Source organism: Pleurodeles waltl, chromosome 7 (genome assembly GCF_031143425.1).
Source record: "Pleurodeles waltl isolate 20211129_DDA chromosome 7, aPleWal1.hap1.20221129, whole genome shotgun sequence".
In the NCBI taxonomy this organism is placed as follows: Eukaryota; Metazoa; Chordata; class Amphibia; order Caudata; family Salamandridae; genus Pleurodeles; species Pleurodeles waltl.
The window spans coordinates 1,467,118,498-1,467,262,676 of NC_090446.1; the positions used below are offsets into that span (position 1 = coordinate 1,467,118,498).

At 45.8% G+C, this 144,179-nt stretch overlaps 1 protein-coding gene across 1 annotated transcript; it reads left to right on the plus strand.

The window, feature by feature from the left end:
• Nucleotides 1-35,251: 35,251 nt before the first annotated feature.
• On the plus strand, nucleotides 35,252-89,943 carry LOC138246512 (uncharacterized). The gene is made up of 2 exons (XM_069201162.1): nucleotides 35,252-36,056; nucleotides 84,506-89,943. The coding sequence occupies exons 1-2, from the start codon at nucleotides 35,397-35,399 to the stop codon at nucleotides 84,689-84,691; spliced, it is 846 nt and encodes a 281-aa protein (XP_069057263.1). The 5' UTR covers nucleotides 35,252-35,396; the 3' UTR covers nucleotides 84,692-89,943.
• The last annotated feature ends 54,236 nt before the right edge of the window (nucleotides 89,944-144,179 follow it).

Here is a 144,179-nt window from a genome sequence, read left to right on the forward strand (position 1 = left end):
GCTTGAGTTGCCAGTGTCAGACCTGTTCAGCGGTGCATTTAATGGCGGTCTTTGCCCTGTTCAGCGGTCCTTGGCAAGACGGTCCTTCATTGCCCAGCAGGGCTGTGGCTGGCGGTCCTTCATGGGTCAGCTGGGCTGTGGCTTGCGGGGCCCTCCTAGCCAGCTGGGCTGTGGCTGGCGGTGGCCTCCTGGGCAGTGACTCTGGCGGTGGCCTCCTGGTCAGTGACTCTGGTAGTGGCCTCCTGGGCAGTGATTCTGGCGGTGGCCTCCCGGCCAGTGACGATGGGGCTGGCGGTGGCCTCCTGGCCAGTGACGATGGGGCTGGCGGTGGCCTCCTGGGCAGTGACTCTGGCGGTGGCCTCCTGGTCAGTGACTCTGGCGGTGGCCTCCTGGCCAGTGACGATGGGGCTGGCGGTGGCCTCCTGGGCAGTGACTCTGGCGGTGGCCTCCTGGCCAGTGACGATGGGGCTGGCGGTGGCCTCCTAGCCAGTGACGATGGGGCTGGCAGTGGCCTCCTGGGCAGTGACTCTGGGGCTGGGCGGGGCCTCATGGGCAGTGACTCTGGCGGTGGCCTCCTGGCCAGTGACGATGGGGCTGGCGGTGGCTTCCTGGGCAGGGGGGATGATGGCGGTCTTCTCTGCCGTGCTGCTCCTCCCAGACTTTGGAGATTTCCTCTGCCCCTTCCCCACCTTGGGAGGAGTCACAGCTGAGTCGACACTCCCCCTGGGACCCCTGTGTGCGGCTTTGCTGGCTGGAGTCTTCCTCCTCTCCCACCGGGCACTGTCCAACTTCTGGTGCTTCACAGGGGGGGGAGGGGCTGGCTGTGCTGTGGATCCGTGCCACACTGGCTGGCCTGGTGGCCGGTGCACTCCACATACCTGTTTATCTTGGGAGGGGGCGTCACAGACACACTGGGAGAGGACACAGAGGACGTGGAAATGGTAGTTGGGATGGTGTCTGCACGTGAGCGGTGTGTGGTGGTGGATGTGCTGGTGCGGGACGTAGTGGCTGTAATGGCAGTGCATGCAGGTGTGAGTGTAGACGAGACTGGGAGGGAGGAGGGAGACGAGGAGGACGGGGACACAGTGGAGGCAGTGTATGTTGGTGTGTCTGTATGTGTGTGATGCTTGCATGAGTGCCTGTGGGATGTGTGGTGCTTATGTTTACCTGAGCTTCCCTTGTGTGGTGAGGTGTGTGCAGGCTGGTCTGATGGTGTGCTTGGGATAGGCTGGGGTACAGAGGATTGGGTCTGGATGGAGGAAGTTGGAGGGGGGAGGCTAGACACAGGGACAATGGCTGCCATCAGTGTTGAGGCCAGAGTTTGCAGGGTTCGATGAAGGGCAGCCTGACCAGAATGAATGCCCTCTAGGAATGCATTTGTGTGTTGCAATTCCCTTTCTACACCCTGGATGGCATTCAAAATGGTAGACTGCCCAACAGTGAGGGACCTGAGGAGGTCAATGGCCTCCTCACTGAGGGCAGCAGAGGTGACAGGGGCTGGGGCTGAGGTGCCTGGGGCGAAGGTGATGCCCACCCTCCTGGGTGAGCGGGCACGGGCGAAGGCTGAGGGGCTGCTGGGAGGGCGGTGCTTGCAGGGGGGGGGTGGCGGCTGTACCTGTAGAAGTGGGGGGCACAGATTTTGCCGCCACCACAAGGGAGCTCCCATCGGAGGACGAGTCTGTGTTGCTGGTTGGAGATCCTGTGACCGCCGTGGTGCTCCCCTCGCCCTCTGTCCCACTGGTGAATTCTGAGTCCGTGATGTGGCCCTCCATGGCCATGTGGGATGCAGCTCCCTTCTGCTCCGGTGCCGCTGTACCTCCGCCTGATGATGCTAATGCACACAAGAACAGGGAGACCACAAAAAGGGAGGGGACGACAGAAGAAAGACAGGTTGAGTGCATGGCTTACCGCTACCGTTGGCGGACAATACAGACACAGCATCCCCCTGCACTACGTCGCGCTGTTGGGCTCTACAGATGCAATTCCTGGGATATGGTCTACATGGCTATGGAAGACATCTGCACACGTAGATGACACAGGGGCATTAATACCTGTACTTGGCACTCTACAGAGGTGGGGTGTGGTGCCACATGGCCTGCATTACAGAGGGGCCTAGCCTACAGAACTCGCTCTGGCCTAGACAAACCCACAGTCCTCCTCCCCCACCCAGACACCTTCACTGCGCGCAAAGTCCGCTGAATGATGTTGTACTCACCCCCTTGTGTCTGCTGTGATGCCCTCAAGCGCCCATCAAACTCAGGGTAGGCCACCACCAGGATCCGGAACATCAGGGGGGTCATGGTTCGACGGGCACCCCTCCCACGTTGGGAGGCCATCCCCAGCTGAGCCTCCGCCGTCTTCTTGTTCCAGCGGCGAATGTCCTCCCATCTTTTCCGGCAGTGGGTGCTCCGTCTGTGGTGGACCCCCAGGGTCCGGACGCCCTTGGCGATGGCACGGCGAATATCCTTCTTCTGGTGGGCGCTGACCTACATGACATGTACAGAGGAAGAAGATAAGTCATTACCAACTGCACTGTCTAAGTGAGTGGCCCACATCCCTACCCTTGCCATGTGGCACATGCATTTACAGTCCTTCATGCATGCAGAACGGTGCCCCCTTTATTCTTACAACCAGCCCTCTCCACACAGGCATAGCCCATACAACATGCTCCCTGTGTACTTACCTGTTGGTCTGGAGGACCGTAGAGTAGCGTGTACAGGGGGAGGACCCCGTCGAGAAGCTTATCCAACTCCTCTGCAGTGAAGGCAGGGTCCCTTTCCCCAGACGCACAAGCCATTGTCTCTTCCAGACCGAGGTCACAGCAGCACTTGCAGTGTAGGTCCTCTCCTGTCGAAGATCAGGTATCGAGTGATTAAACAGTTAGAAAATGGCGGTTACGTCCGCGGCGGTCACGTCCTCGGCGGTGCGTACCATCACCGCCGGTGTACATCGTCATTGGCTCCTGGGACCCATAGGGTCCAATGTTAACCAATGCAGCATTGCGCCGCAGTCGTCGACCGCCTACCGCGACGGTGTACAACGCCAGCGCAGTTACCTCACATCCCATTGTCCCAGTTTAGAGGTCAGGCAGCCGCCATTTCAGTAGCCCACATGCCCTAATTACCAGTTGCATCACACATACCTAGGCCTTGTCTCACAACACAAATACAGGCCACATTTTGTGTATGAATGGTGTTCTGTGTAGACTGTGGGTACATACCTCTGAGTTGTTTGACTCTGTGGTCGCTGTTGTCCTTCCTAGGCACTATCCGCTGGGACATGTGAGGAGATGGCGGAATCCTCCGGTGTACCGACCGCTGGTGGACCTGTCGACAATGGAGGAAAGAAGTTTGATCATCACCTACAGGTTTGACCGTGCCACAATCCAGGAACTGTGTACCCAGTTGGAGCCTGACCTGATGTCAGCAATCCGCCATCCCACAGGAATCCCCCCTCAAGTCTAGGTGCTATCAGTGTTCCATTTCCTGGCAAGTGGGTCATTTCAAACAACAGTGGCCATGGCATCAGGGATGTCCCAGCCTATGTTTTCCAACGTGTTGTCCAGAGTGTTGTTTGACTTTCTGAAACACATGCGGAGCTATATCGTTTTCCCTCAGGTGGAGGACTTGCCTACAGTGAAAGGTGACTTCTATGCCATGGGACATATCCCCAACATCATAGGTGCCATTGATGGGACACATGTAGCTCTGGTCCCCCCCCCACAGGAGTGAACAGGTGTACAGGAACTGGAAGAGTTATCATTCCATGAATGTACAGATGGTATGTTTGGCAGACCAGTACATCTCCCAGGTAAATGCCATGTTCCCTGGCTCTGTGCATGACGCCTACATCCTGCGGAATAGCAGCATCCCTTATGTGATGGGTCAACTCCAGAGGCACTGGGTGTGGCTATTAGGGGACTCTGGTTACCCCAACCTGTCATGGCTACTGACCCCAGTGAGGAATCCCAGGACCAGGGCAGTGGAACGCTACAATGAGGCACATGGGCGGACTAGGAGGGTGATCGAACGCACCTTCGGCCTCCTGAAGGCCAGGTTCAGGTGCCTCCATATGACAGGTGGTTCCCTATTCTACTCACCAAAGAAGGTGTGCCAGATCATCGTGGCCTGGTGTATGCTTCACAACTTGGCTTTGCGACGACAGGTGCCCTTTCTGCAGGAGGATGGTCCATATGGCGGTGTTGTGGCAGCTGTGGAGCCTGTGGACAATTATGAGGAGGAAGCAGAGGAAGAAGACATTGACAACAGGGACTCAGTTATCCAACAATATTTCCAGTGACACACAGGTGAGAAAACATTCCTGCCTACTACAAGTACTTTAACACTTCTACCTCTATCCTGTCTATCGATTTCAACCACTATATGGTCACTGAGTAGTACATTTCCCTTACGGTTTCACAGGTGTGGTTTCCAACGTGTGTCATCTGCTTAGATTCCTCATGGAATTGAGATGTGTGACATAGGTATGTTGCCATTACATTTGAAAAAGCAATTTGTCACTGTCATTGCTAATACACATTATCGAAATCACAGACTGACTCCAGATTGTTTTGTGCTTCAAGGGTGTTTATTGAAGTGCTCAATATTGGAGGGGGTTGTAAAATGTTGAGGGGTGATGGTGGAGGAATGTCCATGGCAGAGTCCAGTTTATTAGTCTCACAGGTGCATTGCCCATATGGGCATAGGAAGTGGAGCTGGGGCAGTTCCAATATGGACAGGGTTACAAAGTGGGACAGTGGGTTGACAATCAGGGTGGTCTCTTTTCTTGGCGGGGGTCTTGGCATCGTAATCTGTCTTGTTCCTGGATCTCAGGGACTGCTTGCGGGGTGGTTCTCCGTCTGCAGGGGGTGGGGTGCTGGTGTGGTGGTCCTGTGGCAGTGCCTCCTGTCCACTAACGCCGGCGGAGGTGGTGGGCAGTTCATCATCCATGCTAGTGTCAGGAGCCCCTTGGAGTGCCACAGTGCCCCTCCTGGTGTTAAGTATTTCCTTCAGCACCCCTACGATGGTGTCCAGGGTGGAACTGATGGTTCTTAGTTCCTCCCTGAACCCCAAATACTGTTCCTCCTGCATGCGCTGGGTCTCCTGAAACTTGGCCAGGACTGTTGCCATCGTCTCCTGGGAGTGGTGGTATGCTCCCATGAAGGAGGAGAGGGCCTCGTGGAGAGTGGGTTCCCTTGGCCTGTCCGCCCCCTGTCGCACGGCAGCCCTCCCAGTTCCCCTGTGTTCCTGTGCCTCCGTCCCCTGGACCGTGTGCCCACTGCCACTGCCCCCAGGTCCCTGTTGTTGTTGGGGTGGTGGGTTATCCTGGGTTCCCTGTAGTGGTGGACACACAGCTGATTGACATGACCTGGGGACGGAGGTATGGGCCCGCTGGGTGGGTGCTGGTGTTACCAGAGGGTGGAAGGTCTGTGGTGGCCTGTGTGAGGGGAACCGACTGTCCCGAGGCCCACGATGGTCCGGGCTGGTCATCTGGATCCAGTTGGACAGAGCTGCTGCCATCACTGTGGGCCTCTTCTGTGGGTGGGGTGGAGATGTCTGGACCCTCCTGTCTGGTGACGTTGGGTAGTGGTCCTGCAGGGGTGTAAAAGCATGATTATTGCATCTGTGTGTGTCATGGTGTGAAATGGGTGGGTGACCGTGTACCCCAGTGCTAGCATTCCTGTGTGTGGGCTTGTGTAATGATGGTTGAGGGGGGTGTTATGGGTATGTGCAGTGGGCATGCTTTAGTGATGGGTGTCCATGCATTGTTGTGTCATGCAGGGCTTGGTGTTGGGATGTGTGGTTTGTGTTATTAGTACATTTGTGAGGAGTTGGAGTGATAGCGGAGGGGGCGAGGGTGGGGGTCTGTGATAGCATGCAGGTAGGATGGGGTATATGATAGTTAAAGGTTTGACTTACCAGAGTCCATTCCTCCACCGACTCCTGCAAGGCCCTCCGGATGCAGAATCGCCAAGATCTGCTCCTCCCATGTTGTTAGTTGTGGGTGAGGAGATGGGGGTCCGCCGCCATTCCGCTGTACCGCCAGGTGGTGTGTGGAGTCCACGGAACGCACCTTCCTCCGTAGGTCGTTCCACCTCTTCCTGATGTAGTCCCGATTTCTTGGGTGCTGTCCCACTGCGTTGACCCTGTCGACTATTCTCCACCATAGCTCCATCTTCCTAGCTATGGAGGTGTGCTGCACCTGTGCTCCAAATAGCTGTGGCTCTACCCGGATGATTTCCTCCACCATGACCCTGAGCTCCTCCTCCGAGAACCTGGGGTGTCTTTGCCGTGCCATGGGGTGGTGTAGGTGATGTGTGGGGTGGTGTGTGTGGTGATAAGTGTGGTGATATGTAGTGGTGTGTGGTGTTTTGTGCGTGGAAGTTGTGTGGGTTATGGTGTTGAGTGCCTGTGGCTGCTAGTTTGTGGATGGTGGTGTCTCTCTCTGGCCTTCTTTCACAAAATTTTTGGTAGTAGGGGTTTGTGGGTGATGTGGGTGTGTGTTTTATATTGTAATGGGTGTGTGGGAGTGGTGTGTGTATATGTATCAGGTGTGTGTCTTTCGAATTCTCCAATGTGGCTGTGTTTTGTTTGTGTGTGTGTGTATTTTGAGCGCGGTGGTGTGTACCGCCAATGAAATACCGCGGTTGAAAGACCGCCGTGTGGATTCGTGTGTTGTGATAGTGTGGGCGTATTTCTGTTGGCGTGACGGTGGAGGTTTTGTTTTCGCCAGTTTATCACTGACCTTTGGTGTGGCGGACTTGTGTGGGTGTCTGAATTTTGTCGGATTCCGAGATGTGGGTCATAATAGCTGTGGCGGAATTCCGCGGCCGCGGCAGTGTGTTGGCGGTCTTCTGCATGCCGGTAAGCGGCTTTTACCGCCAATGTTGTAATGACCACCATAATGTTAGTGGTAACAACAGCCAACGCGTTTCGTCCTTAGACATAGGACTTCTTCAGGGCTGTAACATAACGTACAATAAAACATGAAGGAACAAACAACACTGACAGTTGACAAAGTAAAAATTAAAAATTAAAAGTAAAAAAGACTACATATTGGTAAAGAACTGAATACATATGGTTACATAAGAATAAGTGGGGGGGAGGAAGGAAACTGGCAAGAGAACGTGGTGGTAAGGTTAAGAGTACCCGAAATGTTGGGGATTTGGGGAAGAAATGTGTATAGTCAAGAACAAGTACACGGTGTGAACAGCTATGATGCAAAAATCATAAGTGCAAAGAGTAATCATTAAACGTGCGTAATTGTGTGTCAGTCCGTGAATATGAAGAATGGACATACCTAGTCCAGATTTAGTTGTTTTCAGGTAATGAGTATCCTCATGTACGTAGATATTGTACATCTGTTATGGAGAGATGGGAGAAAAAGAAAAAGAAAAGACCAGACCCACATTTTAAAGTCTAAAAAGAAATCACAGGCTAATATTGTCAGTAGATATAGTAGAAAAGCTCCAATGGTAGGAATCAGGTCTGGTCCCAAGTTTTTTCTGCAGGAAACCTGTATTTGTATGATTTCAAAAGGAATCACAAAATAATATTCCCAATAAGTAGAGTTGGAATTTTCCACCAATAGAAGTGTGAACCCGGGTCCTTCAGTAAAAGAATTGTGCTGATATTATATATTTAATTATTAAAGTAAAAAGGCGCATTTAGGAAATGAATGCCGTTATAGCACAAGAATACTAGTGCATGGTCCAGTCAGACAGCAAGGGTTGCCATGTTATATATGACCCAGTAACCACAAAATTATCCGTGGTGTCTGTACAGGGAGAAGATTAAATAATTATTGACACAAAATAGTAATGCAATACAGTCTACTCGTCACGATCGAGAGTAAGGTAATGCGGGCTGTACATTGGCATTAACACGGAATCAGCCACATGTGCATGAGTACGGAAAAAAGAGAAATGTCTTACCCGAATGTCCGAACGGTTAAAGCCAGAAAGTAGTCTGGATAGTTTCATCAGCCCTCCTCATGGTTGAGGCGCTGTGCGGGACAGAAGTTCAGTCCACTGTCGGCAGAGCGGTTTCCTGTCTGCCGCCAATTACAGCGCCCTATGCAAATGTGAGCGTATGATGTGCGGCCTGTAGGCTGCCAGAGATAAGGGCCTATGAGTCAAAAATAAAAGATGGACTGTATGGAAAAAAGTGGCGACCATCTTAGTTAAGGTTATATATGGCTACCCGTCGTACTGAATAGTCAACCAGAAACAAGTCAACCAAAAAGGGGAAGATAGTATGAGGGTAGAGACAGCCATATTGGTAAAGGCTTTGAGACTTCCCCGTCTGTAGGTAACTGGGAATCTTAATAATATATTACCAGGATGTAAGGTAAACTGTATGGAAGTAATATATGGTAGTGCATCAGTAGATAACTTATGTTGATTGCTCTTGGTGGGTCCAATTATCTAATGTTGTAATAAAAGTAAATACTAGAAGTTTGTTGAAGAATAGGGTATTCATACAATGATCACCCAGTGCCGCATGAAAAAGGTTTTATTGTGCACAAGGTGTGTTCAGTCTTAGGGTATTTAGGTGACAGTAATAGAAAATGTGACACAGGCAAAAATATGTATGCAATTTGTAAACACATCAAATGATAATTGTTTTTGATTATGGTTGGAGAAAAACAATAATATTTTCATAATGATTCAATTAATGTGTCGTAAGATACAGTGCAGAGGGAAGCAACTTTATATATAATAGATGGTAAACAGAGTGTTATACATAGGAGATCTTATGGCATGTCAATATACGGATCATCTGTGCCATGGTGACCCTATCCATGACCCCAATATTATGTAATTTGGGTTAATCTAGGAGCAAGTACAACAAAGATCATATAAAGTACAGACAAGCAATATGGTTACAGGAAGTAATGTAATTCATTGTCCGTGTTGTGACCCAGCTCAACCGCTCGCAGGCGGCAAATCCATGCTGCCTCCTTCCAGCATAGAGAAAGCTCTCTATTCCCACCTCTAGGCAGGGGTGGTATGTGGTCTACCCCTTGAAAACAGACAAGTGGATCATTTTGGTGGTAGGTCAGCATATGGGAAGTTAATGGATACCTGGTATCCTTGTTTTTAATGACACATATATGTTCCTGTATTCTGGATTTGAGATGCCTTATGGTACTTCCTACATATATTTTATTGCATGTGCAGGCCAGAATATAGATCACGTATTTTGTCTTGCAGTTGATAAAATGCTTGATAGTATATTTGTTAGCAGTGTTATAACAAAATTCCTTAGACTTATCCACCCCAAAAAATACAAATATTACATTCATGACATATATAAAACCCCTTTGGTTTGGTGGAAAGCCATGTGACATTGCACGTTGTGGTGGTATAGCTGGTGCATAGTTGGTCCCTTAGTGTTGTGCCCCTGCGGTAAGTGACTCTTCGATAACCCATCTTGAATGAACATTAACCATGACTAGGACATTTTGTAAATGATCCCTTATGCCATAGATGGGACCAATAAAATCTAGGCAAACTGTACTCCACGACGAGCCTGGATCTTCAATGTGCCCGCACACACTCGTGGCCCCAGTTTTCAGTCTTTTTTCACTTCCCTTACAAACCACACAATCTTCCACCCATTGAGATATCAAGTCATCCATACCTTGCCACCAAAAATTTTCAATGCGAAAATTGTCCTTTTGATACCCTCTGGAGGCACAAACTTGTCATTTCTCATCAACAGCTTATCATTTACAAAAGTCAGCTCATCGACCAACTTTACATAGGGTCGCACTGCTACACTGACCGTGCTCTCTCTCCTTTTCCTTCCTAAGACCATACGTACTACCTCACTCAAAACTGAATCTTTCTCCATACTCAGCTCCCAATCCTTTGCACTGAAAGCTCCTGCCCCACAATCTTCCACAACCATGCTACAGCTCTTTCCTCTTCATCACTGATGACATTCCTTTCTTCAACATCTTCCCACTTCAAGGACAATCTAGATAAACAGTCAGCCTGGGAATTTTTCCAACCAGGAATATGTTCAATCACAAATCTGTACTCTTGCAATCTGGAGGTGTGTCTCGCCAACCTGGCAGAGTCCTTACCTGCCCCACCTGGACTTACAACTTTAAGTAACGGTTTGTGATCCAAACGCAAAGTAAAAAGTTATGCCCCATAGAAAATGTATAAAATGCTCCACTGACCAAGCAGCAGCTAACGCCTAGCGCTCAAACACATAACAGTTGCGTTAACTCTCAGTTAAAGAGCGCTATGCAAAAGCTAGTTACATCTTTTTTTCCTAAAACCTGCTATAACATCGCTCCCACGCCACACGCACTTCCATCTACTGTTAAAATTATCTTGCGATCAATCAGTCAATCAAGAAATGTATAGAGCGCGCTACTCACCCGTGAGGGTCTCAACAGCCATGTCTTGAGGTTTTTTCTGAAAAGCAGGAGGTCTTGCAGAGGTTGGTGGGGAGGGAGTTCCAGGCCTTGGGGGCGAGATAGGAGAATGATCTGCCTCCTGTGGTGGTGCGTTGGATGCGGGAGACTGTGGCGAGTGCGAGGTCGGCGGATCGGAGGTGGCGTGTGGGAGTGTGGAAGTTCACTCTTTTGTTGAGGTAGGTAGGGCCGGTGTTGTGGAAGGTTTTGTGTGTGTGGATGAGGATTTTGAAGGTGATCCTTTTGTATATGGGGAGCCAATGAAGGGATTTGAGGTGTGGTGAGATGTGTTCATGGCGGGGGAGGGCCAGGATGAGGTGCACAGCTGTGTTCTGGATTCTCTGGAGTTTGCACTTGAGTTTGAGTGTGGTGCCGGCGTAGAGGGCGTTACCGTAGTCTAGCCTGCTGCTGATGAGTGCGTGGGTGACGGTCTTTCTGGTCTCTGTGGGAATCCATTTGAAGGTTTTTTTCAGCATGCAGTGTGTTGAAACAGGAGGAGGTGACGGCGTTGATTTGCTGGGTCATGGGGAAGGTGGGGTCCAGGATGATGCGAAGGTTGCGTGCTTGGTTTGCAGGGGTGGGTGCGGTGCCTAGGGGGGTGGGCCACCAGGAGGCATCCCATATGGTTTTGTGGGGGCCTAAAATGATGATCTTGGTTTTGTTGGAGTTGAGCTTGAGGTGGTTAGCTGTACATCCAGGCGGCAGTGTCAAGGAGTGCAGCGTGGAGGTTGGTTTTGGTGGTAATAGTGTTGCAGGTGAGGGAGAAGATGAGTTGGGTGTCGTCTGCGTAGGAGAGGAGGGTGATTCCGTGTGGTTGGAGGATGTTGGCTAGTGGCATCATGTAAATGTTGAAGAGTGTGGGGCTGAGGGAGGATCCTTGTGGGACTCGGCAGAGGATTTTGGTGGCAGTGGATTGGAAGGGTGGGAGGTAGACTTTTTGGGTTCTATCGGTGAGGAAGGAGGTGAGCTAGTCTAGAGCTTTGTGTCAAATCCCAGAGTTGTGGAGGCGTGTGCGGAATGTGTGGTGGCAGACAGTGTCAAAGGCTGCAGAGAGGTCTAGGAGTATGAGTGCGAGGGTCTCGCCCTTGTCGACTCTGGTTCTGATATCGTCAGTGCATGCGATGAGGGCAGTTTCCGTGCTGTGGTTCTTGCGGAACCCAGATTGGGAGGGGTTGAGTCAAATGCGTGTCAAAGGGCGTCAAGATACCAGCATTGCATATATCTTGCCTCACTGCATCAAACGCTTCCTGTTAGTCACGCTCCCAATTGAAACAACTCCCTTTCCGTAACAACTTCCTCAGACTCTCTGTTTTCATTGCAAAATTTTCAACAAACTTGCTGTAGTATTCAATGAGACACATAAACGAACGTAGTTGTTCTTTGTCACTCAGAACAGGCACAGACCTAATAGCTTTTAGCAGGTCCTCCTTGGGTTTGACCCCTTAACCAGAGATCGTGTGGCATAAATATTCAATTTTCTCAACTAGGAATTTACATTTGTCTTTCCTCAGAGTTAACCCCATCTTCTCTGAGTTTGCGCATCACCATCCTGAGAACTAAATTATGCCCTGTTGCAGTTTGACCAAAAATCAAAATGTCATCTTGAAAAAATATTACATTCCGCACACCTTTAAAAATAGGTGACATTGCTCTTTGAAAAACATTAGCGACTGAAGACAGCCCAAAAGGCATCCTGGTGAATTGAAAAGTCCCCTCCATAGTTATAAATGTTGTTAATGCCCTGGAATCTTCGTGCAATCTAATTTGATGGTATGCACTCTTTAGGTCTAACTTCGAAAATAATTTACCACCCTTAAGCAACAGCAATAGTTCATTAATATTCTGCAGGGGAAACACATCAGTCACTACAAATTGGTTCAAACTTCACAAGTCCACACAGAAACAAAGTTTTCCATCACACTTCTTGGTTATTACCACTGGAGAAATCCAGGAAGATGCCTCTACAGGTTCGATGATACCAACCTTCATCATGCCATCCAACAATTTCTTAACTTCACTCCTCACATCCACAGGCACCCTACTCACCTTGTGCTTCACTGGCACAGCTCCTTCTTGCAAGATTATTTTGTGGACATACCCTTTCAATTCTCCCAACCTCTCTCCAAACACATCTTTTGCGTCACCCAAAATCTCATCAACACTAACATCATCCACCATCAACACTTTCTCCACAGAATGAGGATCAATGACAATATGTAAGTCATATTGATGGGCCAAGCCTGATATTGGAGGACCACTATCAGCCACATACAATTTCCCTTCAATAGTCCTCGACTTAAAAATAATGGGTGATTTAAAATACCCTAATACATTGATTTTGAACCCTGATATCCTCTGGGGTTAGTATCTTTCGGTAACAAAGATCCTTCAGGCCAATTGTCTATCCACATTGACTTCGGGACAATAGTATATAGTGAGCCTGAATCTACCATCAACTCTACACTCTTGCCCAATATGGAATTATTGCTCTTCGGTCTTGCTTCTCTACCCATATCAGCTTCATCTAAACGTACCAGGAGCACATGATCTTCTAAACAATTCTCCTCCCCATATGATTCAGTCACAGCCACACGAGTTCTGTACCCATCATTGCACATTCGCGCAAAGTGCCCTTTGCAACTACACTTTCTGCAATCCTTGTTTAAGGCGAAACACCACTTAGCTTCGCTAGTGTGAGATGAACTCCCACACCTGGCGAACCCTTTAAATTTTGCTGGTTTACTCTCCTTTGCAACCTGTTTACTGGCAAAACTACTATACTTAGAAGCAGTACTTTTTTTTGTATAAGTGCCACATCACCCTCCCCTGATATATTGTCTTTTTTACTGATCTCCTTCATAGACAGCTCTGACTCCTCAACTATTTTAGCTATTGCTATCACATCCTTGAGAGATGGATTTTTCGCTGCCCATAACCGTTCCTGAGTCTTCTTGCTCCGACAGTGCACAATAAGTTGGTCCCGAATCCGTTCATCTGTCATTGTACCAAACGTACACTTCACTGAAAGTTCACGTACACTCAAAATAAAGTCATCTAGTGACTCTCCTTCTCTCTGTGGTCTCTCTGGGACATGTAAAATGTATATCTTGACATAACAATATTCTCCTCCTTAGAACATCTCTTTTCCAAACACAGTTTCTCCTCCTCAAATACATTTTGAAAAGTCTGTCCATCATCATCGCCGATTTCCTGTAAGTACCTAAATATATGGTGTGCTTCCTTGCCAACAGTACTTTATAATAAAGCTTTTTTTCTCAGTGGTGAAAAGTTTTGTCCATCTAATGCCAATAGATAATTTTCAAAAATGTCTATCCACTCCTCCCTCTGGATGGCTGGTTGACCATGTTGGTCCAACAAAGTAGGAGGCAAATTGATAGAGGAAGCCATAAAATGTGTCACAGATACCTAACTGGAGATAAAAGTAACAGAGTTGAGAGCACTATTGCACCACTATACTTGAAGCTGTTCACAATTCCACTTTCAGTTTCTGCTTTATACAGCAAAGCAGCGCTCCCAAGGACTTTTCCTTTAAAGTGAGACTCCCAAGGGACTTCACCACGGAAACCGTCAAAGCTGGAGGGTTTGCACAAGCTTGCTGCACGAGCTCGTCGCACGCGTGGTTGTATACGCATTGCAGGCAACCGCCGTAGGAGCAGAAGTAAGCAGTAAGCATGCGCGATGTGTGGCAATACTGTTTGGAAAAACAAACAGAGGCCTCACCAGTAATCTGCAAATGTTGCCGGTCTCTCGCCACACTAAATGCGCTTATCCTGTTGAGCTTCAATTACAGTTGTCCGTTGTCTGAAGCGGCGATTGTATTGTGACGCGGAGCAAGTCTCATCGCCAAATGAAGTGATGAAAACGACACAAGAGTAAGTAGTTTAGATACAAGAATAGGATTTAACTTGAGATGAACAAGTGTAGCTCCTTCTCCCTGGCCAGTACCATTGCGACTCCCACGAACAACCTTCCAGGTCAAAAGACCACATTCCATTAGAACGCTTTCTTAACAATGCTTAAAGCAACATCCTCTAAAACAACTTATGACAACATAACAGGATGGCACACTCAGCTTTCATGCGAAATGCTGCTGACCCCTGTGATTGATGGATGAGTACTGGAAGAGCTGAGACACTGAAACTACATTTTGTCTCTCTAATAGCTCTTTGTCTGTGTTCCTTTCCACGTTTCATTTCTCACTAAATGAAGAAGCCCTGGAGACTTTTAATCTCCCTTTCAGAACAGGGACGGTCATGAACGGCTCTCATTTGATTTGTAGGACAAATAAATTTCTCCAGCAACTCCTAGTACCATTTGTGAACCATTAACTAAACCTCCCCTGTCCTACCCCAGTGGAAACATGGAGAGCCTCTGACTTACCCTCAGGACACGTGAGCTCTGTTTCCAGTCACCAAGATACCTCCCTAAGACCTTAGCAAACCCTTTGTCTGTTTTGCCCTTTGTCTGAGGGAGACTCCCATTGCTGCTGGTCATGTTAGTGCACCTGTTATGTGTCTGAGTAAGGGTTGCAGTGCTGCTGCCCATGCTGAGCAGTAGGTGTGTGTTTTAGGGAAGACTGCACTCATGCTGCCTGTGTTTCTCAATAATGGCAAACCGTATTACTAGAGGGGCACTTTCACCTTCCTTGCTGCACATTCGGTCTAGGTTAGTGTAAAATGTTGAGCTGCAAAACGTGCAGTGGATCTTCTACATTTTGGGGTGAGATGCATTTCTGGTGCCTGTGGTGGATCTGTGTTGTGTCTGAATGACAAATGAACTGCTGGCATCTATGCTGGACCTGTGCAGCCTCCTGCGAAAAGGATGTACTGCTGGGACCTCTGTTGTGTCCATTCTCTGCTGGTTCCTGTGTTTCACCTGTATTATGCCGGAGGGGCGAATACAATGCTGGTGCACAAGGTGGACCTCCTAAGTGTCTAAGGAAATATTGTTTAGTTGGGGCTCATGTTGACCTATGCTGCATCTGAATACAGAATGCACTGTTGTTGTAGTACTGGACCTGCATTGTGTCAAAGAGAAGAATGAACTGTGGGTCATATGATGGACATGTGTTGTATCTGAGAGAACAATGCACTGGTAGTACCGGTCCTGGACATTTTTTGTATTGTGGACAAAAATGCAATACTGGTCCCTCTGCTGGATCTGTGTTGTGGCATAGAAAAGAATACTCTGTTGTGATGGACCAGTATTGTGTTTGAGAGAACAATGTACTGTTGTGATAGACCAGTACTGTGTTTAAGAGAAGAATAAACTGCTGGTAACTGTGTTGGACTTGAGTTGTGTCAGAGAGAAGAATGCAATGATGTGATGGACCAATGTTGTGTTTGAGAGACCGACGCACTGCTGTGATGGATGTATACTGTGTTTCAGAATGAGATGGTGGTACCTGTGTGGGGTTTACACAGAATATTGGAAACAGAAATATTGTGGGACAAAATATAGTGTCAAGAATATCGAGGAAATAAATATTGTCAAGGTAAGCTTCTATAAGTAAGCAAAGTTTTACTATCTATAACTCCACATTTATGTATCTTGCCAACATATATATATAAATATATATGTGTATTTTTATCTATAATAAATATATATATATGAATTTGCGACCGAAGATATACAAATGTATTTTCCCTTTAACTTCTCAAAAACTACTGAACATATTTACAACAAATCAGCGAAAGCACAATCTGCATACTGAGATCTAACTTTCTCAAAATTTGGTGAAATTCCGTCCAGTGGTTCGGCCTGTAGTCATGCTCAAAGTTCGTATGGGAATTAACATGGAAAAAGCAACTTTATTGACCTCCCCCTTTGTCTTGGCCCCTGCTTAACGGATAACCCCAAAACTTTCTGTGCGCAACATGAATTACCAGAGCACTTTTGCTGCGAAAATTTAGTGAAGATGCGTCAAACAGTGCCAAAGAAATAGGCAAGTCAAAAATTGCTTTTTCTATGGAAACATGGTCCTACCTACCTGACTACAACTACCTAGTGGGTATCCTAGTAAATCTATACTCATATATTTGCACTTACCTTTAGTAACATGTCCTTCATATTTTTGACATGATATTCTGTCCACACAATATATAATTTTACTTACAATATTCTGTTAGGGATCCACCTGTCTTGGACCTGTGTTGTGTCAGACAGAGGAATGAACTGCTATGCTGGACCAGTACTTTTGTTTGAGACAACAACACACTGTTGTGATATGACAGTACTGTGTTTAATAGAAAAATGAACTGCTGACACATGCGTTGCATCAGAGAGACAAAAGGCCCTGCTGTGATGGACCAGTATTGTGTTTGAGAGAACAACGGACTGCTGTTTATAGACCTGTACTGTGTTTGAGAGATGAACGTACTATGGGTCCTGTGCTGGATCTGTGTTCTGTCAGAGAGAGGAATGGACTGTTATGATGGACCAGTACCCTGTCTGAGAGAAGAAGGTACTGCTGTGGAGGACAAGTACTGTGTGTGAGAGAAGAATGCAGTGCTGGTCAATATGATGGACACATGTTTTGTTTGAGGGAACTCTAAATTGCAGCTGCCTGTGCCGAGTGAATAAACTGATTTTTCCCCCAAAAAAACTGTAATCCCAGCTATTTCCCCACCCCTGATTTAATGGGAGCCCCAGTACTGGCAAATCCCTTGTGGGGAATCCAAAGGGTTTCATCTGGTGCACTTATAAGTGAGTTCAAAGTCAACAAACTTCATATCCGTGTACGCCACACATACTCAATATAACACAAACACACACAACACACAATAAAGATGCCATATTCCTGACTCCATACTCCAGGTTCTGTACACCCTCAAAGGGCACACAGTACTGACATAAAGACTCATAAAAATTACACACTTCAGTTCTATGTACACTCACACCCATATACATGCCTGGCACACACAATAGCTACAAACACTTACTGCAGCCCAATAAACACTTCTGAATTCTGTTGCACACACTCCTAATACACTTTCACTCCTGACTCTGTGTACACTAAGACTATTTTAGATGCCCAACACACTTGATGAATACAAACACTCCATGATGCCTGACATAAACTGTGTGAATCAGGCCCTAAAACTTTGGCTTAGTTATTCACACATTCAACACGCACAATCCACACCATAAATGCTGACTGTTTATTCTACACAATCTTGAAAGAAACACACCCCTGACTCTTGACACACACATAGTTGACAAACACAAACACCCTGATTGTACAAATTCGGACTGACATACATGCCCAACACATATGTTAGATAAACACATTATGATGTACAATCTCCACTCCTCACTTCAGACATATACACTCCTGTCTCTGTATTAATATACACACCTTACACACCCAATGAATACACACACTCCACAATTTGACTTTCCCACATTCCAGATGATTGCACACACACACACACCCACACATATACACACATACAGTTCCAGCACACACACAATTCACACAATAGTGAAGCAACACTCTTGATTTTGTGTACTCTTGAAAGATATCTCGTCCTTGACACATGCAATAACAAACCAGACACCTTACTGACTTTATGTGTCACTGAGTCTGATATATATAAACCTGACACAAATGAAGGATACATATACTCCAAGATGCCTCATGCACTCTCCTGACTTATGACATGCAGTCATTAAACACATACTCCTGTCTCTATATACACGCAGACTAATATAGATGATCGGTACACCTGGTGGGTGTAGACACCCGTGCATGGGCTAAACACACCTTACTCCAGACTACATAATCGAGACGTGACCCACTCTTAAAAGACACACACTTCTGACATACAGTCATAAAATAAAAACACCATGACTCTACATACACTAAAACTGATGCACATAATCCACATGAAACACACACACCACACGCTGCACACAGTACACACACAAGACACACTTATTTGATACAGATACTTCACAATGCTTGACACAGGCATGATATATAGGTGATAGAAATTGGGACACTAGTTCACTGGTGTCAAGAAGTAACAACATCTCTAGCCAGGGTAAGGCAAAAGCAAACCCCAAATTAACCCCTGGGAACTTGGCACAGAAAAGTCATGCTTAACTCAGAGGCAATGTGTAAAGTATTTGTGCAACATTTCAAACAGTATAGCAGTGAAAACACCACACTAAAAATTTTAAAACAAAAATATCACCAAATGATATACAATAGAATTGTATAAAGAAATAATAAGATAGCTGATATACTATTCTCACTCCAGTCTGTGCAACAGTAAAGAAATGGTAGGACTGCAAAGAAGTAATATTTACTATTTCCACTGCAGTCACTGCAACAGTAGAGGGAACATTGAATTTCAGAAGGGTAATATTTTCTATTCTGACTCAAGTTTTAGCATTAGTTTCAGATGTCCTGTACCATTTCAGGTGTAGTTGACAATAGATTTGGTTGGGCAAATGTGTTAAATACACACCTTCGTTCTCAATCAGGTGTAGGGTACGCATAATCTATTTTGGTCCAGACAAATTGCCTAATTTTCAGGTGGACCACAATGGCAAGAAACAAGTTGAATCTACTTCACATATTTTAAGGTGTCAAGGGTCATTGGTCCCTAGGACAGCATTCATTTATATTTACTGGTCAAGGGGACCACCTCATTAAACCATCTTCGGTACCCCTTAGACATTTTTAACTATTCACTGCACCACCCACCACTCTCAATATCCTCACTCGCACTTATCATTACCGCAATCAAATCAGAAGACCTCCAACGAAGTGCCCACTCAAGGGGCCGGTTGGACATTGCAACACTAGTCCAACGAGGAGCAGCCTAATGATGAAGCATGACACACTAGTGGGTGTGTGAGGGCATTCACTTCTGATCAATTGGATCCCCCAATTCAGTCGACCAGCTCTGACCGACAGCATCTCCCCACCCAGTTTCCTTTCCCTGGAGGAACAACATCCTTCTTTGTTTAATCATTACATTTAAAGAGCATGGGTGCTGGACCTAATAAATAGCTCCTGGTCTCTCCCTTTTTATATCCCTTGTTTTGCTCGTGGCATGGCCATCAGAGTTAAAGGCAGCCTTGAATTAATTTTGCTACATGTTGTTGAACGCTGGGATATTCTAATGGACTACATTGCAAGCCTTCATACGAGGGGCATGTTGATTCCAATGGACCCATTGATGGAAGTTATCATCCCATGGAAATTAGGAGAACCATGGACACAACTGGACCTGTTGTTTTTTCCTGGGAGCTTTTGCCTGTTCAAAACAACGGAAAACCCCTGGGGAATCTGCAGGGTGAAAAGGGCAACTACCACTTAACTTAGAATTACCGGTTCACCTGGTAATTTTGAATTTTTCAGGGGAACCTCAAGATTCCACTCAGAATAGTCACTAACTCTGCACCCCTAGAGTTCCCAGGACTCACAGTAACTCGGATACAAATTTATGGCACAATTTACCAGGGCCTAAGAATGACTGAAAAAATAATCTTTATTTACTCTTTTGAAGTCTTTATCCTATTTTTGCTTGATGGCCAATGTGTGATTTGCATGCCAAATCTTTCAGTGACGTCGGTAGTTAGTTGGAGCAAAGAGCCAAGCCAAGCCTAACTCCTGGAAAGCTTTTTCTCCATTCTGCCCATCAACTGGCTGGCTTTCCTATGATAGAGCGTTCCGTACTAATAAATTACCTGTCTTTGGACGCTCTTGGGTCGATGAACCTTTTGACCAAGTGGGGCTCTCTTCACCCGAGATTAGTCAATTTAATCTAATCAATAATCAATAACGAACATAAGCAATGCCCTTATCAACATAACACTTCACAATTAATCCAGAAAACATTTCGGCGAACCATGACCTTTCGGCCATGAATAACCACACCAGTTCATTCAAAGTTAATGAATTTATTTCCCTATATTAACAAAGCTAGCACGATATAAATGTGTCTCAACACCAAATGATATATGTAAATGAACATTAATAGCTGTCCATAACGGCGAAAAAGATGCAATCTATGCAGCATTTGAATAACAATGCATTCGATAATAGCAACGCAAACCACTAAAACTATAATCTGTAATGAGCTAATTGCATACATTAGTCAGCATAACAAGGTCTCAAATTGCATCGTGCAACAAATGAATCCTCATCTAACCTCAAATTAGCATCTGCATGTGGGACTTCATGCAAAAACAATTTAGCAACATTGATTTGGAAAACTCCTAACTAGGGCTCTTATCAAAATCAGCAGTTGGTTACCTAAAAAGAAACACAATGCAATTGTACATTTTCCTTTCATATTTACCAAATTCAATCAGCATTCAAGGAAGTCTTCGTCTCACAGGTACCGGTTTTCGATCAGCATGGGACGGGGCAAAGGGGCAGGGTGGACGGGGCAATTGCCTCACAGCGGCAAGATAAAAGGACAAAACTACTACTTTATGCAAAGGGCAGATCAAAGTTAAAGTCTCTAGGGCGAGAATTACTTAAAGTCTGTTTCTCTCGATTAGAGAAAGCATCAAAGTCTCATTCAAAATGGCGTCTAACATCAATTGGCATCGTAGAAGATGGCAAAATGACGAGGTCGGCAAGATGGGCCATAATGGCTGCAATGTCCTGCAAAATGGTGGGTAATGGCTGCTTTCTTCTTGTGCACCAGGTTTAAATAAACAACAGTTCAAATCCAGTAGGGTCTTCCATTGGAGGGTTCATAGGTTGGCTTCAAATTGTCCAATCAAAAACAACAATTTACAAGCTTCTACCTAGGCATACATTATCCTTGGAGTCGGGAACGTAAGTTGCAACATATTTTACCAATTAACTCACTTTCAGAGCTTCCATTGTCTGCACCTGCAGATTGACCTTGGAGCAAAGAAGAAGATGCCAGGCTGGTACGAAACCTTAAAGATAAGCATGTGAACCGATCTCACTGGAAAAGTACAGCTTCAAGCAGGAATACACGTTTTATTAGCACATTAGAAAAACACGAGCATCTAAACCGTGAGACAAGGCAACTAGGCCGAAGCCTCCACTAAAGTTATGCTAAGTTAAAACATTTCAAACAAGCAAATCATGGCACACATTTACGGTTATGTCAGATTAGTACAATTCTAATACATCACGTTATATAAAGCACGCTTATAAATGTTGGCGAACTACTCTGAGGGCACATTTGTCCCCGTACAATCTTTATTAGTTCGGTTAAAGTCACACTTGATTATTGCGGCACTACGTTTATGCGCTAATAAATGTAAAACCTTCGTTTCTGCGTCATCAATCCCTCCTCTGATGACTATTTGTCATCACACAAAACTATTCCCACAAATTTTATTCCATTAAAATTCTGTCAGTTCTCTTTGCCTTTTAGTTCCCCTTGTTCTTGCCTTGTATTCTTCTGCCATTCTTTTCATCATTTTCTCTTCCTTCCTTCTCTTAATTCTTGCCATTATCATTAGTATTCCCCTCTTTATTCCCCAAATCTCAAAGATGCAAATTAGTACTATTAGTATTCCCTGTATTATTTTTAGTAATATTCCATTCCAAATGCCACCAAGCCAATTTCCCACTGAAGCAACTCCCTTTCCAACCTTCTCCCAAACTCCTGGTTCTTTCAATTCCTTCAAGTCTGCACTCTCTTTTGTTAGATTTGCAAGCATTGTTTTAATCTTCACACTGTTGTCTGGTATATACGTGCAACAGTGACGCGCACCAAGCATTTTGCAAACGCCGCCATCCTTTGCTAAAAGAATGTCTAGGGCAAGCCTGTTTTGAAGAGTCATAGCTCTTTCTGCTGCAAGTTCAGCATCCATCAGGATTATAGCACCTGAAAACTTTGTCAACATGTTATCCACTATAGTAGACAACTTTCTTATTTTGATGGAATTCAACACAACTCCCAGTGAAGGAATCATGGCTCCAAATATATCTCCTACCACAGCAGCTGCAGTCTCTCTTTTCTGGATACGATGAGATCCAGACGTCTTTGGAATCACCGATAGGTCATCCAGTTGATAAACCTTTGGGAACACTATACCCAAATAACATCTCCCCCACCATCCCTTTGGAAGACGATAATAGGCATTATGCCCACAAATGTAATATACACCAGGTATGACAGGGTCAAGTCCGTTCAGCATGAATGTCCATTTGGCCTTAAAGATAAACGTATGTTTACATTCACTCGCTCCCACGAAAATGTTATCATAATAAGATTCACCACGATATATACAAAATTTCCCTACATGCCAAAGCTATTTTTCCTTGTGTTTTTATTGCGGCAAAAGCATAATTATCTACTGAAGTCCTCTTACTTAGCTCTTTTTCTAATTTCGCATTCATTTGTGCCCTTCTATCATCTGTGCGATCTAAAAAGCTTATTTCTACTGCAGAGAGCGAGCAGGTAAGGTTTTCCCTATGAGCGTGAGCTGTTTCAAAAGGTTGCATTGGCTCGAAAAATTCCCTCATTATTTTAGCATCCCAATCTTTAGCAATCTGGCTTAGTTGCGTTATTATAGGAACATATGCAAAGGTAACATCATAATTTGAATAAAAATACTGTATGTTAGTTTGACCATAAAATCTAGAAGTTACTAAACTACATGTAATCCCATATGTAAGAGGCATGTGGTGATAAGTCACCCCTTCCGTTACCGATGTCGGTATCTGTGTACACACATAACAATCTTTCGCATCCATAGTCTCAACATATTCTGTTAGTAGGCGATAGAAAACATTATACGAAAGTTCCTTCTTATCATGCAAGTGTCTCTCATCTAATTCTAGTCTTTTCAATGCGGTTAGTTCAGTGACAATAACAGGAGCAGAAGTAGAAGCATCAATTTTCTCATTCTCACCCTTTCCACGCGTTGCAAGCACTATTGCCATTATTATTAGTACACATGCAGTTATCAAGCCTATACACGCATATTTACAATATTTCACTCTACTGTTTTGTGTAGCGTACTTAGTCATGATCTGTATAGAATCAGAGAGCTAGAAGCACCTATAAAGAAACGATTTAGCAATTAGTTACAAAGCTGAACGAGCGCAATGTTCACACAGTTTTCTTCAGGAGCCCAGTCACTTATCGGTTAGCAGCATTTGTCTCAATTCGGCAATAACTCAGTCTTTTATCAGTTAGCAACGTTGTCTCAAATCGGGTTTAAGAGTCAATCAGGTTATCAAAGTCTTGTCAAGTTAGCAAATGTCTCATCCGGTTTAGCAATGTCTCAGCTGGTTGTATCACGTTAGATTATAGCAAGCAATGTCATTTATCACCCTTTCAATCAATAGTGTCCATAAAACTTTTCTTTTCTATTGGTATCTCTTCTTCTTCGTTCTCAAGGCTAAGAGATACAAATTCGTCGGTCCAATCGTCATTGACTACATATGCCCATTCTGGACCGGAATATCTCCTGTTTGGTATCCTTTTCCTTTTCAATTTTGCATCTCTCTTCGATTCTGTCTCACTGGTACTTTCTTCTTTGGCCAAGTCTTTTTCTTCACTTGATGTTGGTACCACGACAGACACTTCCTTTGTTTTCTCTTTCACTCTTGGCCCTTCACTGTCGTTCAACGTTTCTCTAGTTCTTAGTTTTACTGGTGATATACTTGGTCTTCTCTTTGCACTGTGTCCATTGATGGACCTGCGATCTCTTCTGAGGAAGTTTGAACAGTTTCGTTCTGTTCTGCCTTGTCCCCTCCTTCTGGGGAGTCAATCAGGTTTTCCTTTTCTTTTTCTGTACCGTCTGCTTCTGGGAAAGCCCTCCTCTGATCAGGCTCTCCTGCTTCTTCACCTCTTTCGAGCCCTTTGTCACCGTTACTTTCTCCAGACTCTTTGTTACCTTCAGCTGCTTCAGGCTCTTTGTTACCTTCAGCTGCTTCGTCGCTGTCTGAGGTTTCTCCTTGGTCTTCCCCAAGTGAATCGGTTGTTTCGTCCTCAGAGAATATTTCTCTCTCTTCTATTTCTGCCTGTTCGCTTCTAGTTCTGTTTTGCTCTGTCTCAGCACTCGGCACTTTGTTATCAGGTACTGGCAGTTTCAGCGCTTCAACTTCCTCATCTGTGGGACACAACACCTTCTTTGTATGACTGGCGTGAATCCAGTTGGGAACTCCCGCACACTTCACAGCGGTAGTGGTCGTCAGGATCACTTGGAAAGGGCCTTTCCAACGGGGTTCCAGACACGACTTCCTCACGTGCTTCTTTATCACGACCCAGTCACCTGCTTTCAGTGTGTGTCCTGGACCTTGGATCGGTGACAAGGTGGTTGCTTCCACCTGGTGAGAGAAAGAGCGAACCACGTCAGCCAGACCTTTGCAGTAGTTTAACACCATATCATCTGTAATATTCAAAAGCGCGTTTGCGGGAACTGCAGGAAGTCTCATGGCCCTGCCCATGAGAATTTCGTGCGGGGACAATCCAGTCTTTCTGTCAGGGGTGTTTCTCATTGACATTAACACCAAAGGCAATGCGTCAGGCCATTTCAAATTTGTCGATGCACATATTTTCGCCATTCTTGATTTCAGTGTACCATTCATCTGTTCCACCAGTCCTGAGGCTTCAGGGCGATAGCTACAATGCAGTTTTTGCTCAATGTTCAGCGCTGCGTAAAGTAACTTTATCACCTCGTTATTGAAGTGACTTCCTCTATCTGATTCTAAAGAGATCGGGAATCCGAAACGTGGTATCAACTCCCTCAACAATAGTTTTGCAACTGTAAGGCTGTCATTTCTACGTGTGGGGTATGCTTCAATCCAGTGACTAAAAATGCACACAATCACCAACACATACTTCAGACCTCCATGCACAGGCATCTCAATAAAGTCCATCTGCATTCTGCTGAACGGGCCACCCGCCCTGCCAATGTGGCTCACGTTCACAACCGTTCCCTTTCCTGGGTTCATCTGCTGACAAATGACACAACGATGGCAAACTGCTTCTGCAACTTGACGGAATCTGGGGTTAAACCAATCAGTTTTGAACAATCTTATCATGGCATCTCTCCCTAGGTGAGCCTGCCCATGATAGAACCGCGCTAGCTGCGATAAGAGACTATTTGGTAAAACAAATTTTCCTTCATTTGAAACCCATAACTCATCTGGTCTCCTAGTACATTGTGACTTAATCCAGGAAACTCTTTCATCCTCCCTGACGCTATTCTGTAATGCTTTTAGTTCATCCATTGTATCCACGACCTTCAAGGCAAATGCTTCAGCTGGTTCGAGTTCTGGTTCACTTATCAAATTCCATTCATCCCTGAGCAATATACAGTTCAAGGCACAAAATCTTGCGACTTGATCCGCATATGCATTTCCCAGGGAAACATAGTCCTGTCCTTTTGTATGAGCACTACACTTTACCACTGCAATTTCGGCTGGCATCTGAATGGCGTGTAACAATTCCCTTATTCTCTCCCTGTTTTTCACTGGGGACCCTGAAGAGGTCAGGAAACCTCTCTGTGACCATAGTTGCCCAAAGTCGTGCACAATTCCAAACCTGTACTGGCTGTCAGTGTAAATGGTAACCTTCATCAATGTAGACAGTTGGCATGCTCTTGTAAGGGCTACAAGCTCTGCTACTTGTGCGGAATAGACTCCTTGAAGCCAGGACGCTTCCAAGACACCTGTTACAGTACATACAGCATATCCTGCTTTCAAAATTCCCAACCCATCTCTTAGACATGAACCATCAACAAAAATAATATGGTCATTTTCATCAAGCTTAGTATCCCTAATATCAGGTCGGGGCTTTGTGCAAAATTCAGTCACCTGAAGGCAGTCGTGCTCGACGTCTTCAGCGTTCTCAATTTCAGCATTTTCACCGGGAAGCAAGGTTGCTGGATTCAACGTAGTGCACCTTTTCAGCTGCACATTCGGTGAGCCTAGAATTATTGTTTCATACCTTGTGAGTCTTGCTCCAGTCATGTGTTGCGTTCGGGAGCGGGTCAAAAGTATCTCAACTGAGTGAGGGACCATGACTGTTAATGGGTGTCCCATCACTATTCCTTCACTCTGAGTGAGGCTGATACCAACTGCTGCTACGGCGCGCAAACACCCTGGCAGTGCTGCTGCGACCGGATCCAAAGTAGCTGAAAAATACGCTACTGGTCTGTTTATGCCACCATGGGCTTGGGTCAAGACAGACAAAGAACATGCATCACGTTCATGACAAAACAATGTGAAAGGCTTTGTGTAATCAGGCATACCTAAAGCTGGAGCCCTGCACATGCATTCTTTCAATTCAATGAAAGCATCCATCTCATCTCCTTTCAGCTCAATTTCATCCAAGGCATCCTTCTGGGTCAGTTTCAGTAAAGGCTTTGCTAGAGTTGAAAAGTTGGGAATCCACTGGCGACAGTAGCTCACCATCCCCAAAAACTTCCTCACCTCCCTCCTCGTCTTTGGTGGACTCATTTGAAGTACACTTGTTATTCTTTCCTTCATTATTCTCCGTGACCCTTTCTCTATTTGATGACCCAAGTATTTTACTTTCTTCTGACAGAACTGCAACTTTGAAGGAGACACCTTGTGTCCATTCCTTCCCAAATGGTTCAGTAGAGCAATGGTGTCGGCTGTGCAGCCACTTTCTGTCTTAGATGCAATCAGTAAGTCATCGATGTACTGTACTAGGGTTGACTCGAATGGCAATTCTAACGCTTCCAAGTCTTTCTTTAGAATCTGATTGAAAATTTACGGTGACTCCGAAAACCCTTGAGGAATTCGACACCAACTGTAAACTCTGTCTAAGAATTTGAAACAAAAGAGAAATTGGCTGTCCTCATGAAGAGGCACCGAAAAGAATGCTTGTGACAAGTCAATGACTGAGAACCACTCGGCCTCGCAAGGGACTTGAAACATTATCACAGCTGGATTCGGTACTACAGGGCAGCATTTAATTATGATGTCATTTATTTTCCTCAAGTCCTGCACGATTCGGACCTTTCCACTCGGCTTTATTAGTCCCATGATTGGTGAATTACATGGACTGCTTAACACTTCTTTCAGTACTCCCTGTTTTACAAACTCGTCAATGAGTTGGGCGACTTTCATGAGGGTGTCTTGTGCCATGTGGTATTGTGGGGTCTGGGGAAAGGTTACATTGGGTTTTACGGTCACTTTCACTGGTTCCACTCCTTTCACCAATCCCACCTCTTTTCCTGTCATATCCCACACTTCCTTTCCGACTGTTTCCCGTAATTCAGCTGGAATATCTTCTTCAGTTATCATCGGAAAAAGGTTAATCAGAGGATATTCTTCATCGACAGTTTCCATCTCATCCCCTTCTACACTGTCCTCTTCTTCCCCATCACTGCTCGTCTGAATTCTAATTCCATCGTTCGAACACATAATCGAACATCCCAATTTGCACAATAGGTCTCTCCCCAACAGTGCTATCGGGCTTGAGTCACATACCACAAAATTATGTGACCCTTGATAGTTACCAATTCTGACTTGTACTGGATCTGTGATTGGGTTCGTCAGGTGCCTGTTTGCTACACCCACTACTTGAACTGTTCTCCCTGAGAGTGGCAAATTTGGTACTTCAATGCTCCTAACAGTTGAACGTGTGGCTCCTGTGTCAACCAAGAATGAAACACGATGACCCATAACTCTTCCCTCCACATATGGACCCTTTTGATCAACTTCCAAGGATGCTGCAAGCACACAATTTCCCTCCTCATCTGAACTTTCACTCTCCCATACATTGTTTATTCCATTCTCACTGTGTAATGGGAACTGTTGTACGGTGCCATTTGTATTCATCACCTGACCCGAGACCTGTGGAGGAACCATCACTTGCTGCTGACTCACTGGTGCCAAAGGTATTTGCATTTGCTGATTAGGTACCATGGGAAACTGCTGTTGCATTGGCTGCATTTGCGTCATCTGCATACGGGGCATCTGCATCTGCTGCGGCTGCATGGGCTGTAATCCCTGCAGCTGATTTATGGTCTGAAAATTTGGGTTTGGACCTCTCATTTTCGGTCCCCTCATTGTCTGGAATGCATTGACATCATTGTTTTGCTGACCAACACCTGCACCTTCCTGCATCACCATCGGGCACTCGCGTTTCCAATGCCCGACAATTCCGCACACGTGACACGGCATCACCCTTTTCATTGCCTGCACACCATTCGGAATTGCAACAGTGTTCAAATCCGGACCATTACTCCCAAAGCCTCCTCTGCCTCTGCCTCTCGCCTGTGGCTGAAACACCATATTTCCCTGCGGCTGCGGTATCTGCTGTTGGAACCCTTGCAACCCTTGCAGACCTGTCTGAGCTGCTTTAAGTTGCATCACCATCACTTTCTCTTTCAACCTTTTCTGTTTCACTTCAATTTCGTCGCTACAGTATTTCGCATAATTCAACACCTCATCAATAGGTTTCGACTGCCAACAAATCAAATGCGTCTTTATCATCTGACTTATCTCTGGTCTCAGCCCTTCCACAAATCTAAACACAAAATGAAGCATGTCCTTCGCCTCTATTGTTTCCGTGCCACTGTAGTTCTTGAACGCCTTCAACAACCTCTCATAGTAACCATGAATCGACTCTTTAGCCTCTTGGGCAGTTCGATCAATCTTCTGCCAATCCACATTTTTCGCGGCAACCTTCGTCTTCAAATGCTCAATCACCTTATAGTACAAGCTCATTACCATAGGTGATGGTGCACCCGTATCCCTGTCCCTCTCTGGTTCACTTGTCGGCCAACCTACAGCCCTTTTGCAGTCTTCCCACAAATATGCCGGAACCACAATCTCAAAGAGGGTGTTCAGGTCTTCCCAAAGACATTTTGCAAGCTTCACAAACCTATCAGTCTGTTGATACCATTCAATCGGTTTCTCTCTCAGTTTGGGAAAATCATCCGTAAAAGACTGAATGTCGCTTCTGTGCCACGGTACATGTATTAATTTTCCCCCTGCTGTCTCCCTCATTGGTAACATGGTTATTGCATCACTACTCTGTGATCTTTTCCCGTTGTGCTCTGGGACACTGTCTTTCCTCTTTTCCTTTTTCTTTGCCCATCTGCTTTCCCATTTGTCTAAGCACCTCCACACTTGTGCACTCTGCAGCAATTCTCTAAGGTGCGTTTTCATGCCTGCTGACCTCATGTGTTCAAAGTCTGTGGTCCCGAAATCCAATCTATAGCTCCTGCTCAAGTGTTTTGTCTTGTCTATCTCAACCCCGTTTTTGTCAGCTATTTCTTGCAACCTTCTATGTACCTTGTTCACTTCTCTCGTAATCCTAGGACATAGATACCTCAGCTCTTCTTCCGAGTAGGACTCTAACCTATTCAAACCCATACCACCTTCCACCAATTCTTCTGCTTCCATGTTCAACCTGACCTTTTTCAGATAGTCTTCTCCCTTCCCACTGGCTGAGCTTTGTGTGGAATTCAGACTGTTGAACCACTGTGTCAGCTGTTGCGCATTCAACCCCATCAGTGTAGCATTCACATCGACTGCCATTGATGGTTGCGGCAACTTTTCAGTGTTCGATGATAGCGGTATCATCAGTGGGGGACTCGACCTCACCACTGTTGACTGAGCACATATGGGACTAAACTCCATCAAGGACCCAGATCCAGTTGGCAGAGCCGCTATCGGAGTTGTCTCTGGAGTGTTTTCTATGCACCTCCTTTCCGTCCCACTCTGCACCATTGATCCTTGACCGCTCATACCTGAGTTAGGCTGAATGTACAAAGGTACCGGTGGACCTACAGTAATGGGTAGGGATATCGCATCTGGGTTCTGTCCATTCCCCAGGTTCTGAGGCATGTTCATTCCCACACTATGGGTCATCATTGCCGGCATGCCCGTCTGACTCCCCGTCATCTGAGCATGTGCGGTTCCCCCCTGCATCTGCTTTTGAGGCATCAAAAACTGGGTTGATTCAGCTTGTGCCAATGTTGGGTTGCGACCATTCTGTACTCCCATTACAGTTGGATCTAGAATCATTCCCGTACTGTTGTCACTGCTGTAGTACCTTGGGACCTGCGGCTGATAATTTTCTGCTGTTTTCAATATAGGCACATCTGGATATATTCTCCTAACCTGCGGTATCTGCGGGGTGAACAGTAAACTCGGGTCCTTAGATCCCGATGGCGTTTCTGAACTCGGAGTTTCATTATTCTGTACCGGTGCCGGAGGGGCAGAACTGGTACTAGGACCTTGTCCACTCTCTGCATAAGGTGGTGGACGGTCGTTCAGCAATTGCATGATGAACTCCTCATCCTCTGACTCGTCTTCTCTCCTTAACTTTTCCTCATCCTCTCTATCTTTAGAACACCTCCTGTTTGTCTTACAGGTAGCTTTCTTGCCTGTCGCCTCTTCTTCCTTAGCAATTGCGGGAAACAATTTTATCCCCTGCAATATATCTGACCTCCACACCTTCTGTGCATTATCCCACATAGCGTCCGCTAGTGCCTTTTCTACCTTTCTTACCCTGGTCTCGAACTTCTTTTGCTGTTGCTGTCTAGCCATTAGTTCCCAAATCGCTAGAGCCTCAAACTGTGCTAGCCTTGGAGGTACCTTCATGTCGTACATCGCGAATCTCAGATTCTCTAGGATCCTTATATTGAATGTCCCATGGATCGGGAACGCTACGCTCCCATGTCTCTCTGTCAGCTTGTGCCATTGCTTTAGCCAAAGGCACGGAGCTACCCCCTTTTCCTCCATTACAATGTAAGCTGGTGTACCTTCGGGTGGCGTCTCCTCTCCTACGCTCGTTTTAATGTAAGACTCCCCCTTCATCGCACTCTTTAATGCTTTAAAAAATTTCATTTTCTCGTCTTTTATTTCACAAAGTTTGTAATCAATAAGTGACTTTAATTCCCGGAATACTCTTCGCTTGCCTTTCCCCTTCCAATCGAGCCCCACGGACTGTGTCCAATCCGTGCGCGGCCCTTCTTTGCAACCAACCTATCCCAGCGCGGCTCCTAGTGACGTCACACTCACACACACTGCGGCTGACAAAGCCTCGCGGCTTGTCCTCCTTCACTCCGCTCCTCTCGTAACAACTTCTGGCATGTATCGCGAGCAACCAAATAATAATAAAACAGATCTGTCGGTTTACTACAGGAAGGGTAACACAATCGCTTCAGGACCTTAGGGATTTTTCACTAGCCTCGGCAGTTATTCCATCTTTCTCGGTCCCCACTTTCGCAAGCAAATCCTGACCCGCAGACTCTGCTCTCAACTTGTCAATGATCTATTCTAGTGCACTTAGAATTTGTCAAAGCCCGAAGTCGAAGTTTTCTTTCACTCCCTTAACACACGTACCGACTCGTTGACCACGCCTGGTCAACCTACTAAACCGACCAGACCACAACATAAAACAAGTGTCTCAGACACTTTTCAACATACTCCGGAGTCTCTTGACCTCGCAGGGCCCGTCTCAACAACAACAACCACGTGGACCTTTTTCTGCACAAAGCGCCACATGCACATGAAGTTCGACGACTTCCCTACTCTCACACTCGGAGTCGCACCTCCGCTATTCTCTAAAATCCTCGCAACCTTTTCAAACAATCTGCGGCAATAAGCTGTGCAAGCGCAAAACCCTGACTTCACTCATACCGTCACTAGTACCGCCAACGCCGATTTCACACCTCCATTCTCTCCATTCGCAAGCTCCGAGATCCCGGGAAAGTCGCGGGGGACTTAGGGCATCATCATTCTCTCAATCTGTTTTACCCAAGAAAAATCTAATTCAACACCCTATACCTCTCGAGTGGGGTCCCAAAGGGCGTAACCGTCCTCTGCTACCATCTACTGATAGAGCGTTCCGTACTAATAAATTACCTGTCTTTGGACGCTCTTGGGTCGATGAACCTTTTGACCAAGTGGGGCTCTCTTCACCCGAGATTAGTCAATTTAATCTAATCAATAATCAATAACGAACATAAGCAATGCCCTGATCAACATAACACTTCACAATTAATCCAGAAAACATTTCGGCGAACCATGACCTTTCGGCCATGAATAACCACACCAGTTCATTCAAAGTTAATGAATTTATTTCCCTATATTAACAAAGCTAGCACGATATAAATGTGTCTCAACACCAAATGATATATGTAAATGAACATTAATAGCTGTCCATAATGGCGAAAAAGATGCAATCTATGCAGCATTTGAATAACAATGCATTCGATAATAGCAACGCAAACCACTAAAACTATAATCTGTAATGAGCTAATTGCATACATTAGTCAGCATAACAAGGTCTCAAATTGCATCGTGCAACAAATGAATCCTCATCTAACCTCAAATTAGCATCTGCATGTGGGACTTCATGCAAAAACAATTTAGCAACATTGATTTGGAAAACTCCTAACTAGGGCTCTTATCAAAATCAGCAGTTGGTTACCTAAAAAGAAACACAATGCAATTGTACATTTTCCTTTCATATTTACCAAATTCAATCAGCATTCAAGGAAGTCTTCGTCTCACAGGTACCGGTTTTCGATCAGCATGGGACGGGGCAAAGGGGCAGGGTGGACGGGGCAATTGCCTCACAGCGGCAAGATAAAAGGACAAAACGACTACTTTATGCAAAGGGCAGATCAAAGTTAAAGTCTCTAGGGCGAGAATTACTTAAAGTCTGTTTCTCTCGATTAGAGAAAGCATCAAAGTCTCATTCAAAATGGCGTCTAACATCAATTGGCATCGTAGAAGATGGCAAAATGACGAGGTCGGCAAGATGGGCCATAATGGCTGCAATGTCCTGCAAAATGGCGGGTAATGGCTGCTTTCTTCTTGTGCACCAGGTTTAAATAAACAACAGTTCAAATCCAGTAGGGTCTTCCATTGGAGGGTTCATAGGTTGGCTTCAAATTGTCCAATCAAAAACAACAATTTACAAGCTTCTACCTAGGCATACATTATCCTTGGAGTCGGGAACGTAAGTTTCAACATATTTTACCAATTAACTCACTTTCAGAGCTTCCATTGTCTGCACCTGCAGATTGACCTTGGAGCAAAGAAGAAGATGCCAGGCTGGTACGAAACCTTAAAGATAAGCATGTGAACCGATCTCACTGGAAAAGTACAGCTTCAAGCAGGAATACACGTTTTATTAGCACATTAGAAAAACACGAGCATCTAAACCGTGAGACAAGGCAACTAGGCCGAAGCCTCCACTAAAGTTATGCTAAGTTAAAACATTTCAAACAAGCAAATCATGGCACACGTTTACGGTTATGTCAGATTAGTACAATTCTAATACATCACGTTATATAAAGCACGCTTATAAATGTTGGCGAACTACTCTGAGGGCACATTTGTCCCCGTACAATCTTTATTAGTTCGGTTAAAGTCACACTTGATTATTGCGGCACTACGTTTATGCGCTAATAAATGTAAAACCTTCGTTTCTGCGTCATCACCTATGCCTCACTAACACAATCTTTTGCAGCAGGGCACCTGTGTCTGTCCATTGTTTGGAGATGAGGCTCCACATGTCCCTCCTGGATAGTGAGGCTGGGGTGGGGTTGAGGAACTTCACGTGGTGTCGGGATTGTGTGACACTGACTGCGGCATCATGCGGCACAAAAAAATATGTGGAATGTTTTATATTTTACTACATGTAGTATATAACTCCATAAATGGTTCAACGTGTTAATATTGTATTAAATATGACAGCTGCACTGGGTGCCTGCATGAAAAAAACACAGCAGATAAGAATACACCCATATATTTAATTAGGAATATTTTAAATGGCTGTGTGGCATACAATCTCGATAATCTAATAAAGTACAGCGAAAATAAAACATTTCCTACTTTAACGCAAAACCTGGGACATTCTTAGCAATGAGCTGCTTAACATACACTTCTTTAGTTGATTCAAACTAAGAACACAGTCAGATAATGATAATTTTTAAGATAATTTAACATACACATACCTTACAGAGATGACCTTCAATAGGGGAAGGCTCTCACCACCTTTTCTGAATGAAACATCAATTTCTTGATGACTGCAAACAGCCTTACAAATCTTAACCCACATTATAGAACAAAGACGCTCTTAATTCTGGGCCGAGAAAAGCCATCCTTAACCCCAGTCCCATGCGAACAGCCACATTTCCCGTAAAAAAACACCATCTGTTTTCTTTTCTTTCAGTTCCGCATGAAAACCTTTTTCACTGTTTTTGTTTCCACAAAGAGCATTCTTGTCGTATAATTCGTTTTTTTTTTTCATATTTCTTTGCAGTAACACATTTTTATTTTAGGTTATAAATATAAACATGTTAAATAGAATATGCCCATTGGGAAGGTTTCGTAGGAAAAATTATATGCATTTGCAGATGGCAATATTTCATCCGGGAGTTAAAACATTTTCCCTGTAAGCTATATGCCTTTATTCATATATTCACATACATTTTTATTAAAGCTTAGTAGTTACTTTATGGTGGTTTTGCAGCACACTTTTCTTGGTATCTTATATCAATAAAAGTCACTCACATCAAAGCCATTGTAAAGACAGCAGAAACAGACCTGTGGTGAATAGTCTGTGCCCCTGAGAGAACTGCAGACCCACAGAGCCTAGGGACCTTAGTCAGAACCTACTGCAATTAGACCAGAAAAAGGAACGGCCTCTCTCAAGTAAGGTGTTCAGAAGTGACTCATTACCAGGAACAGCAAACTGTAACTTCGGACATGAATACCAGTACTTACTCAAACTGAAGTTGTGCCTCCTTGGGGCGATGGCTTTACCAGAAACAGAAAGAATGTGAGAACCGCTCCTTAGGTGTGTATAAATATCTCGCAAACCCTTACCACACAGAACATTCTGGCAGCCTTCATCTCAGTCAGGAGAAACTGTCGGAGAGCCATCTACTGCAACAACCCCAGGGAAGCTAAACATTGACTTTTGTTGTCAGCAAACTCTTAACCATACCTATCCTCCACCAGGAAGCAGGGATCACCAACCATGACCTCTCCTCCCGCCTGGATGACCACGCAGATGCATGAAGACTCATCCAATGCAAACAACCCAGGAAAATCAACCAACAACTCTCTTCCTAGCTGTGAGAGTGGCTCCAGGCCAAATGCTGTTCCACCTGTGGACTACTCGGAGGCTGCAAACATCAGCAACTTGCTTCCTACCTACTCTCAGAAAGCTGACAGAATTCCGCGGGCAGTCATAAACTGCAACAATGATAATGTGGTAATGACGACCCGCCCAGTGGACCTACCTTGTACCTACCATGAAGGCGACAAACAATCACATTCCACTTGCAGTGGCGAGAATTCAGCGGCAAACACCCAATCATTAATCCCACCTCTTACCTCCTTTCAGCCTGCTGATAACAAGTCACCAGATTCCACAAGCAGCAGCAAGAATGGGAAGGAGGTGACTGCCCAGCCAACGAACCCTCCTCCCCCCTACCCTGAGCATGCTGGCATGAGTCTACCCCATGCAGTGCATTATCAGAAGAGGGGTGCGGTGGTGACCACCCAGCCAGCTATCACAACCACCATGAACACAATCAGGGAGACCGAAGAGAGAGATTACCTGGTGTTCTCAATATTCAACCTGCTGTTCTGCTGCCTGATACTTGGATTCGTAGCTCTTTTCGCCTCCATCCAGGTGCTGTTTAAATACTTGTTGTTGGGTTATGTGTTTTTTGTAAGAGAAGCATGTGGTCTCAAGTCTAGTATTTCATTTTGTGGTTCTTGATGATAATTGAAGTGTATTGGTACAGTTGTGGCACAGTAGAGGAGGATGCAGGGCATGCTTTGGGTTCAATATTTTGCCTCTTTGTTAATATCCCAGTATTAGAACAATTGTGGTGGGTGCATCTTGAGATCCAGCTGTTATCCCAGCTTTATGAGAAGTGCCACATCCCAGGATAACAAGCCGGCTGTGAAGTTCAGCGATGGTGCTCTGAGGAGAGCCAGTGCTGACAAACCACAGTGCTCTGCTTCTCTGCGGTAAGCTGCATGAACACAACTGTTGGGGTGTCACTGGTGTGAAGTGTTGCAGCTTATGACTGAGGCCCCCACAGAAGCATTGTATATTGCAATGGTGTAGAGCACTGACAGTCTGGCTTGGGCCGTCATTACTGGAACAGCACGCAAGTTTGCCAGTAAGACTTGCAGTACATGCTTGGGCGATCCACTGCTGGACTAGTAGGACACGAGTACTCATGTAGCCTAGGGTTAAGCGGCCCCATTTGAAGCATTAAAATTAGACCCATCAGTTGGTATTTAAAAACTGAAATAAATGAGGTGCAGCACATCCATTAACACCAGGGCCCTGTTGTCACAGCACCTGCTACACTACTGTAAATTACAGATCTCTAGGTTTCTCATTCTACTCGTCTTTCCTTCTTATCCCCTTATCTCTGCCCTGCTCTTCTCACATTGCCTTGATCCATTAAATGCTCTCCTCTCTATCCCCTTCCTCAGTCTCTCTCTTCCCCTCTTCTGTCGCTCACCCATCCTCTTCTTCCACTCTTCTCTCTTTATTTTTGGTTTCTTTCTCTTCTGTTCCCTTGTCCACTTTGCTCATCCTAATCTCCTTTCTCTTTCTTGCTCATCCTTAGATCCTTCCCCCATTCTGTCACGTTTTCCCCATTTTTCATCCTCTCCTTTTCTTTCATCCTTTTCCTCTCTCTTCTTTATTGTTCCCTTATCCTCTACTTCCTCTGCGCCCATCCACCTGAAAAGTAAACATAGCCAAGCCCCTACAAAAGCAGAACAGGCAGCCTCTGAAATAATATCAATTGGTGTAAGGCAGACTGGGCCCCTCCACCTCTAGACCCGGTTGCACCTGCTGCACCAATGGTAGCTGGACACAAGCGTTGAGGCGAAGGGTGGAATAGTCTGTTGTTAGAAATGGGGCTTTAATTGGCAGAGGTATACATACACCCTTGTCCAAGTAGGGACCACAATCCTAGTCAGGTTAAGTCACAACACAATCCAAATTTTCCTGTACCGACCCTCTGGTAGCTTGGCACTGAGCAGTCAGACTCAACTTGGAATGCAGTGTGTGAAGTATTTGTGAAGAACTTCTAAAAGAACACAGTGAAAACATGAAAAAAATACACCACAGAGGTTTAGACGAATTGACAATATTAATCGGAATAAAATACTGTTTAAACTATGAAAATGCAATGAACACAGGCAAAATTATGAATTTTTAAAGATTAAGGCGGTCATTCTGACCCTGGCGGTCAAAGACCGCCAGGGCGGAGGACCGCGGGAGCACCGCCGACAGGCCGGCGGTGCTCCAATGGGGATTCCGACCGCGGCGGTAAGACCGCGGTCGGACCGGCAGGACTGGCGGTCTCCCGCCAGTGTACCGCCGCCCCATTGAATCCTCCACGGCGGCGCAGCTAGCTGCACCGCCGAGGGGATTCCGACCCCCCCTACCGCCATCCTGTCCCCGGCGGTCCGACCGCCGGGAATCGGATGGCGGTAGGGGGGGTCGCGGGGCCCCTGGGGGCCCCTGCAGTGCCCATGCCACTGGCATGGGCATTGCAGGGGCCCCCATAAGAGGGCCCCTACAAGTATTTCACTGTCTGCTTGGCAGACAGTGAAATACGCGACGGGTGCCACTGCACCCGTCGCACAGCCTCCACTCCGCCGGCTCGATTCCGAGCCGGCTTCCTCGTGGAAGCCTCTTTCCCGCTGGGCTGCCGGGCGGCCTGAAGGCGGCCGCCCGCCAGCCCAGCGGGAAAGTCAGAATTACCGCGGCGGTCTTTTGACCGCGCAGCGGTATTCTGGCGGCTCCCGACAGGCCGGCGGCGACCGCCGCCCGCCAAAGTCGGAATGAGGGCCTAAGTCCCACTAAAGCACTTAAAAACACAATAGCTACAACTGAGACTATCATGACATCATTGACGGAGTCATTCCCAACAATCCAACACCACAAGTGCCGGTCACGGAGTCACATGGACCCACAGGTACAGTACCTTTGGAAAATGAAGAACAAGGATGTTACATGAGGCAGGGAGGAGAGGCGATGCTGGAGCCGGTGCGTCATCAGTCCCTTACGGCGTTCGAGGAGATGAGGTGTCAGTTCCGCAGTGCGAGGCAGGTGGAGACGAGGTGTCGGTTCCGTCCAGTTGCAGGAGGCGCTGATGCAGTGTCATTGGCAATGGGTCGATCCCTGGTGACCTGGCTGGGTGGCTGGATCCGGTTGGTCAAGACATGGTGTGTCGACTTCGCAGTTTTGCGATGACCCTGCATGACGTCAGTGGTGTTTCAGCAATGTCTGACTTGTGTTGCAGGCCGTGGGCATTGCATGCAGTGATGTCTACGCATCTCTGAAGTCGGGAAACTAGCTATAAGCCAGAAGATGATGTTTTTGCTCTCCCTGAGACTTCAGAAAAGGAGGCAATCTCAATCTAAGACCTTGTAGAGCACTCTTGGGGAAGGCAGAGTCCTTCCAGCACAGTCAGAGATCAGCATGCAGCAGGGCAGCAGTCTTTCTCAGCAAAGCAGTCCAGATGCGTCCTTTGGGCAGCCAAGCAAATCTTTTGACAGAATTCAGTTGCAAGTTGAGAGCGTCTGGTTTGATGGGGTCAGAGATCCAGTTTATATACCCAAAATGCCTTTGAAGTGGGGGAAAACTTCCCATTCCCGTCTGCCAGGGTCCCTGTGGGGGATTATCAGTCCCTTGTGTGAGGGCAGGCCACTGGACTTTGAAAAGTAAGTGTGAGTCCCTCCACCTTTCCAGCCAGAAAGACCCATTCAGTATGCAGATGAATGCAGATGTGACTGAGTGTCCTGTGTTTGTTGTTGTCTGGATGGAATGCACAAACAAATTTATGAGCTTATCACTACCAAGACAAGTAAAACACATAAGTACATGCCCTGCCTTTTACCTACATAGCATACTGCTATATGGGTTACCTAGGGCCTACCTTAGGGGTGCCTTATATGTAGAAAAAGGGAAGTTTAAGGCTTGGCAAGTAGTTTTAAATAACAAGTCGATGTGGAGGTGAAACTGCACACACAGGCATTGCAATGGCAGGCCTAAGCCATGGTTAAGGGGCTACTTATGTGGGTGGCACAATCAGTGCTGCAGGCCCACTAGTAAATTAAATATGCCAATTGATTATAAGCCAATGTTACCACGTTTTAGGGAGAGAGCACATACACTTTAGCACTGGTAACAGTGCTAAAATGTCCAGAGTTCTAAAGCCAGCAAAAATGAGGTCAGAAAAAGAAGAGGAGGAAGGCAAAATGTTTGGGGTGACCCTTCAGAGAGGCCATTTTCCAACATCAGTCAAGTCTTAGGTGCATTGTGAGCACACTGTGATGCCCCTGTGCTAAACCTGAAATCTGCTGAGCTCCGGTACACTGTGAGAGCTGAGCTGTGAGAGGGCTGATGTCTGTAAAACTGCAAATAGGGATGGGGGTCCAATGGCAATATTTTACACACTATTGGCCTGATTACAGCTTTGGAGGAGGTGTTAATCCGTCCCAAATGTGACGGATATACCACCAGCTGTATTACGAGTTCCATAGGATATAATGGACTCGTAATACGGCTGGTGGTATATCCGTCACTTTACCAGAACTTTTGGGACGGATTAACACCACCTCCAAAGTTGTAATCAGGCCCTATGTCTAGAGCTGAGATATAAGTGTAAACCTGAGTGTGGACCCTGATTCACCATATTTGATTTTTGTTTAGAATTTTGTTTAGATTAACGTTAGTTTGTAACGTACCACCCAGCACTTAATTTGTAAAAGTGTGGGCCAAGACCCTTCTTGGGAGGCCACTGCAGCCTGCACCACCAGTTGCCCCTGCCATCGCTGCCAATGACAGAAGCCACACAAGTACTAACCATCACACTGCTACAAACATTACAATTCAAACTATTCCAGGCCACCCAAAACTATACTAATGGTGTGTGCGACAGGTATTATTCATGTTTAATGTTTATTGACTTATTAAACACTGTTTTGCATATCTGAAAATTTTAACAGACAGCACCTTCATGTGGAGGACTGTCACTAGAGCCAGTGTTGACAATTTATGGCTGGTGCCAAGCACCAGGGGCCAGATGTAGCAAGCAGTTTTGCCCATTCTGTGTCTATGGGAAAATGTGTTCGTACATATGGCCCCAGAAACCACCGGCTCAAATTAACCACTGGCACCACTGTAATAATTGTAATGCTCTATTCTTTAAATCTGTGCGCTCCTATATTAAGACATGTGAAAAGATTTTAATGTTAATGGAGGGATTACATGTAGTTTATTAGTGTGGTCTAAAGATGGGATGCTTGGAAAAATGTTTTAATACTAGGCCTACTATGCATTGAACGAGCAGTTTTTACAAGGAGTATGATTCGGCAGGAGAGCTTTGAGTTGTTCACCTCAGGAACCTTTCAAAACAAGCAATTATTCTGTCAATGCTATTTTTGTCATGATTTTGCAAAACATTTTTATTGGGGTGGCTGCCAGGCCTTCCTCAATCTTAATGAACACAATTGACTATAAGCAAAAATATTTTTGTCTCACAAAAGCACATATTGCCTTATTAGTACCTAGCACTTAATGGAAATACTTTGCTGGGGGATGAGCTCCTTGTGAAAGGGCAGAATGCCGTCACTCACAGTGAAGTTGGCTCATCTTTGAAGTAGTGTAACCCTGCCATTGCCCAATGCTGTATGCTGTAGTGGGCAGAGGAGACGTGTGAATGGCACCTCAATAGACCAACAAATGAAGAGGGCTAGCTGAAATCTTCTATAAGTATATTTTGTTCATACCTTTAGTAAAATCAGAACATCTTGGCTAATTCCAGTGCAAAAATGAACTGCACAAGTGTGTAAATATATTGGCTGAAGATTCATAGCTTTTTGTATACAAACTAAAGAGAATTATTTCTCTGCTGCAGCAAAAAATGGCTGCATCTACAAGAAAAGCTACCCTCTAAGCAACTTTTGATGTTGCCCCTAGAGGTGACGGGAGCTGTACCGAATTTTCACAGCCACTAACTGGTTCTGAATTACAAAGTCATTATTAGATATTTTTAAAGTTTGAGTTGGTTGTACTGACACTGATGGTCCCAGTGTTGCCAAAATCTGCCAGGATGATGAAGATGCAAAGGTAGATGAAGCACCTTATTTAGATTTTGGCAGATGGGATACTCTGTCAAAATGTGACTGATATCCTGCCTGCTGTATTACAAATGCAATAGACTATAATGCACTGGCAGAACAGTGACATCCTTCATATTTTTGACAGAGTATCTCATCTGACAGAATCTTAATAAGTTCCCAAATGACTAACTTTTCTGTTGGTACTGACACTGGCTGTAACTTCATGTCCAAGCCTTGCAGTACTGGCACTGACACTGTGGTTTTCAGTACTGGTAATGATAGTGACTGAGTTTTATAGCCATGTACCATGTTACTGATTCACCAGTAGGGCCTGAGTTACAAAGGTTTCTATTAGTGGTACCAACACAGATGGTGTTTGAGCCACTAAGGGGCATATTTAAGAGCCGCTAGTGCCACCGGAGCATCACTTTAGGTAAAGCTCCGGTGGTGCTCTGCCCTGCGCCAAATTTACAAGGTGGCATTAAGCCAGTTTTTGTGGCTTAACGCTACCTTGTAAATACAGCCCCTTTACACGCAGCACTTTGTGTGGAAGGGCCGTGCAATGGGTGTTGCTGTGGGCATTCCACATCAACACCCGTGCATTTTGATGCTGCCCCAGATTTACGAGTTTTCGTAAACCTGAGGCAGCACCAAAATCTAACGCCAACCCAGTTACTAAGGCTTGTAAATCTGGTACAGAGCACTGAATCATGAGTAACTGGTGCACTGTCACTCCATGAGCGAGTTAGACACTCAAACTTAAATTGGTGGTATTATCATTATTGTTGATTGGACTAGTGTCTCCTATTGGTGGTACTGAACATCGACTGTAAAAATTGTACTGTGGTGCAAGACCTTATGGGATGGCATAACCGTGTTTTCACTATTGGTAATGGCAGTGTGAGTGAATGTTTCTAGAGATTGAACTGGCAGTAATGGCAATGGTGGTGTCAAGGTTACCAAGGCTTACACTTTAAAAAAAATGCTGATAGATATGCTTCAGAGCTGCTAGAGCTTGATCTGGAAGATTGGCCTTATAGAAAATGAAATACTTGAGTATTTACTGGTGGTATAGTTGCTGACATTCACATAGGTCGCATATCTACCTCTGTAGTAGTGGATTACTGATTCCAGTAAGCAGGCTTGGGGCCTGATTTAGAGTTTGTTGGATGGATTATATACAGTTGCCATGGTGGAGCACTTTACTTTTGCTATTTTGTGGGTACTACACCCCCGCAAATTTAGAAATGTCCACTGGCCCAACAGACATCTTTTGCAATTCTAGGAACCACTGTCAGGCGGTTTGTTTTAAGACAAAGAAAGTTTGGCAGATGGCTCCAGGATGTGGGTTTAAGGTAACCTTTCCATTTTTTTCATTTTCAAAAACAAAATCCCTAGGTGAGATATGGATTTTGGAAATGTAAAACAACAATGACCCCTTGCCATGGCCATTTTCACCTATGGAGCAGCTGTAATTTTACAGGTTTCAGTGTCCCTTACCACCAGGTGTTACTTGGTTTTACCTGACAGTGATGGGGAGTAATAACTTGCTGTTAGTCTGGACAGTGAAGACTTTCCATTTTGCTGCCTACTCTAAATAGGGTGGGTAGACAAATGACAAAAACAACAACCCCTCAACTTAAGAATATTCTCCCATGCCATGGGGGTCACTTGACTGTTTTCACTGTCCTTTGCTACCAGGTTTTACCTGGTTTTACTTGGCGGTGATGAACAGTGAACCTTGCCACCTGAGCATCCACTCTAAATAGGATGGGCAGACAAGAGACAACACCTCTGAAGGTCATTACTCTGGCAGGCAGGCAGCATTGTAAGTTGGTAGTTCTACAATTGATTTTATCTTAATTGGTTAGGCTTGTACACTTACTGTCATACTGTGGTTTGCATTGAAACTACTGACAGTTCTAGTGACTGACATGTTATGGTTTACACTAGTACTGCTGACACTGATGCATTAGCACTGACCATGCTAGCTTTCACTATGTTATTATCATCAGTCAAATAATGTTATCTTGGCTCTGAAATGTCATGCGAACATACATAAGAACATAGAACACCCCATTCTTCAGTAAAGTAAGCGAGTCTACACCCTCATTAAGTAGACATAATCAGGTCTACATTGGCCCAGTCCTATATTATGCAAGACAGGTTTGACTAATCAATGAAGGCTGTTTCTGCAGTTCAACAATGTGTGAAGAAAAATCAGTCACAATATTTACATATACCTAAAAAAGATGATAATTGTTCGGTAGATTCGGTCATGGGAACATCCATAGTGGCTTTTAGAAGCACATCTCTAGGACTAATTCTTTGGAAGAAATAGAATGACTCAGATATTCAGCTCCACTTCATAAAAGTATACATTTGTCTCTTTAAAGGATAAGGCCTTTGTCTTGTAAAACAGCCAACTTATTGGTAAGAATGTAATTATGTTCCTGAATGGTGGCAGCAAAAATGATGACCTCATCCTGAAAAGCTCCTACTCATTCCATACTTCCAAAAAACAATCCATTAATTTCTGGAACACAGAAGCAGCGGAAGCGAAACCAAATTTCATAAATAGGTGACAAAATACCCCACAAGGTGTTACAAAAGTGGTAAGATGTTTACAATTTTCTGTTAAGTCAATCTGGTGATACACTGCCTTGAGATCTAAGGGCGTAAAAACGTTAACCATTTTAAAAAATGTCCTGAATTTTGGGAATAGAGTGATGGTCTACTAAGATCTGCTTGTTTGGAGATCTTCAATCAGTACATAGTCCTAAATCTCCAGTTTTCTTTAACTAAAACAATAGAAGACACCCGATGAGAGGATTTAATAGGTTGAATTATTCCATCTTTGCACATATTATCTAATAACAGGGACATTTATTGACAGAGGGTCATTGGCACATTCCTCATCTTGTGTTTGACTAGTATGGCTTTTCCACTTAACTTAATTTCATGGGAAAAAGAATTGACTTTTCCTAATTCGCCATTGAAAAATATCTGGAAATTTATCTCAAATAACATCCATGGAATTAGTCACAGACAAACACAAGATCAGTGCCAGGATTAAGAGTCATCCTGAAATAGGCTTGATGCCTCCATCCTAATAAATGTTGTTTCTGATGAGAAGCATATATTTTTTCATTACATGAATTCTATTTGATTGAATATCTGCAGTAAAATTCCAAGGAGGTCAATATTATTAACACAATATGACACAGGGCACAGGGGACCCTGTGGTCACTACACACACTGCTAGCCAAATGTTAGTTCACACACTCCGTTAGCCGCCAGCCAATGTGAATGCTGTGTCAGTCATGTTGGCATTTGAAAGTGATGGGCCCTTGAATGGCGCTGACTGTTGATGTGTGTTGTGCTATGCTCACGGCTGGCTTTGTGAATGGTCTTGTGTGTGTCACATATGAAAGGTGTGTGAATGCCCTGTAAAGTGGTTGGTACCTTAACGTGGCTTTACAGCTCACGAGCTGTGAGTCATTGGTTCCATTTTTTGACCTTTCAGTTATTAAGGTTGTTGGAAAAAGGGTTATTGGTAAGGGCAGGTAGGTACCTACACCTAGCAACAAGCCATTAACCTCCAATTAGGTACAGTTAGGTCTCAGTAAATTAATCCCAGCTCAACCCTTGGTAGCTTGGCAACGAGCGTCAAGGCTTAACTTAGGAGACAGAGTGTAAAGCATTCAAATATCACAAAACAGTAATTAAATAAAACACAGGAAACAGTTTAAAAATCCAAAACCAATTTATAAAAATAGTTTATATTTTTATCTTTAAAATGACACAAAAACGAATAAAATCGGTTCAGGGGAACCGGAGATATGAATTTTTAAAGTATTATTATTTTCTAGCGCTTAGAAACAAAAAGCGCCAACCGGGTCATCTGGTTGCACCAGGACCGGGGCAAAGTCAAAGTTTCAGGCCGACCGCGATGGAGCCCTGCTCGGCTACAGGTCGCGGGAGGCCTCGGTCAAAAAGTTACCTTCTGACTTAGTCTTTATTTTGAAGATTTTCTTCAGCGGGACGAACCTGCCAGTCGGATCCGACCTCCTGGAACTCTCCTCCGGATACGCGATGCTGGTTTCCTCGGTGGTGATTTTTACCTTCGGACTTAGTCGTTTTTTCGAGATGAAAATCCTTCGACCGGGGCAAACCTGGATCTTGATCCGACGTCTATGGAGCCCTTCTCGGATACGATGGCTGGGAGGTCCCGGTCAACTTTTTACCTTCGGACTTTGTCACTTTTTCGGGAAGTTTTTCTTTACCGGGACGAACCACAAAATCAGGCCGGGTCGCGGTTGAGGCAAGCCGGCCAGAATTTCCGCGGCGAGTCGGTCCCTCTCTGGAGCTTTTTTTCAAAAATTCTCAAATTTTCTCCAAACTTCTGGGGCTTCACCCAGATGTATTTTTAAGGTTCTTTTGGGGTCCAAAGCTCACCCCAAGGGTCCAGAAGTTCTGTGATGGTCCTTGGGGGTGCGGACTACAACTCCCAGAATGCACCTGGCGCAAACTCCTTTTTGGCCACTGGACAGTGGTCAGCTGGTCACTTTTTCTTCAGGAGTTGGTGCAGGGGACTCTGGATAGCAATTTTTCACCTGTAGCAAACAGGGAGTCCCTCCTTGAACCAGTTGAAGCCAGGCAAAGTCCTTCTTGTGGTGAAGCCCAAGTGTGCAGCTGGTGCAGTCCTTCTGAGTGCAGGGTCCAGGTGCAGGCCAGGGGTCCAGCAGGGCAGTCCTTCTTCTCCTTGAGTTCTTTCTTGTAGAAATTTGGTGGGGATCTGAGGTGTGGGTGCAGGTCAGCCACTTTTATCCTTGCTCCTGGGTGAAAAGCAGGGGGGTCCTGGTTCTCCAATCAGGTACAGGGTCGTCCCCCTGTGATGACCACTTCCTGGGAAGTGTGGCAAAAATCCATCCCAGAAGGCAACAGTCTCTAAAAATCCAACATGGCTGAATATGATTTTTGGAGGTTAGATCTGGCTGAGCCCACCCACTGGTGTGGCTAAAAATCATAAACACACCCCTCTTCTGCCCTCTCCTAATCTGATTAAGGGGGCACCTAATTGTCTGGGGTTGCAGGATGTGGGGGTGTTGCTGGGTGCTCCAAATGTCCTTCCCTGCCTTTGAAGACCAGTTTGGCAGCCCTCCCCCTTCCTGCTTCCACATCTGCTGAGGGGAGATTCTCTCCCCCAAGCACATTCCTTTGTGTGAAGCCAGGCCACTTCACACCTCATCAAGGTAGCCTGGCAGAAGCTTCTGCAGGCTGGCCAATCAGAGCACAGCAGCAAAAACAATGCAGAGCTGAAATTGGCAACTTTTTAGGGAAAGTCTAACCTTTTTACCTGAACAAGTTATATTAAATCCAATAACTGGAAGTTGTGGGATTTAATACAACAATTAATTTGATACCAAATTCTTGGTATGTAACATTTAAGGAGACTTTAAAATTTAAAATAAAGTCTGCCCATTCTAGCCTATGAAGGCCATTTACTTCAATGAGGGGAAAACGAATTTGGCTGTTTTTACCTCACCAGGGCTTATAAATCTATTTTTATAAAGTCCCTGCTTATAGTTACATGGCACCCAGCCCTAGGGGCACATAGGGCACACCTTAGGGGTGACTTATATGTAAAAATAAGGTAGTTTAAGACTTTGGAAGTACCTTTAATTCCAAAGTCGAATTTGCATATAACTTTAATTTAAAAGCAGCCAGCAAAGCAGGCTTGCTTTTAAAATGACACTGGGCACCTCAGCAGTGCACCTAGGTGTGCACCACCTATGCTGTGGTCCCTAAACCTACATGCCCTACCATATACTAGGGACTTATAGGTAGGTTAACTTAGCCAATTATAATTAGCCTAATTTGCATATCCATTTTACACAGAGCACTGGCCCTGGGACTGGTAAGCAGTACCCAGGGCACAGCCAAGAGTCAGTAACCACCAGTACCTGTCCAAAAAATTGTGGGGGTGACTAGGCATAAAGGAGGACTTTCCTACACGCCCCCCCCCCAGATGAAAGGTGATGGGTACTAACCTACACCCTGGTAGTCCTCATCAGCTAAGTGGAAAAACCTGGAAAGGCCATCTGCATTGGCATGGGCAGTCCCAGGTCTGTGCTCCACTGTGAAGTCCATCCCCTGTAGGGAAATGGACCACCTTAACAGTTTTGGGTTCTCCCCCCTCATTTGCATCAGCCATCTGAGAGGTCTGTGGTCAGTTTGTACACGGAAGTGAGTGCCAAACAAGTAAGGCCTCAACTTCTTCAGGGACCAGACCACAGCAAAGGCCTCCCTCTCAATGGCACTCCATTTTTTCTCTCTGGGGAGTAGTCGCCTGCTGATGAAGGCAACTGGGTGATCTTGGCCCTCTTCATTCACTTGTGCTAACACTGCCCCAATCCCTTCTTCTGAAGCATCTGTTTGCACTACAAATTCCTTGCTATAGTCAGGGGCCAGTAACACTGGTGCTGAACACATAGCCTGTTTTAGGGTGTCAAAAGCTTTCTGACACTCTGGGGTCCATATGACCTTCTTGGGCTGTTTCTTGGAGGTAAGCTCAGTTAGAGGGGCCACTATGGTCCCAAAATTCTGAACAAACCTCCTGTAATACCCAGTCAGGCCAAGAAAGGCCCTGACCTGAGTCTGGGTTTTAGGAGCCTCCCAATCCAGGATAGTCTGGATCTTGGGCTGGAGAGGTTGTACATGGCCTCCACCAACAAGGTGGCCCAGGTACACAACTGAACTTTGCCCTATCTGGCACTTGCTTGCCTTGATAGTCAGGCCTGCTTGAAGCAGAGCCTGAAGCACTTCCTTCAGGTGGTCCAGGTGGTCCTTCCAGGTGGAACTAAATACAGCTATATCATCTAGATAAGCTGCACTGAATGATTCCAACCCAGACAGGACTCTATTCACCAACCGTTGGAAGGTGGCAGGAGCATTTTTCATGCCAAAGGGCATCACCTTGAACTGAAAGTGGCCCTCTGGTGTGGAAAATGCTGACCTCTCCTTAGCTCTTGGACTCAAGGCAATCTGCCAATATCCTGAGGTCAAATCAAATGTGCTCAGGAATTTGGCAGCCCCCAACCTGTCAATGAGCTCATCAGCTCTAGGTATGGGGTGAGCATCAGTCCTAGTGACTGCATTTAGACCTCTGTAGTCCATACAGAATCTTAATTCTTTCTTCCCACCTTGGGGATTAGCTTTGGGCACCAGTACCACTGGACTGGACCAAGGACTATCAGAGGGCTCAATTACCTTGAGGTCCAACATCTTAGCTACTTCAGCTTTGATGTTGGCCTTGACCTGGTCAGACAGCCTGTACAGCTTGTTCTTGACAGGCAAGCTGTCACCAGTGTCAACATCATGGACACACCAATTGGTGAGTCCAGGGGTCAGGGAGAACAGACTAGCAAACTGTCCCAAAACTTGCTTACAGTCTTGTTGTTGCTGATCTGTCAATTTGGGAGAGAGAACCACTCCCTCCACTGACCCATCTTTTTCCTTTGAGGACAGGAGGTCTGGCAGAGGTTCACCCTCCTCCTCCTTCCCTTCATCAGTGACCATCAGCATGGTCATGTCTGCCCTGTCCTGGTGGGGTTTCATCCTGTTTACATGCAGGATCCTGTGAGGATTCCTGGGGGTGCCAAGGTCCACCAAGTAGGTGACCTCACCTTTTTTCTCCAGGATTGGATAGGGCCCAGTCCATTTGGCCTGTAGTGCCCTAGGAGCCATGGGCTCCAAAACCCACACAAGCTGTCCTGGGTGATACTCAGGCATGGTAGCCTTCTGATCATGCCAGAGCTTCATGAGCTCCTGACTGGCCTCCAGGTTTCTGCTTGCCTTCTTCATATACTCAGCCATGCGTGACCGCAGGCCCAGTACATAATCTAGCACATTCTCCTTGGCTTCTTTGAGAGGCTTTTCCCAAGACTCTCTCACCAAGCACAATGGGCCTCTTACAGGGTGCCCAAACAGTAACTCAAAGGGGCTGAATCCAACCCCCTTCTGTGGCACCTCTCTGTAGGCAAACAGTAGGCATGGGAGGAGGACATCCCACCTCCTCCTGAGTTTTTCAGACAAACCCATGATCATGCCCTTCAGGGTCTTATTAAATCTTTCCACCAGACCATTGGTCTGTGGATGGTATGGGGTGGTGAACTTATAAGTAACACCACACTCATCCCACATGGCTTTCAGATAGGCTGACATAAAGTTTGTGCCCCTATCTGAGACCACCTCCTTTGGGAATCCCACTCTGGTGAACACACCAAGTAGGGCCCTAGCCACTGTGGGAGCAGTGACTGTCCGGAGGGGTATTGCCTCAGGGTACCTTGTGGCATGGTCCACAACCACCACAATGTACCTGTTGCCTGAGGCAGTTGGTGGGTCTAGGGGACCAACAATGTCAATCCCCACCCTCTCAAAGGGAGTCCCAACCACTGGCAGTGGTATCAAGGGAGCCTTTGGCTTGCCCCCTGTCTTGCCACTGGCTTGACAGGTGACACAGGAGTTGCAAAACTCCTTGACTTTTTCTGACATTTGGGGCCAATAAAAATGGTTGACCAGCCTGCTCCAGGTCTTGGTCTGTCCCAAATGACCAGCTAAGGGGATATCATGGCTTAAGGTAAGGAGGAATTCTCTATACTTTTGGGGGACCACTACTCTCCTGGTGGCCCCTGGTTTGAGGGCTCTTGCCTCAGTGTAGAGAACTCCATCCTCCCAGTAAACCTTGTGGGACCCACTGGTATCCCCTTGTTCTTGCCTGGCAGCAGTCTGCCTCAGGCCCTCAAGAGTGGGACACTCCCTTTGTCCCTGGCACAAATCTTCTCTGGTGGGCCCACCTGCCCCATGCAGTTCTGCCAAATCAGGCAGAGTTTGCAGGGAAAGTGTCCCTCCTTCAGAGTTCAGATCCTCCCCCTCAGGGTTGGATTCTTCCTGACCCTCTGTACTTGTTGGGGCTGGCAAGCCAGACCCAGTGCCCTTTCTCTTTTTCTTGGAGGCTTGGCCCATTGTTCCAGGGTCCAAGTGTCCAGCATTTCCCTGTTGTGCTGCCTGTGACCTGGTCACAGCACACACCCATTCAGGGAGGTCCAGCATCTGTGCATGGACCCTTCTCTCCACTTCTGACCACTCAGATGCTTCAAGATCATTTCCCAGTAGACACTCTACTGGGAGGGCAGGAGCTACAGCTACCTTTTTAGAGCCAGTCACACCTCCCCATTCCAGACTCACCATAGCCATGGGATGGAGTTTGGTTCTGCTATCTGCATATGTTACTTGGTGGAAGACACCAGGTAAGACCTGCTCTGGAGAAACCAGCTTTTCTGTGACCATTGTCACACTGGCTCCTGTATCTCTCAGAGCTTCCACTTCAGTCCCATTGACTTTAGGCCTCTGCCTATACCTTTCCATGATGGGAGGTAAGGTGGCCATAGTTGCAATGTCCACCCCACCCACGGATACTAAGGTGACCTCTGTGTACCCTGATTCCATCCCTGGGCCAACTTCCACCCCCAACCCTACACTAGCAATCCCCTGGGATTGCCCACCAGTGGGGGGCTTCTTGGAGCAGATAGCATCTCCTCTTTTATGTCCTGGTTGATGACAATCAAAACACTTGCCGGCCTTAGCAAGCTCCTGAAACCTTCCTGCTTTAGCAGGATCATAATTCTTTCCCTGATACCCTTTCCCTTTAAAAGTGAATTGGCTCGGGGTTCCCCCTCCCTGAGAAGTTTTTGGGGACTCTTGTGAGGACTCTTTGGGCTTTTTATCATCCTTCCCCTGGTTCTTCCCCTGAGAAGAACCATGTCCTCCTTTTTTCTGATCACCCCCTGGGGGTTTCTGGTTAACTCTAGTTCTTAACCAGTCATCTGCTGCCTCCCCCAGCTCTCTGGGGTTGGTCAACCTAGAGTCAACTAGATACTGGCGGAGCTTCTCTTGGACACAATTGGTTAGAAGGTGCTCCCTCATAATCAAATTGTACAGCCCCTCAAAGGTTCTTACCCTGTTGCCCTGTATCCAGCCCTCCAGTGCTTTTACTGAGATGTCCACAAAGTCCACCCAGGACTGGGTGCTTGTCTTTTGGGTGTCCCTAAATGTAAGCCTATACTGCTCTGGGGTCAGACCAAACTTTTTAGTCAAGCATCTCTTCATACTGGGGTATGAGTCTGCATCTTCCCCACTCATGGTTAGGAGCCTATCCCTACCAGAGTTGGGAACTAACTCCCAAAGAAGTGAACCCCAGTACTGAGCCTGGACTTTCCTCATCTGGAGGGCCCTCTCAAAGGCCCCCAGCCACTTATCTATGTCATCCCCCTCTACATAAGCAGGAACCACCCCTTTGGGTAATCTAGGGGAAAAACCCCCACCCAGGGACATCTCAGCTTCTTTGTCGCTGCCACCATCTTTTTTCTCTTTGCTTGCCCACTTTTTCTTTTCTAGGGCCAGCTTGTCTGCCTCCAAAGCTATATATGCTAGCTGGGCCTCCAGCTCTCTTTCTCTGATGGTGGGGTTCTCTCCTCCTGAAGGGACCCCCACCCTACCACTAGCTTTGGGTCTGCGCCTAGTAACTGTGTTTATTGAGGACCGGTCATCCTCATCCTCATCTGGGCTCAGCTGCCTTTCCTCCCCTGAATGGGTAGATCCAGCATCCTCCCTACTCTCTCCCTCCTCTGGAGCTTCTTCTGACTCCACCTCTTGGGCCTCAGCCCATGCTATTAGGGATTTGATTAAGATTTGCTTCCTGAGATCAGTGGTTGCAGGCAACCCTCTCTCAACACACAACCCCCTAAGCTGGACTACTGTCTGTGTGGATAGGCTAGCCAGATCAAGCTCCATGGTTCCCTAGTTTTGTGTCAACAAAAACTTTTTGCAAAAATTGGAAACAATAATTTAGAAAAATTACAAAAATGCAATAATTGAAATTAATCCAAATTAATAATTAATAATTTATTTTTTCAAAAAAAAAAAAATTTAAAAATTAAAAATAAAAATAAACATTTTTTTGCACTAGGACAATTTAGAGGATTTTTAATTTGCTTTATCAATACTGTAACGTGATACTGAACACAAGTACAGGATCCCACCGCTGCCACCAAAAATGTTGGAAAATGGGTTATTGGTAAGGGCAGGTAGGTACCTACACCTAGCAACAAGCCATTAACCTCCAATTAGGTACAGTTAGGTCTCAGTAAATTAATCCCAGCTCAACCCTTGGTAGCTTGGCAACGAGCGTCAAGGCTTAACTTAGGAGACAGAGTGTAAAGCATTCAAATATCACAAAACAGTAATTAAATAAAACACAGGAAACAGTTTAAAAATCCAAAACCAATTTATAAAAATAGTTTATATTTGTATCTTTAAAATGACACAAAAACAAATAAAATCGGTTCAGGGGAACCGGAGATATGAATTTTTAAAGTATTATTATTTTCTAGCGCTTAGAAACAAAAAAGCGCCAATCGGGTCATCTGGTTGCACCAGGACCGGGGCAAAGTCAAAGTTTCAGGCCGACCGCGATGGAGCCCTGCTCGGCTACAGGTCGCGGGAGGCCTCGGTCAAAAAGTTACCTTCTGACTTAGGGGGTTATTCCAACTTTGGAGGAGGTGGTAATCCGTCCCAAAAGTGACGGTTATACCACCAGCCGTATTACAAGTTCCATAGGATATAATGGACTTGTAATACGGCTGGTGGTAAATCCGTCACTTTACCGTCACTTTTGGGACGGTTTACCACCTCCTCCAAAGTTGGAATAACCCCCTTAGTCTTTATTTTGAAGATTTTCTTCAGCGGGACGAACCTGCCAGTCGGATCCGACCTCCTGGAACTCTCCTCCGGATACGCGATGCTGGTTTCCTCGGTGGTGATTTTTACCTTCGGACTTAGTCGTTTTTTCGAGATGAAAATCCTTCGACCGGGGCAAACCTGGATCTTGATCCGACGTCTATGGAGCCCTTCTCGGATACGATGGCTGGGAGGTCCCGGTCAACTTTTTACCTTCGGACTTTGTCACTTTTTCTGAAGTTTTTCTTTACCGGGACGAACCACAAAATCAGGCCGGGTCGCGGTTGAGGCAAGCCGGCCAGAATTTCCGCGGCGAGTCGGTCCCTCTCTGGAGCTTTTTTTCAAAAATTCTCAAATTTTCTTCAAACTTCTGGGGCTTCATCCAGATGTATTTTTAAGGTTCTTTTGGGGTCCAAAGCTCACCCCAAGGGTCCAGAAGTTCTGTGATGGTCCTTGGGGGTGCGGACTACAACTCCCAGAATGCACCTGGCGCAAACTCCTTTTTGGCCACTGGACAGTGGTCAGCTGGTCACTTTTTCTTCAGGAGTTGGTGCAGGGGACTCTGGATAGCAATTTTTCACCTGTAGCAAACAGGGAGTCCCTCCTTGAACCAGTTGAAGCCAGGCAAAGTCCTTCTTGTGGTGAAGCCCAAGTGTGCAGCTGGTGCAGTCCTTCTGAGTGCAGGGTCCAGGTGCAGGCCAGGGGTCCAGCAGGGCAGTCCTTCTTCTCCTTGAGTTCTTTCTTGTAGAAATTTGGTGGGGATCTGAGGTGTGGGTGCAGGTCAGCCACTTTTATCCTTGCTCCTGGGTGAAAAGCAGGGGGGTCCTGGTTCTCCAATCAGGTACAGGGTCGTCCCCCTGTGATGACCACTTCCTGGGAAGTGTGGCAAAAATCCATCCCAGAAGGCAACAGTCTCTAAAAATCTAACATGGCTGAATCTGATTTTTGGAGGTTAGATCTGGCTGAGCCCACCCACTGGTGTGGCTAAAAATCATAAACACACCCCTCTCCTGCCCTCTCCTAATCTGATTAAGGGGGCACCTAATTGTCTGGGGTTGCAGGATGTGGGGGTGTTGCTGGGTGCTCCAAATGTCCTTCCCTGCCTTTGAAGACCAGTTTGGCAGCCCTCCCCCTTCCTGCTTCCACATCTGCTGAGGGGAGATTCTCTCCCCCAAGCACATTCCTTTGTGTGAAGCCAGGCCACTTCACACCTCATCAAGGTAGCCTGGCAGAAGCTTCTGCAGGCTGGCCAATCAGAGCACAGCAGCAAAAACAATGCAGAGCTGAAATTGGCAACTTTTTAGGGAAAGTCTAACCTTTTTACCTGAACAAGTTATATTAAATCCAATAACTGGAAGTTGTGGGATTTAATACAACAATTAATTTGATACCAAATTCTTGGTATGTAACATTTAAGGAGACTTTAAAATTTAAAATAAAGTCTGCCCATTCTAGCCTATGAAGGCCATTTACTTCAATGAGGGGAAAACGAATTTGGCTGTTTTTACCTCACCAGGGCTTATAAATCTATTTTTATAAAGTCCCTGCTTATAGTTACATGGCACCCAGCCCTAGGGGCACATAGGGCACACCTTAGGGGTGACTTATATGTAAAAATAAGGTAGTTTAAGACTTTGGAAGTACCTTTAATTCCAAAGTCGAATTTGCATATAACTTTAATTTAAAAGCAGCCAGCAAAGCAGGCTTGCTTTTAAAATGACACTGGGCACCTCAGCAGTGCACCTAGGTGTGCACCACCTATGCTGTGGTCCCTAAACCTACATGCCCTACCATATACTAGGGACTTATAGGTAGGTTAACTTAGCCAATTATAATTAGCCTAATTTGCATATCCATTTTACACAGAGCACTGGCCCTGGGACTGGTAAGCAGTACCCAGGGCACAGCCAAGAGTCAGTAACCACCAGTACCTGTCCAAAAAATTGTGGGGGTGACTAGGCATAAAGGAGGACTTTCCTACACGCCCCCCCCCCAGATGAAAGGTGATGGGTACTAACCTACACCCTGGTAGTCCTCATCAGCTAAGTGGAAAAACCTGGAAAGGCCATCTGCATTGGCATGGGCAGTCCCAGGTCTGTGCTCCACTGTGAAGTCCATCCCCTGTAGGGAAATGGACCACCTTAACAGTTTTGGGTTCTCCCCCCTCATTTGCATCAGCCATCTGAGAGGTCTGTGGTCAGTTTGTACACGGAAGTGAGTGCCAAACAAGTAAGGCCTCAACTTCTTCAGGGACCAGACCACAGCAAAGGCCTCCCTCTCAATGGCACTCCATTTTTTCTCTCTGGGGAGTAGTCGCCTGCTGATGAAGGCAACTGGGTGATCTTGGCCCTCTTCATTCACTTGTGCTAACACTGCCCCAATCCCTTCTTCTGAAGCATCTGTTTGCACTACAAATTCCTTGCTATAGTCAGGGGCCAGTAACACTGGTGCTGAACACATAGCCTGTTTTAGGGTGTCAAAAGCTTTCTGACACTCTGGGGTCCATATGACCTTCTTGGGCTGTTTCTTGGAGGTAAGCTCAGTTAGAGGGGCCACTATGGTCCCAAAATTCTGAACAAACCTCCTGTAATACCCAGTCAGGCCAAGAAAGGCCCTGACCTGAGTCTGGGTTTTAGGAGCCTCCCAATCCAGGATAGTCTGGATCTTGGGCTGGAGAGGTTGTACATGGCCTCCACCAACAAGGTGGCCCAGGTACACAACTGAACTTTGCCCTATCTGGCACTTGCTTGCCTTGATAGTCAGGCCTGCTTGAAGCAGAGCCTGAAGCACTTCCTTCAGGTGGTCCAGGTGGTCCTTCCAGGTGGAACTAAATACAGCTATATCATCTAGATAAGCTGCACTGAATGATTCCAACCCAGACAGGACTCTATTCACCAACCGTTGGAAGGTGGCAGGAGCATTTTTCATGCCAAAGGGCATCACCTTGAACTGAAAGTGGCCCTCTGGTGTGGAAAATGCTGACCTCTCCTTAGCTCTTGGACTCAAGGCAATCTGCCAATATCCTGAGGTCAAATCAAATGTGCTCAGGAATTTGGCAGCCCCCAACCTGTCAATGAGCTCATCAGCTCTAGGTATGGGGTGAGCATCAGTCCTAGTGACTGCATTTAGACCTCTGTAGTCCATACAGAATCTTAATTCTTTCTTCCCACCTTGGGGATTAGCTTTGGGCACCAGTACCACTGGACTGGACCAAGGACTATCAGAGGGCTCAATTACCTTGAGGTCCAACATCTTAGCTACTTCAGCTTTGATGTTGGCCTTGACCTGGTCAGACAGCCTGTACAGCTTGTTCTTGACAGGCAAGCTGTCACCAGTGTCAACATCATGGACACACCAATTGGTGAGTCCAGGGGTCAGGGAGAACAGACTAGCAAACTGTCCCAAAACTTGCTTACAGTCTTGTTGTTGCTGATCTGTCAATTTGGGAGAGAGAACCACTCCCTCCACTGACCCATCTTTTTCCTTTGAGGACAGGAGGTCTGGCAGAGGTTCACCCTCCTCCTCCTTCCCTTCATCAGTGACCATCAGCATGGTCATGTCTGCCCTGTCCTGGTGGGGTTTCATCCTGTTTACATGCAGGATCCTGTGAGGATTCCTGGGGGTGCCAAGGTCCACCAAGTAGGTGACCTCACCTTTTTTCTCCAGGATTGGATAGGGCCCAGTCCATTTGGCCTGTAGTGCCCTAGGAGCCATGGGCTCCAAAACCCACACAAGCTGTCCTGGGTGATACTCAGGCATGGTAGCCTTCTGATCATGCCAGAGCTTCATGAGCTCCTGACTGGCCTCCAGGTTTCTGCTTGCCTTCTTCATATACTCAGCCATGCGTGACCGCAGGCCCAGTACATAATCTAGCACATTCTCCTTGGCTTCTTTGAGAGGCTTTTCCCAAGACTCTCTCACCAAGCACAATGGGCCTCTTACAGGGTGCCCAAACAGTAACTCAAAGGGGCTGAATCCAACCCCCTTCTGTGGCACCTCTCTGTAGGCAAACAGTAGGCATGGGAGGAGGACATCCCACCTCCTCCTGAGTTTTTCAGACAAACCCATGATCATGCCCTTCAGGGTCTTATTAAATCTTTCCACCAGACCATTGGTCTGTGGATGGTATGGGGTGGTGAACTTATAAGTAACACCACACTCATCCCACATGGCTTTCAGATAGGCTGACATAAAGTTTGTGCCCCTATCTGAGACCACCTCCTTTGGGAATCCCACTCTGGTGAACACACCAAGTAGGGCCCTAGCCACTGTGGGAGCAGTGACTGTCCGGAGGGGTATTGCCTCAGGGTACCTTGTGGCATGGTCCACAACCACCACAATGTACCTGTTGCCTGAGGCAGTTGGTGGGTCTAGGGGACCAACAATGTCAATCCCCACCCTCTCAAAGGGAGTCCCAACCACTGGCAGTGGTATCAAGGGAGCCTTTGGCTTGCCCCCTGTCTTGCCACTGGCTTGACAGGTGACACAGGAGTTGCAAAACTCCTTGACTTTTTCTGACATTTGGGGCCAATAAAAATGGTTGACCAGCCTGCTCCAGGTCTTGGTCTGTCCCAAATGACCAGCTAAGGGGATATCATGGCTTAAGGTAAGGAGGAATTCTCTATACTTTTGGGGGACCACTACTCTCCTGGTGGCCCCTGGTTTGAGGGCTCTTGCCTCAGTGTAGAGAACTCCATCCTCCCAGTAAACCTTGTGGGACCCACTGGTATCCCCTTGTTCTTGCCTGGCAGCAGTCTGCCTCAGGCCCTCAAGAGTGGGACACTCCCTTTGTCCCTGGCACAAATCTTCTCTGGTGGGCCCACCTGCCCCATGCAGTTCTGCCAAATCAGGCAGAGTTTGCAGGGAAAGTGTCCCTCCTTCAGAGTTCAGATCCTCCCCCTCAGGGTTGGATTCTTCCTGACCCTCTGTACTTGTTGGGGCTGGCAAGCCAGACCCAGTGCCCTTTCTCTTTTTCTTGGAGGCTTGGCCCATTGTTCCAGGGTCCAAGTGTCCAGCATTTCCCTGTTGTGCTGCCTGTGACCTGGTCACAGCACACACCCATTCAGGGAGGTCCAGCATCTGTGCATGGACCCTTCTCTCCACTTCTGACCACTCAGATGCTTCAAGATCATTTCCCAGTAGACACTCTACTGGGAGGGCAGGAGCTACAGCTACCTTTTTAGAGCCAGTCACACCTCCCCATTCCAGACTCACCATAGCCATGGGATGGAGTTTGGTTCTGCTATCTGCATATGTTACTTGGTGGAAGACACCAGGTAAGACCTGCTCTGGAGAAACCAGCTTTTCTGTGACCATTGTCACACTGGCTCCTGTATCTCTCAGAGCTTCCACTTCAGTCCCATTGACTTTAGGCCTCTGCCTATACCTTTCCATGATGGGAGGTAAGGTGGCCATAGTTGCAATGTCCACCCCACCCACGGATACTAAGGTGACCTCTGTGTACCCTGATTCCATCCCTGGGCCAACTTCCACCCCCAACCCTACACTAGCAATCCCCTGGGATTGCCCACCAGTGGGGGGCTTCTTGGAGCAGATAGCATCTCCTCTTTTATGTCCTGGTTGATGACAATCAAAACACTTGCCGGCCTTAGCAAGCTCCTGAAACCTTCCTGCTTTAGCAGGATCATAATTCTTTCCCTGATACCCTTTCCCTTTAAAAGTGAATTGGCTCGGGGTTCCCCCTCCCTGAGAAGTTTTTGGGGACTCTTGTGAGGACTCTTTGGGCTTTTTATCATCCTTCCCCTGGTTCTTCCCCTGAGAAGAACCATGTCCTCCTTTTTTCTGATCACCCCCTGGGGGTTTCTGGTTAACTCTAGTTCTTAACCAGTCATCTGCTGCCTCCCCCAGCTCTCTGGGGCTGGTCAACCTAGAGTCAACTAGATACTGGCGGAGCTTCTCTTGGACACAATTGGTTAGAAGGTGCTCCCTCATAATCAAATTGTACAGCCCCTCAAAGGTTCTTACCCTGTTGCCCTGTATCCAGCCCTCCAGTGCTTTTACTGAGATGTCCACAAAGTCCACCCAGGACTGGGTGCTTGTCTTTTGGGTGTCCCTAAATGTAAGCCTATACTGCTCTGGGGTCAGACCAAACTTTTTAGTCAAGCATCTCTTCATACTGGGGTATGAGTCTGCATCTTCCCCACTCATGGTTAGGAGCCTATCCCTACCAGAGTTGGGAACTAACTCCCAAAGAAGTGAACCCCAGTACTGAGCCTGGACTTTCCTCATCTGGAGGGCCCTCTCAAAGGCCCCCAGCCACTTATCTATGTCATCCCCCTCTACATAAGCAGGAACCACCCCTTTGGGTAATCTAGGGGAAAAACCCCCACCCAGGGACATCTCAGCTTCTTTGTCGCTGCCACCATCTTTTTTCTCTTTGCTTGCCCACTTTTTCTTTTCTAGGGCCAGCTTGTCTGCCTCCAAAGCTATATATGCTAGCTGGGCCTCCAGCTCTCTTTCTCTGATGGTGGGGTTCTCTCCTCCTGAAGGGACCCCCACCCTACCACTAGCTTTGGGTCTGCGCCTAGTAACTGTGTTTATTGAGGACCGGTCATCCTCATCCTCATCTGGGCTCAGCTGCCTTTCCTCCCCTGAATGGGTAGATCCAGCATCCTCCCTACTCTCTCCCTCCTCTGGAGCTTCTTCTGACTCCACCTCTTGGGCCTCAGCCCATGCTATTAGGGATTTGATTAAGATTTGCTTCCTGAGATCAGTGGTTGCAGGCAACCCTCTCTCAACACACAACCCCCTAAGCTGGACTACTGTCTGTGTGGATAGGCTAGCCAGATCAAGCTCCATGGTTCCCTAGTTTTGTGTCAACAAAAACTTTTTGCAAAAATTGGAAACAATAATTTAGAAAAATTACAAAAATGCAATAATTGAAATTAATCCAAATTAATAATTAATAATTTATTTTTTCAAAAAAAAAAAAATTTAAAAATTAAAAATAAAAATAAACATTTTTTTGCACTAGGACAATTTAGAGGATTTTTAATTTGCTTTATCAATACTGTAACGTGATACTGAACACAAGTACAGGATCCCACCGCTGCCACCAAAAATGTTGGAAAATGGGTTATTGGTAAGGGCAGGTAGGTACCTACACCTAGCAACAAGCCATTAACCTCCAATTAGGTACAGTTAGGTCTCAGTAAATTAATCCCAGCTCAACCCTTGGTAGCTTGGCAACGAGCGTCAAGGCTTAACTTAGGAGACAGAGTGTAAAGCATTCAAATATCACAAAACAGTAATTAAATAAAACACAGGAAACAGTTTAAAAATCCAAAACCAATTTATAAAAATAGTTTATATTTGTATCTTTAAAATGACACAAAAACAAATAAAATCGGTTCAGGGGAACCGGAGATATGAATTTTTAAAGTATTATTATTTTCTAGCGCTTAGAAACAAAAAAGCGCCAATCGGGTCATCTGGTTGCACCAGGACCGGGGCAAAGTCAAAGTTTCAGGCCGACCGCGATGGAGCCCTGCTCGGCTACAGGTCGCGGGAGGCCTCGGTCAAAAAGTTACCTTCTGACTTAGGGGGTTATTCCAACTTTGGAGGAGGTGGTAATCCGTCCCAAAAGTGACGGTTATACCACCAGCCGTATTACAAGTTCCATAGGATATAATGGACTTGTAATACGGCTGGTGGTAAATCCGTCACTTTACCGTCACTTTTGGGACGGTTTACCACCTCCTCCAAAGTTGGAATAACCCCCTTAGTCTTTATTTTGAAGATTTTCTTCAGCGGGACGAACCTGCCAGTCGGATCCGACCTCCTGGAACTCTCCTCCGGATACGCGATGCTGGTTTCCTCGGTGGTGATTTTTACCTTCGGACTTAGTCGTTTTTTCGAGATGAAAATCCTTCGACCGGGGCAAACCTGGATCTTGATCCGACGTCTATGGAGCCCTTCTCGGATACGATGGCTGGGAGGTCCCGGTCAACTTTTTACCTTCGGACTTTGTCACTTTTTCTGAAGTTTTTCTTTACCGGGACGAACCACAAAATCAGGCCGGGTCGCGGTTGAGGCAAGCCGGCCAGAATTTCCGCGGCGAGTCGGTCCCTCTCTGGAGCTTTTTTTCAAAAATTCTCAAATTTTCTTCAAACTTCTGGGGCTTCATCCAGATGTATTTTTAAGGTTCTTTTGGGGTCCAAAGCTCACCCCAAGGGTCCAGAAGTTCTGTGATGGTCCTTGGGGGTGCGGACTACAACTCCCAGAATGCACCTGGCGCAAACTCCTTTTTGGCCACTGGACAGTGGTCAGCTGGTCACTTTTTCTTCAGGAGTTGGTGCAGGGGACTCTGGATAGCAATTTTTCACCTGTAGCAAACAGGGAGTCCCTCCTTGAACCAGTTGAAGCCAGGCAAAGTCCTTCTTGTGGTGAAGCCCAAGTGTGCAGCTGGTGCAGTCCTTCTGAGTGCAGGGTCCAGGTGCAGGCCAGGGGTCCAGCAGGGCAGTCCTTCTTCTCCTTGAGTTCTTTCTTGTAGAAATTTGGTGGGGATCTGAGGTGTGGGTGCAGGTCAGCCACTTTTATCCTTGCTCCTGGGTGAAAAGCAGGGGGGTCCTGGTTCTCCAATCAGGTACAGGGTCGTCCCCCTGTGATGACCACTTCCTGGGAAGTGTGGCAAAAATCCATCCCAGAAGGCAACAGTCTCTAAAAATCTAACATGGCTGAATCTGATTTTTGGAGGTTAGATCTGGCTGAGCCCACCCACTGGTGTGGCTAAAAATCATAAACACACCCCTCTCCTGCCCTCTCCTAATCTGATTAAGGGGGCACCTAATTGTCTGGGGTTGCAGGATGTGGGGGTGTTGCTGGGTGCTCCAAATGTCCTTCCCTGCCTTTGAAGACCAGTTTGGCAGCCCTCCCCCTTCCTGCTTCCACATCTGCTGAGGGGAGATTCTCTCCCCCAAGCACATTCCTTTGTGTGAAGCCAGGCCACTTCACACCTCATCAAGGTAGCCTGGCAGAAGCTGCTGCAGGCTGGCCAATCAGAGCACAGCAGCAAAAACAATGCAGAGCTGAAATTGGCAACTTTTTAGGGAAAGTCTAACCTTTTTACCTGAACAAGTTATATTAAATCCAACAACTGGAAGTTGTGGGATTTAATACAACAATTAATTTGATACCAAATTCTTGGTATGTAACATTTAAGGAGACTTTAAAATTTAAAATAAAGTCTGCCCATTCTAGCCTATGAAGGCCATTTACTTCAATGAGGGAAAAACGAATTTGGCTGTTTTTACCTCACCAGGGCTTATAAATCTATTTTTATAAAGTCCCTGCTTATAGTTACATGGCACCCAGCCCTAGGGGCACATAGGGCACACCTTAGGGGTGACTTATATGTAAAAATAAGTTAGTTTAAGACTTTGGAAGTACCTTTAATTCCAAAGTCGAATTTGCATATAACATTAATTTAAAAGCAGCCAGCAAAGCAGGCTTGCTTTTAAAATGACACTGGGCACCTCAGCAGTGCACCTAGGTGTGCACCACCTATGCTGTGGTCCCTAAACCTACATGCCCTACCATATACTAGGGACTTATAGGTAGGTTAACTTAGCCAATTATAATTAGCCTAATTTGCATATCCATTTTACACAGAGCACTGGCCCTGGGACTGGTAAGCAGTACCCAGGGCACAGCCAAGAGTCAGTAACCACCAGTACCTGTCCAAAAAATTGTGGGGGTGACTAGGCATAAAGGAGGACTTTCCTACAAAGGTTATTTCATTACAGTTAAATCTCTTGTTTATAACATTTTACATTTTGAAGCTTTCACTCATGCTTTTGCTAAATCCAACCAGTATGTGTGTGTACTTGAGGAATAGATGATTGTGCAGTAATATTTGTCTTTCCTGTCTTTCTCTGCTAGGGTCTACATTGTCTCTAGGAAAAATCTACCAACTCTAGATATTTACATAAACTAGACACTCAGAGGTGTACAGGGTGATATGCCTCTTGTGAATCCCAACACGTTTTCTTACCCACAATGCCCTGCACATATCAAAATGTTACTAAAATTACATACTTTCCTTGCTTTTCTGTGGCATACTCTTCCTGAATCAGAACAAAACCACAAAATTTCAACCACACAGCGTTTAACCACTTGTCCCAATTAAAATGCTGCCTAACCTCTGTGGGTGGGTGTAGTGCCCGCAACAGGATCTGATCAAACTAACATCAATAGGAGTACTCGCAAAGGGATCCCCCTTAACCTTGGTTTGATATGTTATGGTGCAAGGACTTAGCTCAGCCACGCAAGTGAGGTACTATTTGTATCAGGAGCCTTGGGGGAACGCTGAGAGGAAGGAAGTTTGTGCAGATTCTAGAATAGAAATGTGAGGAAAATCAGTTTTTTTAGTCAAGGTTTGAGGTTTACAAGGAATTCTGGGTAACAAAATGTGGTGAGAGCCATGTACGTCAGTCCACCTTTGAGACCCCATGGTGCCTAGTTTTCAAAAATGTACAGGTTGGCTAGGTTTCCCAAAGTACCAGCTGAGCTCCGGTCCAAACTCTACAGCTACCTACATTGAAAAAAAAAATGTGCTTTTTCCATGTTGCGTTTTGGCCAGTTTCCTGTCGCGAGCACTGAGTCTACACACCCAAGTGAGGCACCATTTTTATCATGAGACTTGGGACAATGCAGTGTGGAAGAAAGTTTGTGGCTTTCCATAGATTCTAGTACTTCTCATCACAGAAATGTGAAGAAAATGTGTTTTTATTCAAGTGTACGGTTTGCAAGGGATCCTGGGTAACAAAACATGGTGAAAGCCATTCAAGTCCGCCCACTTGTGATACTCCTAGGTGTCTAGTTTTCACAAATGTACAGGTTGGCTAAGTTTCCCCAGATGCCAGGTAAGCTATGGTCCAAAATCGAGGTTTACCTACATTGGAGAAAGAGGGTCCGTATTTTCATCACATTAAAGCCTATGGTGATTGTAATCCAGCAGACGGGATATACGTCACATTTGTGATGGAGTGACCCATCCACAAACTCTAAATCAGGCCATGAGTCTCTTGTATCGAAACAAACCTACATGTGTAACAAAAGTTATAATATATCTGCAGTTTTCTTCTAGTTCTTACTGATAATGACCTTTATTCAAATCTAGTCAAGAAAAGATGTTGGCATCATTTAATTGCATAATCATGTCTGCAATGTACAGCCCTGAATGTCACTCTTGTTCAATTATTTTTTTTTGCTTGGTTCATTTCAACTCATATGCGTATAGCTGCTTCATGATCCTTTTCAGGCTCTACTACTATGGGAAAAACCCTTGGCATTTGGCCAATAGAACATTCAATAATGTCACGCTTAAGCAATGATTCAAGTTCTTTTTCAACAGCTACTTGTAAATGAAGAGCAACTCGTCTATGTCTCTGAGCAACAGGTTGGACATTCTCATTAATATGCAGTTTTACTTTGATATTTGTTAACTTTCCCAGACTATGAAACAGTGAAGCCAATTGATTTACTCTCATGTCATGAGCATTTATGTTCTAATTCACTGAAATCAGAACCATGGCAGCAGCTTTGTTTAAAACGAGCAGACAGGCACTTGCTGCTGTACCTTCAAATGAATGGATTAGTGCTTGGATCTTTGTTTTTTTAATGTTTCACTGTCTCCACAAATGAACCTTTACTCTGCATGAGTGTTGATGCAGCCCAAGTAAATACTTTGGTCTTTGACGGCATGAGTGGTGGTGACGGAGACAGTTCATTGTACTTTTCTTCAGGCATTATATTTATTGAAGGTGGCAGTATTATGTGGCATGACTGGGAGTCTTACCAGCTAATACTAACACTTTACTCAGAAGAGGACCTCGGATTCACACCAGAAAACTTTAACTCAGTCCTGGTAGAGTGCCAAAAGCAGTCAGGCTACTTAGAGGAACATGCGTTAAGTATTTCATAACACCAACATGGACAATAAATAATTGACATGACTGGAAAGGATTCTGACACCAATTGATGAAAATAAAGCAAATGTTTATATTTATTTAGACACCAAAATGAAGTTGTTACAATGTAGATAACCAGAGTTATTGATTTTAGAGCATTAACTAAACTAGTTCCTTGCAGAGCTGTCAAAACTCTATCATTGCGGTCAATGGGAGAAAACATAGAATGCAATTGGTCACTTGTGGAGTGAGTTTCGTGGAACCCATCTGGAGTAAGGATCTTGCGGTTCCACAGGCCAAGCAACAACAATCAGTTCAATTTTACCTGGCTTTGGGGGCCGGGATGCAGAGTGGTGCTGGCTGTCCTTGGTGCCGAACAGGACTCGCGGTCCTGTGATTAGCACCTTAGCAAAAGGTACCATGCAGGTCGAGTTCAGTGAAGCTCTTTGGTTCTTGAGTTAGGAGTTGGCCTTGGATCAGGAATAACCAGGCAGGGCAGCTTGGGGACTCTCGGGTGACTTGAATGCTCAGATGCTCCTGGCTGTCTGGAATGCTGAATAGGATACGCTGTGGCTGGCTTCACTAGGCATGCCAACGCAGGCTGAAAGGGAATGATGCAAGGGCTGGGCAATAGGACTACTAAGGTGCCTGTTGCATGACAATGATGGTTCTTTGGGACTGGAGCATCGAATAAAGCAGGGAGTAGTTGAGCTGAACACCAATATGTCTGGGTGCTGGGAAGCACAGCGGTTTGTGAAGTCTTCTTCAAGAGGACCAGATGAATGATTCAGAAGGTTGAGCCTCACTGAGTGTCTGGTTTGCAGTTCTTTGAAGGCTATACGCTAGTTAAACCTCGGCATGAGAATCGTGTTCAGGGTTAAAAAGCTTTACCATCCTTGCCCTGAGTACCACTGGTACCAATTACTAGGGCCTTACAGGAGTGGTAAAGTCCTTGCTAAAAGGTATTACCAATCACAGTGCAATTTAGGGGAATCAGCACTGGCTCTGTGGTCTGATTTGCAGGCCTCAATACACTTTCAAATTAAGCAGCAAAAAGTGGGGGGTGACCATCCTAAAGAAGGCACTTTATTACAGAATTGACCAGCCATTTATTTTCAGTGTAATCTTTAGACAGTGTTTGTATGATTTTGCTTTTTTGACATGTCAACTTTTCTTTGACTGACTTTTCTCCTCACAGGAAATCAGTCCAACATGTGAACATTTTTCTGAGCTAAGCATTTACATGGCACAGTCACTTTCTTCACTTTCACTTACTACTGAGGCTGAAGAATGGGTTGACGATAATTTAGATGACAATCAACTTTGTTTAGTGTCTGTTTGCCTCAACTGATGGCGCTGCTTGTCCTTATGGGCACTCGTTGACTGTTGCTTCAGGAGCGTTCTTGTGGCCATTTTGTCTTGCAGCCATGATGCACTAGCTTTTTCCTTCACATTGCACATAATCAAAAAATGGTTCTCTATACCACACCCTTTGCATACCTGATCAACTTGTACACTTCACTTTGTGTCCTTTACACTTTTGTTTAGAAATGCGTTTCATACTCATGACTGACTCACTCAAGGCTCCTCCGACCTCCATGTTGCAAGCTTCTTCTTCAGCATGCTCCCTACTCCCTAGCAACCATCGACACTTGCTCCACACTAAGGGCCTGATTACAGTCTTGGCAGAGGGGCTTACTCCATCACAAATGTGACGGATATCCCGTCCGCTGTATTATGATCCCATTATATTCTGTGGATTTCGCAGTACGGCAGACGGAATATCCATCATGTCTGTGATGGATTAGACCCATCCGCTGAGATCATAATCAGAACATGAGTGTTTTTCTCAGCATTCGTCACCTGAATGAATTGGACAAAGATTCATCGATCACTCTTGGATGCATAGCTTTTTTATCATTATCTTCATTGAACTTACAGGGTTTGGGTATGTCAAGTCTTTCCACGAATCCATAGATTATTTTGCCAACTCTGACATTCTTGACTGAAAACATATCTGTCTTAAACAACGTTTGGTACTGAATTGAATTTGAGATTCAACGCAGTCTGAATCTGACGGTATGTGACTTCTTTGTCAGTTCTTGTCATTTTCTTTATGACTTTAAGATTTTTGATAATCTTCCTGTTATCAGTCTCTTCAAGTGCATCAATGAAATCTTCAAATGTCTCTATCCGTGCAGTACATCTATCCCCAATATTTTGCTTTTTGGCAGTGTCAAATGGTAGTGGTGGTTTGAGGAAAGTGGCAGCATTGTAAACTGTTATGGAACTCAAGGACATTAAAAGTAGCGCTTTCCCCGGCACCTCCGACTGGAAATCAGGGTCAGTTCTATTCATGCCCCAGTCCTGGCCATATGATGGGCCAGCTTGGGGTCATGCTTGATGTGCTCCATAGGCAGAGTGGCTCTCTGCTGAGTTTCTGGCCACCGTAAATATGGACTGCTCCTTTACCACAACCCCTTTGCTTCTTCTTGATCCCAGCGTCAGTCATGATGCAGTGACTCTCTTAAGCTGGCTCAGTAAAGCCCACATTTTTGAGTGCATAGCGCATCCTTGCACCACATTAGTGTAATCCTTTATGACAGTAATGTGGCCCAACAAGGCCCAATTCACGTCACCATATTTACAAAGTGGCACAGTGCCACTTTGTAACCCCATGCACATTATGCTTGCTACAGGCGTAATGTATGCAAGGGGGGTGTTCCCCCTTTAGGGAGACTGCACAAATGGCGCAGTGGAATCTAAGAGATTCCACAGCATCATCTTTAGTGGCTATATTTAACACCTGCACAGAGCGGGCATTAAAAGGGGGCATACTATTGTTTTCAATGGGCCCCTATGTACACTGCAGGATTAACACCAAAATGTTGATGCTAATCCTGCACAGTACATCAACAGCATCAAAAATGTTGATGCTGTTGTCCCTACCCTGCACCATGGTGCATCGTATATTAAACATGGCGCACACTTGGTGGCGGTAGAGGGGCGCTAAGAGGCGCAAGAAAAGGGGTGCTGCAGTGGATGCAACACCACTTTTCTGAAATTCCGGCCTATGTCTCTTACTTTATTCATTGTATACTTCAGTTTATATTGTTCTACACCAGGTAGATCCACCTTTAGCACTATTTGATAACCATCTTTACCTGCACTTTGTAAACCGGGCTGAAACCGCCCTTACCGTTAACACTCTGTATATTTTACAACTTTATTCTGCGTGGGAGTACGATACCTTTTTTGAAGCATCTAGGTCATTGTCTCATGACCAAAGATGTGTAGACTTTTCCATGAAGCGCTCTTTCTAGACATACGCTTCACACTGAAGTTGTGCTTTGACTCCACAGGTGCTTGAAAAGTTTTCCAGATTAAAAGTTTTCCAATGAGTCTTCACCAGCATGAGCCCTGTCAGTGTACCAGAAACTCACTATGCACACACAATCATTGGAATTTTTTTACTGGTATACAATTATTTATTCAGCAGTATTTGTCTACAGACCATGTATAGAAAAATGATTATAATTATTATAAACGCAGTGGCTAAGATGTTACAGTTATGTAGCTGCCTGATCAGTTTTTCATCACATATTCCCAGTCTACTACTCTATTCCCTAAATGAATTGTCTAAATGTTGTCAGACATGTATCCCATATGGATTTATTAACTTGCTATGCCACCTTTAAATTGCATAGTAAACTAATACAGCCTCAATAATTTGCTATGTCATTGATAGTTTGCCTGATAACCTTATGCTGTCATTGGTTCACCAGCTGGTATTCAGGCATTCAGCATCCCTTCCATGTGTCTAACTATGCCACAGCACTGGTACCTTATGTATTTTTACTACTAATGACATCTTATGGAGAGAGGAGGGGCAGCTTGTTCTGATTTTCTTGAAAAATGCGGAACGTTCAGCTGAAGTTGAACTACACCTCACAGAAAAGTCACTGTTGCTAGTGTCGTATCAAGCCCAGCTAAAGGTGGGGGCCTTTTGGAGCCACTGTAGACTCCACTAGATCAAGGATCACAAGGTCCCCCCAGCACCTGTTTCACATGATAAGTACCATTAATAGCCCTCAGTTGCATTTTGCCATCAAGGACACAGGGGAGAAGTTGTCACCTGTTACAGTCATGAGGGTGAACCTCCCTTTGAAGCAGGGATCCAGCATTTGCCTTTCTAAGTACCTTCACAGATTGTGCTGATTACCTCAGTTGACTCCTTGCCACTGGATGTCTTAGCAGTAGCTAGATTATGTCCCCTGAATTCCAGAACCATTGCTTGAATCTTGCTAATTCAAGTAGTTCTGGGGATATTCAAATTCAAAGCCTTTGTCCCCACCCAGGATCAGACACAAGGGGACGTGTTGGTACAGTCTTGAGGCTATCAAGAGGAATCCATGGACCTGTGGGTACCTTAGTGCCAGAAAATGTCAACCTGAACTTGTGGTTTCTTTTTTTACTGTTCCTTAAACATGTGACAACTCTAGAAATGACCAGTGGAGGTGCACTGGCCCCACTCACCAACACTTACCCAATACTGGCCCTTGTGTACAAACTGTGTCTCAGCACTTGGTGACGAATTGTAGTTAAAGGTAACTTCTTCAGTCTCCAGCACTGGCTATGTCATAGATTCACATGTTTGTTTTATGAGTACAAAGCAGTTACTTAAATTTTATTGTAGCAGAAAGAAGCTTAGCTTAATTAAACCGGATCAACATTACTGCATGACCACTTCCTTTATTCAATCTTGTTTGCACACATCCAAGAAGTAGTCTTTTATGAAAATATTCAGAAACAGGTTGAAGAAAAGGCAGATCATGTTGTTGGTCCTTGTCCTGCCTTACGTTTTTTTGATTCAAGGTAGAAATATCTTAAGTACTAGTTACACCACACTGAGTTCGGATCACTGATATAATATTGGTCCCACAAATATTGAAATACACAAATATCAGAAATGTAAGATCAAGAATAAAAATATTGCCTCTATATAAATAACAAACACTAATATTAAACACACAAAAAACCCTGATTTTAACAAATATTGATAATGAAAATATTGGAAACACAAAGATCATCACCTATAGGTTCTTATAAATCCCGAACATTGCTGCTGGATTAAGAGGTGCCACACGGCTCTTGTCTTACTCTATACTTTTAACATCTATGTTGCCCCCCTTGCAAAGCTTGAAAAATTATTTGGATTTGAAATACTGTCATATGCTGAGGACATTCAGCTTATAATCTCCTCTGATAATGATCTGATACAAGCCGAAATGCGTTTTTCAGCAGGACTGAGAGCCATTGCTGCATGGATGAATGAAATTTGTCCTCAGTTGAATGAGGGAAAAACTGACATCATTTTGTTTGGGAGAGCCCAACAACTGTGTGCTACTCATTGGAGGCTTCCCGAATTAGGCACTGCTCCTAGCCCTAAACCAAGAATTTGGAATTTACCTGGACCAATCCCTCACAATGAAGGAACAGGTCCAAAATACAGTCAGAATTTGCTCCCACATGATGTGGTTGCTGAGAAGAGCTTTCCCGCTCCTTTCACTTGCTGTACTGTAAGAAAAACTTTGGTTCAGGCCCTTGTCGTAAATCCCCTGGAATATGGGAATGCCCTACTTGCTTCCGCAAATGAGACACTATTATCAAGATTGCAGGTTGTGCAGAACACTGGGGAGGTGTCTCATTTACAAATTCTTGGTGGGCACACCAGCTTCACCTCTTCTACAGACCCTTCACTGGTTGCCTATTCCGAAGAGACTTATCTTTAAGATCTGTTGCTTGACTAATCATGCTCTGATAGGAAAAGGGACCTTTTATCTAAAATCAAAACTCATTCCTTACTGTCCAACCAGATCTTTGTTCTCCAGTGACAAAGCTCTGCTCACTGTCCCTGTCGTATTATGAAGTCTTGCTCAGAGGGCAGGTCTTTATGTACCTAGCCTCTCACTACTGGAATGCGCTTCCACTCTATATACACCTGTGCTCTGATCACACTAAATTTAGGAAAATGCTAAAGACTGCCCTGTTTTAATTCCACTCCATGTTATCAGTAGTCTGTAACATTGGCAGTAGCGCGGAGATACACCTTCTGGGGTTATTCATGCGTGATATAGATTTTTTATATATATATAATGTTCCAAATATGATTATCACAATATCAACCACAAAACTATCATTAAAATAACTAATAAATACACAAAAAACATCAAAATACTAATTTTAACATAACCTCTTTACTTATAATAAGTCCTACACTTATTATTGACATCTACAATTAATTTAAAAATACTACGCAAACCAAAAATTAAGCAGTCACACCACAAAAAGTTACACCTAAATAATAGACAATAAATACTATGCTATATAAAAACAATCTTATATTTAATGAAAACACATTTAAATTATACTGCAATAATAAACATAAACTAGTGTTTACCAAACACGTAGTCAAATGATAAGAAATTCAAACTAAACTAAACCAACGAAAGAAATAGGACTCCTAATAACTTTAACAAATAAAATAACACAAACCAAACAATATAAAAGGCACACTAATTAAAGTAAATAAATACTCCAAAAATGACAAACACTGCTTGAAGAGGAAACTCTGCTGGATTCTTAAAGCAAATGACTAAAAAATAAAATAATCATCTCTACAACTAAAAACCTGTGAGAAAATATCAACTATAACAAAGCAGAAAGAACATGGCAAAATGTAAGTATACAAAATTAATAAAGTAGAAACTTACCCAAACAACTATCATAAATAGGGTTAATTCACTAACTCTCAACAGACTAGCAATAACTAAACTATTGCAGTTATAATTTTTCCTCTTTTCAATAGAAAACAAACACTTGTTCCACATTGAAACAAACTTAAAAGAAAGGCTGCAAAACAGTGCAAAACATCCCAACAAAACATGCAAGTAGGTAAATAAAATAAATGTAACTGCACTTTTGAATATATAAATAAGTAACATGCAAAAATTATATTACATGTTTATATCACTAAACTACTTACTGATATAATGACAGAAGGTGCCACATTTATCACTTCACAGAAAGGCAAGCAGTTATTGAGTCACACGGGCTACACCTACAGCCAAGAAATGTAATCTAAAGAACCTATAAACTGGAAATACAACTCTAATGCATGTTACAGAAGGGCAACTACAAAAGACAATGTTGTAATTAATGTTAAAGAACTCTTAATGCAACAGAAATAGAAGTTAGAGACATTTTACAAGATATAAAAGAGGCAGGCACTTGTTCTCATGAACCCACAAGCAACGTCCTTTACTCAAAGTCCCAGAAAACATAACAGGCCAACTGCCATCTACCCACTCTTTAAAATGTCTAATTGCATGCACTAAAAGGGCCACCAGCAATACCCCACCTGCTCCTATAGGTTGCAGAGACATCCAAATATCAGATCATTTGACAACTACACATAATGTGGAACCCTTCCTTTTATTTATTCCAAATAACAAAAAACAAATCCTAATGTTTGCTACTGCAAACAATTTCAAACCCTTACCCAGTGACAACTGTGGATGATGGATGGGACCTTTAAAATGTGCCAAACCATTTATTCAGATATACACCCTACATGGTGAATATCAATACACCAACATCCCATTTGTTTGTGCTTTTCTCCCAAATAAATCAAGCCGTACCTGCAATGAACATCTGAACTATATAAAACAAACAAATAACTACTACCTTAAAAAAACTCATAGACTTTGAAAAAGCCATGATTCAACCAATACTAAAAATATACCCACACACAGCCATTCCAGGTTGCTGCTATCACTTTAACCTGAGTATATGGCAACATGTACAAAAAGCAACACTACGGGCCGATTAGGAGTTTGGTGGACAGAAACATCTGTCTGCCAACCTCATGACAGGGTGGTTGCCCTCATGCTGGCATCCTCCCTGCCAGCCCCATTACCACTTTCACCCTGGGCAGACTGATGGAAACAAAGGTGCAGGAGCATTGTTGCTGCCTGCTGCACGCTGGGTGCACCAGCACCCTTGAAATGCGCATTTCTATGGGCCTGGGCAGGGGGACCCCTGCATTGCTCATGCCACGGGCATGGGCAGTGCAGGGCCCCCCCTGTGGTCCCCTACACTTGTTCTCCAGCAGCCTTTTCATGGCGGTTGAACCATGGTGAAATGTCTATGACCACCATCAAAAGGCTGGCAGAGAACAAGGTTGTAATCAGCAGAGCAGTGCTGAGTTCAGCGCCGCCCTGGCTGATTACAACCTGCACCACCATCAGCCTGTCGGTATCTGAGATCCTAGTTGAGATGGTGGTTGGTTAGCGGGTCTGGCTGCCAACCTCATAATGTGGCAGTTGGACTACCACAGCCGCAGCGGTCCTACAGCCACCCTGCGGCTGGCAGTTTTTGGCCCGCCAGCCTCGTAATCAGGCCCAATGCGTACAGTATTCCACTAACAGCCAATTTACCTTCAAAATCAAACAAGTGATAGCACTAGCCTACGTCCCTGTCACAGAGGAAGTCAGCCACTATAACTAACTAATAGAAAGCCCTTACTTCTTACAAAATGAAGACAGACTTAGGGCCCGATTACTATATTAGCTTCCAACCACGAGGCCGAGGTGGGGACTGTCAAGATGACTACCATGGGGCTGGCAGCGCGGTCAGTGCAGTGGCATTGGCCTCAGCTCTGAGGGAGAACCAGAGCCAATGCCAGCTGCACTGAATGCACCGCCAGCAAGTCGGGGCGCTGTTGCCATGCGCCATGTCGTGCATGGCAGACAGTGCGCACACCGACTGTGTAGGTAGGGGGGCCAGTGCACTGCCCACGAAATGGGCAGTTTCCATCCAGGAGCCCCCTTGTGGCCCCTTCCCTGCCTTTCCACTGAGCTTTTCATGGAAATGTCCCCACCATAAAAAGCTCAGTAGAAAGGCAGGTGGGAACACGGATGACAGTGCCACTGCGGGGACCACCTCCATTGTCTGTCGCTCTCCCGACCACCGCTGCCACAGCGGGTCAGAAGTCAGCAGTGGCAGAGGTCCTGTGGTGATCTGACAGCCACTATCCTAATGAGTGGTTGGACCATTGAGGACGTAGTGGTCGCACCGCCAAAGTTGGTACGGCGGTCTTAGGATTGCTGTACTTGTAATCGTGCCTTTAGTCCTCTAATGGACTTTTTCGAGGACACATGGGTTGGCAGGCTGCATCTGTCAGGACACAGACGCCAAGCTAAATTCCAAATACCATGGTGAAATGTCTAAAACAGCACCTTAGCACAGGAAGCCAAAACAAAAACTGTAGTGGAAGGATGGCACAATTCCTTTGAATCCACATTATGCAGAATTCAAACTATATTATACAAATATATTGAAGAAATGCAAAAGCAAAACTTCCAACAACTAAAAACAGAACAATCTGTTACCCAAATTAGCCCCAAACGTGCTTAATTAAAAGCCAAATCCATCTTCTAAAACATGTGTAAACCTACTAAAAACTTCAAACATTACAACATACTCTAAACCAATAAACCAAGGTGCATATTTATACTTGCCTTGCGCCGTTCTAGTGTCAAAAATGTTGATGCTAAAATGGCGCATAGCTAACTCCATATTTATATTTTGACGCTAGACCCGTCTAGCATCAAAATATAGGGGTTAGCGTCATATTGTGGATGCAGCAAATTACCTTGCGCTAATTAGATGCAAGTTAGCTGTTCCTGTCCTCAATATCATGCTAACCCCCTTCCTCCTTATTTACACTCCAGTGCAAAAATGACATACATGAGTAGGCAGACCAAAATAATGGCGCTAAGTCTGCTTAGTGCCGTTATTCAATGCCTGGGTCTGACCAGGCGTAAGAGGACCTGTGGACCCAGTTCCAGTGCTAAACACAATGGAATGGGCCCACAGATGCCTACCCCAAACCCCAGAAACACCTCCACCCACACCAGAGAGACGCTAAAGAATGGGGGACCCCATCCTGGGTAAGTATATTTTTATTTATTTTTGCTGTGCCATTCGGGGCCTCTTACATGAGGCCCCCTGCCTGGCACTGGGTCTTATGGCCTTGCCCAGGGGACACTGGTCCCCTGGGCTAGCAAAAGGGGTGGTGGGCATGACTCCTGTCTTTACTAAGACAGGAGTTATGTTTGGGTGGTAATGCGTCAGAAAATGATGCTAGACTGGTTAGCTGCATATTTATTGCCTCTAACAAGTCTAGCATCATTTCTGGCCCACTAGCACCTTTTCCCCTCCTGCCATCCCCCCCGGCTAGCGTCTTTTCTTTAGATGCTAGCCTGTCCTTTGTGCCACCATGCGACATTCTATAAATATGCCGCCTGGCAGGCACTATGGAATGGCGCTATGGATTTTTATGCATTAGCATTAGCATTAGCGCAGTTTTGCATCAAAATCCATAAATATGGGACCAAATTTATGTTTTTTATGAAAATCATATAAAAGTTTTTATTGCATTGAAATGATCATATAAATTAAAAAATAAATAAAAAGTGATATGTTAAAAAATATATACATTAATAAGCAGCTAACCCAAAAATAAAATTCAAACCCTCCATTAAATAAATACAACACATAATTCAAAATACTGCACATAGTAATAACATAAAGGTAACATAAGCAATGTATAACATTTTCCACCCACAACACAAAATTAATATAGGTCTTACTATTTAGTACCTGTAGATCTTTTTCCACCTTCATGTAACAAATAATAACAATCAATAAAAAATAAAGAAATCGATTCCAAAAAGGCCAAAAAATGCTAAAATATAAAAAATATCATTGAAACACTTCAACACAATTCAAAGTGTGCAAGTTCCATGAAAAAAACAGAAAAAAAGAGTTTTAAAATACAGAACCACTCCAGGAAACCCGAAATAATAGGAAACCAAATTTAAAACAATTGGTTTACAATAAACTAAATTGATTTCCTTTTAAAAATAATAATACATTCTAATTTCCAGTCAAAATCATTCATAGATAGAAACCTGTAAAAGAAATATTTAATGCCCACTCATACATAACATTCCCAAATATAAACATATATTACATTGAATCAACAAAACATAAGTAACATCACATATTTTAACAAAACATAATCAGACATTAGTAATGCAGTGTAAGAAAACATGATATGACATAATAATGCTATACACTAATGAAAATGCATTTAAGTATACTGTAAACTCAAAAACGACACTATATACAAATTTTAAACATCCATCCTATATTACCCCTACCCTCAAAATCCTGAAAAACGCATTAAAACTGGACGTACCAGTTCTAATGAAAAGCAGCACCTAACTGCGACTCTGATCCTGGAAAAAAGACTCAAAAACACAAAAAGACTGCAAAATAGAAAGCAGTCGTAAAAAAATGGGTGCCAAATAAAACTAAAAAAAGACTATGGGCCTAATTACAAGTGTGGCGGTCCTTGGACCTTGGACCGCCAGACACATGGTGGCTGTCACAAGGCCGCGGTTGTAGGGGTCCGACTGCCGCGGTTGTGGCGGTCCAAACGCCACATTATGAGGTTGTCAGGCAGCACCAGCAATCTACCGCCATCTCCGTTGGGGTCGGAGATCCCTTCGGGCTGACGGAGGTGAAGGTTGGAATCAGTCAGGACGGCGCTGACCTTAGCTGATTACAGCCTGGTTCTCCGCCAATCTTCCCATGGCAATTTCACTGCGATGAAAAAGCTGGCGGAGAACAGGTGCATGGTACCACAGGGGGTCCCTGCATTACCCATGCCTGTGGCACAGCCTTGGTTTCCGCCTGTCAGCCCAGAGGGAAAGTCTTAATGGGGCCGGCAAGAGGTAGCCAGCATGGTGGCAACCGCCCCGTTGGGAGTTTGGCGGATGGGTGTTCCCATCTTCCAAACTCCTGATTTAGCCCATAGCGCTCGATTACGAGTCTGGCGGTCCAAAGACCGCCAGACTTACGGTGGAGGTCAGACAGCCGCTGCTGTGGGGGTCCGACTGTCAAATTACAAGATTGGAGGGCGGTGCCGCCTCTCTCATCCCGATCGGGTGACGGTTGTAATCAGCCATGGCTGCTGATTACAACCATGTTCTTCGCCAGCAGGCTGGCAGAGAACAAGTATAGGGGTCCCCTCTCCCCAGCGCCGGTGGATTGGGCACTGTCTGCTGTGCAGACAGTGCGCATTCCTAGGGTGCTAGTGCGGCCCTCTGTGCGACAGCATTGGATTCGGCTCCATGTGGAGCCCAGTCCAAACCCACTGCTCATTTTCCACTGTGCTGACAGGCTGACACCTTGGTTTCTGCTGGTGGGGCTGGTGGGGCGACTGTGAGCTCTGCTGCGGTCTCCTCGCCATGGTCTGGTGGTCGAGTTTTCTGAGTGTCAAACTCATACTCAGACCCTATGGGACTAATTACAAGTACAGCGGTCCAAGGGACCACTGTGCACACTGTGGCTGCCCCACCACTGCATTCTTGACGGCCCCACTGCCAGATTAGGATGATGGCAGTCGGAGTGCCACCAGACCACTGCCACCTCCAGGGTTATGGATTCCTATGGGTTGGCAGTGGTGCAAGTCATGGTAAACCACAGCAGTGCTTAACCTTTTTGCCTGCGCCGCCAGCCCATGAGAAGTTCTGATTTGCCGCATCGGAGGCCTCCAGCTTGGCAGCAGCCTTCTCCCCGTGGCATTGGCAGTCCTAGACCTATCTCCTCATATAAATCAGTGGGAAATATGTTATAAATGTTTAATACATGTTAAATAAAATGTTAAAAATTATTACAAATATTAAACAAGTCAAAAAATATTATAAAAATGCTGAAATATAAATTCCACGGGAAAAATGGGATTTATATTTCAGCGGATGGGCTATGCATCACCATTGTGACAGAGTAACCCGTGCACCAAAATCTAAATCAGGCCCTCTGTGATGGTGGCTATCCAGTAGGTGGTTTTGGTTGCAGCCATGAGGTTTCACATTTCTGGTCTATAAAGTTCTTTGCAAGTTGCAATTGTAATTGTAAGTTCATTTATACAGGGAGTGCAGAATTATTAGGCAAATGAGTATTTTGACCACATCATCCTCTTTATGCATGTTGTCTTACTCCAAGCTGTATAGGCTCGAAAGCCTACTACCAATTAAGCATATTAGGTGATGTGCATCTCTGTAATGAGAAGGGGTGTGGTCTAATGACATCAACACCCTATATCAGGTGTGCATAATTATTAGGCAACTTCCTTTCCTTTGGCAAAATGGGTCAAAAGAAGGACTTGACAGGCTCAGAAAAGTCAAAAATAGTGAGATATCTTGCAGAGGGATGCAGCACTCTTAAAATTGCAATCATCGAACAATCAAGCGTTTCATTCAAAATAGTCAACAGGGTCGCAAGAAGGGTGTGGAAAAACCAAGGCGCAAAATTACTGCCCATGAACTGAGAAAAGTCAAGCGTGCAGCTGCCACGATGCCACTTGCCACCAGTTTGGCCATATTTCAGAGCTGCAACATCACTGGAGTGCCCAAAAGCACAAGGTGTGCAATACTCAGAGACATGGCCAAGGTAAGAAAGGCTGAAAGACGACCACCACTGAACAAGACACACAAGCTGAAACGTCAAGACTGGGCCAAGAAATATCTCAAGACTGATTTTTCTAAGGTTTTATGGACTGATGAAATGAGAGTGAGTCTTGATGGGCCAGATGGATGGGCCCGTGGCTGGATTGGTAAAGGGCAGAGAGCTCCAGTCCGACTCAGATGCCAGCAAGGTGGAGGTGGAGTACTGGTTTGGGCTGGTATCATCAAAGATGAGCTTGTGGGGCCTTTTCGGGTTGAGGATGGAGTCAAGCTCAACTCCCAGTCCTACTGCCAGTTCCTGGAAGACACCTTCTTCAAGCAGTGGTACAGGAAGAAGTCTGCATCCTTCAAGAAAAACATGATTTTCATGCAGGACAATGCTCCATCACACGCGTCCAAGTACTCCACAGCGTGGCTGGCAAGAAAGGGTATAAAAGAAGGAAATCTAATGACATGGCCTCCTTGTTCACCTGATCTGAACCCCATTGAGAACCTGTGGTCCATCATCAAATGTGAGATTTACAAGGAGGGAAAACAGTACACCTCTCTGAACAGTGTCTGGGAGGCTGTGGTTGCTGCTGCACGCAATGTTGATGGTGAACAGATCAAAACACTGACAGCATCCGTGGATGGCAGGCTTTTGAGTGTCCTTGCAAAGAAAGGTGGCTATATTGGTCACTGATTTGTTTTTGTTTTTGAATGTCAGAAATGTATATTTGTGAATGTTGAGATGTTATATTGGTTTCACTGGTAATAATAAATAATTGAAATGGGTATATATTTTTTTTTGTTAAGTTGCCTAATAATTATGCACAGTAATAGTCACCTGCACACACTGATATCCCCCTAACATAGCTAAAACTAAAAACAAACTAAAAACTACTTCCAAAAATATTCAGCTTTGATATTAATGAGTTTTTTGGGTTCATTGAGAACATGGTTGTTGTTCAATAATAAAATTAATCCTCAAAAATACAACTTGCCTAATAATTCTGCACTCCCTGTATAGTGCTTACTACCTCTGACGAGACATTAAAGCAATTTATGCTGGGCCTCAACCTACACTGCAATCCAAAGTTGGTGGTGAATCCAGTATTATTTGTATCGTTGGTTATTACGCACATTTACTCCAGTTTCTTGTGGAAGATTAAATTAAGAAATGTTTAGTGAGATCATGGTGGGGGGGGGTTGAGTTCATGCACCTGGATTGGAAGCATTAATAGGTGAGCCATAGGAGGTTAGGTGTTGTTAGATTGCATGGGTATGAATTTCACACAGCCCCCCCCGCAGTGAGTGGAAGTGTATTGACTGCATTTCTGCCGCTGATGGATGAGGATGCAGACATGAATCCCTTTGGAAATCCAATGAAGACTCAGCAAGGAGATGCTGATTAGACTTTCTGAAGTACTGCCCTTTCATAAATGTCAAAGGTGAAGGGGGGTGGGTTCAGACTCTGTTTGCAAGGTGAAGGGGACCCTTTAGGTGAGGCCCAGCTTTTTGTCTTCCTTGCTTTCACTTTTAGTTGGACTGCTGACAACCAACCACTTAAACTTCACACCTCTTTCTGCCTCAAAGTTGGAGACCATTCTGCTGTGAAAGGCATCACTAAACAAAGGCTGTGTATGAAGAGCAACCTGGAAAAGATGTTTGAAAGGAAAAAACGTAGAAAGTAAAACCACCCCAAACCAACCTCAAACTGTTTCTGTGTAGGAAAATTGATGCACATGCAAGAGAGTACTGTAAACATTCTGTTGTGATTCATTACTTGTCCCTCAGTATTTTTTGTGGTTCACCTCAGTCTTTGTAACTGATGTCACATTTTGCCCAAGTAGCGCTTTAAAGTTCTGACAAGTTCAGAATATGTTTAGACAATGGTTTCTGAGGACTTACACAATAAATAAGCACTACTTTAAGACTTCAAAATATCAACAACAGCCAGGGGTGCAAACATAGGGCCCGATTTACAAAGGTAAACTTAGACTTTTGGTCTAAACTTAGATCAAAAGTCAGTGGTCCCATGCACCTCTTAAAAAATGTTGGCGCCCCCATTCACAAAGGTTGATGCCCCCATTCACAAAGGGGAAGGGACCCCGTAGGTACCCCTTCCAGTTTGCGAATGGGTTACCACCTCCCTCACGGAACAGGTAAAGTATAAATGTTTTGCAACCACATTCTGGTCACAAAACATTCATACATAGCCCTGGGGCTCGCTATTAGAAAAGGATCCGTAATAGCAACTTGCAAATCCTATGTTGTGAATAGGTAATAGGTTACTGACTTGCGAAATAGGGTTGGTACATGCCAAAATGTATTTTACTGGTCGCAATGGCCTGATGGGCTGTTTGCTACTGGTAAAATGCTTTGTATCTCCGGCCCATGAATACAGGGCCTGATATGGACCCGTTTCAATGTCTGTGTTGAATTACTACCAGATCTGAGGCCCTTGGGGATCCAGCCCTCTTAAAGCCCTACCCGACATTTTTGTCAACCCGGGGCATTGCAATGATTAACTCAGTATGTGTAGTGGCACCAGGCCCAGGGCTGTGAGGAGCCCACTGCACCTCAGTTATAATAGGATATTGTTTGCTCAAACAGCTCCTTTTTAAACAGGACATGGAACAACAAGAAGCTGATTATCGACATTTTAGGAAACATGAGGTGAAACAACTGTTATCCACTGTACAACTGTGAAGTTCCACTCCCCCCAACAAACGGGCAAAACACCACTTCTCCTTACGCCAATGGTCAGTACAACCCGGAAGCACCCTTTTCATTAAAGCAGACAGGGGCAGAGCACACATATTTACCCATCTGAATGCAGACAATTGCATTTGTTTCTGGCAGTGGGGTGGCCGGGGGGATCCCAGGGACTGGTAAAAACCGCTCTTGCTCATCTGCCTCTCTTGTGCCCACAATGCCCAGGAGGCACCTTTCCCCGGAGCTGGGTTCTGCCCTAGTGCACTGCCAGCCTCTTCATCCTTGTCCTCCACTCCTTGACACTCAGCTCTTATTCATGTATTAATGCATTTTTATATAGTGCGGACATTACCCAAAGGTGTTAGAGCGCTTTACAGTAAAACAGGTTTCGTTACAAGAAATACAAGGTCACAAACAGTTGCTAATTACGATCATTACAAGAGGTGCAAAGTGGCAGGTCGCCACAGAGGAGCATTTGCTCACTCGATCGGTGCAAAGACACAGACTTACAGATTGTAAGCGACGGTAGGTGGTGTAGGTAGTAACAGCAAGATGAGGTTAGGTGGGACTGGAGGGGTGCAGTCAGTGTCAGTATTGGGGAGGCTACTTTATCTTGCGAGGAGGTTGTCTAAGGGGGAGCAGGCCAAAATGTTTTTGTAGAAGGGCTTTCAGCTTTGTTTTGAAGTCTGGCAGTGACATGGTGGGGTGTAGTTTTGGGGATACGGAGTTCCATATTCTAGTCACTCAGAGGAACATAGGGCCATATTTATACTTCTTAAGCACTGCCTTTACGTCATTTTTTGGTGCAAAAGCAGCGCAAACTTACAAAATACAATTGTATTTTGTAATTTTGCGCCGCTTTTATGTCTAAAAGCAACGCAAATGCGGCGCTAAAAAAGTATAAATATGGGCCATAGTGCCATGAGTAGTGGCTTTATAGAGGCAGAAAGCTCTAACAATATAGCTTCAGTATTTCCCAATGGTCTGGAGCCTCCCAAAGCTTCAGATAGTTCGCTAGGTAGTGAGCACTGGATGTCTGCAAGGCCTTGTGGGTCATACAGGCAGCCTTATAAATTGCCCTGGCTTCTGATGGGGAGCCAGCGAAGAGTGTCAAACGGTGGTGAGATATGGTTATGTTTTTCACCGCTAAAGGTAGAACTGATTCCACCCCGATATTTTCCACTTGAACACCTCAGTGGACTTTAGGCCTTTCTCTTTCCAAGTTTGTGTGTGTTTTGCAACCTTTATGTTTTTTGTTTCCAGACATCGTGCTTCAGTTTTGTGGATGATGGTTTCAGAGCGGTGTCGGCTGTCACAGCTTGCTGCCCTCTGAAGGGGCAGGTGCGGTGCGTGGGCGTGGGCTTTTAATTTAAAAAATAAATACATAAATAAAAACTTACCTCTTCCGTTGCTGCCGCTCCGCTCCTCTCTCCCTCGTCACTCGAGGCTGCAGGCACAGGCTCCCAGCCCGCCCTTCGGCCAATCCTGACTCTGCTCAAAGCAGTGTTAGGATTGGCTGGGAGCACCCAGCCAGGGCCACCTCTTGCCGCCTTACGCTCCTCTTCTGCCGGTGTCCAGACACCAACACAGGCTCCCCAGCAATCCTGGAGCTGTTTCAAGCAAACCCTTGCATGAAAGCAGCGCCAGGATTGGTCTGAGCGGTAGTGACGGCCACTCAGACACAGTCCTGGGGTCTGTGCAGTTTCTCCAGCCTGGCTATTAAACACAGCCAGGCTTGAGAAACCTAAGTGCGCATGTGTGTTTGGCCGGTGCACTCTCCCCCCTTCCACTTCCCGTGGCCTAGCCCCGCCGCTCCCTGCACTCCTGGCTGTGCCAGAAGGAGAAAAATAAAATTATAGTAAACTAGCCCCTGAGTGTTGTGGACTGAGTCTGCAGCCTGTGCACACAAGAACATCTAAGAGACCTGTGGTGATGCAGTGAGCCCTTTTTCACTGAAGAGCAGTGCATTCTATTTGGGTGCTATGGTGGTGTCTCTGACAGAGCTGGTGGTACCTGGTGCTCAACACCAGCACTTAATTCCCAACGTGGCCCCAAAGACCATCCACAGCATGGTGGCGCTGTCTGCCTAACTTTGATATGAGCACAACAAAAGTGTTTAATAATTCTATACATATTAAAAAAGAATAATACCTGCAGCCTACCTGGTTCTTGGAGCTGTGGATGGCCGGGAATAGTCTGAATTGTCACACTTATGTGAGTGCATTGCTAAGCAGTTGTGTCTGTACTGTTATTGGCAGCGTTGACAGGGGAAATAGGTAATGCAAGCCACAGTAGCCTTCTGAGAGGGGCCCTGACATTTAGGCCCGTATTTATACTTTTTTAGCGCCGTATTTGCGTCGTTTTTTGACGCACAATCGGCGCAAACTTACAAAATACAATTGTATTTTGTAAGTTTGCGCCGTTTTTTCCGTCAAAAAGCGGCGCAAATGCAGCGCTAAAAAAGTATAAATACGGGCCTTACTTCTTTAGCTCTGCATTTGCGCCGTTTTTTGACGATACAATTGTATTTTGTAAGTTTGCGCCGTTTGTGCGTCAAAAAGCAGCGCAAACGCGGCGCTAAAAAAGTATAAATAAGGGCCTTACTTTTTTACAGGCTGAGCACTGGCGTGCCTCCTATGTCCGGTGCGTGGTGAATTGTAGCCCACTCATTGACCACTATGAAGTTTAAAGGTTCCTATTCTGAAGATGGTTTCTGTGCAGTGATGGGTCGCGTGCGGTTGCCGGGGTGAATCAGATGCAGGAGTCTTTACCAGCGCAGTGCATTTGCTTATGGGGGTGAGTGTGAGGAATGCGTTCAGGGTAAGTAAGGCACATGAGGGGCTTAACTGATGTGGGGGAACCTGTGTTCAGGTCTGGGCTCTCCCAACGCATAGTGGTGGCAGAATCAACACGTATGTGGCCTCATATTAACCACTGAATTTTCTGTTTTGCAGACAAAAACCGCTAACGCCAGAGGAGCGCGCCTTGAAGCGAAAGCATATTCCAGTAAAGCTCGGCGCTACAACATTTCATCTTTAGTCATTGGGATCATTGCTCATGTCGCGTGGATGGTATATTTTTTTGTGGGTGTATTACCATCCTTGCAAAGGACCAAACCCACGTATCCGGGGTCTTACTAAAGCCTTTTACTGCTGGTGTGTGCATCACCCCACTGACATGCATCAGTAGCGCAATTATGCCACCCCCACCCACCCGTGACGGGTGCTCGGGGGGAGCTGTATTCTAACACTGATCGCACTGGCACTGGTCGCTATGCAGAGGGCGCCCTTCTCACTTGTAAAGTCGGCAGCACCGGACTCTTCTTCACATGATGACATCACTCTGGCGCCCTGCGGCGAATGACTGATATCACCCATAAGCCAAGCCTGAGGCCTGCGTCACTGATGATAAACAATGCGACTGGCAGAGTGGAACACGTGGATCCGGTGTGCAGCACCTTGCCTGTTGTCAGTGCTTAATTTGTAAATAAAAAGGTGCCGGTGCCCAAAGCCCTCCTCTTAAACACGCGGCTGCTGCAATTAAATGTGCGTTCACAGAATACTGAGGCAGCATAATCCTGAAGCGATCTCGGACCTCTTTAATCTATTAAAAGCCACTCACTGTCCCTCCAGCTCACTTTTGCAGCTTTCTACCTTCTCCCATTGTGACGTTTTTTTTTTTTTTTTCCTCCGTCTTTCCCACATGTGTTCTTTGCCCGGAGTAAAAGCTTGAGGCTGAAAAATAAGCGCCTGCCCTAAAAAACAAGCATCTGCAATGCAATAGGTCTCGCATTTGCAAGAGTTAGAGCTATTGGCGTTGTAAATAACAATGTCTTTTATTTATGTGTTTTGGTTTGGAGTGTAGGGGATGTATGTGGAGTGGAAATTTGCAGTTTGTGTTTTAATTGTTACTTGTGGAATTGTGCAGTGTGGATGCCTTTAAATTCTGTGTTCATCTTTCACATTTGATGCTTCAAAGACAGAGGCCAAATGACAGGCTGTATGTTTTCTGATAACTTGCTGCTTATGGGGTACTTTTCCTTCTCCAACTGAAAAGTGAGGGGAGTTTTTAAAAATGAATTATGTTACAATCTTGCAGGAGAACATGAAAGCGGGATGTTGTTTTTTGGCAACACACAACAAAATGTAGATATCTGTAAATGGACTGTATTCATTCAGCAGTTAGGAGATGCAAAAACAAAATACTTTTTTTGTAATTCTGAAGTGTACTGGAAACAAAGGTTTTAATACCAACGAAACAAATCAATGCACTTTACTTGGTGATGCACAAATGATAAATATCCACAGAAATTCAGATTCCACATATAATTTGTGCGCTATATAGTTTTATCAGTAAAACTGTATGTCTGTGCAAAGTTAGTGTCCTCTTTAATAGAAATGTGCTATCTGTAAACGCCTGTGTATTACCACATGATGCTTTAGTTAAATTCTAGGCCCCCCTTCTCATGTCCATTAAAGTTAGGTGGGCCGCAAAAGTTTGTCATTCTCAAAGTGCTGCGTGGTTCTAAACAGTTTGGGAGCCACTATCCTAGAAGCTTCCTAGGAAAACTTGCAGCTCTCTAATGATGTCCACTAACCTGAACACTTCGAGACTGCCCAGACAAATTAGAGAATTCTATATATTATTTCAGTAGATGATGATTCTCAAATGTATGACTTCAACTTCTTTTGCTTACCTGCCACGTGCAGCTCCTTACTAACCACTCTCAGTGCACCAATCACTAGGTGATCTAAGAACAGTTTAAAAATCAAGTCCACTAAATCAGAACTTATTAGCATCACAAACCATATCCATGTCTGACTCTTTGTCCTGCCTCTCTCGACCTATAATGTGCTCAGGTGAACCCGCTTTATAATCATAATTCTTTTATCCAACTGAAGCCCTGAAAAATAGTCATTCAAGGTCCTACCTTCGCCCACATGGTCAGTTGTTGCAAAGTCAATGTACCTAGCTAGTTGAACCACTGGAGCATCCTTTATATCTGCATCCCTATTAACCTGCTTAATCCTAAACCTGCCATCTGTCTCCTCACTAACGCTGCCAATGGGGTTGCCCTGCTCTTCGGTGCGAAAAACTTCTTTCCACTTAAGTACAAATGAGAGTCTTGTTGAAATCCCTCTGCATTAGATATAGGTCCACTTTGGCCAGCTCTTGTGTTTCCAACTCCACAAGCCCCATGCTCTGTCTCGTGGCCGGCTTTAGCACTGATGACGCCCAGTGCGATAATCTTTTTTGGAGCCCCCCCCACATGACCACCTCCTCAGATTCTCTCACTTCCACCCAGCAAAAGTGCTCCTCATCTCTCTATAGCTTCTCTCTCACATACATTTTATTTGTTTTAAAGCGCTTGTAAAGACTTGGTTTACTAACTACTGAGCTATCCACATAAAATATAGCTCTTTTGTTAGCAGCAGGAATATCACCCCTCTGCACTACTTTATGGTGAGTGAAAACTCACACTAGACAAAACTCCATCCCTCTCTTGCAGGGACATTAATCACAAGAGTTACCCTGACATATTTTTGCTGCAGAAGGTTGGACGCACAGGGAACTCTGCAGCAGGTGCTTTAAATTGTAAGTTGTACTAAACACATTGCCCCCCTCCCCGAGGTCAGTGCCTAGTGGGGATGCGCCAGTTGCACCACCCTAAAGCCAGTCCTGCTCTATCTGCTTCTCATCTTCCTCCTCTGTAGCAGGTCCACTCTTTTGCAAAGCTTATAGAGGGAGCTGGTCCATCTCTGTTCTTTGGTCTCCCTTTGGAACTACCAGCTGCTTCTACCAGAAGGAATGTTGGTACCAGTGTTGGGAGTATCTTGTCTTCAGACTGAGGGCGGCTCCTCAGTGAAATAGCAGCGCAGGGATGGGATGTTGCACTGAACCAGACACCCAGTAGGAGTCTGGTAGTATGCTATGAGAGCACCAAGACTGTCCCGCATTTTCATATAATTGTATTACTTAGATGAGTACTCAACAAGCACCATTAAAAAGAACTCAAGACCCCTAAGACGTAAAACGAAAGAGTGATTTGAGACCTACTGTTTCTTTCACTTGTAGAAGTAAATCTAGATGTAGGCAGGAAAGCAAACATTTCTTTATTCTCATCTTTACCACTGTTAACAGACTGTGGCCCTCATTATGACTTTGGGGGTCTCTAAGCGAGACTGCCAAAGCCACGGGCCCCAGAAGACCGCCAGTGCTGGTGGTCTTCTGTCTGCCATGTAATGGGTACTGCCGGGTTTCTGACACACTTTGAGCAGAAATCCGGCAGTAGCCATGCTGGCGGACGGTGGCACCTGGGCGGTGCTACCACCTACACCGCCCTGCCAGAAGGACCCTGCCAGCCGCATTAAGACCATTAATACGGCCTGGTGTTGTCCTGCTGGCGGGGAGCTGCCGGCAGTAGCAGTGCCCCTTCCCTGCCGGATGACCTCCTCGCCGGACAAGGTACGTCGGGCATGTGACAGGGGAGGGGGTTGTTGTGTGTGATATCTGTGTGTGTGTATGAATGTGTGTGTGCATGTGTGAATGCAAATGTGAGTGTTGTGATGTTTGCGTGGTCGTATGCGTGTGAGTGAATGCGTGTATGAATGTTGAAGTGAGTGTGTGTCAGCATGTCAGTGTGTATGCATGTGAGGATGCATGTTTGGATGTTTGTGTGTATGCGTGCCTGAACACGTGTGAGTGGATGCGTGCATGGATGAGTGTGAGTGGATGCATGTCTGGAAGTGTAAGTGAATGGATGTATGCGTGGAGCGTGTGGGTGTATGTGTGCATGTATGCGGGGAGGGGGCATCATGTCAGTAGGGGATGAGAGGTGCTATGTGTGTAGTGGGGTGGGGGTGCTATGTGTGTAGGAAGTGTGGGGTGGTCAGGTGCTTACGAGGGGGGGTAGGAGAGCTGTCTACCAGTGACAGGGAAGGAATTTCCTGTCACCGGTAGCCCTACCGTAATGGTTTTCATAGCAGCGCTACCACTGCGGAAACCATGTCAGTAGGCCTGCTCATAATACTGCCGGCAGTCTTCTGTGCACCGCCGGATCGGAGATGTACATCTCCGGCCTGGCAGGTTCATACCACCCTGGCGGTATGAGTGAAGATGTGGCAAGTTGGCAGTGGCCAACCCCCCACACCCATAACGTGGCGGTATACACCGCCAGGGCTGTTGGTGGTGATACTGTTACATTAACCCTGGCGGTCAAAACACCGCCAGGGTCTTATTGAGGGCCTGTGTCTGTTAACCTAGTTTTGAGTGCTTAGGTTGAAGGTTTTTTTTCATTTCTTTGTACAACATTAATTTCACCCCAGAAGAGCAGGAGTGTTATTGTTGTTGATGCCACACAGCAACCATATAATATTCACTTATGGAGAAGGGATTATACGTAACATATATTTCAAGGAAACCAATAAAGAACTACCAGCAAAATAAACTGCAGCCATGACATAGTAAATGAATAAAAAATGTAATAATGTTTCAATCATTTTGATACCCACAGATTAGGCATTTGAAACAACAGAACTCTTCTGGTTAGACTATGGGTCAGATCTGGGCTAGGACCTCTGTATTAGACTATGATGCAGTTTTTTAAAATATGAAAATGTGCAAAATGTAGTTTCTGATGTTCTGTTAACTTACTTCTGCTTATTCCCCCCTCCCACCGTTGTCCCACTGCAGAGCCATCTCTCCCCTTGTCTCAGCAGAACACCAAGTGAATGACTTAAATGTGATAGTGATGTACAATGATATTAGAAAGACTGAAGACTGTATTGTGAATGAAGCTTCTTTTCAAGGACTTCCGCTAAAAGTGTGGATGTAGACATGCACAATCTATGAGCGTTGTGGGATTTTTCACTTTTTGCTGATCATCTCTGGAGGGTGGTTGCTAAGAGAGAAGATGGAAGATTTGTATTAAAAATAAAGAATGTGTTAGTGCTAACGCCTTTCTTAATTTTATAAATGTTCCTGATTTGCCAATGCAACCCTAACCATGATCATGTCATGCTGAATTTGCAGAATCTATTTTTCGAAAGTGTTAATATTCAGTGTGTTAGCGTTAGCATAAGTGTTCTTGGACTTTAGCTGTTCAAGTTTAGTCTGGGCTTTGTTATTGATCAGGCTTGGGTTATGTTAGATTTGTCAGCTATCCTTGATACTACGGTTACTGGAGACTTTATTTTTTATGTCCATTTGAAATACACTATCTATGGGTATGCCACTTTGATTACTTTCTTGAATTTAGTTAAATAGGGACTAACATGTTTCATGATTTTGCTTGTATTTGTATTTCTGTAGTTTGAGTCTTTACGGCAATTCATGCATATTTTCTCTGTACAGCATTTAACCTTTTCTTTTTATAAATCTACTTTTTGCTTTATTTTGGCCTCAAACTCATTTCTTTAAGCTTCCAATATTTATTACTGTTTAACTCTGTTAAAATTGTGTTATTCTGATGAGGAGTGTTGTCTCTAACCGCTAGATGAACTGAAGTCGCTGGAGCCAGATCATTTAGGTAACATTTCCAGATGTCCAAATATTGGGGTTCAGATGATTATTGGGGGTTCAGCTTCACAACACGCTTTCTTTCAATGTCACAATATGAGCTTTGTAACACGTCCTGTCAGTGTTAGCATGTGCGCTCTGTAACACATGATCCTTCATTTTATCAGTGTCATAATATGGACTGTGTACAACAGAATCCTACATTATCACACATGTTGTCAGTTTTACAAAATGAACTCTGTTACAATATGATCTCAGTAATGTGAGCTGTGTAACATAGTGTTCCATAATCAGTTATTATGTCATATCTCATCAGTGTTAAACTATGAGCACTGTAAAACAGTATCCCACGTTACTATGAAATTCTGTCACTATTACAATGCGACGTCCGTACCATATGATTCACAATATTCACACAGTCTACATTTCTCATTATGTGAGCTCTTTAAAAGAGTAAGTATTCAACTTCACACATTCTGAAAATGGTAACATATGAACTCTTTAACACAGGATCCTGCATTATCACACATACTGTCACTATTAAAATGTGAACACCGTAACACAACAGTTCTCACTATCACACATTGGCCCTCATTCTGACCTCGGCGGTAAAAGGCGCTTACCACCAGTCAGAAGTCCGCCATAATCCCGCCGCGGTCGCGGTTAACCGCCGCGGTCATTCTGACCCGCAACAGCCAAACCGCCAAAAATCCGACATCCACAAAAGGCCGCCAGACCAGCGGTCGGCGGAAAAGTGGAGATGACCAAACCTCCACCGTCACGCCAACAGAAATACGCCCATGCCATTCTGACCCACGAATCCACGCGGCGGTCTTTCAACCGCGGTATTCCATTGGCGGTACACACCGCAGCGGTCAGAATACACACAAACGAACAAAACTCTGCAACATTGGCCCATTTGAATTTCACACACCTGATACACATACACACACCACACACCACTCCCACACACACAATACTATATAAAACACACACCCACATCTCCCACAAACCCCTACGACCAAAATTTTGATACTAGGACACACAGAGACACCACTGCATAGAGTAGACCATCACACAGAGGCACATCACAACATCACCCACACAATCTCCAAGCACTAAACAACACACACCCCACCCCACCCAACATACACACCCCTCCATGGCACCACAAAGACACCCCCGGCTTCTCTGACGAAGAACTCAGGGTCATGGTGGAGGAAATCGTTCGTGTGGAGCCACAACTGTTCGGCACACAGGTCCAGTACACCAGCATTGCCCGGAAGATGGAGCTATGGCAAAGGATAGTCGACAGGGCCAACGCTGTGGGACAGCACCCCAGAAATAGGGACGACATCAGGAAGCGATGGAACGACCTACGGGGGAAGGTGCGTTCCATGGTATCCAGGCATAACATCGCCGTGAACAAGACTGCCGGCGGACCCCCACCTCAACCCCCAGAATTAACAGCATGGGAGGAACAAGTCTTGCACATCCTGCATCCTGACGGCCTCGCAGGAGTTGGCGGAGGAATGGACTCTGGTAAGTTGAATCTTCAATACTTCTTCCCCACCTGCATGCCAACTCATACCCCCACCCTCACCCCCTCATCAATAACACCCTGGCCACCATGGTAGGGCTGCTGAAAGATATCCTCAACACCAGGACGGACAATCTCGAACAACAAAGGGCCCCTGCCACTAGCCTCGACCAAGAACAGCCAACCACCTCCGCCGGCGCTAGTGGACAGGAGGCCCCCGCACAACAGCAGCCCACCAGAACCCCACCTCCTGCAGGAGAAGAACCACCCCGCAAGAGGGCCCTGAGATCACGTAAGAAGACAGAGTAGGATGTCAAGACCCCCGCCAGCAAAGGATACCACCTGATGTCATCCCACTGTCCCACATTGTCACCCTGTCCATCCTTAAACTGCCCCTGCTCCATCTCTCCACAGGCCTACGGACAATACACCTGTGTGACTGTAACTCTGGACTCTGCCATGGACGTTCCTTCACCATAGCCCCCACCCAATTGAAACCACCCATCCCATTCTGAGCACTTCAATAAACACAATTTTTGCACAAAACTATCAGGAGTCTGGCTGTGATTTCAAAATTATGTATTAGACATGACAGTGCCAAAATGTTCATGTACATAGTGATGTCAACAAACCGCTGCCACACAGCTGTAGTCCATGGGGAAACGAAGCAGAGGACACGCAGTGGGGGCCACAGATCTGAAATTGGAAGGGAAAACCCACAACTCAGTCATCATACACTGGGGAAAATAGACAGGCAGTAGAGAGGCAGGAGAGTAGGTGAAATTGTAAAAAGAACGTTTTGAATTGTTACCTGTGTGTTATTGGAAATACTGTGCAATCACTCTGTCCCTGTTGTCTGTTTCATCCCCGTCGTCTTCCTCCTCTTCACTCTCCACAGGTTACACAGCTGCCACAACACCAACGTCTGGACCATCCTCCTGCAGGAAAGGCACCTGGCGTCGCAAAGCCAAGTTGTGAAGCAGACAGCAGGCCACGATGATATGACACACCTTCTTTAGTGAGTACATTAGGGATCCACCTGTCATATGCAGGCACCTAAACCTGGCCTTCAGGAGGCCAAAGGTGCGTTCGATCACCCTCCTAGTACGCCCATGGGCCTCATTGTACCGTTCCTCTGCCCTGGTCCGGTGATTCCTCACTGGGGTCAGTAGCCACGACAGGTTGGGGTAACCAGAGTCCCTCAATAGCCATACACGGTGTTCCATCACGTAAGGGATGCTGCTATTCCTTAGGATGTAGGCGTCATGCACTGACCCAGGGAACTTGGCATTTACATGCGAGATGTACTGGTCTGCCAAACACACCACCTGGACGTTCATGGAATGGTAACTTTTCCTGTTCCTGTACACCTGTTCACTTTCTCGGGGGGGGAACCAAAGCCACATGGGTCCCATCAATGGCACCAATGATGTTGGGAATATGTCCAAGGGCATAGAAATCACCCTTCACTGTTGCCAATTCGCCCACCTCAGGGAAAACTATGTAGCTCCTCATGTATTTCATCAGGGCAGACAACACTCTGGATAACACCTTGGAAAACATAGGCTGTGACATCCCTGAAGAAATGGCCACTGTTGACTGAAATGACCCACTTGCCAAAAAATGGAGTACTGACAGCACCTGCACCAGAGGGGGAATCCCTGTGGGTTGGCGGATGGGGGACATCAGGTCTGGCTCCAGCTGGGCACACAGTTCATGTATAGTGGCACGGTCAAGCCGGTATGTCAGAATAACGTGGCGTTCTTCCATTGTCGACAGGTCCACCAGCGGTCTGTACACGGGGACATTCCTCCTTCTCCTCGCCAAACCCAGCGGACGGTGCCTAGGAAGGACAACATGGAGCACAGAGTCAAACAACCCACAGGTACGTGGCCACAGTTTGCACAGTAAACGATTGTGTATGCAGTGAATGGCTTGTATGAGTGGCTATGCAAGGCCTAGGCCTGTGTGACGATGTAGAAAATAAGCCATGTGGGCCCTCGAAATGGCGGCTGCCTGACCTGTGAAGTGTGACAATGGGATGTGAGGTCAATGCGCTGGCGTGGCACACCGCGGCGGGCGGCGGGCGAAGACCGCGGCGCGAAGCCGCATTGGTTAACATTGAAGCCTATGGGTTTCAGGAGCCAATGGCGAAGGGCGCCGGCGGTGGCGGTACGCACCGCCGCGGTGCGCACCTCCGCGGTACGCACCTCCGCGGGCGTGACCGCCATTTTATAACTGATTAATCACTCGAGACCTGATCTTCCACAGGAGAGGACCTATACTGCAAGTGCTGCTGTGACCTCGGTCTGGAAGGGACAATGGCTGCTGCAACTGGGGAAAGGGCCCCTGCCGTCACTGGAGAAGAGTTGGAGAAACTTGTGGATGGGGTCCTTCCCCAGTATGCGCTACTCTACGGTCCTCCAGACCAACAAGTGAGTAAATTTCAATATGGATTTGTGGCCACTGCCTGGGTTGAGTGGGATGAATGGACGAAGGTGCGAAGGCGAACGAATGAGGTATGAATCGCACGACAGATGAGAGCATGGGCCACATGGCAGGGCTGGGGGGCGGGGGGCCACATGGCAGGGCTGGGGGGCCACATGGCAGGGCTGGGGGGCGGGGGGCCACATGGCAGGGTTGGGGGGCAGGGGGCCACATGGCAGGGTTGGGGGGTTGGGGGCCACATGGCAGGGCTGGGGGGCGGGGGGCCACATGGCAGGGCTGGGGGGCGGGGGCCACTCCCAACGATAACGCAGACAAACTTGAACTTTGTATTTCTCTCTCCCTGTACGTGTCACATAGGTCCGCGCCCATGAGAAAATCGGGATTTGGCGTGCCATCGCCAAGGACGTCCGGACCCTGGGGGTCCACCATCGATGGGGCACCCACTGCTGCAAGAGGTGGGAGGACATCCGCCGCGGGACGAAGAAGACCGCCGAGTCTCTGCTGGGGATGGCCTCCCAACGTAGGCGGGGTGCCAGCCGTCAATTGACCCCCTTGATGTTCCGGATCCTGGCGGTGGCCTACCCGGAATTGGATGGGCGCGTGAGGGCAGCACAGCAGACACAAGGGGGTGAGTACAAGCACAATCTGCTATGTTGGCGCACAGTGGAGGTGTCTGGGTGGGGGAGGAGGGCTGTGGGTCCCCCTAGGCCAGGGCGAAATCTGTAGGCTAGGCCCCTCCGTAAGCCCCTGTGTCCCCCCCCCCCCTCAGTAGTGTGCCAGTACAGCTATCCCTGGGCCTGTGTCATCTATGGGTGCAGTTGTCATCTCTATGCGTGTAGGGCATGTGCCACGGATTGCGTAGCGGACCCCAAGTGCGCGACGTAGTGCAGGGGGCATCTGTGTCTGTCATGTCCGCCAACGGTAGCGGTAATCCATGCACTCAAAATTTCTTTATTTCTCTCCCCCCCCCCCTTTTTGTTTGTCTTTCTGTGCATGTGTGCATCAGCATCATCAGGCGGAGGAGAAGTGGCATCGGGGCAGGAGGGAGCTGCATCTCACATGGCCCCGGAGGGCCATGCCACAGAGTCAGACTGGACCAGTGAGACGGAGGGCGAGGGGAGCTCCACAACGGGGACGCGTGGAGACCACAGCGACACGGATACGTACTCGGAAGGGAGCTCCCTTGCAGTGGTGGCAAAATCCGTGCCCCCCGCACCTACAGGTACAGCCGCCACCCAGCGCACCAGCTCCGCCCTCCCAGCAGCCCCTCAGCGTTTGCCCCGTGCCCGCTCGCACACCAAGGCGGGCATCTCCTTCGCCCCAGGCACCTCAGGCCCTGCCCCAGTTACCCCTGCTGCCCTCAGTGAGGAGGTCATTGACCTCCTCAGAACGCTCATTGTTGGGCAGTCTACCCTTTTGAATGCCATCCAGGGGGTGGAGAGGGAGGTTCATCGCAGCAATGCATACCTGGAGGGCATTCATTCGGGTCAGGCTGCCCATCAGCGATCGTTCCAGGCTCTGGCCTCAGCACTGACGGCAGCCATTGTCCCTGTCTCCAGCCTCCCTCTACTAACTCCCTCCTCCCAGTCTCCTGTTCCTCTGCCTGTCCCACCCACACCATCTGACCAGCCTGCACACACCTCAACACCCAAGAGCAGCTCATCCAAACATAAGCACCACAGATCACGCAAGCATTCACACAAGCAACATCCAGATGCAGACATGCCAACAGTCACTACCACCTCTGTGTCCCCCACCTCCTCGTCTCCCTCCTCCCTCCCTGTGACGTCTACACTCACACCTTCATGCACCCCACCATCAGCCAGTCTTTCCATCACCAGCACACCCTCCAGTACAGTCCGCACACGTGCAGTCACCACCCCCACTGCCATTTACACGTCCCCTGTGTCCTCTCCCACTGTGTCTGTCACCCCCTCTTCCACACCACACAAACGCAGGCAGCCACCCACCCAACAGCCATCCACCTCACGACAGCCTCCAGCTCATGCACCTGCACCCAAAGACAGCAAACTTGACTCACCTACAACCACATCCTCTTCCTCCACTCCCATACCCACTGCACCTACCCTTCCCTTTTGTCCCAAAAAACCTTTCCTCTCTAAACTTAACCTCTTTCCTGACCCTGACCCCCCCTCCATCTGGTAGTAGTAAAAAGAGCACCTCAGCCACCACCAGCCCTGCAGCACCCTTGACTAAGGTGCAGGGGTTTTGGAGTCCCCCAGCTCCTAGGGCCGGATCATCGCCCAGCAGCAAGGGGACAGCCAGCCCACCCCCTGGGAAGAGGAGCAGAAAACTGAAGAGCCGGCGCAGGAGCCCTGAGACACCAGCCTCCAAGGACACTACCCTGCCACCGTCACCTGCCACAGCTCCAAAGGGAGGAAAGGGCCACAGACCCTCAGGCAAGGAGGGCAAGGGCAGCAGGGCGGAGAAGTCAGGCAGCAGGCCAGCTGCCCAGGAGGGACCCACCAGCACCATTGCCGCTGCACAGGGAGGACCCTTCCCGGCTGCCCAGGAGGACCCCACCAGCACCATTGCCGCTGCCCAGGGAGGACTCAGCCCAGCTGCCCAGGAGGACCCCACCAGCACCATTGCCGCTGCCCAGGGAGGACCCAGCCCAGCTGGCCAGGAGGGCCCCACAACCCACAGCCCAGGTGGGCATTGAAGGAGCCCCATCCCCGCTGCCCAGGAGGGCCCCACCAGCCAATGGGCAGATGGCCATAGAAGGACCGCCGTCTCCAGCACCGCTCCGCTGGGGACCGCCGTCTCAAGCACCGCTGAACAGGGCCCCGCCGTCTCAAGCACCGCTGAACAGGGCCCCGCCGTCTCCAGCACCGCTCCGCTGGGGACCGCCGTCTCAAGCACCGCTGAACAGGGCCCCGCCGTCTCAATCACCGCTGAACAGGGCCCCGCCGTCTCCAGCACCGCTGAACTGGGCCCCGCCGTCTCCAGCACCGCTCCGCTGGGGACCGCCATCTCAAGAACCGCTGAACAGGGCCCCGCCGTCTCAAGCACCCCTGAACTGGGCAAGCACCGCTGAACTGGGCAAGCACCGCTGAACTGGGCAAGCACCGCTGAACTGGGCCCCGCCGTCTCAAGCACCCCTGAACTGGGCAAGCACCGCTGAACTGGGCAAGCACTGCTGAACTGGGCCCGCCGTCTCCAGCACCGCTCCGCTGGGGACCGCCGTCTCAAGCACCGCTGAACAGGGCCCCGCCATCTCCAGCACCGCTGAACAGGGCCCCGCCGTCTCCAGCACCGCTGAACAGGGCCCCGCCGTCTCCAGCACCGCTCCGCTGGGGACCGCCGTCTCAAGCACCGCTGAACAGGGCCCGCCGTCTCAAGCACCGCTGAACAGGGCCCGCCGTCTCCAGCACCGCTGAACAGGGCCTGCCGTCTCCAGCACCGCTCCGCTGGGGACCGCCGTCTCAAGCACCGCTGAACAGGGCCCCGCCGTCTCCAGCACCGCTCCGCTGGGGACCGCCGTCTCAAGCACCGCTGAACAGGGCCCCGCCGTCTCAAGCACCGCTGAACAGGGCCCCGCCGTCTCCAGCACCGCTGAACTGGGCCCCGCCGTCTCCAGCACCGCTCCGCTGGGGACCGCCGTCTCAAGAACCGCTGAACAGGGCCCCGCCGTCTCAAGCACCCCTGAACTGGGCAAGCACCGCTGAACTGGGCAAGCACCGCTGAACTGGGCCCCGCCGTCTCAAGCACCCCTGAACTGGGCAAGCACCGCTGAACTGGGCAAGCACCGCTGAACTGGGCAAGCACCGCTGAACTGGGCCCTTCAAGTCAAGAACCGCTGGCCCTTTGGCAGACGTGACAGGGCAGGATCTGTCTCGGGCAGGGCTGCAGGATGTCCTCTGGGCAACATGCCTCCTCCAGTACCAGTGGAGTCTGTGATGGACTGTTGAGACTGTGACTTTGCTCTTCCCAGGATGGCCCAGTGGGCAGGCCACCCACTGTATGGACTGTTGAGACTGTGGCTTTGCAATCCCCAGGATGGCCCAGTGGGCAGGCCACCCACTGTATGGACTGTTGAGACTGTGACTTTGCTCTTCCCAGGATGGCCCAGTGGGCAGGCCACCCACTGTATGGACTGTTGAGACTGTGGCTTTGCAATCCCCAGGATGGCCCAGTTAGCAGGCCACCCACTGTATGGACTGTTGAGACTGTGGCTTTGCTCTTCCCAGGATGGCCCAGTGGGCAGGCCACCCACTGTATGGACTGTTGAGACTGTGACTTTGCTCTTCCCAGGATGGCCCAGTGGGCAGGCCACCCACTGTATGGACTGTTGAGACTGTGGCTTTGCTCTTCCCAGGATGGCCCAGTGGGCAGGCCACCCACTGTATGGACTTTTGAGACTGTGGCTTTGCATTCCCCAGGATGGGACAGTGGTCATGGAGGCCCCTCGTGGATCTGGCGTCGTGTACTCAAGTGACTGAGGTGCCCCCCCTTCCCTTCCCCCTGAGGTGCCTGTCTTTTTTCAATCTGATGCCCCTGCAGTGTTCTCTCCGTGGTGATCTTGTTTTGGGACTGGGCCTTGCCCATTTGATTAGGACCCCGTGGTCCACGGACAGTCGATGGACTACTGAAAGTAGTTGTATATAATGTGTATATAGTTAATTTATTTTGTGCTCAATTATATGTCCATTTTTAAATATATCGGCCTGTTTGGTACCTATTCCTTTGGTCTTTGCATTATTTGGGGGGGGTTTGGGGGTTGTAACAGTGATCTGTTGGAATACATTGATGTGTGTTGTAGTGGGTGTGGGTGGGTGGGTGTGTGCCGGTAATTTTTTCCCTCCCCTGTGTCGTAGGTGCAGTACTCACCGATTTCTTCCGCGCGCGCCGGGCGTGCTCCTGGAAGAGGAGCAGGTATAGAAGTGCGGGGAGGACCTGGATCTTGGGTTCCATGCTCTCGAAATTCCGCGTAGAGTGTGTCGAGGTGAGCGTTTTCCCGTTTGTAGTCTGTTTCTGCCGCCTTTTTATCGGCGGGCCTCCCGCCCCGGAAAAGGTGGCGGATTGGTGGGTCGTGATCTGGTAGGCGGTGCATTGTCTCCCGCCGGGCTGTTGGCGGTGACCGCCAAGCTGTTTGTTTGTACCGCCGTGGCGGTCGGATTGTTGAAGCGGCGGTCTCTGTTGGCGGTAACCGCCAGGGTCAGAATTCCATTTTTTGGACCGCCAGCCTGACGGCGGTATGGCCGCTGCTTTTACACCGACCGCCAAGGTTGGAATGAGGGCCATTGTGTTACAATAATGACTCAGTATGAAAGTGGCATACTTCATTATCACACATTGTATCAGTGACTCAATGTGAGTTAGTAACACTGGATTCCCCATTAAATCTTTTGTGACGAGTCACAAAGGTAGTGACACCATAAACATAAATTTACATCTGCAAGTTTACAATCCAGAAGGGATTCCTGGTGGGTGTAAATGCATTTACTACTATATCACAACAAGTGTGCACACACAAACACTGTTATTTTTAAAGGCTTTATTTTAACTCAATTTTAGTGTAGAATAAGTGGAAGAGCATAAATGCTGAAATCAGTGAAAATGTAGTGAATTCAAAGCCACAGAAGCTAAACATTATCAAAAGAAACAACAAATTATATGGTAAGTTGTTAAGAATCCCTACATGCCTAATTTTTGAGCATCAAAGGCTAGCCCTAATGAAGATTTAGGTCCAGATTTACCAGAATCTGGCACATCAGAATTGATGCGCCAGATTTATTGCACTCCCCACTGCCATCTAACAACACCATTGGTGTACAGTATTTACAATACAGCGCACAATGACGGATGTTAGGCCAATAGCTTCAAAATTTCAGACGATATTGTGGCAAAAAATGTTGATGTTAATGAAGCAATGTGCAAGGAGGCCAATCAACATCAATGGGTGCATCCTTTTAACATCTGCTTTGAGCAGGCATTAAAAATTAAGTCAAAAATGGTGCAATTAAATCTTGTAGATTTAATTGCACCATTTATGTGGGCCTCCTAACGCTGGAACCTCAAAACTCACCACTTGCATACATTATGCCTGGCTCTTGCATTATGTGGCGCAAGAGGTCACAAAGGAGCGCAATGCATGCATTGCGCCACTTTGTAAATATGGCACAGCGATTTTTGCCTCTTTAAGCCACATTAGCATAAAAAATCACGCTAATCTGGAGCAAGGTGGCGCTAGGGCCTTGTAAATCTGGCCCTTAATGTTTAATTTTCAACTCAATTGTGTACCTGAAATTAACTTCTTTTTCCAGTCCAATGTCCATCTGCAAGACGAGGCAACATTATTTTTCTCCAGTAAGATTATTGTGAGAAGATGACCTTTGCTTGATAACTGCTACACTGCTGTCCTTGAAGATTCTTCCAAGTCCTGCTCTTTCTCACCGATAGGGCTGTGGAAAGCCAGTTTTTGCCATTGAAATCAGTTATTGTGAGAAAAACAAACCCTGTGTCTCTGATGCCAGGTGTGAGGATTCACCTGCACATTCATGTAAAAACCTAAAGCCATTATACTTTTTTAAAGCACCAGCTTCAAACGAATGCCTGTATACAGCCTGTATACATGAACTAGAAGCATACTATTAGAACACATCCTGTAATATACACTGTTGCACAATACTGAAAATAAATGTGTCAACTATTGGAAATGAACATTGAGCTATATATGACCTGAGCAACTAAACAAAGGAAACATAAACAAAGGAAAAATAAAGAGGAGATACTAAGCGCCAGATGTAGCAAAGGTTTTTACCCATTCTGTGTCTATGGGAAAATGGGTTTGAACATATGGCCCTAAGAGACATATAAGTTAACTTATGTAAGCGCTGTTATAGTAAATGATTGATAAATAATTATTTCTCTCAAGTCTGCTCTTTTCTTGTTTACTTGTTTTCTTGCTTGAGAAAGCCTGCACAGCTTTGAAATCCATTTAACTTGTGCTCAGTAAAATATATTGACTTAGATCCTGATTTCGAGCTTGGCAAGCGGGTTACTCCGTTACAAATGCGACGGATATCCCGTCCGCTGTATTACGATTTCCATAGGATAAAATAGAATCGTAATCGTAATCCTTATCCATCATGTTTGTGTCAGAGTAATCCCATCTGCCAAACTCTAAATCAGTCCCTGGGTTACTGGAGCTGCAGTTACTGCTTTGACAACCATCTGCAAGCAGTATATTGAAAATGGAACCGGGTTTCAGAGTCATGCACTGGCTCGATTGTACGTTTTCTGTGGGGAATATGTCAGGCAGTTTTTGTCTGTGCCTAACATTCTGTATTCGACCATCTCATAAGTGGAATAGCACATCGTACATCACTCAGGCCATCATTTAGCATTTGGCATGGTGGGAGCACAGCCATATACTGTCAGTCTACTTGCGTTGCCGAACTCACAGTTCACTAGCCCCCTTTAGAGGTGGGGGAACAGCAGGGCTTTCACGAGCAGAACCTCAGTACAGTCCATGAGGGGAAACACTTGACCCAGAAGCCATTTTGTCTTAAGATGTCCAGGTTTTAGTGATAGTCATTTTTCTATATTTACAGTGGGGTGATTGTCACTGGATTTCCCTACCATGGACCAATATGCGTGGGGAGGGAAATAAGCAATGGCCTTAATACACAGAGAGAATACTCCCAGAAAATCGGATCCATTAATTCTTTGTTTTACTGAAAGGATTTCATTTCAGTAGAATGAAAAATGTTTCTAGAGCCAGGCCATCAAAAATGCACTGAAGGACTAGAGATCCTTGCTAGGAAGGAGGTCTTTGCTGACATGGTGGGATGGTGGCTGCCTTTAAATGCCCATGTTAGACTTTTTGTCTTACTCTGTATTCCTATGCTGATAATATCTGTCTCATCAACAGGTTAGATGCAGATATTTCTTCACTTCAAAGCCTATTTTGTAATTGATTGTTGGCTGTTGAAAAAATGATGACTCAAACCAACTTGAAGTTGAATCCTGATCACACTCAGGTTGTGGTTGTGGAAGAGCCTATACATTTGTATCTAAGGAGCAGCATCTTTGTTAAATGGGCACACCTCCCATGCCTCTTTCTACTGCTCACAAAAGCTGTGTCATATTTACTTCTTAGCTTACTTTGAAGCTGCATGTCTATAAATTAACCTTTTGTTGGTTCACTACACTGAAGACATTGGCAATTATCTTGTCTCTATGCACTTCAGACAGTAATAAAGAAGTGTTACAGATCCATACATACCTTCCTATGGATCCATGAAGGAGTGTGGGGATGAATGGGAACTAGAGCGGTCAAAAGTAGAATGAGCATGCCACATGGGGTTAATCTAGGAAGGGTCAAATTACAACAGATTCAGATTGTCTCCTCATGACTCGCTGCATGATTCACTATGCGTACTGGTGCATCATACATCTTAATTCTTAGAATTAGCTAAGATATTGCATTTTCTGTCTTTGACACACAGCCACTGTTTATCTTCAGTACCTTTTTGTCCACTACACTCTTACCAATTTTCTTCAATCTCATTTGAGCAGTCTGATTGTCATTCTGAGATCCCACTTTATTAGACAAAGTGTTCATACCTTTTTGGTGGTAAGAGTGAAGAACCAGAACCTAATGGGCCTGGCGGCGCAGGGTACGCCTGAAATCTCCTTGGATTCACCTGCCTCAACTAACAGAGACACGGGACACTCTGTCAGGCGTAAAAGATCAGATTTTATTAGCTGCAGCTAGTACAGTTGTCCAAGAAGTACACAAGGTATGTTCTCAGGAGACTGCCACTTTACTTTGTGGCGCACAATCTTATATACCGTATAAAAACCATTTATTAACTACATACACTCCCAGAACACATAGAAAGGAGCCAGTAAGAATAATGTAAAGATAGAACAGAGCCAATAGAAATGTCGGAAAACAAGACAGAACAAAGTATCAAGTGACTTAAGGTTGCCTTCCCTCCAGCTGTGTTTGTCACCCCTCCCTTGAACTAATTCATTAACCGATCCACAACGAAGTTGCATGTGGTGTGATAAGTTTGTGTGCGTTTGGAAGACAGTTGTGAAATGAGAGAATACTAGCAAAGGACAGCGAAGGCCAGACGATAAGATAAGATCGGCGGAGAATAGTGTGAGCCTACAGATAGTTGAAACAAGGATTAGAAAACCAGACAGGGATTAGTGTACTCGGTCAGACCTTAATACCAGCCTTGTAAAGATAGAGGCAGAAGGCTGTTTTGAACACCATGTTGCAGAATAAGCAGAAAAGGCAGAATGGACTTCGTTCGCTGTGCTGCCTGAGTGAAGGCAACATAAAATGGCGGCGGGCCACAAAATGGCGGGTCGATACGATCGTATTAAAAATCGAATTTCCTCAGACCCTCCTTTTGCCAGAACTCAGGCAAGATACACAAACTCATGTTAATCTGAGTCGATGTTTATGGCCATGAGGTCATCAAGCTGTTGCTGTACCATCATTTTGATATTCTCTGCTCTTTGTGACTTGGGTTTGGGAATACATGCAGTAGCACATAGGTTGCAGATGGCAGGACCGCAGTGCATACAAAGACAACAAGAGAATATAAAAGCTAACATTACTCCAAAGAATGTCAATACCTTCCAACCCCATTTGGACAGTAATCCCCAAAACCACTCTGAAAAGGACCAATCTCCTTCGTCCTGATGAATCGATTCGGAGATTATGTGTAACTTAGAGATAGCTTGGTATACTGTCGGAGCGTCATTAGGTATGAAAATACAGCAACTTGATCCGATCAATTTGCATACTCCACCACGGTCCGCAAGAACAAAGTCTAAGGCAACACGGTTCTGCAAGGTCATAAGACGATCAGCCTGTAGTTCAGCTGTAATGTTACTTAAAGCTCCTACAGTGATGTCTATGGTGGTTTCTACGACACAAACCAATTGCCTTATATTTCTGCTGTTGGCCATTGGACCCCAAAAGGGAAGAAATCCTTTGAGGAAATCTCCTCCCTCTTGTCCTGCTGTGTCTTTCGAATCCACAATCCCTCTGCCATATCTATTTTTATGATGGTTCGCAGGAGCGGTGTATGTAGGGGGAAGAAGAAAGGCTATATAACAAGTACCAGAGAAATCAGCTGGCAACCATGTATAAGCCCTATCGTGGCAAACGAAGTATGTACCTTGAGATGGTACTAACGGCAGTGGATTCAGGGCTGAATAAACATATGTATGGGAACATAAACTTTCTCTTTGTCCGGTGTTTGGAGTTCTACCATTTATTTGCAGACAGAAATTTCCTTGTTGGGGTATGACCCGTATCGGAGGAGATTTTCCTTGCTCAATCTTATCATTGAGGCTGGAAATGTAATTAGTTATGCTCCAATTAGTATATGCTTTTCTTTCATCTATGGAAGCTTCACTTTTTTCCATGATTTTAGCCATAGCTACCATTCCTTTTATCAATAAACTATGACTGAAATCTGAACCAACACTATGTGAACTGACAGGTTGTTTAATTTTACTTTGATATGCATTATTGAAAATGACAAAATAGGCCCAAGCGGAACCTTCATAGGAGAATGGAAGAACTAAATATGGCATTCCTTTTTCTACCGTATGTGGTATGAGTCCACACACCCAACAGTCAGTTGTATTGATCACTAACTGATGTTGATGTAACAACTGGACGAAGGAATTGTTAAAGTATTCAGTTCTTCTGATGAGTTCATGCTGGGGAAGAGTGTGAAATAGGTGCGGAGAGATAGTAGAAGAAGATGTAGAGGTAGGAGAAGAGACAACTTTTTGCTGCAGAGTAATAATGATCCAGTTTACAGATGCCAAAAGAATACACGACAATATAATGACGCATAGAGCAATACTACAACGACTACATATTTCTTTACAATTATTCTTTACATTTTTACTTTCTCTTTTATCTAATGTAGCCTCCATCTTTCTAAGTGGATGCTCACGGCAATCTTCCTCAATCACTGTAGTCACGATTATCTACCGTCCTATGACACTGTGAGGTCCTGCAGGCCTATTGCCACTTACTCAGGTCGTAACTAAGACTCCTACCGTGACCCTGCAACCAGGATAGAGTACTACATAGGAGAGAAATTTACAAGTTCTTTGGTCTTGGTCTCAAATTATAGCGTTCCTGTCCAGAGGCAGTCTGGTTTTGAAACAATGTTCCTGGATTTGTCGTGTTCAAGCGACGATGCGATGGTATTGCTTCTTGAAGGATGTCGTCGTCCTCTTTCTCAGAAAGTGTTCCAATTAGACGCGCATCACTGAATGGTACAAATTGCGGAACTTTCTCACTTTCAGAGTCACTGATGCCTCTACGGACCCACTGATCGAAAGGCAAGGGCAAAGGCACTTTCTTGCAGTGCACGGCATGCACCCAGTTTTTCTTTCCTTCGACTTTAACTGCTGTTCTTGTGGTCAAAAGAACCAGGCGTGGCTCTCTCCATCTGGGCTCCAAATTTCTCTGTCGTTGGAAATTTTTCGTGCAGACCCAGTCACCTGGTCGGATGGAATGACCTGGGTCTGTGGAAGCCTCTGGTAGAGCACTCTGAACCTGTTGATGAAGAACACGCAATTTAGTTGTAAGGTCATGCAAGTAGTCAATCAACATCGGGTATGGCAAGTCTGAGTATTTCTTAGGGCGAGGAACTCCCCATACATTAGCTGGGCGACCAAATATCGTCGTCCCTCCTTTGACAAGAGATGACCCAAATAAGTCACCTCGCGACAGACATATTGTAATTTAGAAGGAGAAACCTTGTGATTCAGATCAAACAAATGACGCAACAGTGCAACGGTCACGTTTTTGCAAATCTCCTCTGAATCAGCGGCAACTAATAAGTCATCCATGTACTGAATGAGAGCGGCACCGGACGGTAAGGAAAAGGCATCAAGATGACATTTTAGAGCTTGACTGTAAACAGAGGGACTTTCACAATAACCTTGAGGTGCGCGTTTAAACCGGAAGCTTCGGCCTCCGAGGGAAAAACCAAAAATATCTCTACTCTCTTCGGCGATGGGAATACTAAAGAAAGCATTCTTTAAATCAACAACTGAAAACCAAGTCGCTGTAGAAGGTATCATCGTCAACAGAGCAGTGATATCTGGGACTACAGGAAACTGCGGTACGACAATCTTGTTTACCTCCCGAAGATCAATTACAAAACGATAAACAGGAGGCTGAGAAGGATCAGTGCGTTTAAGAACCGGAAGAACAGGACTGTTACATGTATTTCCTCTCGTTTCCTCAACCACACCCTTCTGAATCAAATCATGGACAATTTCCAGAAGTGCTTTCTCACCTTCAGTAGAGATTCTGTATTGCGGAATACGTGGCATTTCAGCATTGGGCTTAAGAGTAACAACATAAGGTGGGATCTCAAGACAACCAACGTCATTCGGACCCGTAGCCCAAAGCGTTTCGGGAAGAGAAAGCAATTCAGGTGGGAATTGATCTTTTGATAAGTACATTGGACTAGTCATTTTCTGTCCTAGAGTGAGGTATACACCAGAAGGTGAACAATATATCGTAGCATGCATTCTTTTTAATAGATCTAAACCCAACAGATTTTCACCACAACCATTCGTCAGAAGAAGCAGAGCTTCTAAATCATAAGGGCCTATTGAAACAGGCAAAGGGCAAGAAACTGGATTGCGAACAGGGGCGCCAGAAAATCCTACAGATACATTCGTTAAGCCAGACAAAGGTGCGCCAGGGAGTTTAGAATGAATGATAGAGCTTCTCATGGCACCAGTATCTAAAAGAAATGGCTCTGAAACACCCATTGTAGTGACATTAACATAAGGTCCATTCTGATCCACTGGAATTGACGTAACCCCCTTACTTTGTCCATGGCTGTCCTATTCAAAATGAAGACTTTCATTCCCTCCTTCAATATACTGATCCTCACTGTAATACTGTGTAGACCTAACATTTTGCTGATCAAAGTAATTTCCGGAATTTGGAGGAACAAAAGAACGCTGCCCTTGGGTTAACACACCTCGACCTCTACCTCTATTTGCTGACTGAAGACCACCACGACCTCGTGAAGCAGATGTTGCTCCATTACGCTGCAACAATGCCGGACAGCTGTTCTTAAAATGACCTTCCTCCCTACAATAAGCACATTGATTGGGACCTAGCAAAGGTCTTGGAATGAATGGTTCAGGCTTTTGATACAACCTCTGAAACTGCGGAGGCTGTTGAAACTGAGGCTGAACATAACGAGGAGGATAAGCCTGTTGCAAGAGAACTTTAGTTTTTAATTCTTTCGTCTTTTTCTCTTGTTTTTCCCTTTCTTCTTTGTCTCTATTTTCATAATATTGTGCAGTAGCCAATATCTGGGCGGAAGAAGAAACTGCCCATGAACTCTCGGAGTCTTTTAGCTTGTGTGATAGTTCAGGAAGCAAGTTATATACGAACTTATCCACAAATAATCGCTGTCCCCCTTCTGTAGCCATATCTTGACCACTGTGATCAATGAATGTCTCCTCGAATCGGGTAAAGAAATCGGAAACACTTTCATCTTTCTTTTGTTTACATGCTGCTAGTTTATCCCAATTAACTCTCAAAGCAGGCATCATTGTTTTCATTAATGTAATAATCCTACCAGGGAGTTCCGAGATCAAAGCGTCGGGCTTTGCACCACCTACTTGACCTCTATCTGCGGCAATAATAGCGTTCCAATCGCCGCCTAACATCCCATCTCATCTAACATTCCTGTACTTTCCTTCCACTTTCTCAACTCATTCTCCGTAGCCTCTCCTTGAATTGATTTCACACTCTCTACTGTATCTTCACACATTCCCTTTTCTCTTACGCAGTTTGCGGGACCTGCAACATACATTCGACTTGTGTTGTCTCTGGCTGTCTTTTTCGCTACCTCATCTGCAAATGCATTTCCTCGACCAACATCGTCCACAATCTTTTTGTGTGCACTACACTTCACGATCGCTATCTGAGTAGGCATTGTAAGTGACTCAAGAAGTTCAGTCACTAATTGACTATGTTGTATCTTAGTACCATGGGAAGTAAAGAATCCTCTTTCCTTCCATAAACGCCCAAAGTTAAACGCTACACCAAAAGCGTATTGGCTATCAGTGTACACGTTTACTCTTTTTCCTTTGGATAACACACACGCTCTAGTTAAGGCTATCAATTCAGCTGCCTGAGCTGAATTATGTCTAATGCGTGCTGTCTCCACAATCGTATGCAAAGTAGTAATAGCGTAGGCTGAAACTGTATCTCCATTCGGGAGCTTGAAACAAGAACCATCTACCCATAGTGTTCCATCTGGATTCACTAATGGCGTGTCTTTTAGGTCAATTCTACCCTTAGTCTCTTCTTCAGTACGGAGAAAACAATCATGCTGTTCAGAGACATCTCTCTCTTCTGGAAGAGGCAACAAAGTAGCTGGATTCAGGGTATTACATCGTTTGATGTGTATGTGACTAGCCAAAAGCGTCAGCTCATATCCGGACAACCGAGCACTCGTAAGATGCTGCGTTTTTGTCCTATTTAGTAAAATATCCACTGCATGTGGCACCATAACAATGAGAGTATTATCTAGCACTACTCCAGCAGATTGTCGAATAGAAATTGCTGCTGCCGCTGTCGCCTTAAGACAACTAGGCAATGCTTTAGCTACTGGATCTAACGTAGCTGAGAAATATGCGCATGGTCGCTGTTGATCTCCAAAACGCTGTGTTAAGACTGACAATGCACAACCCTCTCTTTCGTGGACATAGAGCGTAAAGGGCTTACTGTAATCAGGAGTACCCAATACAGGAGCAGAACACAAAGCAATACGCAAATCAGTAAAACTCTTCTGACACTCGTCAGTCCACGGAAGAGGCTGAGGCGTATCTTTTAAAGTTAGCGCCAACAGCGGTTTAGCCAATAAAGAGAAACTCGGAATCCACTGTCTACAATAAGAAGTAATGCCCAAAAAGGCACGTACCTCTCTTTGTGTGGATGGCACTGACATTTGTGCAATTGCCTGAATTCGTTCGGGGGTCAATCGTCGTCCCTCCTTTGACAAGAGATGACCCAAATAAGTCACCTCGCGACAGACATATTGTAATTTAGAAGGAGAAACCTTGTGATTCAGATCAAACAAATGACGCAACAGTGCAACGGTCACGTTTTTGCAAATCTCCTCTGAATCAGCGGCAACTAATAAGTCATCCATGTACTGAATGAGAGCGGCACCGGACGGTAAGGAAAAGGCATCAAGATGACATTTTAGAGCTTGACTGTAAACAGAGGGACTTTCACAATAACCTTGAGGTGCGCGTTTAAACCGGAAGCTTCGGCCTCCGAGGGAAAAACCAAAAATATCTCTACTCTCTTCGGCGATGGGAATACTAAAGAAAGCATTCTTTAAATCAACAACTGAAAACCAAGTCGCTGTAGAAGGTATCATCGTCAACAGAGCAGTGATATCTGGGACTACAGGAAACTGCGGTACGACAATCTTGTTTACCTCCCGAAGATCAATTACAAAACGATAAACAGGAGGCTGAGAAGGATCAGTGCGTTTAAGAACCGGAAGAACAGGACTGTTACATGTATTTCCTCTCGTTTCCTCAACCACACCCTTCTGAATCAAATCATGGACAATTTCCAGAAGTGCTTTCTCACCTTCAGTAGAGATTCTGTATTGCGGAATACGTGGCATTTCAGCATTGGGCTTAAGAGTAACAACATAAGGTGGGATCTCAAGACAACCAACGTCATTCGGACCCGTAGCCCAAAGCGTTTCGGGAAGAGAAAGCAATTCAGGTGGGAATTGATCTTTTGATAAGTACATTGGACTAGTCATTTTCTGTCCTAGAGTGAGGTATACACCAGAAGGTGAACAATATATCGTAGCATGCATTCTTTTTAATAGATCTAAACCCAACAGATTTTCACCACAACCATTCGTCAGAAGAAGCAGAGCTTCTAAATCATAAGGGCCTATTGAAACAGGCAAAGGGCAAGAAACTGGATTGCGAACAGGGGCGCCAGAAAATCCTACAGATACATTCGTTAAGCCAGACAAAGGTGCGCCAGGGAGTTTAGAATGAATGATAGAGCTTCTCATGGCACCAGTATCTAAAAGAAATGGCTCTGAAACACCCATTGTAGTGACATTAACATAAGGTCCATTCTGATCCACTGGAATTGACGTAACCCCCTTACTTTGTCCATGGCTGTCCTATTCAAAATGAAGACTTTCATTCCCTCCTTCAATATACTGATCCTCACTGTAATACTGTGTAGACCTAACATTTTGCTGATCAAAGTAATTTCCGGAATTTGGAGGAACAAAAGAACGCTGCCCTTGGGTTAACACACCTCGACCTCTACCTCTATTTGCTGACTGAAGACCACCACGACCTCGTGAAGCAGATGTTGCTCCATTACGCTGCAACAATGCCGGACAGCTGTTCTTAAAATGACCTTCCTCCCTACAATAAGCACATTGATTGGGACCTAGCAAAGGTCTTGGAATGAATGGTTCAGGCTTTTGATACAACCTCTGAAACTGCGGAGGCTGTTGAAACTGAGGCTGAACATAACGAGGAGGATAAGCCTGTTGCAAGAGAACTTTAGTTTTTAATTCTTTCGTCTTTTTCTCTTGTTTTTCCCTTTCTTCTTTGTCTCTATTTTCATAATATTGTGCAGTAGCCAATATCTGGGCGGAAGAAGAAACTGCCCATGAACTCTCGGAGTCTTTTAGCTTGTGTGATAGTTCAGGAAGCAAGTTATATACGAACTTATCCACAAATAATCGCTGTCCCCCTTCTGTAGCCATATCTTGACCACTGTGATCAATGAATGTCTCCTCGAATCGGGTAAAGAAATCGGAAACACTTTCATCTTTCTTTTGTTTACATGCTGCTAGTTTATCCCAATTAACTCTCAAAGCAGGCATCATTGTTTTCATTAATGTAATAATCCTACCAGGGAGTTCCGAGATCAAAGCGTCGGGCTTTGCACCACCTACTTGACCTCTATCTGCGGCAATAATAGCGTTCCAATCGCCGCCTAATTCTTGAGCGTGATCCTCTCTACGAATTTTAGCCCATATTGTCTGTGGAACTACATTTCCCATCAACATGTCAATATCTGCTAGATTCATAGTACATGCATCAACTGTTTGCGACAACTCTTTATAGTAACCAGCAGGATTTTTGCGTGAATCTGGTAGTGACTGTTTAAGTGCTAAAACTTCAGACCTTTTCCAGGGGACATGTATCCATATGCGCTGAAAATGCGCAGGAATAGCTGGATTAGCACCTGCTGCTGCAACTTCTTCCTTCCATATTGGAGAAACCTCTCTCATGGGATAGTTTTTCAGTGCTGTCCTAACTGAAGGATCAGAATCAGGAAAAGTCTGTGAGAACAATAGGGATCTGAAAGAAATAAGTGTTCTGACAGCGTTTTCAACCTTAGGACCCACAATAAGTCCTTTGTCAAAGTCAGCCTGAACATCTAACAGATCCTGTGGGACCGAACCCAAATTCATATCCTCCCATTCTTTAGCGAGAGTATCGCACATAACTTTAAAAACATATCTCTGCGTAGGTGCATTCCATTGCAAAAAGGTGGACATAATATCAGACGTACTATATTGGGGACCCTTCTTGATCCATCTACAAGCAAGTGAGTCCAATTTTTCTCGCTCTTCGGAGTCTGGGAATTGACTACGAGACTGTCTTCGAGAAAAAGCTGGAGACACATTTAAAGCTTCAAAGAAAGGTGATAAGAGACCAGAGACAGTATCTGCAAATCGCTTACGCATAGATGGAGAATTTGACATAAGGATAGGGGACAAGGTATTAGGTGAATTAACTAAAGGAGCATTAGGAATTGCCAAAGGAGCAGAAGGCAAAGGAGTTAAAGGCAAAGCTGGCATAGACAATACTTGAGGAGGCAATTGTGGAAAAGCTGGAGCAGGCGGAAGCACAACTGGCGGCTGAACAGGCTGTAACATCGGGGGTGCATTAGCACCTTGTACATAGGGCGGAGGCAATTTCAATAAGTGGGACATTAAGGAATCTTCCTCAAAATCTTTTCTCTTATCAAGGGAAGAGATAGGCAACGTCGGATAGCATTTATCTATTGCCATTCGATGCTGTCTGTCTGAAATTTCCATTGCATTATCTATTTCATCATCTTTGAATTGCTGAGCAGCCTGTATAATCGTCATTCCCTGTGTTTTCCTATCTCGTTTCGCTTGTTTAATTTCTCTCTGTTTGGCTTCCTTACGCCAAAGGCGAAAAGAGTCAAACATTGCCGGCCGGGCTTTTCTTTTAAATAACGTTGCTTCTAAATTATCTAGCACATCAGTTTCGAAACTACCATTTTCTGGCCATTTTAAAACACCATCTTTCTTTGTATATCGGGTCCATGTCTTATTAAAGGCAATAGGACCAACACCATGTTTAGAATAGAGCTCATATGTGGGAGTTCCAACCGAAGGAATCGGACAGGAGTCCTCAAGCTGGGAGTCCCTATTACAACCAAAGCAACAAAGTTTTCCAAACTTAGTCAGACCAGACATCTCACGATTTTTACTGGCTGTTCACAAACATCAAGGGGGTAAAACTTTCAGTTTACACAGCACAAATGCACTTACCCCTCGGCTTTGGCCACTGCAATGGCCAAATCTAAGAACCTAAGGACAAAACAAAGACCAAAATTTGTGGGCGCCACCCACCAAATACTTAACTAAGGATGTCTTCTTAGACCAACATAGGCCCGTCTATCGTCTCGCTTTACCATACATCATCAAAGAAAGGGCCAAGGCAGGGCGGCAGTCAGGGCAGCAGTCGTCAGTAGCCGTCAGGAAGGAGTAACCGCGCTGAAAAAGACCTTCGGACCACTTCGACATACAGGGGTCGCTTGACGTGGCTCGCGATTCCTCCAGAATTTTCTTGCGGGGTTCCTCACGACCTTCAGGCAGAACCGGTACCGCTGAAGCCGCCCCACGTTGGGCGCCAGTTGAAGAACCAGAACCTAATGGGCCTGGCGGCGCAGGGTACGCCTGAAATCTCCTTGGATTCACCTGCCTCAACTAACAGAGACACGGGACACTCTGTCAGGCGTAAAAGATCAGATTTTATTAGCTGCAGCTAGTACAGTTGTCCAAGAAGTACACAAGGTATGTTCTCAGGAGACTGCCACTTTACTTTGTGGCGCACAATCTTATATACCGTATAAAAACCATTTATTAACTACATACACTCCCAGAACACATAGAAAGGAGCCAGTAAGAATAATGTAAAGATAGAACAGAGCCAATAGAAATGTCGGAAAACAAGACAGAACAAAGTATCAAGTGACTTAAGGTTGCCTTCCCTCCAGCTGTGTTTGTCACCCCTCCCTTGAACTAATTCATTAACCGATCCACAACGAAGTTGCATGTGGTGTGATAAGTTTGTGTGCGTTTGGAAGACAGTTGTGAAATGAGAGAATACTAGCAAAGGACAGCGAAGGCCAGACGATAAGATAAGATCGGCGGAGAATAGTGTGAGCCTACAGATAGTTGAAACAAGGATTAGAAAACCAGACAGGGATTAGTGTACTCGGTCAGACCTTAATACCAGCCTTGTAAAGATAGAGGCAGAAGGCTGTTTTGAACACCATGTTGCAGAATAAGCAGAAAAGGCAGAATGGACTTCGTTCGCTGTGCTGCCTGAGTGAAGGCAACATAAAATGGCGGCGGGCCACAAAATGGCGGGTCGATACGATCGTATTAAAAATCGAATTTCCTCAAGAGCTAGAACCTGAAATTCCCTACCTCTCTCTTTGCACTCAAAAAGCACCAGCACCTACCATCTTGCGAACAACTTAAGACTTATTTATTTGGTATGGTCCAATTTTGATTTAGTATTCCTTTTTTAAACATGGACAAGATATTTCTGGAAATGTGTGTGCGTTATAAACTGGTTTGTTAGACTGGGTGTGGTTTCTCTTAAGTTTTCTGCCTTCAGACCTCCTGTTTGGCTGACCTTGTTTTGCTGGCCGTAGGACTCGGGGCACTTTTCTGCTGGTAACCAGAGCTAAGATGCATGTGCTCCCTGCTTAAAACAGTGTAACACTGGCTTCTCCACAATAGCCAATTTACTTAAACATCGCAAGTAAAGAACACAGGTTCTGTAAATTAAATGCTATTGGTGGGCCTGCAGCACTGATTGTGCCACCCACTTCGGTAGCCCTTCAAACATGACTCAGGCCTGCCATTGCAGAGCCTCTGTGTGCAGCTTTAAACGGCCATCTCAACCTTGCACGTTAACGTTCTTGCCAAGCTCAAACCTTCCTTTTTAATACATTAAAGTCACCCTTAAGGTAGGTGTTGGAAAGTCATCTTTTTGCCCTGTTCAACCCAATGTTTGCTTCTGATGGTGCTGATGGTAACTGACTCTGACTGTGCCATGGGCTCTGTTAGCCAGACCCAGGGCAGTGCTACGATAACACACACGCATGTAGTAGAGTACGCTAGGTATCAGGATACCCTTCCAATTGGCCAGACAGACAGACCCATGTAAGCCCCTAGAATATAATAGGGCAAGGGGGTACAATCTGCCTATAAGCCCCTAGTATATAATAGGGCACAGAGATTAGATGCCGAGCAGACTTTCTGCACGTGTGCACTGCTGGGTGCTTTCTGTCCTTTTAAATACAGGCCTGCTTTGCACCCTGTCTTTAAAAGTTAAATTCATGCCATTTGCATGGCAGCCCCTATATGTCATAATAATATAGCAAGGGGTGCCAACTACGTATTACACCCTAGTACATAATAGGGCATGGAAGTAGAGGCCCAGCAGAATTGCTGCCCTTTGTGTGTGTCACTGTTGGAGGTTTCCCATTATTGTCATTTCATTCTTAAATGCAGCCTGACTCTGCAGACTGCATTTACATGGAAATGGTGTCCCAATTTGATTTTGGTGCTATGTGCACTTTAAAAGGGATAATGTAAGGGATAAAGGGTCATGCAACTATAAGCAGGGTCCTGATAAAATATGTTTCATAAACTATGGTGAGGGAAAACTGCTCATTTGATTTCCCACCCTATTGAATATACTTGGCTCCATATGCTAACATTGCAACATTATATTTGATTGTAAATATGGTTAGAGAAAGCACAGAAATGCCATTCAAGGACTTGAAAGATTTGTTTTGATAAATCCAGTGATTTGCCATAGGTGAATTTATCATAACTTGTGCAGAAAAGAAGTTGTGAGTCTTTTCTTTTGGTAAGACAAAATCCAGCCTTCTGAAGGTCCCCCCGATTGGTCAGTGTTACCAGGAGTAGCAGAGCTGCTCTGGTTAGGTGATAAATGGCTACCCAGGGTAGAAGCTATCTGGTGAAGGGCAGCTCTGAAGCTACACAGGAATGCCTATATTTGGTTAGTGGCCTTATTGCCAGTGGTAGGTTCATACTTACTACTACCAATACACGCTTTCCAATATTAGGACACAGACAGCACAAGGGCATAGTGTCATGTATGTAAAAAGTAGGATATGTACTTTTAAGTTTTACATGTCCTAGTAGTCAAAAACTCTCACATTTGTTTTTCACTTCTGCAAAGCCTTTCTCGCCCATAGGATAACATTGGGATTAACTTATTCAATTTTATAAGTGTATTTTCCAATTGGGAACAGATGGGACCCCCATGTTTTGTGCCTCTTGAATCACAATTTAAAATCACAATTTATGGTAAAGTCAGATTTTAAACTGTAATGTTAAAAATGCCACTTTTAGAAAGTTGGCATTTTCTTATTTTAACGATCTGGTGCCATCTGTCTGGCTCTGAATACACATTTGACTGTCTCTGAAGTAGGAGAGAAGCTTCTAATAGTTTCTCTCTGAACTCCTCAGACATACTGCCTTCCCTGCCCTGGATCCAGACTAACTGCAGGGGTTATGCAGCCCTTTGTGTGGAGGCTGCACACAGACTATTCAGGTGTAAGTGGGGCCGTGCCCAGCTCCTCCGTCCCAGCCTCCCAGTGATGGCCCATCCAGGCCACCTAAGCTCTCTATTGTGTGTGGCTGTCTAGGAGGAATACACACACCTCAACTGTCAACTACACCCAGTCATGTGTCCAGAGATAAAAAAAAATGCCAGCTTTCTAAAAGAGGCATTTCTGGAATTACAAATTAAAATCCGGCTTCACCATAAGTTAGGATTTTAAGGTGTGATTTCAGACATACCAAACATACTGTAAACTGGTTATGCCTTCTGATTCGGAAATTACACCTATAAGATGTAATATGGCAACTCCAATTTTACCTCATGAGAGAGGTATACCTTGCAATAGTGAATAACAAATTTAAGAGTATTTCACTACCAGGACATACAAAACTTAAAAGTACATGTCCTACTTTTTAAATTAATTTCCCTGTCCAGGGCCCACTCTAGAGGTGACATATATGTATTAAAATGGAAGGTTTGGGCCTAGTAAGAAGTTTATTTTGCCAGGTTGAAATGGCAGTTTAAAACTGCATAGAGAGGCTCTGCAATGGCAGGCCTGAGACGTGTTCAAAGGGCAATTTAAGTGGACGGCACAATCAGTGCTGCAGGCCAATTAATAGTATTTAATTTACAGGTCCTGGGCACACGTAGTGCCACTTTACTAGAGACTTAGAAGTGAATTTATTATGCCAATTGGGCATAAGCCAACATTACCATGTTTTAAGGAATGAGCACATGAACTTTAGCACTGGTAAGCAGTGGTAAAGTGTGCAGAGTCCTAATGCCAGTAAAGGCGAGATAAGATAAATGTAGTAAGAAGGCAAAAGGTTGTGGGAAGACCAACCTAAGGCTGACATGTCTAACACCAGCTATCTTTATTACTGCCCCGTAAGAAACCTTCTCCTACCCCATATGTAAGCTAAGCATGTTCCTATTTGTAAGCATACTAACTCCTCCAGTTGGTCAAGAGAAAGATGATGCTGAGATTTTCTGTAGAAGGGCTGATAGATGATAACCTGTAAGACACTGCCCATGTGACAAGAGGAGCACTGTCTGCCTAAATCCACTAGCACATCAGCTCTGAGTTCCAACCAGTACCTGGGATTCACTTAAACCCATAAGGCTTCTTTCTATAGTTGTTTTTTGGTAGTTCCAAATGATGCAGGATTTACGTGCCCTCATTCTTCTTCTGTTTCCCAAACATCAAGGGATAGTAAGCATCAAACCTCTCAGCTACCTCTTGCTGGTTGACCATGCTGGAACACTTCTTTTTCAATCAATCAGTTTTTGTAGAGCGCGTCTTCTCACCCGTGAGGATCTCAGGGAGCTGGGGGGAGGGCAGGGGCCTCATCCGAAGAGCCACGTCTTGAGGTTCTTCCTGAAGATGGTGATCAACGGGCTTTGTCTGAGGCGCAGGGGGATGTTGTCCCAGCTCTTTGCTGCAATGTACGTGAAGGATCATCCTCCAGCTGTGGTTTTGCAGATGCAAGGTATGGTGGTCAGGGCCATCTGGGTGGAGCGGAGGTCTTTAGACCATACATAGGTCATATCGACATGTTTCTTTTTAACATTTGTTTTCAATTAATTTTTTATTGGAGTTTTTCAGGTAAGGGCAACAATAATACAATCAACATTACATATCTAAATAGAACAGGGATTTAAAAAAATAAAAACAGAGGTAAAGGCCAGCCTCAATAACATTTGAGAGTCAAAAAACATACAGAATTTCCATTATAAAGCTAAAGTACATAATTAAGAAAGTTGACTAGTGGCTCCATTTTTGTTGGAATGCTGCAGGGCTAAAAAAGACAGATGCTATTACTTCCTTAGTGTGAAACTCTAATACTAATACCTTTGAGGGATTGGTGGTAGATTTCTAACTTGCCAAAAGCAAGCTATTAATGGCAGTGCAACTACAATGGCATTGAAACTGATGGTTTGTGATTCACAGAAATAGGTGTGTTTAGATAACGCTAAGAGATTATAACAAAATTTACGGATTAGTTGTATTTGAAAAAATATTTTGTGCCAAAAATCTGAATAAACTGCTTCTGGATCACTGCATCTTGGACAAATTGAGGATTATCTGAGCCCTATTCATAGAGCTAATGAGGGTTAAGTAGATCCTGACCAAGGTTTGAATGAACTGAATGCATAACCTGGCTGGTTTCAGGAAGTGCTTGGTGCGTGGTGCTGATGCAATGGCCTACAATACTGAATTGCAAAACCTTTGGGAAAGGTGAAAGTGTCATAGTGTTCTCTCCCAGTGTGACATAATATAGTGAAATAAAACGTGGTTGCAAAAAGGTGAGCGCTATCAAAGTGTAGGTTTGATGCTGAATTCTGCTAAATAATGTGTCTTGAAGAATTACACTACACAAATTGTGAATATTTAAACTATTTTAAACTATTAATTAGCAATGATGGTTTTGCATCATCCGTGTATTAGTTGGCCAGTATTATAACACTTTACTCAAGCCAATCAATGGAGTGCTTACCTGTCAGAGTTATTGAAAAGAGGCGGAACTCACATTGGTGTCTCATGAGCAATTGCGGGAAGGCCTTGAGCATTGCCTATGCCACACCAGGCTGAACAAGAGACAACGTCATTTTTTTAGGGTCAAGCACGCAAGCGTTCTGTCCCTGTTGTAATCTCTCTGTGGGCTTTTAACCACGACCACCTCCAGCCCATCAGTTTCCTTGGTTTGTGGGCTTTTAAAATTTGCTTGATTTAATTAGTGAAAGGCATGCATATGTCATGCCTTGTCCGGTGTTTAACCCTCGTCAAGTGCACCAGTGAACTACTGAAAACATACGAGGCTCCATATTTTGGTTTCTGAACTATTTTTTCTTTTCATTTCCTGCGCAACATGATCTCGCTGGCCAGTAATCGAGCGCTTTGCATGACATTGACTTTGTTACATGGATAATTGAGTAACTGCTGATTGGTCTGACTGCTAGTTTTTAAAAGCCTCTGGTCCCTATGTGTCTTGAACTATTTGCTTCCAAAAAGGTTAATAATGGTGGTTGACTGTGCCACTTTGTTATAAATAGCACATTATGCCCTGGTTTGCAGTTTACTTGACCAGCATCCCATTGTATGAGTCTCTCAGATCAGTAGGACAGCATCAGTAGCCTGCTTGTATTCTGATGACAAAAGAATGATCTGTCGCTTTGTGAAATACCTGATGTTGACGGAAGCTGATTTTTAAAACAGCAGTTCTCCCTGGAGAGGAGAAAGGGCTAGTAGAAGCTATAGTGCCAGCAGGGCGCCAAGCAATCAGCTTTCTTGGACGACCATGACTTTTGGTTGATCCGGGACTACACCCAGGCCTTCATTGATCGATGCCACTAGGTTTCTAAATCACACCTGTCTTGATCACTGGGGTGACTGGAATTTTAAAGCCCAAAACTGGGATATTTAACAAAAATAGAAGAGGGACTACAATTTTACTTCAAAGGAGAGCACAGTGTGACAGTGCTCAGCACCACAGAATTACAGCAGAGGCACTAAGAGCATAAATAAAATGCATTTTTTAAAGCCAGTATCATGCCTGTTAATTGAATTGCTTTCTGATAACACATACTAACTATCTCTTTGGAAAACAAAACAATCACCTCCCACAGTTTTCATGCTACCCTCTCTAAAAACCAGGACATGAGTTAAATTTCCCGAAATCTGCTGGGACAGCTGGTGAAAAACCGGGACTGTCCGGGCCAATCCGGGACGCCTGGTCACCCTATCGATTACTGTTCTTGCACACTGTGAAGTTGTATACGCAAAGAAAGACACGATATGAGCCATGGATACCAACTTGTTATTCTTTCTTTTAATTTTAAATACAATTCAGTATACTTTTTAATAGAAATATGTCCTGATTGTAACGATTTTAAATAACTACCCAATACATTATTCTGATTGAGGTCAGAAACATGGCCATGTAAATGAGTATCACCTTCATTTTATATTGATGATACAGCCTGTGCCATCTCCAGATTGGAAACCAAAGTAATCACTGTTCTCACTTGATTTAAAAAAATCATGGACAGACATCGCAGACTCAACACGCAGATGTGCAGCCCCTCCCTGCTTCAGGAGGAATCTGGATGCAGCCTGAACCCACAGGGCACAGTCCTTCAGCAAAGGAGACATTGATTTTGCTATGGGGAGATTTCTTAAAATATTTCAGAATTTCCAGCCTTTGCTACAAGTGTAATCTTGCGTGGAACCTTGTAGAACTATTTTTTTTGTATGTAAAACATGTTCATTCCTTAGATATTTTTTATTCCAAGTGTTACACTTGTTGGGATTTCGTTCTATTTTTTTCCCTGAAAAACTAATTTATTTGCATTGCTGTTTATTTTAAACACAAGCTTGTGGAAGTCACGAAGTGATGAGGGCTTAAAGTGTGCCGGGTCCGTCCGGGTCCCAGACGCAGTAGTATTTTAGAACAGACTTTGAAGTTGGTCGGCATTGGGGCCTGTATTCATGTCCTTAACTTTCCTGGGTAAAACACTAACGATTTCTAAACAATGATTGTACTAAATGTTCAGCTGATCCCAGTCAGTGATTGAGTTTCCATTTACATTTCACGTTTTACTGAATTTTGCACCTTATTAGTGTGTTAGCTATTCCCATGGTGTTGTGTTTTTGTATTTTTTTTTCGTTACTCTAAAAGCCTGCTTTGAACGGAGTCCAGGTGTTTGTGACAGCCATGATAGAGAGCTCTGGTGTTAAGGCTCGAGACAGTGCGAGCAGTGCTTGAAATGCAAAAATAGAAGTGCAGGTACTAAAGGCCATATGTACGAACACTTTTTCCCATAGACACAGAATGGGTAAAAACCTTTGGTACATCTGGCCCTTAGTACCAGAGTACCTGCTTGTTTCTGAGAATTGCCGGTACTCTCCAATTAAAAGTATTACGTTTTTCTTGAGAAGTGCAGGCACTCTCCCTCTCAAAATAAAAAAGTGCCGGTACTTAGTACCGGACCTTACCGGCACATTTAAAGCGCTCATGTGCGAGTTTCTCACAGTGCCTGTGAGGGGGCAAAAGGTGTTCAAAATATGTGACAACCTACTGCTTGGCCTCTCTCCAGACCGGGCTGGTTTTAGGAGTAAGCCAGCAGCTGTGTTATCATATCTGGATACCACAAGGGAAAGCTCAGAGAGACCCCAAAATACTGATCGGGTGGCACACAATGGGAATTACAAAAAAATATAGTTTTGATGTGCTTAAGCCCCTCCCTCACCCCTCCAAAACACACACACACACACACACTTTTTTCTTCCCTGTGAAAGTCCTGGTGAAAGTACTGCGTTGTCACCATTACCAGTGAAGTGTTAACACGGAACCATCTTCTCCCTTGGCAGGCCTTGCCATGAGCCGGTCTGGCAATGTATATTAAGAGACAGAAAAGGCGCGTGGTACACCGGAAGAGCTTCTTAGCTACCCAGGATAATGTCTTCCTGCAGAAGTGCATTATTTCATTACCTCCACATAATTTCTGAGTCTTAATAGCATCTTTGTTCATGGCATATGACCCTTGTGACCCTACTGCGTCTCGTGCTCTCTGCGGCTGCCGAATAGGGCCGGCTTTAGCGCTGACGGCGCCCTGTGCGACAGTCTTTTTTGGCTCCGCCCACCCCATGACCACCTGCTCAGATTCCCTCACTACTACCCGATAAATGTGCCCTTCATCTCTCCATAGCCCCCTTTTCACATACCCTCATTTGTTTTAAAACACTTGTAAACGCTGGCTTTACTAATCCACTCAGCTATCCACAAAGAATATAGCTCTGTTCTTTGTGGCAGGTATATTAACCCTCTATGCTACTTTATGGAGAGTCAAGGGTATCACTAGAGGAAACTCCCATCTCTCTCCCTAGCAGGAACATTAATCACAAGAGGTATCTTGACATTTTAATTGCTTCCTAAAGGCTGGCTGCACAAGGAACTTTTCATCAGGTGCTTTTAAATCGCAAGTTTTTAAGTTACTGCTAAACATAGGCTCCAGCTGCAGATATGGTGTGTGTTAGGATAGTGTAAAGTGTGCCTAACCTACCTAACTCCTAGTCTCTCAGAAATAAGTTTAGAGCAAGGGCTATCCCTATATCCAAGCTTACCTAAACTTTAAAGACTAGCTTTCTGCACTAGGTACTATGGATACCTCTAGGTAAGGAGTGGTTTTTCCTGTGGAAAGCACCAGGTGACAGAGTGATAAGTCAATTGCAAGTACTTATCCCACCGCTGCACCACCAATGTACCATGCCGGCCTGGTGTGTGGTGGGTACCTATGGTACTTACACCTTATACCAGCCCAGGTATCCCTTATTAGTATAGTGTAGTCAATGTCTAGAAGCCAGGCTTTCTAGAGGTAGCTGTGGATGAGCAGCCAAGGCCTAACAAGGAGACATGCAAAGTTAATGCAATACCACTGTAGTCACATAGTACTTACCCACATGAAAGAAAACACTAAGTGCTACAAAAATAAAGGTACTTTATTTTGGTGACACAAATACCAAAATTACCACAGAAGCTATACTCCTTTAGGACATGAGTAATAGACAAATATATACATTAGTATGCAGAATTAGGCATAAAAACAGATAGAAAGCAGTGCAATTAGTGAAAATAACAATAGAGAGAAATAACCCTAGGGGGAGCACAAACCATATACTAAAAAAATGGAATGCAAAAGTTGGTCCCCAACCCAGGTAAGTGGAGTGTGTAGAGGGGAGCTGGGAGTACTAGAAAAGGCCAAACGTAAGTACCATAACCCACCCCAGCAACCAGGAAAGTAAGATTAAATCAATGTAAATTTCCCAGAACACCCACTTAGAAGGAAAGAAGAATAATGCAAACCCCAGAAGAGACTGCAAGACACAAACAGTGGAATCCTGGACAAGAGGACCTGTGAAAGAAGGGGACCAAGTCCAAGAAGCACAGCAGAGTGCAGGAAGGGCAGGAGCGCATACCCACCAACTGGTGCAAGAGGTGAGTCGGCGGTGAAGAAGGAGAGTCATCATTGCACCCAAGAAGATGAAGTCGAGTTCCTTGAGGATGCAGGTGATGTCCCACACCTGATGGAGGATTGCAGTCATGTTTGGGTCTTCGGATTCCTCCAACAAGCGTTGGCACACGCAAAACTCGCGGTTAGAGGAAAGTGGACCTGCCGGGGACCAGGAAGGACCAGGTGGACTCTACCCAGGAGAAGGAGTCAGAGGGGGCCCTCAGCAATACAGAGAGCCCATAGAAGCCCAGGCAGCACCCAAAGGAGTCCCACAGGATGGGTACACAAAAGTCGAGGAAGAAGCCCAAGCAGCACTAAGAAAAAGGCTCCCACACCGCCGGAGAACCACTCAGGGAGCTGTGCGTCGCAGGATGGAGTGCTAGGGGATGGAGCTTCAATAAGCCTGAAGATCTCACGGAAAAGGTGCCAACAAGCCTTGGCAGCTGCAGAGGACGCAGGGCAAGGGGGTACTGTCCTCTGTGGGCAGGCAAAGGCTTACCTCAACCCAAGTTGGACAGCTAGAAGAGAGGGGTCCATCGGGACCACTTTGGTCTACCACCTGTGATGCAGGATCCAGGCAGCTCAGCAGGAGAGGGGATCCATGCAGCCGGTCGTCGTTGCAGTTGGTGCCTGCAGAAGCAGGGGAGTGACTCCTTCACCCCAAGGAAGATTCCTTCTTTCTTCTGATGCAGGCTGGAGATGGGCTGTCTTCAGAGGATGCATGACCAGGGAAATGTTGCAGTTGGAGGAAGGAGCAGTGGATACAATGTTGCAGGAGGCATCTTGCTTCTTTGTTGCAGCTTGTCGGGACCTGGAGCATTAGATGCAGTTTCTTTGGTCACAAGTCAAAGTAGAGGTTGCAGAGGAATCCTGCTAGAGTCTTGCAATCCGAATCTGAAGAAACACCCAGAGGAGAGACCCTAAATAGCCCTGAAAAGGGGATTGGTCAACTAACCAGGTAAGCACCTATCTGGAGGGGTCTCTGACATCACCTGCTGGCACGGCCACTCAGATGCTCCCAGTGTGCCCCACTACCTTGGACCAAGATGGCAAAATGCAGGAACACTCTGGAGGAGCTCTGGGCACCACGCCTGAGCTGGTGATGTCAGACAAGTGGTGACTCCTTTGTCCAGTTTCACGTCAGAGCAGAGACTGGGGATTCCTGAACCGGTGTAGACTGGATCATGCAAGGAGGGCACCATCTGTGCCCTTCAAAGCATTTCCAGAGGCTCTGGGAGGCTACCCCTCCCATGCCTGTAATATTTATTTCCAAAGGGAGAGGGTGTAACACCCCTCTCCCAAAGGAAATGCTTTGTTCTGCTTTTCTGGGATTGAGCTGCTCAGGCCCCAAGAGGGCAGAAGCCTGCTGTGAGGTGGAAGCAGCTGAGGCTGCCTGGAAAACCTCAGAAGGCTGGTATGGCAGTACTGGGGGTCCATAGTGGAGCCCCCAGAGCGCATGGGATTGTGCAACCAATACCGGAATCAGTATTGGGGTACAATTGCCTGTTGGCCATATTTGGAGTTACCATTGTGAAGCTGGACATAGGTATTGACCTATGTCCAGTGCACGCATAAAATGGCGTCCCCACACTCACGGAGTCCGGGAAAATGGTCCTGGACGATATGGGGGCACCTCTGCTAGTGCAAGGGTGCCCTCACACACAGGTTCTCTGCACCCAACCTTCAGGGTTGGAAGGCCTGACATATAGGTGACTTATAAGTGACCTGGTGCAGTGAAAATGGTTGTGAAAGGGTGCATGTACCATTTCACACAGGCTGCAATGGCAGTCCTGTAGAATCCTTTGCATAGGCTCCTTATGATTGGCAAAAGTAATGCTGCAGCCCATAGGGATCCCCTGGAACCCTAATGCCCTGGGTATCTAGGTACCATATACTAGGGACTTATAAGGGTGCACCAGTATGCCAATTTGGGATGAACTACTGGGTTACCAGTATGTAAGGACAAATTTGAAAGCAGAGAGAGCATAAGCACTGGGGTCCTGGTTAGCAGGATCCCAGTGACACAATCAAGCATACTGACAAAAACCGTGAAACATACTGACAAGTAGGCTACAAACCATACGCTCTGGGGTACTGACTAGCAGGATCCCAGTGACATAGTCAAAATACATTGAGAAACAGGCCTAAAATGGGGGTAACCATGCTAGAAAGAGGCTACATTCTCACACTATGCCCATGTCACACCCATCACTTTCATTGGTTGTTGGGCTTGCCTTTTAAAATTCACTTGATTTCATTAGTGAAAGGCATGCATACGTCATGCTTTTTTTGGTCTTTAGCCCTCCTCAAGCTCACGGCCAACTACTGAAAACATACGAGGCTCCATGTTTTCCATATGGCTTCTGAACTAGTTTTTCTTTTTGTTTCGTAGGCAGCACAATCTTGCTGGGCAGTAATCAAGCGCTTATCATGACTACCAGTTTAATTCTATTGTTCATCCTAGCGCTCCATCGCAAATTTGAGGTTTTACATTGCACTAATTTTTTTTTATTACTATGCAAAGACGAAACCGGACAGGTCTTTTTGTTCTGATTAGTCACCTTCACTCTCATGGCGTGGCGCTTTAAATCATCTCCCTTCTGTGAAATTGTATTACTTTTCATTTTCAGTTTATGTGGCAAGAAAAGCCCGGTTAGGAGTTTACAATGCTAATAGCTCTAACTCGAGCAAATGAGAGAACCATGTTAATTTTATTAACTGGAAAAGACTCACCCTCATGAAATTCCGAGTGGGTGACTGGTAATATATTCTGCATTTTGCTCATTATTAATTTGGATTTCTTCTGTCAAGTGATGTTAAAAATTGAGAAACTACTAAGATAATTAACACTACGTGATTTACAAACAACAAGGACATGTTAATTGTTAACCAGGATCCATCCTCTTCAGCATGTGGCTATGGGTCACATGAGGTGTGCATTGGGATCACTTGTGTGATCAGGACATGACCGTGTTATTTCACCAGTGCTTACTCTGTGCCTTTGACTGTACGTTTTGGCCTTGGTGACGTGACAAAGTAGGTCTGCAGCTGGTGTAGATCGTCCACAGCAGAAACTGCTTTCCCTAGTCCTATGAGTAATTGCTCACTGGCAGCCCCTCTAGTTGTTCCCCCTTTTGGTGAACTTGGTGCTCTTTAATCCCCCCTAGGGCTATTCCCCAAGTGCAAGCCTTCTGCCGCTAGGATAGTGGGGACACCAAAATAATAACTCCTCTCACCACTCAGTGTCTTTTATGCTTTCTCAGGGCTACAACTTTTGTTTTACAGCTGGGAGAAGTTTTGTTTTAAAGTCCCTGTTTGTAATATCATTGCAGTAGGCCTGCTAGCCCTAAAAAAATCTCGGCAGGGGTTAACTATATAGTTACACTGCTTTAACTTCGCCTGTAGTTTTTCACAGGGTTATTCCCTCTTGGAGCTAACAATATGGTTACATAACCATGGCGGTCATTCTGACCGCGGCGGGCGCCGGTCGCCGCCGAATGACCGCACCGCGGTCAAAAGACCGCGACGGCCATTCCAACTTTCCCGCTGGGCCGGCGGGCGCCCTCCAAAAGAGCGCCCGCCGGCCCAGCGGGAAAGCCCCTGCAACCATGAAGCCGGCTCCGAATGGAGCCGGCGGAGTTGCAGGGGTGCGACGGGTGCAGTGGCACCCGTCGCGATTTTCACTGTCTGCTAAGCAGACAGTGAAAATCTTTGTGGGGCCCTGTTAGGGGGCCCCTGCACTGCCCATGCCAGTGGCATGGGCAGTGCAGGGGCCCCTGCAGAACCCTGCAGAACCCTGTGAAAAACTACAGGCGAAGTTAAAGCAGTGTAACTATATAGTTAGCCCCTGCCGAGATTTTTTTAGGGCTAGCAGGCCTACTGCAATGATATTACAAACAGGGACTTTAAAACAAAACTTCTCCCAGCTGTAAAACAAAAGTTGTAGCCCTGAGAAACATAAAAGACACTGAGTGGTGAGAGGAGTTATTATTTTGGTGTCCCCACTAACCTAGCGGCAGAAGGCTTGCACTTGGGGAATAGCCCTAGGGGGGATTAAAGAGCACCAAGTTCACCAAAAGGGGGAACAACTAGAGGGGCTGCCAGTGAGCACAACACCCGTTCCCGCCAGCCTGGTTCTGGCGGTGAAAACCGCCAGAAACAGGCTGGCGGGAAGGGGGTCGGAATCCCCATGGCGGCGCTTCCCCTTTTCTGACCGCGGCTTTACCGCTGCGGTCAGAATAGCCCAGGAAGCACAGCCAGCCTGTTGGCGGTGCTTCCGCTGCCCTCCGCCCTGGCGGTTTCAAACCGCCAGGGTTGGAATGAGGGCCCATGTTTCTTACAAATTATATTTTTGTTATGGTGTCCGTTAGGGGCTGTTTTGAGCTTTACAGTCTAATATCAAAAGTTTATTTCTAATAAAGGTTTATATGATGATTATGTTATAATAATCTCTCTTTATTACAATTCTGGCAATAATTCAGGTCAATTTAACATCCTTATTACACTATGACTGTTTTAACACTCTTGATATGTTTGGGGGACACTTTTAGTTTAAATAAACTAAAGAGTGTCTGTCTTGTGTCTTTTTTTGGGGAATTGTGTTAGCCAGCCAGCAACTCTGATGGCGGGGTGGTGAAAGTGGTATTCTATTGGAATTAGCATGGCAGATATAAATTAGGATGCTAAATGGCAACATTTAAATTTTTTGCTGCAGATAGAGGAAGAAGGTAAATGTAAGTGCTTCACTTATATACAGGATCACTGGAATTACATGGCAGGAAAAGATGAAATTATGAGGCGGGGTTGACCAATGTATGTGGGGAAGACAAGTCCAGTTATGAATTTACAATGCCTGTAGCTCTAACTCAAGCAAATGCGAGACCTATTGCATTGCTTGTTTATCCTGTCAGCAGAAGCATGGATGCCTGGACTTCCCTACAGCACCCTGATGCTCTTGCTCAGAAGTATAGCGGAAGTTTGTAAGTGTTTAACGGTTCTGGTAATAGTGCTAATTAAAGCTTAAAACATTCTGCTTCCTGAAACAGCCCATACAGACCTATGGAAGTCCTGGAGTTTTGGATCTACCATTTTTAACTAAGAGGCATGGGGCTCATTTACAAGCTCCTAGCACCTCTGGAGCATCACTTTCAACAACGCTTCAGTGGTGCTGTGCCCTTTTCCTTATATAGAGGGTGGCGCTAAGCCACTTTTTATGGCTTAAGGCCGACTTGTAAATACGGCCTCTTTACACACATCACTTTGCATGAAAGTGGGGTGCAATGGATGTTGCTGTGGGCGTTTCACTGCAACACCCATTGCATTTTGATGCTGCTCCAGATTTACAAGAAATCGTAAACCTGAGACAGCGCCACAAAATAACGCCACCCCAGGGGTGGCGTTAGAGTGGCGCAACGAGGAGAAATACTTTTATTTCTCCTCGTTATCTTTGCTTTTTCTATCTGTCCTGCATTCTGCAGCACACATAGAAAGAGCAAAATGCCATTAATGATTGTCCCTTCCTGCACATAAACAATCATTAAATAATGACTATTTGTTACTTCTGTATGTGCTGCATTCTGAGGCGCACATAGAAGCAACACATTTCAATTATTGATTGTTTATGTGCAGGAAGGAACACCTTCCTGCACATAAACAATCCTTCCCTGCAACACAGTCACCCTTGCACTATGGTGCAAGGGTGCCTGCAATGGTGATAGGCAGCTAATTTTAGCGCCAGCACTAGGGAACAACAGGGGTGCTCCCTATCACAGTAAATATGATGAATCACTGCATTTCAGAAATGACGCAGCACAGCGCTGCAAAATTGCTGCAGCACCGCGCTGCACCATTCCATAGTAAATGAGGCCCATAGTTTCTTCTAGGCCTCTGTGGTTGACTCAACTGCCAGATTAAAAAAGTTATGCATCCCTGAAGTGTTTTTAAAAACAAAAAAACACTGAGAAGATCAAAGCTCAGAATACATATAGAAAACCTAGAAGTATTGACAGTTTTATAAGATTGACTCTTACTAATAGTGAGAGGACATGCTCGGTCATTTTGTTCTATTTTCTTTAGGGTTACATTAAATAAAGTTTCAAAATGATTAGTCTGGAGTTGATTCCAGTCAGCAGGGATAATCATCCCCCAAATGTTCGACTAGAAGTAACGTTCTGCATTTTATGCCCATTGATCGTATACACCGAATAAGTACCAAATTGTGCTGCGAAGCCATAGATCGCGAGGACAGCCCAATGCAGGTGAGTATTGACCAGAGTTTCTAGGTGACAGAATGGAGGTACTGGATCAGAAATAAAAGGTTCTATGAAAAGAGCAAAAGAGAAGCCTTAATAAGTGCTGTGCTCAAAAGTAAGTGAATTGAAAAGTGTGTGAAAAGTTTTGAATAAAGATGGTTAATAGAGCTCATAACATTCGAAGAAACTTTGGCCCAGATTTATGCCTGCCTTGCGCCGTTCCAATGCCACATGAGCGTCATTTGTTTGACGCTAATGTGGCGTTGGAGTGCAAAAAAACACCGCACCATATTTACAAAGTGGCCCAATGCTTGAATAGTGCCACTTTGTAACCCCTTTTGCCATATTATGTCTGTGCCAGGCATAAAGTATGCAAGGGGGATATTGCGGTGCTGGGGGGGGGCATAAAAATGGGGCAAAGAAATCTATAAGATTCCTTTGCCCCATTTTTATTGGCATTTTTTAACGCCTGCTAATTGAAGGCATTAAAAAGAGGCTCCGTTGATCACAATGGGCCTCTGGGTGCTTTGCAGGATTAGCATCATAATTTTTGATGCTAACCCTGCAAAGCGCTGGACTAGCGTAAAAAAATATAATGCTAATCACCCTAACCCCGCCATGGTGCTCTGTATTTTAAATACGGCGCTACCATGGTGGCGTTAGGGGGGCTCTAAGGGGCACAGGAAAAGTGGCACTGCACTAAGTGCAGCACCACTTTTCATAAAACTGCCCCTTTATATTTTTCTATCACAAAAAATTCCAAGAAACCCTATCAAAAGCCTTTTTAGCATCCAGGATAGACTCAAATTGTGTAGCGTAACCGGCAACCACATCAAACACGGTAGTAATTCATTTGGCGTAGTCAACAGTTGATCTTCCTGCAATGACACCTTGCTGCTCCGGGAATACCAGGAATCATAAATTAATCGGGTTAGTCTATATTTTTCCATCTATTTTGCCATCTGTATTTAAAATAGAAATCAGTCTACATGGTGAAAGTGGTGTAGAGGCTTTATTTTATGTTTTTTTCATAAAAGATGGTGTAAAAAATTGGTTGAGGCGGGTGGAAGCTCCATTCATGCAACAACAACATTACTTGTCAGGATGAACCACAAAAGTGACTAATTTAACCTGTGTTTAACCCTCTGGTAGCTTGGCACAAAAGCAGTCAGGCTTAATTTACATGCAATGTGGAAAGTATTTATGCAGCACACAAACAATGATAAAGTGACAACACAACACAACACAACAGAAAACAAAAATACAATTTTACCAAATAGAGTAAATTTTCATGAATTAAATTACACCAAAATTAATTAAATCCAATCAGTAGAACCAGAGTTATGACTTTAAGGTTTTGTAGTGCAAAATAGCAACTAAATGATCAGAGAGCCAACCTCAGCAATCTGCTCATGAGAGCAGGGCAAAGTCAAAAGTTCAGGGACACTACATTGGAAGCGGATGGAGATTGGTCTTGGCTTACCTTTGGACTTAGAAGAAATTTTGAAGAAAAGTTCTTGAGAAAGTAGAAGTTCAGAGGGCATCAGGCGGTGTCCAAAGTTGAAAAGAAAGTGGCGTTGTGGAGGGGAGGTGCGGGATGAAGTCACAGTGAAGATTTCTACCTTCAGACTTTGTCACTTTTTTGGAAGTCAAAAATCTTCAGCCGGACAAAGCTGCAGGGTGTAGCCTACAAGGGCTCCACAAGGCTGGATACCTTTGTTGAGAGGTCCTGATGAACAAGATGTACTGCTGAGGAGAAGAACATAGTAGGAGTTGCTGCAAATTCAGGCTGACCAGCGATGCACCTTGGGGTGACTGACTGGTAGGTAGGTCCCATTCTTCTGTCGGTTCTCAGGCCACTTTATGGTGAAAACATTTCTAAGTGTTATGTACTTGGAGAAGTACCACCAACACCATACCGAGAGTCCAGGACATGGGGATACCACTTCGGGGGTCAGAACCCACTTTAGCAGAGGCCAGGTGCTGGGTTTCAGGCCCCAGCAGGTTGTTATGTCCCTGTAACTCACACAGGAGGACAGTCAGCTAGTTCCTGGAGTCACTTCTGGTGGTTTGGGGTTCAAGGAGATGGTCTAACTCTTCTTTAAGCTGCTGGGCAGGCATTCAAGCCATGGCAGTACTCTGGTAGCACCAAGGCAGCCCCCTGGAGTCCACGGAAGTCCTTCTGAAGTCTGAAGTGAAGGAACATCCTGAGCTCCTCCTGTATAGGTTGGACTCTTGCTCCAGGCAAGACTGCTGGTTTAAGGATAACAGCACTTTTGTCTGTAGGTGACTAAGTCAATCCTACAACAAGTCACACCTGCCAGCCCAACCTACCGGATCAGAAGCAGTACCTCACCAAAAACCCAAATATTAAAAGGTGATTTGTGGCAACCTTTACACATGGACTCAAGAGTGCAACATCTCAGGGGAGTCGTGGTTAAACGGAGATTACCCTTTTCTCACTTGAGCAACAAGTTTCAGTCACACACAGGCAATGAAAGAGATGCAGTAAAGTTTCCAATAGGCTTTATTAACAAGACTGTAATCTACTGTAAAGTGCATGATCTTTAATGATTAGGATAATGAACAATGCAAGAAGCAGAATTGTAAAGACATGAGTCATAAATATAAAGAGCCCCACCATCTTGCAATGACATGAAATGTAAAATAGGACCTAATACCCTAGCACGGAGAACCTAATCTATAACCTAAAGAGAGATAGATGTGCTAAACCTAATCTGCCAGTACCATGTCCATGAGAAGAGCCCCCCCAGCCCTCGTTACCTTGGAATGAGGTCTCTAGATCAGACTCCGTGAGGACACGAAGGCTGGGTCTGCATCAAGGCAACCTGTAGCATAGATAGCATTGATGGCATCTGGTAGGAATCCCTCTGATAACCATGTCTGTGTGAGATGTATTTATACGGATCTTGTAGACCCCCTGACGCAGGTATTTTCCCAAACAATAGATAAGAAGGCGGGCTTGGGCAGCAATTATATAAACAATTCCCTCCAAAAGTACATTATGTTCCTGTCACATGTAAGTGTGAAAGAGACATGATGTGACTACCTACGTATATCAGTTGTCTTTGACGCTGATAGTGATGCTTTAACAGAGTGACACTGATAATGTGATTTCAAAACATTTTCCTAACTATAAACATAACAGCCGCATTGAAAGAAATAATTAAATAAATAGGCTAAGACAGAGCAAGCTAAGTAGGTTAAAAGTCACTAGGTGATGAGGGCACAGGCCTGCAAGCCAGAAGGCTAAGCTAAACTCCTGATTCCCATTAAAACTAAATAGGATCCACTACACACCCACATGTGGTTCTGGAAAGTTTTTCCCTTCTCCTGTCAGGGCTACAAGAAGTCTGGGGCGACAAAAGACTAGTGTCAGGTTGTTCTGTGTGTGATGGAGACAAGCCCCTTTAAAATGTAAGTGGCTCAGGAAACAGCTCCACCCAGCTATCCTGGCACACATAACCCCTTTTGTGTCATTGTGTGGGAGGAGTACACAAAACCCAAAAGCACAAATATGGCTAAGACAGGAAAATGACTTAAAATCCAACATTACCATTAAAGAGGATTTTAAAATACAATTCTTTTGAGTCTAAACATGACATTTCTACCTGCTCCCAATCCTAAAGCCTTTCAGTAATGAAAAACTAATCTGGGAATTTTTCACTACCAGTATATGTAATACTTAAACTTAAAAATGTCTACTTTTCAAACACAATGCACCCTGGCCTATGGGCCTTTGGGGCTTACCTTGAGGGTGACATGTATATTAAAAAGGAAGTTTAGGCCTGGCAAAAGGTTTATATTGCCAGGTTGAAAGTACAGTTTAATACTGCACTACAGGCTGTAGTGACCAGCCTGAAACTAGTTATAAAGTGTGTGAGGCAATGGGTTCTGCGCATCAAATCCGCCCAAATTTATTTTCTTTTTGATCACATGTTTTTTGTCCTTTTCACTGTGAGTGAGCCTCACAACCAGTGTCTCACCCAGGATAAACTCACAGTAAATGGACCTCACGTGTTTACCACAAATGTCTACTTTAAAGATTAGGCTTATGCGATGCAGCACGGGCAAGGGGCACTTGAGTGGTTACACATGAACAAGTGTGCATGTGTGTGCCCACATGTGAGCGCTATGCGTGGGAGACTCCTATCATGCACAGCCAGGTAACTACGCACAGACAGACTGGTACAGTGGGGACTGTTAGTGTTTCCTCAAAGGGAAAGTCAGTGTGGTTTACTGTCTTGTCTGCAGTGGCACTCCATTATACACCTATGGAGAAGACTGGCTTAGTGTACAACTTTGCTTCCCTTTGGTCTACAGAGACCAGTGATGTATCTAACTTGGGAGGAATCTGTATGCAAAATATGAGAAGTTCCAAGAAGATATCTGTACAGATTATGGGTCTTTCAGGGTTGTAATATTTTTCTGGATAAACTGAGGATCAGAGACCAGGCATTTCATCACCCTGCTGTGCCGAGGTAATTACATTTCTCCCCACTCAAAGTGATCAATCAACAGTGCTTCACTCAGCATCTAAAGAGGAAAGGGGTAGGGATGAAGCAGCTGTATCAATCAATCAGCTGTCACACTGTACCAGCAATGGGCCAGCCCAAGCCCACTGAACAAAGGAGGCAGCCAAGACCTCTGGCGCCAACATAGGAGAGGGCTCCTTTTGCAGATTTGGTGGGAAATACCCTGGCAGTGATGTCACAGAGGGGCATAGCTGAGGCTTCCAAAGGAGATGTGACTAGTGACTCCTGGGTGATGCCATTTTAAAATGTCCCAGCGTACTGTGCAGGAGGGCTGGTGGAGGGATGGAGAGGTGATGTGACACACACTAGGACAGGCCAGAGGTGTCTCATTTCTAGAACATCCTTTCCCTACGTGTACAAGGGGGAGAGGTCTCTTGGTTGAGATTTTCTATTTCTATTGGGCTGTCCCCAACAAAGGAAGCATGGCTGGGTGTTTCTTTGGGGCCAAACACCCATGAAAAATAAAAAAGAAATGAAAGTACATGCCACTCAAGCAAGGCTACATGGCTTTATCAAAGCAAGGTGTAAAGCTGCTAATAGCATATACACGCTCCCAGAGGAGCGCCCCATATTGCCCTGTGGGGCTTGTTATTAAGACCATTCCTACTGCTTGTGGTGATCCCAGAATGGTGGGGCCACCACCAATACCATAAAAAAGAGTGCAGGGGAGCTGCAGAGGTTTCTCAGCTCCTTCCTCATTGGACCAAGGAGCTTTTTCAAAAGTACTGACCTTAAGTTGAAAGGATCACAGAAAGGAAGACCATCTCAAGCTTTGTTGTTTGTTTTCAGCACTCCCCAGACTGGAGTGTACACTCTGTAGCTGGGAGTGCAGTGCCCTCTAGGGGCTAAGTCTATGGCTACAGATATTGCTGTCCGAAGGGGCTAAGTCTTCACTTACATGGTGTGTGATCCGAACAGGCTATTTTCATGATTTTGTTTTGATGGTTGAAAAATATATAAATGGCACATAGACAAGTTACATTCATTTTTAAGTGCTTTATTGAAATAATAATGCTGACAGTAATTACTGATCCAAATGCATATGCTTTATTAACATTACTAAGTGCATTTACACATGGTAATTGTTGTTTTTTGCATTTACACCTAAAATTATAGTTTTTGACATGTGGTTTGTTGATATTGACACCTTTAGGGGGTCAGACGTAATTTCAAAATCTCATCAAAGGTATTTCCACCAGCCTTATGTATATTTGTAAATTACTGTGTTGTATTGAGCAGTGTCTTTGTAATAAATTTACTTTTACTTTTCTAAAGAAAAAGCATGGATGAGACAATTATTTATTGAGTGTTATTATGGTGTGCCAGCGAATGGGGAGTACTAGCCCACACCACCTTCCTTGAATGGGGACTACTAGCCCACACCACCTTCATTGAGTAGGCCTTGGACTGCTCTGACCCACTACCTTGAGAGAGTCAAGAGCTACAATGCAGTGTTTGGTTCGTGCTGAAGAACAAATGTGGACCCATTATTTGTGCAGGCCACAGAACTAATAGCCCATTTCCCTACAAAGTGCTACTGTAGTAAACAACAAAATGAGTCCTGCGGGTCTACTAGTAGCATTTAATTAAGAGGCTCTGGTTACCATGTAGTACCATGTACTAGCTACCTACAAGTACATTAAGGCCCTCATTACAACATTGACGGGCGGTGGAGGCCGCCCGTCAATGTTGCGCGTCTGAAATACTGCTCCGCGGTCCTGAGACCGCGGAGGGTATTCCAAGTTTTCCCCTGGGCTGGCGGGCGGCTGCCGAAAGGCCGCCCGCCAGCCCAGGGGAAAACGACCTTCCCACCATGAAGCCGGCTCGTAATCGAGCCGGCGGAGTGGGAAGGTGCGACGGGTGCTACTGCACCCGTCGCGTATTTCACTGTCTGCTATGCAGACAGTGAAATACAAGCGGGGCCCTCTTACGGGTGCCCCTGCAGGGCCCATGCCATTGGCATGGGCACTGCAGGGGCTCCCAGGGGCCCCGCGACACCCCCTACCGCCATCCTGTTCCTGGCGGCCGAACCGCCAGGAACAGGATGGCGGTAGGGGGAGTCAGAATCCTCAAGGCGGCGCAGCATGCTGCGCCGCCTTGGAGGATTCGGACGGGCAGCGGAAAACCGGCGGGAGACCGCCGGTTTTCCTGCACTGACCGCGGCCAAAGCGCCGCGGTCAGAATGCCCTGCGGGGCACCGCCGGGCTGTCGGCGGTGCTCCCGCCAACCGCGAGCCTGCCGGTCATGAGGGCCTAAATGTGCCAATCATTTGTAGGCCTATTTCTACCATGTTTTAGGGATAAAGCACAAACCCTTTAACACTGGTTAGCGGTGACAAAGTGCAGAGTCCCATTGCCAGCAAAAACAAAAGCTAAAAGTTTGAGCAAAGATCACACCAAGGATGTCAAGTCCAAAAGATGGCAATATTTGCACATACAAAAGAAGTAGGATTGGTTCCAAAATCAGAAGCATGTTGAATTAGCAGTAATAACACTAGTGAAAACATCTGGAAATGTATGAAAACCATCTGCGAGAATGTCATCATCACAAGCAGCTTTCCTTATTACCTCTGGGAGATGCTGTACATGGACTATCTGCAGCCTGGAAATCACCATTAATACTCATCCAGAGTCCCTTTCTGACTCCTACTTGCTTCCCATTTCGATCTTGTTTGCTACTGAAAACCTACATTTGTTTCCATGGACTTCACAACCCATAATGCATTGCCTAGTAGTCAATAAGATCTGGAATCTGCTGTCCATTGCTTCCTATGGGAATAATCCTGCTGTTCCTTTGTGCTGAATTCTCTCTTCAGGCGTTGTGCTGTGACCACTCTTCTGCAGCCCAGCCATGTGAGCCTGCCCGGGGTTGATGCTGCCTGGAACTGCTTATAAGCTGCCATTTCTTGAAGCTCCCTGTTCATGCATTGAAGTCTGTACCGGATCTCTTGTCTTATTGTTCAGCCCTGTTCCTGCTTTGCTTCAGCCAGAGCCTGTGTCCTGTTTTCCATTCCTGTTCCTGCTTTGCTTCAGCCCGGGCCTGTGCCCTGTTTTCCAGTTCTGTTCCTGCTTTCTTCAGCCATAGTTGTGCCCTGTTTTCCAGTCCTTTTGCTGCTTTGCTTTACCCAGAGCCTGTGCCCTGTTTCCCAGTCCCGTTTCTGCTTGCTTCAGCCAGAGCCCATGCCCTGTTTTACAGTTCTGTTCCTGCTTTGCTTCAGCCAGAGCCTGTGCCCTGTTTTCCAGTCTTGTTCCTGCTTTGCTTCCTAGTTTGTTCCATCTGTTCCTGGTATTATTTTCCATGTATTTATTCCTTTTGCTTCTACCTTAGTGCCTATAATTTCTCTTCTGTGTCTTAGACTTGGCCCCTAGATTCTGTTCTCTTTCTTTGTCATTCCTGCAGTCTCCAGTTTTCTTGTAGTTAATGTCTTGCTTGTTACAGTTTCCTAGAATTCGTGTGTATATCTGCCTGTTCTCCAATTTTCTTTGCATAGCCAGCTCCTGACTATTGGCTTCAGTTCTTAGGCTCCTTTCTAGTTCTTGCTCTGTATTTTCCTCTTGGGCTATTGTGCCTGGTAAGTGTACTATTCATCCTCATCTGTGAGTGAGAGTTTTCCATTGCACAGGGGTTGGCTATTGGTTTCCAGGAAGCAATGTTTGCCCCGTCCTTTGTCTAGTGTTGTATGTAGTCTTAAGTGCTTATTTGTGACAGTGTGCCATTGCTGTTTTCCCGGAATTGCCACTGTGTCTCCAGCTGGACCCACAAGAGCTTGTCTCATGTATGTAAGAACAATCCTTGTTTGTGCCCTAATGTTCCAGAGACAGAATCACTTTTGCTGCCTCCTTTCTATGGGGCTCATGGGGTGTGTTAGAAATGGGGTCTTTGGTTGACAGTCAGGTTACCCCCTGTTCAAGCAAGGACCCTCACTCTAGTCAGGGTAAAAGAGAATCACCCTCAGCTAACCCCTGCTTACCCCCTTGGTAGCTTGGCAGAGCAGTAGGCTTAACCTCAGAGTGCTAGGTGTAAAGTATTTGTACCAACACACACAGTATCTTAATGAAAACACTACAAAATGACACAACACCAGTTTAGAAAAATAGGAAATATTTATCTAAACAAAACAAGACCAAAACGACAAAAATTTCGACATACACAAGTCAAGTTATGAATTTTTAAAGATTAAACTCGAAAATAGTGCTTAGAAACAAAAATGCTTCGATGAGGTGTTAACACGGCGTTGTGACGGAGTCGTTCCCAACAGGCCGACACCAGCGGTGCCGGACACGGAGTTGCGTAGACCCCCAAGTACAGTACCTTTGATGAAGAGTGAAAACAAGTCGATGCACGAAGTCGGGGATCGCGGCGTCGGTGCGAAACATTGAATCCGCTCACTTCGAGCGGCGTTGGTCACGACATGGTGCGGCGACTTCCACGGAGTCGCGGACTTCAGTGGGGCTGCAGCGGCGTCGGGCCTGCAAAGAGCGTCGCATTCCAGCGAAGGTCACGGCGTTAGGTGCAGGCGGCGTTACCGGATTCAGCAGCAGCGTGGGTCCGACTTGTCAGAGCAGGAGTCTCTCCAGAGACTCCAGGTGCTGGCAGAGAGAAGTCTTTGCTGTCCCTGAGACTTCAAACAACAGGAGGCAAGCTCTAAATCAAGCCCTTGGAGATTTCTTCACAAGATGGAAGGCACACAAAGTCCAGTCTTTGCCGTCTTACTCTGGCAGAAGCAGCAAATGCAGGATAGCTCCACAAACTCAGTCACAGGCAGGGCAGCACTTCTCCTCAGCTCTTCAGCTCGTCTCCAGTCAGAGGTTCCTCTTGTTTCCAGAAGTGTTCTAAAGTCTGTGGTTTTGGGTGCCCTTCTTATACCAAGTTTCTCCTTTGAAGTAGGCCTACTTCAAAGTAAAGTCTCTTTTGAATGTGAAATCCTGCCTTGCCCAGGCCAGGCCCCAGACACTCACCAGGGGGTTGGAGACTGCATTGTGTGGGGACAGGCACAGCCCTTTCAGGTGCGAGTGACCACTCCTCCCCTCCCTCCTAGCACAGATGGCTCATCAGGATATGCAGGCTACACTCCAGCTCCCTTTGTGTCACTGTCTAGTGTTGAGTGCAACCAGCCCAACTGTCAAACTGACCCAGACAGGGAATCCACAAACAGGCAGAGTCACAGAAATGGTATAAGCAAGAAAATGCTCACTTTCTAAAAGTGCCATTTTCAAACACACAATCTTAAAATCAACTTTACTAAAAGATGTATTTTTAAATTGTGAGCTCAGAGACCCCAAACTCCCCATGTCCATCCGCTCCCAAAGGGAATCTACACTTTAATCAGATTTAAAGGTAGCCCCCATGTTAACCTATGAGAGGGACAGGCCTTTCAACAGTGAAAAACGAATTTAGCAATATTTCACTGTCAGGACATATAAAACACATCACTATGGGGGTCATTACGACCCTGGCGGATTACCTCCGCCAGGGCCGCGGTGGCACCGCCGACAGGCCGGCGGTGCCCCGCGGGGCATTCTGACCGCGGCGGCTTAGCCGCGGTCAGTAAAGGGAAACCGGCGGTCTCCCGCCAGTTTCCCGCTGCCCCCAGGAATCCTCCAAGCCGGCGCAGCTTGCTGAGCTGGCTTGGGGATTCCGACTCCCCCTCCCGCCATCCAGTTCCTGGCGGTTCTCCCGCCGGGAACCGGATGGCGGGAGGGGGAGTCGCGGGGCCCCTGGGGGCCCCTGCAGTGCCCATGCCAATGGCATGGGCACTGCAGGGGCCCCCGTAAGAGGGCCCCAATATGTATTTCACTGTCTGCTTTGCAGACAGTGAAATACGCGACGGGTCGCACCTTCCCACTCCGCCGGCTCGATTACGAGCCGGCATCCTCGTGGGAAGGTAGTTTTTCCCTGGGCTGGCGGGCGGTCTTTCGGCGGCCGCCCGCCAGCCCAGGGAAAAACCTGTAATACCCTCCGCGGTCTTTTGACCGCGGAGCGGTATAGTGGAGGGAGGAATTCTGGCGGGCGGCCTCCGCCACCCGCCAGAATCAGAATGAGGGCCTATATGTCCTACCTTAACCGTACACTGCACCCTGCCCTTGGGGCTACCTAGGGCCTACCTTAGGGGTGTCTTACATGTAAGAAAAGGGAAGAGGGAATTGGCAGTTTATAACTGCACACACAGACACTGCAGTGGCAGGTCTGAGACACGTTTACAGGGCTCCTAATCTGGGTGGCACAACCAGTGCTGCAGGCCCACTAGTAGAATTTGATTTACAGGCCCTGGCACCTCTAGTGCACTTTACTAGGGACTTACTAGTAAACCAAATATGCCAATCATGGATAAGCCGATTACATACAGATTTTGTAAAGGAGCACTTGCACTTTAGCACTGGTTAGCAACCTTAGTGGTAACCCAGTGTGTTTGTCCATTATTGGTCTGTTCCCTGTTTGTTCACGTTAAGGTTACTATGCCCTCACCATCCTGTTTCTATGCTTTACGCTATAGCTGTTAATTCCTGGTGTATGCCTTTATCTGCTCCTCTGCTTTGGTACACTATATCCATAGGGACATATTCTGTGACCTCGAGTGGAGCTTTGCCCAGAGTTCTGACATTCTTAGCTGAAGATAGGCGTATTGCATTTGTAAGTTCCATCAACATGACTGGGTTACAGAGATCAACCCCAAGATTTCCCTCTGTGGTTTAGCAGGTTAAAAATAATTGGGAGAGGGGTCAAAGTCCTTCATGTCAAGTTGAGCCCTACAGCCCTTCGATTTGTAGTGGTTAGAGTACAATTGAAAGAAAGCATTTTTTATTTTTATTAGATCTGTGTGAGGGAGAGCAAAGTCATCCTGTATGTAATTAGTTTAAAAGTGAGTTGGCTTATCTTTGGCCATGAGTTCCAACATTTGGCTAGAGTCCTGACTGATCTAGTGAGCCTCATTGCACGAAGCGTGAAGGTTTTTATCATGCCTTCTCAGAGAGTTTAGTTTGTATTTTAATACTTAATAGCAGTACATTTCTGATATCTCGAAATAAGAGCCCCTGCTGAGTATCCTGAAGCATCTGTTTTAAATAAGCTACTCTTTCCTCAGTCCAATCATATACTGACTGTTAGAGTGACTAGTGCACAGATTCCAGATAAAAGCTTCTAAGGTGTCGGATCCAGTATGAACTTCAAACTGGAATAAAATTAAATCCAAGATTCTATAAACCTTGCATCTGCACCTGGACTCCGCCATTTGTGAGTCTGCCCTGCCAAGTGGTGCCACCCCCCATTCTTGGACCCCTGAAAGGGAGCCTACAGTGCTCTGCCAGCCTGTGGATCCTGCAGAACCGACACATCTCCTCTACAGTGCAACACAACCCCGAGCAGAACCAACGCATCACTCCAGCTGCGTCAATTGGACCAGTCTCAAAGACCTGCATTGCCATGGCAGCTTGCTTCACCTTTGGAATCGACACTGCACAATGCATCCTCGGTGCAGGTCTTCACATCTCTCATAGATGGAAGCCTTGTCAATGACGATGGACTCTGCATCGCAGCCTCGCAGGTTTTCAGAACCAACAAATCGTGCCGACTTTGTGCTGCATCCCTGATACTGGACTTCACATCTCAAGGCCCATCAGCGGGATCCTTGACGGTGATGCAACAGGATCTCACATCGCAGCCTCACCACATCTTGGAACCAACAAATCGCCTCGGCTGAACGATGGATCTTCCACACGGATTAACACAAAGCTCCACAAACCAGGATTAAAGGCACTTTTGTACAGCAGGCTTAACTTGGTTCCTGTAGCCGGCCCATTGCGGACACCCTGAACTTGTGACTTTGTCCTGGTTCGGCGCATTCAGTTATCCACAGTTGGTACTTTATGCCTTTTGGCGCTATGTTTACATACAATTTTAAAATTGAATATCTCTGGTTCCACTAGATGGATTGTTGTTGTTTTGGTCTTGTTTTATTTATTAAGACCAACTCTTTTTCTGTTTCTGCTGTGGGCTACTTTTGTGGTGTATTTTCACTGTGTTATTGTTTGCCGTGTTACACAAATACTTTAAACATTGCCTCTAAGTTAAGCCTGACTGCTCTGTGACATGCTACCAGGGGGTTGAGCACAGGCTAATTTGGGGTTTGCTTGTGCCTTACCCTGACAAGGATTGAGGTTGCTGCTTGACCAGGGCTCACACTCCAGTCCACCAACAATCCAATTTCTTACATGACCTATATACATTTAAAGCATAAAGATAAGGACTGTATATATTTGAACCATAAGTAATACATGCATTTGTTACGCATTGGTCCTTAGAGTATTTTTTTATCATTTCCAGCACAGTCCATACTTTTATATCAACAGTATCCTCCTAGTCTCATTTCCCAAGATTAGCCCTATCCAAAACCCTACACACACAATCTGACAAAGTGTGTTACACTCACTCTTGTACCCATTGCCCCACTTTCATGCATAAAGTGTTCAAGAACACTCAAAACCCTTAATTGCTTTTTACAGGCATTTAACATTGCAGGTTTCACCGCATGCTCTCTACAAACACACTGGGGGTCATTATGAGTTCGGCGAACACTCATTGCCGCCACTTGACCGCAAGATCTGTGAAGTCCCTGCCGGCCCTATTATGATTTTCCCGTCAGCCCAGTGGGAAACAGGGCCTTTACATTGACACCAGCTCCTAATGGAGCCGGCGCCAATGTGGCGGTGCGGTGGGTGCAGCAACATCATTCGCGCATTTCACTGCCCGTAATTTGGGCAGTGAAATGCACAACAGGGATGTGCATGGGGGCCCCGGCACTGCCCACTGTTAGAAATGGGGTCTTTGGTTGGCAATCAGGTTACCCCCTGTCCAAGCAAGGACCCTCACTCTCGTCAGGGTAAAGGAGAATCACCCTCAGTTAACCCCGCTAACCCCCTTGGTAGCTTTGCAGAGCAGACAGGCTTAACTTCCGAGTCTAGGAGTAAAGTATTTGTACCAACACAGACAGTAACTCAGTGAAAACACTACAAAATGATGCAAAATGATGCAGGTGGAGTGTCGGTTTCAGCTGCGAAGCTGGCGGCGCATCGTTTCTCTGCAGCGTCTCGGAAGGTGCGCCACAATTTTCCCTGCACGGCGGTCTGTGCGTGGATTTTTAGTCTTGGTCTGCTAGCGTCACCTTCCAAGGCCCCAGGAACTGGATAGGGCACCACTTGACAGGGCAGGAGTCTCAGCAGAGAGTCCAGGTGCTGGCAGGAGAAGTCTTTGATGACCCTGAGACTTCAACAACAGGAGGCAAGCTCAGGACAAGCCCTTGGAGATTTCCTCACAAGCCGGAATGCACAACAAAGTACAGTCTTTGTCCCCTTGCACAGGCAGAAGCAGCACTGCAGGATAGCTCCACAAAGCACAGTCACAGGCAGGGCAGCACTTCTCCTCAGCTCTTCTCTAGTCAAAGGTTCTTCTTGATGTCCAGAAGTGATCTAAAGTCTGTGGTTTTGGGTGCTCTTTTTCTACCCATTTTGCCCTTTGAAGTAAGCTTACTTCAAAGGAAAGTCTCTCTTGTTTGTGAGATCCTGCCTTGCCCAGGCCAGGCCCCAGACACACACCAGGGGGTTGGAGACTGCATTGTGTGAGGGCAGGCGCAGCCCTTTCAGTTGCGAGTGACCACTCCTCCCCTCCCTCCTAGCACTTTGTCACTGGCTAGAGAGAGGTGCAAACAGCCCAACTATCAAATTGACCCAGACAGGGAATCCACAAACAGGCAGAGTCACAGAATGGTTTAAGCAAGAAAATGCCCACTCTCTAAAAGTGGCATTTTCAAACACACAATCTCAAAACCAACTTTACTAAAATATGTATTTTTAAATTGTGAGCTCAGAGACCCCAAACCACATGTCTATCTGCTCCCAAAGGAAATCTACGCTTTAATTATTTTCAAAGGCAGCCCGGTGTTAATCTATGAGAGGGAAAGGCCTTTCAACAGTGAAAACCGAATATGGCAGTATTTCACTGTCAGGACATATAAAACACATTAGGATATGTCCTGCCTTAAACATACACTGCACCCTGCCCATGGGACTACCTAGGGCCTACCTTAGGAGTGTCTTACATGCAAGAGAAGGGAAGGTTTAGGCCTGGCAAGTGGGTACACTTGCCAAGTCAAATTGGCAATTAAAACCTGCACACACAGACACTTGCAGTGGCCGGGCTGAGCCATGTTTACAGGGCTACTAATGTGGGTGGCACAAACCAGTGCTGCAGGCCCACTAGTAGCATTTGATTTACAGGCCCTGGGCACCTCTAGTGCACTGTACTAGGGACTTACCAGTAAATCAAA

Coding starts and splice junctions, on each gene's coding strand:
- LOC138246512 (XM_069201162.1), top strand. CDS start 35,397: ATGACCTCTCCTCCCGCCTGGATGACCACGCAGATGCATGAAGACTCA. Junction 36,057..84,505: donor CTCTTTTCGCCTCCATCCAG/GTGCTGTTTAAA, acceptor TCTGTTTTGCAG/ACAAAAACCGCTAACGCCAG.